General features: G+C 41.8%; 1 protein-coding gene across 5 annotated transcripts; it reads left to right on the forward strand.

Moving 5' to 3' along the window:
- Positions 1-917: 917 nt before the first annotated feature.
- Positions 918-100,770, forward strand: LOC147638555 (uncharacterized). 5 transcript variants are annotated; one of them, XM_086798461.1, is made up of 11 exons: positions 921-1,299; positions 1,575-1,592; positions 1,793-2,047; positions 66,513-66,626; positions 66,731-66,934; positions 67,072-67,248; positions 99,273-99,333; positions 99,425-99,499; positions 99,581-99,702; positions 99,799-100,027; positions 100,154-100,770. In XM_086798461.1, the coding sequence occupies exons 1-9, from the start codon at positions 1,102-1,104 to the stop codon at positions 99,694-99,696; spliced, it is 1,218 nt and encodes a 405-aa protein (XP_086654587.1). In that variant the 5' UTR covers positions 921-1,101; the 3' UTR covers positions 99,697-99,702; positions 99,799-100,027; positions 100,154-100,770. The 5 variants fall into 5 exon arrangements, with proteins under 5 accessions (XP_086654588.1, XP_086654589.1, XP_086654587.1 ...); XM_086798460.1 differs by having other exon boundaries at positions 99,898-100,027; XM_086798462.1 differs by having other exon boundaries at positions 918-1,299; positions 99,434-99,499; positions 99,581-100,027.
- Positions 100,771-144,179: the final 43,409 nt, after the last annotated feature.

Raw genomic sequence — 144,179 nt, forward strand, 5'->3', positions numbered from 1 at the left:
CCCTGGGGTAGTTTACAGACATCCCAACCCATATATTTCTTGATCAATCTACCACCAGTCCAACAACGATAAAGTAACCATCGTGATCTCACCATTTCTTTCGATGTCACATTGTGCGAAAAGAATGAAATGAGGATGATAGAGAGAGTACCACCCTTTTCTGATGAAATTTAACCACTCATGCACTCAACTCGGACTGATTCTTCCAATGGTTCCAAGAAAGCAACACCATCGTCTCCATGGCCTACACCAATGGTGAGTTGAATCTCTCTTTCAGCCTATAGATGGCCAATGACCATAAAGTTAGGTATCTCGGGTTCACAATTAATGACTACTAGGGTCTTTGACAATTAATGATTATTGGGGCCTTTCACAATTAGTGACTACTGGGGCCTTTGACACATTTCGGGTAATCCAGAACGTGTGCTGGTCCCAATCAATGTCTGGGGTAAACTTGTGAAACCATTGGATCCCTAAGATTATGTCTGCTCCTACGACTTTGGCCACCTATGTAGCCAAAGGTATTGAGCAATTCATTTTGCTCATACTCCTAGTCATGGTTGTCCTTCGGCCTATTACCTTCAAGAGCCCAACCAACCATGAGCAACACATCTCCCATAGCCGAGGAGAGCCGAGCTCCGCTTCCATAGGCGAAGGAGAGCAACACTACAGCCAAAACACACAATAAATAGCCGGGGACATACAACATATCTCTTTACGTCCAAATGTGGACGCCATGCGTCTCCGTATACCTACGACAAATAATGATTACCAACCATTATTAAAAAAAGCAACTGTTAATTAGAATGAAATACTCAAATAATGATTACCAACCATTATATAAAACATCAACTGTGTAATGGAAAAGATTTTGGGTATCTGTCTGCCATATTTACAGATTTTTACCCGCTAGATAGCTAGGTTTCGTGCTTTGTGGTGTGACGGCTCGCTTTGGCGCCATTTTGAAAGCCTGCAAAGGCGCAATGCAGTGTACTTCAGTCTTCTCCTCCTCCTCTCCTCGTCTTATTAAATAGGGCAAGTATATAAACTGGACATGCTTGCTTGTTCGGAGGCGCTGGAAGCTTCAATGCCCTCATCGGCATGGCTTCATCTTCCCGACCCCATCGCCAGGCTCGCTCCGGCGTTTCCTACAGATATCCTTCTTGCGACTACATCGACGACTTCTGCATACCTCAGCGCGACACCGTCACCAGCACTAGGAAGAGCAGCTCTTCTTGGGCCGATAGCAAGGATCCGGCGAGGAAGAAGCTCGCCCTGAAGGGAACTTCAAGATCGAAGGTGCAGTTTTCCTGCGCTTTTACTCACTCAAAATGTGCTTTCTGCTCTTAAATGTGCTTGCTTTTACTGTTTTCGTGCCTGTTCTATATCGAAATTTGCTTTCTTTGCCAGGACACGCGCTTCCTTTTCACGTGCATTGCTCGAAATATGATTGCTTCTGCATACCTGCTTTCTTTTGTCCTCTGCAGCGAATGTGCTTGCTTTTACTGTTCCTGCACGATATCTGGTGCTTTATTTTTTCTGTACAATAACCGTCATGCTTTTCTTTGTGCTAGGATCGGGCAAATGCCAAGGTTCGGTTTCTAGCTTCTATTCATCCATGCAAAGTTGATTGGTCCTCAGTTTGTTTTGTGAGATAAACCTACATCTTGCTGATTCTACTAAACCCTGGATATTTTGAAAAACCTGTTTGTGGTTTATTTGAATGGTGGAAAACCTATCCTTTGCTCAAGCTATAATATATTTTTTCTACAAGCAAATGTTACTGTCACAGGAGCGAGCAGAGGCTGTGCACCTGCAGAGAGCAATCAACGAATCACTGTCAAAGAGTTCTCCAGAGGCAATAAACTTGTCTTCTGATCATGAGAAAGATGTTCTGGCTTATGAGGATGAGATTGCTCGCAAGGACTGTGTTGCCTTTCAGTGTCTGCTTGATGTTGCATCTGAAGCTGTCTTGGAAAATGAGGGTCTGTATGAATCACACCATGCAGTGGAAGAAATAGCCAAGAAACAGCCTCAAGGAAACCAGGTAACTATGCTGATAATGGATTGCTCTTATAATGTGAACATTTCTCCATTCTGGAAATCACTCATTTCTATACACCAACTGATCAATTATATTTAAAGCAAGTTAGTTTTGGAAATGCTAAAAGGTGTGTGAGAGGTTGCTTTGATGTAATTGGATTGAGGTCAATAATGAAGTGAACTTCTTTGGCATGTTAAATTCTGTCCATGTTGTCAATCATTATTCGAATCTTCAGATTTCATCACCCATGATCTATAGAACACCCGAGACGAAAGCATGCAAGATTATCAAAAGGTGCATAAAAAATATCTGCTTCAGTCCCTAGGCAAGAAATTTGTCTGTTGCCCCCTCCTTACGGGGACGGTAGAGTGGAAATTCCATCTATTTTGGGTGTTCTTACTTGTAGCGGTATTGTTAGAAAGAAAAAGTGGCTGCTGCTCTAAAACTTTGTTGTGGACTAGTACTAGATACAGGTGTACACACATCTAAGGCTGCTCCAAAGGTTGGGAAAGCTGATACAGACTACAACTGGAGAGGCTGGGAGTGACTGGAGTGGCAAGGGGATGGCCCTGAATCGCCACAACTTTTGGCTGCTGTCAGCTAGGTCAGTGGGGTACCCCAGTGTAGAGTCACTCAATGCCAGGTCAGGCAGGTTAGTCCTCTAAATAACATTCTGCTGTTTGGCCTTTTTTTAGGGGAGTCACGTGCCTCTACTTCTAAGGTCAGTGCTGATGGTGTAGGCCTTGTACTTTCATGCCTTAGCTGCAGCATCCCTAATATACTTTTGTGCTTATTATTCAGTGCGCCACCATTTTTCATGGCTTTTAACAGAGCTCACTTTAGGACCTTTCATATGACTTTTTTCTAGCCTTAGCACATGCATCTTATGGGAGGTAGTGACCCATTTGATACTTTTTTTTGTTAGATCCCAAGTTCTTGAATGTTCAATGAGTGTCAAATCCCTAATTTCTTGGGCTTACAGGTTGTGATTATCTTGAGACATACCTGGGAAGAAGAATGTTGTGGCTGATGCATTGTCTTGCAAACCTTATGTTGTTGTCGTTACAGTTGTTTCTCATCAGGATCTTGCTTTGATGCTGGAGATGAATCATGAGGATGTGGATTTTGCACCCTTGTGTTCTTAGTTACAGTAGGGAAACCTGTGGCATTCTTCGTATTGAAGGATGCCACGGGTTTATAGATTGTGATTATCTTGAAGCATACCTAGGAAGAAGAATGTTGTGGTTGATGCATTGTCTCGCAAACTTTATCTTGATGTAGTTACAATTGTTTCTCATTAGGATCTTTCTTCGATGTTGGAGATGAATCATGAGGATTTTGCACCCTTGTGGGCTCATTTAGAGCAGGGAAACCTGTGGCATCCTATGTATTGAAGGATGGTTTTCTTATGCACCATAATCATCTTTGTGTGGTGAAAGTTGTCAAGAACAAAGTTATGGACGAGTGTCATGCTCCTTTCTTTGCCGCTCGTGTAGGTATTCTACCGACGACAGAGATGATTGAGAGGGATTTCTTTCGGCATAGGTCTTAAGAAAAGCATAAGAGGAGTGTCGACAAGCATAAAAAGCATTTGGATCTTCAAGAAGGTGATTAGGTTTTACTTTGGGACTTTGGAAAAGACTAGAAAGGTAGTTTCTTTTCCAAAACTTTCTAGTAAGTATTATGGACTATTCCAAGTGACAAAAAGATCAATGAAATCTTGTTTTGTCGATTATTGGAGGATCCACAACGCGCTTCATGCCAGTCTCGTGAAGAAATGCGTGGGACCAAAGCCAGTGGAAGCGGTTTTGGAAAATATGCCAGAGGTGGATGAGCTCGAAGAGGTTTTACAGCCTGAGCGGATTGTGTTTCATAAAGAGCTTGAAGAGGTGGAACCGATGTTGGAAGATGCATCCCAGAGGTGGATGAACTTGAAGAGGTTTTACAACGTGAGCATATTGTATGTCATAAAGGATGTGTTTACACTAGTGGACTCATGTGGAGTGATCCTCGGGGTCTAGGTGTGTTGGCTCCATTGGTGAGCTAGTCGCTCAAGTGGCACTGTTTGGGGGAGCCAGGTTTGGCAAGATAGATCAAGTGGTACGATCCTCGGATCTATGCCAAGTGGAAGACCAAGTGGTGCGATTCTTGGGTCTTCATGAGATGAAGTACGATTCGCGGACCAGTGCTAGATGAGCTCGTGTGTCACCATTTGGTCCATCTCCATTTTTGGAGCCACTTCTATGGGACTGTCATAGAGCAGCCAGATTTGTACCATGTTCACATGTGGCCAGGCCAGTGCTCCATGTGAAAGGGTCAGTTATCTCGTGTCACATGGATGGGAATCAGTTTTGTGGCACCCGTGTGTGACCAGTATTGTGCCATATGGATGGGAGCTTGTTTACTGCCACCCGTGTATGACGAGGATTGCGTCTTATCCATTAGATTGTCACTACATGGTAGGACTGATATTTGTGCTGACCTTGTCTATGGGATTGTCACTCCATAGGAAGGTCCGTGCGAGGATGTGTGTTTTGCCTATGGGACTGTCACTCCATAGGAAAACCAAGACTTCATTGTCACGTGCATCCCGCACTTGGATACCATGTTGACATATCTGTATAGAAGGTGCAAGACCTGGAATGGTGAACTGGTCCCATGTGAGCCCAGTCCGGGACGAGTTAGCCAGGGATCCATCTCAATCGTCCGAGGTTAGGTGTGCATTGTCTTGCACAGGAGTCCAAGGTCAAGTGTGCACTGTTCTGTACCTGAAATAGTGCTAGTCCGTGCTGTAAATCTCCCTCTAGAATGATGCTAGTGATTCTGTGTATCTGGTATTGTACGAGATGTCAGATTATTGTGTAGTTAGTTAGGGTTTGCTTTTAGAACAAGGGGCCAGTCCCTGGTCTTTGTGTGGGCATGGGGATAGTGTGAAACCACCCCCATGAGGGCCATGAGGGCTAGGAAGGCCTTGGCTGAACCCACCAGCCATACAAGGGCTGTAAGACAGACCTAGGAGCATGCTAAGGGAAGCATGCAGGCTATATAGCCTAGTTATGGCTATAAGGGCAAGTTTGGGGCAGCCCATTCAGGTTGCCCTGTTTCCCAAACAGCCTAGAAACAGTGCCCAGTTCCTCTTTGCACAGGCGCCTAATGCCCAGCCAGCCATGAGAGTACGCAACATTTAATGGGACTTTTCCAGCATTTAATGCTGAATTTACAGTCGGATAGAATATTGTTGGCCACTTGGATTTACACCTGGTCGATTGTCCTTTATGGAGTAGTATAAATAGGGAGCCCACAATCCCATTGTTTCATCTCATTTTTCACCAAGAGCCAAGGCAAACAAGGGCTAGACAAGCCAAGGAGTTGCTAAAGCAAAGGGGTGAAGGACTGCAGGTCAAGGGTAGAGTTTTCTCAGCCAAGAAAGGTCAAGATTTTTGTATTTTCTTTTCAGATTTACATCATTCTAATAAAGTAAATACACCATCCGTGGTGGGGGCCCTACAGAGGGTATTTGGGACCCAATACTGTGTCCTCTCTCTCTCTCTCTCTCTCTCTCTCTCTCTCTCTCTCTCTCTCTCTCTCTCTCTATTTTTTGCACATCTTCATTCAGTTTTTGTGCGTTAATTCCTTCGCGAAAAGAGTGTTGATTTCTAAGCATTAAAGTTATCGATCTTCTCCGAAGCTTTCGCATCTTACAGTGGTATTAGAGCCTACTTCAAGTGCAAAGATTCAGCAAAGAAACCTGAATTTTTTCTCGCTCGTGTGGTTGGTTTTCAAATGCCGGTGGACTACCCTTTTCGGAGTGACTCTTGTCTCTCGAAGGACGGTTGGTTTTTAGCCTTCGGACGTCTCCCATACAAATAGTGGATGGTCAGATTGCGTTCTGGAAAGGAAGTGCATTTTTATGTTATGGCGAGCTTCGACGACTAGAGAGACCAAGAACCATGGGACTAGAGTGCACCAGGTAACCCAGTTAGGGCACCAGGCTTGAGTGTTACAGATACGTTCCAGCAGATGATGCGAGCAATCGCAGACTAGATGCCAAGTTGGAAGAGCAGAAGGCGCAGATCCAAGCTCTGGAAGAGCGTACCCATTCTCCAGCATCACGTTTTCCATCTCCTCCCTCTCCTTCCGTATCCCAAATTCAAGATCCTCGATACAAGGACCCTCTCGCGGGGTCACGACCGCAGCCGAGCTCTTTGCTTGAGTTGCAGATGCGTGCATTGGAGATCCAACAACGTGAAGACGAAGCTATGCGACGCGTGGAACACGAGCGTTACCTTGCAGCTTTGGACACCAGATTGACACCAACGGCACCCTCGAATCATTTTCCCTAGAAAATGAACTTCAATAAGTATAATGGTAAACTCGATCCCACAACTCTTTATTCATGGTTGCATCAGTTTGAAGCTTACTTTGCCGCAGTTAGAAAGACAAATACTGATAGAGTGATCTTAGCCAGTTGGTACTTGGAAGGTGAGGCCATTCCTTGGTGGACTCAGTGGGCTCATGTCCACACCAGATTAGGTATGGCAGCTTATGTGTGGGACGAGTTTGTCCGCGACCTTAAGCAGCGGTTTCTACCGCCCCACTACCTTGAGCAACTCAAAGATGAGTTCAAAGGAGCGCATCAAAACGCGCAACCAGTCCTTCAGTTTGCCAATAGAATTTCGACTTTATGTCTGCAATTAGGCTTATCTGATACGGACAAGAAAGGGTAGTTTTTGTATGGCCTTGGCACGCAAATCCTGTGGGAGGTGCGTATGTTTAGGCCAGTCACCTTTGAAGACGCACTCTCGTGTGCAGAGTGCAGAAATGAAACATAATGGGGGCAAAGGCCAGAACCAGACGGGGTCTTTCCGAGGACAAAGCCCGGGAGCCTCTGGCTCCAAGAACTTGGACAATGTGTCTAAGCTTACTCCATACCAGAAAGCAGAGGCAAGCAAGACAGGTGGCAAGTTGAGTGCTGAGGAGCTGTCTCAGTACAAGGAGAGTAGATGTTTCTTTTGTCATACAAAAGGACATACTTCTCGGGATTGTCCTAAGAAAGCCTCCAAAGCCCGCCGCCGGTGCCTCCATAGCTTTTGTGGTGAGCTCAGCTCCCACACAGACCCCAGCGGCTACCCCTAGTTCTTCAAACCCCAGTGCTTCAGTTGGAGCAATTATTAGCCGGGAGCTCGAAGATAAGCAGCAGGACGCCCATGACTAGGAGTATGAGCGCAACGAATTGCTCAAGTCCTTTGGCTACATAGGTGGCCAGAGAGTTGTTGTCTTGTTTGACAGCGGCAGCACGAAGGATGTGGTCACGGATCAGGTCGCTAGGCGTGCCCGTTTCGACTTGACTTCGGTGGACAAACAGGTTGAGGGTTTTAGCACAAGCATGATAACGAGCGTCAAGTATGAAGCTCTAGGTGCTAAGTTAGTTATTTAGGGCATAGAATTTGTGCGTGATTTTATGGTTGCCTCTCTTGTAGGAGCAGACATAATTTTAGGCATTCAATGGTTTCACAAGTTTCTTCTTGATGTCAAGTGGGATAAGCACACGTTTCAAATCAATCGGAATGTGTCGAACGCCCCAGTGACTACTAAGTGTGAGCCAGGAATTCCGAACTTTCCGCATAAGTCACTTGCAGGCTAAGTGAGCAGTCAGGAAAGGCGCACAGTGTGCAATGATATACATCCAGACAGCCCAGACAATGGCCAGTGCTTTTGAGAAGAACTCGGTTCTCCATGAAAAGTTTCAGAAGATAATTCTTGGGGACAGCCTCCCTTCCCAGCTCCCCTCGTCCAGACCGGAGGACCATAAGATTGACCTCCTCCCAGGCTCGGAACACCCAAGCAAGTTTCCGTATCGTCTTTCCAAGGCAATGGAATCGGAGTTGGACCACCAATTCCAAGAATTGTTGCAATCTGGCTTCATCCGTCCCAGCGTGTCGCCATTTGTAGCACTGATCTTATTTGTCAAGAAGAAAGATGGGTCTTCTCGTTTGTCTCGATTATCGTGCACTCAACAAACTGACTATCAAGAGCAGATTTTTGATGCCTCCAATTGATTATATTCTCGAGAGGTTGAATGGAGCAAAGGTGTTCTCGAAACTTGATTTAAAGAGTGGGTACCACCAGGTGCGGATTGTGGAGGGGGACATTCCCAAGATAGCCCTTTGTACGGAACAGGCCCACTATGAAGTTGTGGTCATGCCATTTGGCTTGACGAACATCCCAGCTACATTTAACTGCATGATGATGTGTGTTTTCCGAGATTCGATTGAAAAGTGTGTTCATATTTGTGGATGACATATTGGTATTTTCAGCTACGGTTGAGCAGCATGACATTGATGTGGAGAAAGTTCTTAAGTTGCTGTAAAGCAACGAGCTCTACGTCAATAAGAAGAAGTCAGAATTTTATCTGTTCCAGGTGCATTACTTGGGATACATAATTAGCGCCGAGGACATTCGACTTGATCCAGCTAAAGTGGCCGAGATTGTCAATTGGGAAGTACCTCAGACAGCCTATGACATCAGATCCTTTGTGGGTATATGCCAGGCATACTCCACCCAAATTGATAAGTTTTTTGATCTCTCGGCGGATCTCACTGATCTGCTAAAGGACGTGAAGACAAGAAGGCAAAAAATTCGAATGACTCCACGAGCGTTGGAGGCATTCAAGAACCTCAAGGTGGCTTTTTCAGAAGCGCCTTGTTTAGCACTTGCCTCGTGGGAAGAGCCATTTTAGGTGATCACCGATGCGAGTAACATCGCAATTGGAGGTGTATTGCAACATAATGGTCATCTAGTAGCTTACATGTCTCGTAAGTTATTGTCCACAGAGAAAAACTACTCAGTCTATGATCGTGAACTCCTAACAGTTATACAGGCCTTGAAACATTAGAAACATTTTTTGTATGGCCGTGACTTTGAGGTTCGCACTGCACAGTGGAGTGATCGACAACACCGGTGGAGTTAGATTTTCCAACAATTCGGTGGTATGATTGAGTACTTTCCAGGAAAGACTAATCTAGTGGTCAATGCTTTGAGGAGGAAGGGACAAGTGACTACGATTCAAACCACTAGACTCGATCTTGTTGTTACAAGACTAGATGACATGAAGCATATGCGGATTTCGAGGAATTCGGCACATAGTGGGAACAGGCATTGGATGCCACAAGACCATGTCATTTTTTGATACGTGATGGTTGGCTTTTCTACAAAGGCCGACTGTGTCATGAAGTCATTCATGGGAGCTCTTCTCCATGATGCCCATGACGCCATTACAGGTGGTCATAGGGACATGAATTCGACTTTGGAGAAATTGGAACGGTAATATTATTAGCCAAAGATGAGGCGAGATGTGTTTACATATGTACAACGTTGTGATATTTGTCAAAAGGTGAAAGCTCCTCGTGGAAAGAAGATAGGGTTGTTACAGCCCTTGCCAATTCTTGAGGGTCCTTTCCAAGATATTTCGATGGACTTTGTCACGAATCTGTCTCCCAGTCCGAGTAAGCGTAATATGCAATGCTTAATTATTGTTGATGGATTTAGCAAATTTGTTATGCTTATTCCTTGCGGGGCTAATGTGACCGTTGAGGATGTTGCCCAGTTGTTCATTCGGCATTGGTACCCAATTGGCGGGATTCCTAGGACCATGGTGTTAGATCGAGATGCCAAGTTTACCAGTCATTTTTGGAGGGCATTGTTTGATAACTTTGGTACTAAATTGAATTTTTCTAGTGCATTCCACCCACAGACGGACAGCCAGACAGAGATATACAACGAGTTGGCCTTTGATGTGCAAAAGTGTTATGTCCACGATCAGCAAGGTAAGTGGGAATCTTATTTGCCTTTAGTTCAAGTTGTTTTGAATGATTCTTTTTCTTCAGCTATTGGCAGGACTCCATATGAGGCAGCATTTGGAAGATCTTTCCAGTCATTGTTGACCAGGACCTCGTCTTCAGTACGTGAAGCGAATAGATTGATGGAGTCTTACCAGGAGATTTTAGAGTCAGTAAAAGACAGATTGGCTAAAGCGCAGGAGGCCTACACTCGACAGGCTAATAAAGACAGAAGGGATATGAAGTTTTCGAAAGGGGATGGGGCTTATCTTCGGATTATGAAGCAAAGGTTGAAATAGGTGGGCAAGCGACGCCCAAAGTTGTCTTTCAAGAGCTTCGGACCTTTTTCCATTAGGAAAAAGATTAATGAGATGTCTATGTAGTTAAAGCTACCTCCGAGTTGGACTATGCATGATGTGTTTCACGTCAGTTGGTTAAAGCCATATGCAGGTCCTATTCCTTCAGAAGTCAAAGACGAGACGGAACCAGATGTTGTTGATGAAGCAGAAGTTATGGTTCCAGAACAGATCCTTCTACACCGTTTCAAGCATGGCTCAGGCCGAAGACTAAGACAGTCCCTCACGAAGTTTCAGGACCGAGGGACCCATGAAGCGGTATGGCTCGACAAAGAGTTTTTCGAAGACTATCCGGCGTTATTGACGGATTATTTGAAGGCTATGCAGCTTCTGTCAAGTTAAGCAGAAGGGGATGTCATGTGCATCCCGCACTTGGATGCCACGTAGACATATCTGTATAGAAGGTGCAGGACCTGGGATGGTGAACTAGTCCCATGTGAGCCCAGTCCGGGACGAGTCAGCCAGGGATCCATCTCAGTCGTCCGAGGTCAAGTGTGCATTTTCTTGCACAAGAGTCCAAGGTCAGGTGTGCACTGTCCTGCACATGAAACAGTGCGAGTCCGCGCTGTAAGTCTCCCTCTGGAATGATGTCAGTGATTCTGTGTATCTGGTATGGTACCAGATGCCAGATCATTGTGTAGTTAGTTAGGGTTTGCTTTTAGAACAAGGGGCCAACCCCTAGGGCTACCCCGGGTCTTTGTGTGGGCATGGGGATAGTGTGAAACCACCCCCATGAGGGCCAGGAAGGTCCTGGCTGAACCCACCAGCCATACAGGGGCTGTACGACAGACCTAGGAGCAAGCTAAGGGAAGCATACAGGCTATACAGCCTAGTTATGGCTGTTAGGGCAAGTTTGGGGCAGCCCATACAGGCTGCCCAGTTCCCCAAACAGCCTAGAAACAGTGCCCAGTCCCTCTTTGCACAGGTGCCTAATGCCCAGCCAGCCATGAGAGAGTACGCAGCATTTAATGGGATTTTTCCAGCATTTAATGCTGAATTTACAGTCGTGGGACATAATATTGCTGGCCACCTGGATTTACAGTTGGCCGCCTGCCCTTTATGGAGTAGTATAAATAGGGAGCCCACAATCCCATTGTTTCATCTCATTTTTCACCAAGAGCCAAGGCAAACAAGGGCTAGACAAGCCAAGGAGTTGCTAAAGCAAAGGGGTGAAGGACTGCAGGTCAAGGGCAGAGTTTTCTCAGCCAAGAAAGGTCAAGATTTTTGTATTTTCTTTTCAGATTCACATCATTCTAATAAAGCAAATACACCATCCGTGGTGGGGGCCCTACAGAGGGTATTTGGGACCCAATACTCTCTCTCTCTCTCTCTCTCTCGTGAGTGTTGTGAGACACGATCACAGCTACATCGTGAGATTGCCATTGGGTCTCACACACAGATAGGCCAGGATGATCTTTCGGTGCCTTGTGCGGAGGAAGAAACGAGCGTATCTAGCTAAGCTAGAGGAGGAGATCTACCAACTCTTCCTGGGGAAGAACAGCAAGAGGGCATGGAAGATGTTTCAGGAGAGACAGCCTGGTACTCCGATTACTACACCTGAGGCATGGCATACTTATGCTAGAGAGCTATATGATGCACCAGGACAGCCCCCCACCCCCCCTCCACTAGGAGCTAGACCGCCTAGCAGCACCTTTTTTACTATGCGGATGGTGCTAGATGCGATAGACAAGTTACAGAATGGAAAGGCACAGGATCATGATGGGCTAGTTGGAGAGCACTTCTCATATGCACGAGACACTTTGGCTCCGCTCATCGTACATGTGTTTAATCGTGCCATTTGTGAGGGTTTCCCGACAAGCTGGACAGAGCATATCATTGTACCACTCTTTAAGAGTGGGGACCCCATGGTACGCGGCAACTACAAGATGATCATGATCGGTCATTACTTGGCCAAATTAAATGGCTCTATATTGGAGTCGGAGCTGAGCCGATGGGTAGAGAGGCATGGTGATCGAGCACATGGACAGGTTGGCTTCGGGAGAGGATTTACTACCTTGGATCACATACTGACACTTCGGGCACTTGTTGAAGAGGGCAGGGCACAGAAGAGAAGGATATACTGTTGCTTTGTGGACTTCCGCAAAGCCTTCGATACCGTACCACGTGCCAGGCTTATGCACAGATTGCATGACATTGAGGTACCCAAGGATATGCAGTGGGGGATATATGCTTTGTATGAGTCTGTGAGACAGGCAGAGTTCGAGCTCCGGGCGGACTATCTGATAGGGTGACCTTCACGATAGGGGTGAAGTAGGGATGCCCGCTATCGCCCACCCTCTTTGGACTGTACATTGATGCGGTCTCTGATTATATAGACAGATTGGGAGGCCCAGGGGCATGCCTGGCAGGGGTGTTGATACCCATCTTGTTATATGCTGACGATATTGTTCTAATCTCAGACTCTCCGGGAAGACTACAGAGACACGTGGATGCATTACAGGCTTTCTGTGCGGATAGAGATCTAATAGTGAACCTTGGGAAAACCAAGGTTATGGTGTTTAACACCACACAGGCATGGGTGACGAGATCAGAGCCTCAGTTCACTTTCCGAGAGGAGCTGGTAGAGTACGTCAGGTCATATGTCTACTTGGGAGTTACTTTCACATGACTGCGTTTCTCCGTGAAGGAGGCAGCAGCAGCAGCTAGATTAGCTCGAGGGCATGCAGTCTTGGGGGCACTTGAGAGGCCGTGTGCACACACACAGTTTCAGGAGCCACACAGCAAATTGTGGCTATTTGATACGCTTGTCACACTGACCCTCTTGTACGGAGCTCCAATTTGGGGGCCAGTATACATCACAAATCTCAGAGAGGGACAGATGAGGGATGGAGGCAAATGGAGAGACCATTGATTATGATGATTGCCCGCATGATTCGGAGCAAATCATCAGAACCACATGAGATTGTTCGGGTTGAGTTGGATGCCCCACCAGTAGTAACCGAGGCCCTATTCCAGGCAGTTATCTTTTTACAGCGGCTATGGGAGCTCCCTCAGCAGAGGTACTCCTGTTTGGCATTGACCTCATCCATACAGTTGGCAGAGGATGGAGATACTCATTGTTGGTACGCTCAGATGAGATCATGGTTTCACCTACATGGTTTGCGGATAGAGGCACTACCACCCTTTCAGTACAGTCTGGATTGTCCATTTTTGGATCTCACCCGCTCAGAGCAAAACCGTGTGATCAGGATGGATATCATCAGAGTGGACACAGAGAGGACATGGACTAGTCCCCTTGAGCCCTTGGGCACGAAAATGACTCATTACAAGAGCCATTTTCTACACCTCTCACCGGATGATTTTATCACCCGCCCGGCGTACATGGATGTACACCTATCACATGGGATGCGTTGTGCCATTGGACTGATCCGGACCTCATCACACCAGCTGCGGATTGAGACAGGGTGATATGTGCATCAGATCGTGGATGACCGCATTTGTCAGCTATGCTACCAGGAGGTAGAGACAGAGGAACACTACATTTGCCGATGTACAGTCTATTATGAGATCCGAGGGAGATATCACTGCCTCTTCTGAGAGGGTTTTGGGCCGTTACGCAGGGTCATGGAGTTTGAGGATCAGAGATGCCTCGGATTGTTTCTACTTGAGCTCAGGAGACATAGAGAGACCCTCTTGGCAGACAGGAGGCCGAGCCATGATGTACCTAGACAGAGGACCCTGACAGATTTCTTCGGCACCAGCACCAGCAACCCAGCCCACACACCTCCTGATACCTCCTCCATTGGGCCATCAGAGCACTGACCACGCTCCCAAGGAGTCACCACTGATAGAGCAGTTATCTTACGTCGTGCTCGTCGGCCACGCCCACCAGGATCCTGACCACGGCATCCTCACCATCGCCAGTTCAGAGCCGCTATTGCTCAGCATCGGAGGCGCCTACCTTGCTTCTACGACCTCTCCATTCTAGACAGCCCCATTGCAGAGATACTTGATCTAAGGAGAGGACAACACTTCAACTGATCAGCATACATGGATCTACCTGATATACATTTTCCAGTATTTTCCAGTATTTTCTACTCAGTATCATCTCGGAGTCTTGCAGTTCTGTTCTTATAACTGTAGGACAATCAGTTTATTGTACTTTTTAGTCTTGTTCTCTTTGATGAGACACCAACTTCAGATGTACTCTCAATTTTGGTCTCATAGGCCATTATGGCCTCTTAGAGACGTTAATATATCATTTCATTTCATTTCATTTCTCTCTGCACATCTTCATTCAGTGTTTGTGCGTTAATTCCGTCGCGAAAAGAGTGCTGATTTTTGAGCATTGAAGTTACCGATCTTCTCCGAAGCTTTCGCATCTTACATTCACATTTCTGTCGTGTCAGTTTTGTGCTTGACAAGAAATCCTTGTACAAGTGTCATGAAGGGAGATTTCGTCCATTACATGGGCACATGCATTTATGTTTGTATGCATAAACTTGTTTTTTCTTGACCTTTTTTCGTGTGTTTGCTTGCTATGACGTGCAAGTACATTGGACGGGACGTCCCCAGTGTACCGTGGGTGTGCTGTTTGTTGACGAGTTGTGGCGTGTGAATAGGTGTTAAGTATTGTCCTTTTTGGCCTTTTCAAACGTAAAGTCCATGAAGTAATGCAAACCTTAATGTTTATAAGGTTGGATGTTCACACATTTAAAATATTGTTCGGACACTTTCTAGTGTGGGTGTCCATGAGCTAACCTTTATTTAAAGCATCTATTGCATGGTAAACTTTTCTTTCCCCACACGTGGAAGGTATTGAGGGGGATGGTTTATGAAAGAGAGGTGACTACAGAATTGGGAAAAGAAGTTGATTTGGCTGTTGTTTTTGCATCTGCCTGTTGTCCTTGTACTCGCCTGTAATTCTTGTACCTGGCTATAGCATCAATACTTGCCTGCCAACACTGTACCTGGCTACCAGCATTGTACTCGGCTGCAGCTCTGTACGTGGCTGTCAGCAACTGTACCCGACTGCCAACATATGTACCTGTCTGCAGCACCTGTACTTGCCTGCTAATTACCTGTTTACAGTTCTACAACACATGATTATTACTAATCTGTAATTACCATGACTATACTTGTTGATTGTCACCTTTGTACCGGTTGGCTGCTCTGCTTGTACCTACTGTTTGCACCCATTAGGAGTACAACAAAAAGGGAATGATCTCTGTTGAGATTTGAATTAAAACCTTTGCCAGGTACTTGTTTATATGTTTTCTTTCAAATTCAGGTAAAATTAAAGTTAAATGTTGTTTTTACAAGCTTTGTGTAGGCAAGCATCACCTCCAGCTGCCTGTTAGAAGTCATCTCCTGTCTTTATTAGACACCAGGGTCTCTGTCGTGGGTGTGCCTGCCCTTTGTAGGTGTTTTCTCATTTTTCCCCACTCCATATTTTTTTCCTACTTTTCCATGGTGTGGGAGGTAGTATTGGACTTGTCGGCTGTACCAGATGCTGGCCGACTGGTCATTGGCAGTCCCAGATTCTCTCTGTTGGCTGGCCGACTCCACACGTGTGAGGGCCGACCCTGAGAAGCTGGTGGATTGGTGATATTTACTGGTCGTGGACATTTTGTCATGTCGGCTGTCCCTACTGCAGGGCCGACTGCATACATGGGGCCATATAAAATGGCCCCATGGCTCCCCACTTTATTCTGTCTTGTTTTCATTTCGAGATCTTGTGTATAGAGAAGAGTTACACGAGCTGATTCACACTGACTTGTGTGAATCAGACACCATCATTGGGAGGATCTCTCTATTTCATGTTGAGACACTGACTTGTGTGGGCCTCAACAGACACCATCATTGGGAGGATCTCTCTTTCATGTCGCTTGTTGATGACTGTACCAGATTCACGTGGGTCTACTTTCTTTCACAGAAGGACCAAGCTTTTGCACGGTTCAAGGATTGGCACGTGATAGTGGAAAAAGAGAGTGGATTGCAAGTAAAGACTCTCAGGGCTGACAAAGGGGGTGAATTCTCCTCGAATGTATTTCTCAGATTTTGTGCAGACCATGGCATCAAGAGGGAACTGGCCAATACAGGATCGCCTTCAGAGAATGTAGTTGTAGAACGCAAAAACAGGACTGTGGTGGAGATGGCGAGGACCATGCTGGAGCATCGTGATCTTCCTCGTCCACTTTGGAGAGAGGCTGTGGCAATGGCTGTCCATACCCTCAACCAATCTCTTAACGACTTTAGTACCTAATATGACTCCGTTTGAGGCATACTTTGGCAGGAAACTTGGTCTCCCACTTCCGTGTTTTTGGAAGTGATGTGTATGTACATATTCCGAAGAAGCAGAGGGGGAAGCTTGACTCCAAATCTCGCAAGCTTATATTTGTGGGGTATAATTCTCTTTCCAAGGGATACAGACTGTATGATCCAGAGAGGAATGAGATTGTTGTCAGTCGGGATGTGGTCTTTGATGAGCATGTTCCAGTATCCACTGTCGAGGAGTCGCCACTTCTTGGAGATCCAGAGGAGTCTGTTGATGATTCCCAGACCATTGTTCCAGTTGATCAACCTCATTTAGTACGGGAGGTTGAGCCCGCAGCTGGAGTAGAGCCCCCGCAACGGTAGGAGGCTCCACGATCTGTTTCAGTACCCAGGTGGTTGATGGACACCCTTCGAGAGTCAGGTGTCACGGAGCTACCCTCCGAGTGACCACAGAGGACGGCCCTCGAAGATCGCACAGAGTCCGTGACAAGAGCAATACAACGGAGCTTCTTCAGGTAAACTATGCTTTGATGTCTCGTATTATGCGGGACAAGGAGCCCACTTCCGTTAAGGAAGCCCTTTCACAGGATACTTGGAGGAAAGCCATGCAGATGGAACTTGATGCCATCGAGAAGAACAACACATGGGAGTTGGTACCGAGGCCGTCGAAACGGTCAGTCATTGGTGTCAAATGGGTCTTTAAGACCAAATATGCGTCAGATGGGTCGGTGGACAAACACAAAGCCAGACTCGTGGCTAAAGGTTATGCTCAGCGGACCAGGCATCGACTACGAGGATACCTTTGCACCGACAGCACGGATGACCACGATTTGGACCGTTCCAGTCCTTGCTTCTTCTCAGAGGTGGCCTGTGTATCAAATGGATGTAAAATTTGTGTGCCTTAATGGTGACCTGCAGGAGGAGGTGTATGTTGAGCAGTCTCCAGGCTTTGTTGTTCCAGGATCAGAAGGAATGGTTTACAGGTTACGTAAGGCCTTGTATGGTCTTAAGTAGGCTCCAAGGGCTTGGAATCAGAAGATTGATTCCTTCTTTGTTCGGACTGGTTTTCAGAGATCGGTTGCAGATCCCAACTTGTATCTCTTTCGGGAACGCGGCATGGTTACGATTATCATCCTTTATGTGGATGATCTCATTCTCACCGGCGGTCATGTGGAGCACATTGGCGTGACGAAGGCTGCCTTGTCAAAGGAGTTTGAGATGACCGACCTAGGCTTACTCCACTTCTTTTTGGGATTGGAGACCTGGCAGACCTAGAGGGGGTTTTTTGTCTCTCAGCAGCGATATGTTCATGAGTTGCTTGAGGCCTTTGAGATGGAGAACTGCAAGCCTATTACCTCGTCGATGGACCCAAATACAAAGTTAACTGTTAATGATCCTTGTGAGCCAGTTGATGCCTCGCAATATCGGAAGTTGGTTGGTTCATTGATCTGGTTGTTGAACACTAGATTGGACTTGAGCTTCTCCGTGGGGCTGTTGAGCTCTTTTGTAAGATTCCTCCCCCAACCCCTTTTTGATGTCTAGTATATTCCCCTGTAATCAATTCCCTTTTCTGAAATATAAGAGATCTTGTTTGTGGTTGTTTTAACCTAGAGAGAGAATATTCTAGAGAGAGAATATTCAGATTTTGAATATTTTTGGATAGAAAAATATCTCTTATAATTCAGATGAGTTCCCCTGAAACAGAAATTTAAAAAAATTTTCCAATGTGCAATTGGAATTAATTGAAAATAGGTATAAAGAACCTTAGCCTAAGGGTCTAGATTTTCATAAATCTTTAGACTATGGTCCAATTAAGGTTCCTATGGGCCAATAGCATCAATCCATGTGTAGGGAGGAGATAAATCCAAATTGTAAAAGAAGATACCCAAAAATGAGTAAATGCTCACATAAGATGAAGAGTTGAAAATGTACAAGGTTTATTAGTAAATAAACACATATGTAAGGAAGGGGAGTTCTTTAAAGGAGGTGCATATTTCACATAAGATGAAGAGTTGAAAATGTACAAGGTTTATTAGTAAATAAACACATATGTAAGGAAGGGGAGTTCTTTAAAGGAGGTGCATATTTCACATAAGATGAAGAGTTGAAAATGTACAAGGCTTATTAGTAAAAAAAACTATGACACATGTGTAAGGAAGAGGAGTTCTTTAAAGGAGGTGCATATTTCACATAAGATGAAGAGTTGAAAATGTACAAGGTTTATTAGTAAAAAACTATGAGCAATACAATTTTGACACATATGTAAGGAAGGGGAATTCTTTAAAGGAGGTGCATATTTCACATGCTTGAATGAGTTTTAAACTCATAAAAATTGAGATATTTCATCTCTCCTCTCTCCTCATTCAAGTCTAGTTCCAAAAAGTTAGCTTAAGTGACCTAAAAATGGTCAAAAAGTGACCAAACTGACTTGGAAAATTCTAGAATCAGTTTGTTTGGTTAGGAGCTCAAATTTTCCTATAAATAGAAGCCTCCCCTTGTTGAAAAAAATATAGTCTCTTATGCTTTGTTACTCTACTCCACCTAAGCCAAAATATATAGTCTCTTATGCCTTGTTACTCTACTCTACCTAAGCCAAAACATATAGTCTCTTATGCTTTGTTACTCTACTCCACCTAAGCCAAAATATATAGTCTCTTATGCTTGTTACTCTACTCCACCTAAGCCAAATTAGATAGAGTCTTATGCTTTGTTACTCTACTCCACCTAAGCCAAATTAGATAGTGTCTTATGCTTTGTTACTCTACTCCTCCTAAGCCAAAATATATAGTGTCTTATGCTTTGTTACTCTACTCCACCTAAGCCAAAATATAGAGTGTCTTATGCTTTATTACTCTACTCCACCTAAGCCAAAATATAGAGTGTCTTAGGCATTGTTACTCTACTCTACCTAAGCCAAGAACTGTGAATTCTTTAATAATTCACTAGTTTTTGATACTTCTCTCTTTCTTCAATCCCCATTGGTGGCTCCATCAACACACTAAACCAATTGATTGGTTGGGGGCCTCTACCGTGAATAAAGAATCAAGCAAATTATAAGGTAAGTATATTGAATTTTGATCTTTCTATAATTACTCAATGATTCTCTCTTCTCAACCCCTCTCAAGCTTGAGAAGTTTAATTGGTATGGTTTTTTTAAATGCTATTGAAGTTAATTGGTGAATAGTAGTGAAGAGTTACATAATTTAATAAATGCTATAGAAGTTAATTTCTACTTATATTTAAATTCTAATGGTTTTTATAATTTCTCTCTCTCACTCAAGAAATGGTCATACTCATGACCCATTCTCAATCCAAATGAAGCTTTTCATAAAGCTTTTCCTTAATCCAAGATTAAGCTATGCTTGAGGCCAAATTAATGGCTTTTTGCTATGCTTTTAGTTTATGCACATTGATGATTCAATCCATTATGGATTGATGACCCAATTAGAGACCATTCTAATTATTTTCTTAATGATCCAATTAGAGACCATTATGGATTAATGATCCAATTAGAGACCATTCTAATTGTTTTCTTAATGATCCAATTAGAGACCATTATGGATTGATGATCCAATTAGAGACCATTCTAATTGTTTTCTTAATGATCCAATTAGAGACCATTATGGATTGATGATCCAATTAGAGACCATTCTAATTATTTCTTTAATAATGAGCTTTATCCCTTAGAAAAAAAAATTGAGATTTATCAGTCATAGTAGCGGAGCTATGGCAAAATTTTTATAGAAATTACGCATAAAATAAATTCATTCAAAGCATAAAAAGAGGACTTCCTACCATATTCTAGGAACTATCATCCTAGATTAATTAAAAGAATTTTATTATGCATGGAGATGTGGATGTTTGCATGTAGATGTAGATGTATAGATGTAGATGTGGATGTGGAGGTGGATGGATGCATGTAGATGTAGATGTATAGATGTAGATGTGAATGGAGATGTGGATGTATGCATGTAGATGTAGATGTATAGATGTGGATGTGGATGTATACATGTAGATGTAGATGTATAGATACGGATGTGGATGTGGAGGTGGATGTATACATGTAGATGTAGATCTATAGATGTAGATGTGGATGTGGAGGTGGATGGATGCATGTAGATGTAGATGTATAGATGTAGATGTGAATGGAGATGTGGATGTATGCATGTAGATGTAGATGTATAGATGTGGATGTGGATGTATACATGTAGATGTAGATGTATAGATACGGATGTGGATGTGGAGGTGGATGTATACATGTAGATGTAGATGTATAGATGTAGATGTGGATGTGGAGGTAGATGGATGCATGTAGATGTAGATGTATAGATGTAGATGGGAATGGAGATATGGATGTATGCATGTAGATGTAGATGTATAGATGTAGATGTGGATGTGGAGGTGGATGGATGCATGTAGATGTAGATGTATAGATGTAGATGTGAATGGAGATGTGGATGTATGCATGTAGATGTAGATGTATGGAGGTGGATGTGAATGTGGATGTGGATGTATGCATAGAGATGTAGATGTATGCATGTAGATGTGAATGTACGCATATAGTTGTGGATGTATGGATGTGAATATACGATTGTGATGTGAGGGAATCTGAAGTGATGAGATGGAAATGAGGTGATGAGATGAGTATACATATAAATGGAATATGGAATAAGTAATGTAGATTGAGGAGGGATAATGTGGAAAAATGAAAGTTAAAATAGAAATTGTATTGTAAACTGTTTGTAAATGCTGTTTGTAAATGCTGTTTGTAAATGATTGTTTTATGTCAAGAATACTGGGGGGAGCATTTTGACCGTCTTGTGATTAAGATCGTGATGAGAAAGTTGCAACTGCTGACGGGGAGTCAATGAAGGACGTCTCGCGTAGCAAGGTCGGCCGAGGTCTTGACCAGCCTCGGTGCGATTAAAATGGTGAGCTTCCGGTACGGTGGATGAGGGGCCAAGGAAGCGGCCTATGCGTGAAGCGCTAGGTTACCTGCGAAGGATCCTAGAGGGTGCTGACCATACGGTGCTCGGGCTCTGGGTTGCCTAGGATACCCACGCGTGCGTCGAGGAAGATATTGGATCAGAGTTGGAGTTGTTTTCTGAATTCGAGCATGGATCTGGTTGATTGACCTTGCTGGTCTTCAATGGATGAGTCCATGGCTCCTTATATGGATCTGTTGGTTGATCTTGCTGATCTTCAACGAGAGTCCATCTTGTTAAGTGATTATATTGCCAAGTATTATGGGCTAGGAATTATCGAAACGGCTCCTGAGCGTTCTAGTTGCCAATGATGCCATAGATACTCTGATGAAGGAATGATGGGAAATTAAGAATCAATTGGATAAATTGGAAGATGGTGATCAATGATACTATGGTTTTATTAAAGGATTGTTTTAAACTGGTTGAATCTGGTTGAAAAAAAGGCAATTTCATATTGGGTGTGTGAGTGGTGTGACTAGCTTTATTTTGCATGAACATCCGGCTAGGGGGCCTTGGAACTCTTTTCCTTGGTACCCGGGACAAAACCTAACCAAATTCTTAATTGGATCCCATCACTACAGTGGTTGGGCGGTTGGCTAACCCATGGGATCGGATGGGGTTAGGCTGGACTGATGGATCCGTAAATCGAGACTCAAACTTTTGTTTTTACGATAGAAAAAAAAAATAAAAATAAATCCCGGACAGAAACTGTTCTATGGATAGGAATCAACGGCTGTGCCTCTTGAATGGGGAAAAAAGCGTTGATCCCAATGATCCAAGTGCAAGTTTCTTCCTTGAACTGACTAAGTATCTTATAGATGTAATCGGATCATCTCGATCAGAAATGATCTTGACTACGTTAGAGTAAAAAGTTATCCTGGTGGAATCTTCCGTGCTTTCCGGTAAAGGAAGTTTTTCCGGGTTCGGTTTTGGAACAACCGACGGATTAGTCTCTTATCCGGATATCCGTGGGCGAGGCCCCGAGTGTGGGACCCCTGTCCCGCGCGAGAAGCGCTACTTCCGCTGCCAGTATCCCGAATCCGTTGCTCGGTGGGAACAGGGATCTTACAGTTGGTATCAGAGCATTTGGTTAATAAAGATCAACTGAGAAGACAAATATATCAAAAATTTATCAAGAAACACAAAAAGGTTATAATTGTGTGAGATAATTCATACAATTTGATATTCAAACTGAAACTCGTAATTTGGTAATTGGGTCTCAGATGGAAGTACCGCAATTATATAGAATCCCTGACTTGCTTGAGGCCTAGACATGATAGTATTTACCTTATAATTCCAAGGGCCGTGACTACCCGTATATACCGAGAGTATACTGCAGCTCTTTACTGACAGTATATACGAGTAAACCTAAGACTTGAAATTATAAGCGTTAATGCTATCTAGATGATGATTTTGAATGTGATTGATACGATTTTTAATTCTGTTTGAGAATTGATGAATTGATTTGGATTCTGATTGAAAATGCTGATTGAACAATGCTGATTTTTAAAAAATTAGTTGAAATATAATGAAACCACAATGAGGGGGAATGGGACGAGTCCCTGTGATGATATTCATAACTAGAATGATGATAACGAATTCAGCAAATCACTATGAGATTAGTGGGTTGTGCTGTTAGATTGCTACTATTAATACTTGACCGGTAGATCAAGTTAAGGGATGTCAAATTGAGAACTTGCTTGACTAAAATTTCCGTGGAGGAATGTTCCGAAGGAAACTTTTCGGTCCAATGGACCATTATCATGTTAAAGATATGAATGATATAACCTGAATGAATTGTTATTTAATGATGAGTTCTATATAAGGAATATTTATCCCAGTGTTCTGTTGGGTTGACAAAAATATAAGGAACCCCAGAATAAAATTGGATCTTAAGAAAAAGAGCTGTCCTCTACCTTGCGAGATGAGGATATCTCGCACTTTTTAAGTGGGGTAGGATGTAAGATTCCTCCCCAGCCTTCGAGGTATACAGGAGTAAGAATCTTCCTTTCTGATCTTATAATTATTCCCTCTCTAAAATAAAAGAAAGTTTCTGTTTAATAAAAAGGAAGACCCTTTTCCTAGAATACTTCTCAGGAGTCACGCCTGTTTTAAGGATTTAGAACAATGAGTTTAGAAGTGAGAATCGGTGTTTTGGATACCAAGGTTTTGGTTTTCATTCGAGTACGGCCCAAAAGAAGTTCTTTATCTCTTGGGAAGTATAAGAAGTTATCCCCCAGATATTGTGAGCCTTATATCTGAATTCAATGAAAGTAGGTGACTTAGCTTACAAGTTCTTTTATCTCCTCATCTCAAAATTCTTAATGCCTTCTATAGAAAAATGTGTCAAACCCAAATCATGGAAAGACGGTAAAACTTCAGTGGCAAGTTACCGTTGGCTTCTAGGTTACGCTAGCTCCTTCCTTTATATAAGTCATAACTTTTACTTGCCGCTCACAATAATCTTACTCCCATCAATCTCCTTTCTTTCTTAATCTCCTTCATGGCGGCTTGGCAACAGGACTTAGTTTTATCCCTGATGATTTCTCACCTTCAAGACGTAAGAGAGTCTGTGAAGAAAGACTTTATAGAACAGTATGAGCGCTCACTTTTTCCTCACCTAGGAACTTCTGTAGCGCAGACCAAATGGCGGACCTATCAAAACATAACTAGGGTAACACCCTGGGGTCAGCAGCACTTTCGTAACAATGTTCGCTTGGCCATGGTTATTGAAGCTTTGGGTTTGGGTCCCCGATACTACTGCGTCATGAGATCAAGGCATCTTGGGTTTTCTGAGCGGGTCTTCTTACTGGCGTGTTTTCTTCCTCATGAGAAGATATGCCTTTATCCCGTTTTTGGCTTGCCTCTCAGAGGTCCTTTTTTCAGATCACCTCATACCACTGAGATAGGTGCAGCAATAACCAGTAGGATCATTCCCATAGATGAGTTACCCTATACTTGTGCAGCTTGTGAGGACTGCTTTTGTGACCATATGATGGACGGGCTTATGGAAGTGTAAAGAGTTTCTCTATCTTTATTGTATAAGTTCCGAGAATGAATAAAGTTTAAATCTTGTTCTTATTTTGAATCTTGCTCTCTTTAAGACTTTTCTTGGTGGTTAATCGTGATTAAAATTTTTCTCTAAGTCTCATATTCGTGCATCTTGCGAAATTATTCCAAGTTGCGAGATGAGGACATCTCGCGTTTTTTAAGTGGGGTAGAATGTAAGATTCCTCCCCCAACCCCTTTTTGATGTCTAGTATATTCCCCTGTAATCAATTCCCTTTTCTGAAATATAAGAGATCTTGTTTGTGGTTGTTTTAACCTAGAGAGAGAAAATATTCTAGAGAGAGAATATTCAGATTTTGAATATTTTTGGATAGAAAAATATCTCTTATAATTCAGATGAGTTCCCCTGAAACAGAAATTTAAAAAAATTTTCCAATGTGCAATTGGAATTAATTGGAAATAGGTATAAAGAACCTTAGCCTAAGGGTCTAGATTTTCATAAATCTTTAGACTATGGTCCAATTAAGGTTCCTATGGGCCAATAGCATCAATCCATGTGTAGGGAGGAGATAAATCCAAATTGTAAAAGAAGATACCCAAAAATGAGTAAATGCTCACATAAGATGAAGAGTTGAAAATGTACAAGGTTTATTAGTAAATAAACACATATGTAAGGAAGGGGAGTTCTTTAAAGGAGGTGCATATTTCACATAAGATGAAGAGTTGAAAATGTACAAGGTTTATTAGTAAATAAACACATATGTAAGGAAGGGGAGTTCTTTAAAGGAGGTGCATATTTCACATAAGATGAAGAGTTGAAAATGTACAAGGCTTATTAGTAAAAAAAACTATGACACATGTGTAAGGAAGAGGAGTTCTTTAAAGGAGGTGCATATTTCACATAAGATGAAGAGTTGAAAATGTACAAGGTTTATTAGTAAAAAACTATGAGCAATACAATTTTGACACATATGTAAGGAAGGGGAATTCTTTAAAGGAGGTGCATATTTCACATGCTTGAATGAGTTTTAAACTCATAAAAATTGAGATATTTCATCTCTCCTCTCTCCTCATTCAAGTCTAGTTCCAAAAAGTTAGCTTAAGTGACCTAAAAATGGTCAAAAAGTGACCAAACTGACTTGGAAAATTCTAGAATCAGTTTGTTTGGTTAGGAGCTCAAATTTTCCTATAAATAGAAGCCTCCCCTTGTTGAAAAAAATATAGTCTCTTATGCTTTGTTACTCTACTCCACCTAAGCCAAAATATATAGTCTCTTATGCCTTGTTACTCTACTCTACCTAAGCCAAAACATATAGTCTCTTATGCTTTGTTACTCTACTCCACCTAAGCCAAAATATATAGTCTCTTATGCTTGTTACTCTACTCCACCTAAGCCAAATTAGATAGAGTCTTATGCTTTGTTACTCTACTCCACCTAAGCCAAATTAGATAGTGTCTTATGCTTTGTTACTCTACTCCTCCTAAGCCAAAATATATAGTGTCTTATGCTTTGTTACTCTACTCCACCTAAGCCAAAATATAGAGTGTCTTATGCTTTGTTACTCTACTCCACCTAAGCCAAAATATAGAGTGTCTTAGGCATTGTTACTCTACTCTACCTAAGCCAAGAACTGTGAATTCTTTAATAATTCACTAGTTTTTGATACTTCTCTCTTTCTTCAATCCCCATTGGTGGCTCCATCAACACACTAAACCAATTGATTGGTTGGGGGCCTCTACCGTGAATAAAGAATCAAGCAAATTATAAGGTAAGTATATTGAATTTTGATCTTTCTATAATTACTCAATGATTCTCTCTTCTCAACCCCTCTCAAGCTTGAGAAGTTTAATTGGTATGGTTTTTTTAAATGCTATTGAAGTTAATTGGTGAATAGTAGTGAAGAGTTACATAATTTAATAAATGTTATAGAAGTTAATTTCCACTTATATTTAAATTCTAATGGTTTTTATAATTTCTCTCTCTCACTCAAGAAATGGTCATACTCATGACCCATTCTCAATCCAAATGAAGCTTTTCATAAAGCTTTTCCTTAATCCAAGATTAAGCTATGCTTGAGGCCAAATTAATGGCTTTTTGCTATGCTTTTAGTTTATGCACATTGATGATTCAATCCATTATGGATTGATGACCCAATTAGAGACCATTCTAATTATTTTCTTAATGATCCAATTAGAGACCATTATGGATTAATGATCCAATTAGAGACCATTCTAATTGTTTTCTTAATGATCCAATTAGAGACCATTATGGATTGATGATCCAATTAGAGACCATTCTAATTGTTTTCTTAATGATCCAATTAGAGACCATTATGGATTGATGATCCAATTAGAGACCATTCTAATTATTTCTTTAATAATGAGCTTTATCCCTTAGAAAAAAAAATTGAGATTTATCAGTCATAGTAGCGGAGCTATGGCAAAATTTTTATAGAAATTACGCATAAAATAAATTCATTCAAAGCATAAAAAGAGGACTTCCTACCATATTCTAGGAACTATCATCCTAGATTAATTAAAAGAATTTTATTATGCATGGAGATGTGGATGTTTGCATGTAGATGTAGATGTATAGATGTAGATGTGGATGTGGAGGTGGATGGATGCATGTAGATGTAGATGTATAGATGTAGATGTGAATGGAGATGTGGATGTATGCATGTAGATGTAGATGTATAGATGTGGATGTGGATGTATACATGTAGATGTAGATGTATAGATACGGATGTGGATGTGGAGGTGGATGTATACATGTAGATGTAGATCTATAGATGTAGATGTGGATGTGGAGGTGGATGGATGCATGTAGATGTAGATGTATAGATGTAGATGTGAATGGAGATGTGGATGTATGCATGTAGATGTAGATGTATAGATGTGGATGTGGATGTATACATGTAGATGTAGATGTATAGATACGGATGTGGATGTGGAGGTGGATGTATACATGTAGATGTAGATGTATAGATGTAGATGTGGATGTGGAGGTAGATGGATGCATGTAGATGTAGATGTATAGATGTAGATGGGAATGGAGATATGGATGTATGCATGTAGATGTAGATGTATAGATGTAGATGTGGATGTGGAGGTGGATGGATGCATGTAGATGTAGATGTATAGATGTAGATGTGAATGGAGATGTGGATGTATGCATGTAGATGTAGATGTATGGAGGTGGATGTGAATGTGGATGTGGATGTATGCATAGAGATGTAGATGTATGCATGTAGATGTGAATGTACGCATATAGTTGTGGATGTATGGATGTGAATATACGATTGTGATGTGAGGGAATCTGAAGTGATGAGATGGAAATGAGGTGATGAGATGAGTATACATATAAATGGAATATGGAATAAGTAATGTAGATTGAGGAGGGATAATGTGGAAAAATGAAAGTTAAAATAGAAATTGTATTGTAAACTGTTTGTAAATGCTGTTTGTAAATGCTGTTTGTAAATGATTGTTTTATGTCAAGAATGCTGGGGGGAGCATTTTGACCGTCTTGTGATTAAGGTCGTGATGAGAAAGTTGCAACTGCTGACGGGGAGTCAATGAAGGATGTCTCGCGTAGCAAGGTCGGCCGAGGTCTTGACCAGCCTCGGTGCGATTAAAATGGTGAGCTTCCGGTACGGTGGATGAGGGGCCAAGGAAGCGGCCTATGCGTGAAGCGCTAGGTTACCTGCGAAGGATCCTAGAGGGTGCTGACCATACGGTGCTCGGGCTCTGGGTTGCCTAGGATACCCACGCGTGCGTCGAGGAAGATATTGGATCAGAGTTGGAGTTGTTTTCTGAATTCGAGCATGGATCTGGTTGATTGACCTTGCTGGTCTTCAATGGATGAGTCCATGGCTCCTTATATGGATCTGTTGGTTGATCTTGCTGATCTTCAACGAGAGTCCATCTTGTTAAGTGATTATATTGCCAAGTATTATGGGCTAGGAATTATCGAAACGGCTCCTGAGCGTTCTAGTTGCCAATGATGCCATAGATACTCTGATGAAGGAATGATGGGAAATTAAGAATCAATTGGATAAATTGGAAGATGGTGATCAATGATACTATGGTTTTATTAAAGGATTGTTTTAAACTGGTTGAATCTGGTTGAAAAAAAGGCAATTTCATATTGGGTGTGTGAGTGGTGTGACTAGCTTTATTTTGCATGAACATCCGGCTAGGGGGCCTTGGAACTCTTTTCCTTGGTACCCGGGACAAAACCTAACCAAATTCTTAATTGGATCCCATCACTACAGTGGTTGGGCGGTTGGCTAACCCATGGGATCGGATGGGGTTAGGCTGGACTGATGGATCCGTAAATCGAGACTCAAACTTTTGTTTTTACGATAGAAAAAAAAAATAAAAATAAATCCCGGACAGAAACTGTTCTATGGATAGGAATCAACGGCTGTGCCTCTTGAATGGGGAAAAAAGCGTTGATCCCAATGATCCAAGTGCAAGTTTCTTCCTTGAACTGACTAAGTATCTTATAGATGTAATCGGATCATCTCGATCAGAAATGATCTTGACTACGTTAGAGTAAAAAGTTATCCTGGTGGAATCGCCCGTGCTTTCCGGTAAAGGAAGTTTTTCCGGGTTCGGTTTTGGAACAACCGACGGATTAGTCTCTTATCCGGATATCCGTGGGCGAGGCCCCGAGTGTGGGACCCCTGTCCCGCGCGAGAAGCGCTACTTCCGCTGCCAGTATCCCGAATCCGTTGCTCGGTGGGAACAGGGATCTTACAGTTGGTATCAGAGCATTTGGTTAATAAAGATCAACTGAGAAGACAAATATATCAAAAATTTATCAAGAAACACAAAAAGGTTATAATTGTGTGAGATAATTCATACAATTTGATATTCAAACTGAAACTCGTAATTTGGTAATTGGGTCTCAGATGGAAGTACCGCAATTATATAGAATCCCTGACTTGCTTGAGGCCTAGACATGATAGTATTTACCTTATAATTCCAAGGGCCGTGACTACCCGTATATACCGAGAGTATACTGCAGCTCTTTACTGACAGTATATACGAGTAAACCTAAGACTTGAAATTATAAGCGTTAATGCTATCTAGATGATGATTTTGAATGTGATTGATACGATTTTTAATTCTGTTTGAGAATTGATGAATTGATTTGGATTCTGATTGAAAATGCTGATTGAACAATGCTGATTTTTAAAAAATTAGTTGAAATATAATGAAACCACAATGAGGGGGAATGGGACGAGTCCCTGTGATGATATTCATAACTAGAATGATGATAACGAATTCAGCAAATCACTATGAGATTAGTGGGTTGTGCTGTTAGATTGCTACTATTAATACTTGACCGGTAGATCAAGTTAAGGGATGTCAAATTGAGAACTTGCTTGACTAAAATTTCCGTGGAGGAATGTTCCGAAGGAAACTTTTCGGTCCAATGGACCATTATCATGTTAAAGATATGAATGATATAACCTGAATGAATTGTTATTTAATGATGAGTTCTATATAAGGAATATTTATCCCAGTGTTCTGTTGGGTTGACAAAAATATAAGGAACCCCAGAATAAAATTGGATCTTAAGAAAAAGAGCTGTCCTCTACCTTGCGAGATGAGGATATCTCGCACTTTTTAAGTGGGGTAGGATGTAAGATTCCTCCCCAGCCTTCGAGGTATACAGGAGTAAGAATCTTCCTTTCTGATCTTATAATTATTCCCTCTCTAAAATAAAAGAAAGTTTCTGTTTAATAAAAAGGAAGACCCTTTTCCTAGAATACTTCTCAGGAGTCACGCCTGTTTTAAGGATTTAGAACAATGAGTTTAGAAGTGAGAATCGGTGTTTTGGATACCAAGGTTTTGGTTTTCATTCGAGTACGGCCCAAAAGAAGTTCTTTATCTCTTGGGAAGTATAAGAAGTTATCCCCCAGATATTGTGAGCCTTATATCTGAATTCAATGAAAGTAGGTGACTTAGCTTACAAGTTCTTTTATCTCCTCATCTCAAAATTCTTAATGCCTTCTATAGAAAAATGTGTCAAACCCAAATCATGGAAAGACGGTAAAACTTCAGTGGCAAGTTACCGTTGGCTTCTAGGTTACGCTAGCTCCTTCCTTTATATAAGTCATAACTTTTACTTGCCGCTCACAATAATCTTACTCCCATCAATCTCCTTTCTTTCTTAATCTCCTTCATGGCGGCTTGGCAACAGGACTTAGTTTTATCCCTGATGATTTCTCACCTTCAAGACGTAAGAGAGTCTGTGAAGAAAGACTTTATAGAACAGTATGAGCGCTCACTTTTTCCTCACCTAGGAACTTCTGTAGCGCAGACCAAATGGCGGACCTATCAAAACATAACTAGGGTAACACCCTGGGGTCAGCAGCACTTTCGTAACAATGTTCGCTTGGCCATGGTTATTGAAGCTTTGGGTTTGGGTCCCCGATACTACTGCGTCATGAGATCAAGGCATCTTGGGTTTTCTGAGCGGGTCTTCTTACTGGCGTGTTTTCTTCCTCATGAGAAGATATGCCTTTATCCCGTTTTTGGCTTGCCTCTCAGAGGTCCTTTTTTCAGATCACCTCATACCACTGAGATAGGTGCAGCAATAACCAGTAGGATCATTCCCATAGATGAGTTACCCTATACTTGTGCAGCTTGTGAGGACTGCTTTTGTGACCATATGATGGACGGGCTTATGGAAGTGTAAAGAGTTTCTCTATCTTTATTGTATAAGTTCCGAGAATGAATAAAGTTTAAATCTTGTTCTTATTTTGAATCTTGCTCTCTTTAAGACTTTTCTTGGTGGTTAATCGTGATTAAAATTTTTCTCTAAGTCTCATATTCGTGCATCTTGCGAAATTATTCCAAGTTGCGAGATGAGGACATCTCGCGTTTTTTAAGTGGGGTAGAATGTAAGATTCCTCCCCCAACCCCTTTTTGATGTCTAGTATATTCCCCTGTAATCTATTCCCTTTTCTGAAATATAAGAGATCTTGTTTGTGGTTGTTTTAACCTAGAGAGAGAAAATATTCTAGAGAGAGAATATTCAGATTTTGAATATTTTTGGATAGAAAAATATCTCTTATAATTCAGATGAGTTCCCCTGAAACAGAAATTTAAAAAAATTTTCCAATGTGCAATTGGAATTAATTGGAAATAGGTATAAAGAACCTTAGCCTAAGGGTCTAGATTTTCATAAATCTTTAGACTATGGTCCAATTAAGGTTCCTATGGGCCAATAGCATCAATCCATGTGTAGGGAGGAGATAAATCCAAATTGTAAAAGAAGATACCCAAAAATGAGTAAATGCTCACATAAGATGAAGAGTTGAAAATGTACAAGGTTTATTAGTAAATAAACACATATGTAAGGAAGGGGAGTTCTTTAAAGGAGGTGCATATTTCACATAAGATGAAGAGTTGAAAATGTACAAGGTTTATTAGTAAATAAACACATATGTAAGGAAGGGGAGTTCTTTAAAGGAGGTGCATATTTCACATAAGATGAAGAGTTGAAAATGTACAAGGCTTATTAGTAAAAAAAACTATGACACATGTGTAAGGAAGAGGAGTTCTTTAAAGGAGGTGCATATTTCACATAAGATGAAGAGTTGAAAATGTACAAGGTTTATTAGTAAAAAACTATGAGCAATACAATTTTGACACATATGTAAGGAAGGGGAATTCTTTAAAGGAGGTGCATATTTCACATGCTTGAATGAGTTTTAAACTCATAAAAATTGAGATATTTCATCTCTCCTCTCTCCTCATTCAAGTCTAGTTCCAAAAAGTTAGCTTAAGTGACCTAAAAATGGTCAAAAAGTGACCAAACTGACTTGGAAAATTCTAGAATCAGTTTGTTTGGTTAGGAGCTCAAATTTTCCTATAAATAGAAGCCTCCCCTTGTTGAAAAAAATATAGTCTCTTATGCTTTGTTACTCTACTCCACCTAAGCCAAAATATATAGTCTCTTATGCCTTGTTACTCTACTCTACCTAAGCCAAAACATATAGTCTCTTATGCTTTGTTACTCTACTCCACCTAAGCCAAAATATATAGTCTCTTATGCTTGTTACTCTACTCCACCTAAGCCAAATTAGATAGAGTCTTATGCTTTGTTACTCTACTCCACCTAAGCCAAATTAGATAGTGTCTTATGCTTTGTTACTCTACTCCTCCTAAGCCAAAATATATAGTGTCTTATGCTTTGTTACTCTACTCCACCTAAGCCAAAATATAGAGTGTCTTATGCTTTGTTACTCTACTCCACCTAAGCCAAAATATAGAGTGTCTTAGGCATTGTTACTCTACTCTACCTAAGCCAAGAACTGTGAATTCTTTAATAATTCACTAGTTTTTGATACTTCTCTCTTTCTTCAATCCCCATTGGTGGCTCCATCAACACACTAAACCAATTGATTGGTTGGGGGCCTCTACCGTGAATAAAGAATCAAGCAAATTATAAGGTAAGTATATTGAATTTTGATCTTTCTATAATTACTCAATGATTCTCTCTTCTCAACCCCTCTCAAGCTTGAGAAGTTTAATTGGTATGGTTTTTTTAAATGCTATTGAAGTTAATTGGTGAATAGTAGTGAAGAGTTACATAATTTAATAAATGTTATAGAAGTTAATTTCCACTTATATTTAAATTCTAATGGTTTTTATAATTTCTCTCTCTCACTCAAGAAATGGTCATACTCATGACCCATTCTCAATCCAAATGAAGCTTTTCATAAAGCTTTTCCTTAATCCAAGATTAAGCTATGCTTGAGGCCAAATTAATGGCTTTTTGCTATGCTTTTAGTTTATGCACATTGATGATTCAATCCATTATGGATTGATGACCCAATTAGAGACCATTCTAATTATTTTCTTAATGATCCAATTAGAGACCATTATGGATTAATGATCCAATTAGAGACCATTCTAATTGTTTTCTTAATGATCCAATTAGAGACCATTATGGATTGATGATCCAATTAGAGACCATTCTAATTGTTTTCTTAATGATCCAATTAGAGACCATTATGGATTGATGATCCAATTAGAGACCATTCTAATTATTTCTTTAATAATGAGCTTTATCCCTTAGAAAAAAAAATTGAGATTTATCAGTCATAGTAGCGGAGCTATGGCAAAATTTTTATAGAAATTACGCATAAAATAAATTCATTCAAAGCATAAAAAGAGGACTTCCTACCATATTCTAGGAACTATCATCCTAGATTAATTAAAAGAATTTTATTATGCATGGAGATGTGGATGTTTGCATGTAGATGTAGATGTATAGATGTAGATGTGGATGTGGAGGTGGATGGATGCATGTAGATGTAGATGTATAGATGTAGATGTGAATGGAGATGTGGATGTATGCATGTAGATGTAGATGTATAGATGTGGATGTGGATGTATACATGTAGATGTAGATGTATAGATACGGATGTGGATGTGGAGGTGGATGTATACATGTAGATGTAGATCTATAGATGTAGATGTGGATGTGGAGGTGGATGGATGCATGTAGATGTAGATGTATAGATGTAGATGTGAATGGAGATGTGGATGTATGCATGTAGATGTAGATGTATAGATGTGGATGTGGATGTATACATGTAGATGTAGATGTATAGATACGGATGTGGATGTGGAGGTGGATGTATACATGTAGATGTAGATGTATAGATGTAGATGTGGATGTGGAGGTAGATGGATGCATGTAGATGTAGATGTATAGATGTAGATGGGAATGGAGATATGGATGTATGCATGTAGATGTAGATGTAAAGATGTAGATGTGGATGTGGAGGTGGATGGATGCATGTAGATGTAGATGTATAGATGTAGATGTGAATGGAGATGTGGATGTATGCATGTAGATGTAGATGTATGGAGGTGGATGTGAATGTGGATGTGGATGTATGCATAGAGATGTAGATGTATGCATGTAGATGTGAATGTACGCATATAGTTGTGGATGTATGGATGTGAATATACGATTGTGATGTGAGGGAATCTGAAGTGATGAGATAGAAATGAGGTGATGAGATGAGTATACATATAAATGGAATATGGAATAAGTAATGTAGATTGAGGAGGGATAATGTGGAAAAATGAAAGTTAAAATAGAAATTGTATTGTAAACTGTTTGTAAATGCTGTTTGTAAATGATTGTTTTATGTCAAGAATGCTGGGGGGAGCATTTTGACCGTCTTGTGATTAAGGTCGTGATGAGAAAGTTGCAACTGCTGACGGGGAGTCAATGAAGGACGTCTCGCGTAGCAAGGTCGGCCGAGGTCTTGACCAGCCTCGGTGCGATTAAAATGGTGAGCTTCCGGTACGGTGGATGAGGGGCCAAGGAAGCGGCCTATGCGTGAAGCGCTAGGTTACTTGCGAAGGATCCTAGAGGGTGCTGACCATACGGTGCTCGGGCTCTGGGTTGCCTAGGATACCCACGCGTGCGTCGAGGAAGATATTGGATCAGAGTTGGAGTTGTTTTCTGAATTCGAGCATGGATCTGGTTGATTGACCTTGCTGGTCTTCAATGGATGAGTCCATGGCTCCTTATATGGATCTGTTGGTTGATCTTGCTGATCTTCAACGAGAGTCCATCTTGTTAAGTGATTATATTGCCAAGTATTATGGGCTAGGAACTATCGAAACGGCTCCTAAGCGTTCTAGTTGCCAATGATGCCATAGATACTCTGATGAAGGAATGATGGGAAATTAAGAATCAATTGGATAAATTGGAAGATGGTGATCAATGATACTATGGTTTTATTAAAGGATTGTTTTAATCTGGTTGAAAAAAAGGCAATTTCATATTGGGTGTGTGAGTGGTGTGACTAGCTTTATTTTGCATGAACATCCGGCTAGGGGGCCTTGGAACTCTTTTCCTTGGTACCCGGGACAAAACCTAACCAAATTCTTAATTGGATCCCATCACTACAGTGGTTGGGCGGTTGGCTAACCCATGGGATCGGATGGGGTTAGGCTGGACTGATGGATCCGTAAATCGAGACTCAAACTTTTGTTTTTACGATAGAAAAAAAAAATAAAAATAAATCCCGGACAGAAACTGTTCTATGGATAGGAATCAATGGCTGTGCCTCTTGAATGGGGAAAAAAGCGTTGATCCCAATGATCCAAGTGCAAGTTTCTTCCTTGAACTGACTAAGTATCTTATAGATGTAATCGGATCATCTCGATCAGAAATGATCTTGACTACGTTAGAGTAAAAAGTTATCCTGGTGGAATCGCCCGTGCTTTCCGGTAAAGGAAGTTTTTCCGGGTTCGGTTTTGGAACAACCGACGGATTAGTCTCTTATCCGGATATCCGTGGGCGAGGCCCCGAGTGTGGGACCCCTGTCCCGCGCGAGAAGCGCTACTTCCGCTGCCAGTATCCCGAATCCGTTGCTCGGTGGGAACAGGGATCTTACATCTTTTATGCAGACGCCATTGAATTCTCATTGGGACGCAAGATTGCGGATCTTGCGGTATCTGCAGAGTACGAAGAATCCAGGACTCTTTTACACAGGAGGGGATGGAGTCCGACTCCAAGGTTGGAGTGACTCCGATTGGGGAGGAGATCCAGACACGAGGAGATCTACTTCAAGCTAGAGTTTTACCCTCGGCTCAGGAGCAGTTTCTTGGAGCAGTAAGAGGCAGCCAACTATTGTCCTATCTTCGACAGATGCAGAGTACTGGGCTGCTTGTGGTGCTGCTTGCGAGGTTGTGTGGCTGCGGAGGTTGCTAGGCAAGATTGGGTTTCCACAAAAGGACCCCACAATCATCCAGTGTGATAACCAGAGTTGTATAGCTATTGCTCAGAACCCGATCTTCCATGCTTGGACCAAGCACATAGAGATACAGTATCACTTTGTACGTGAGAAGATCTTGGCTGGTGACATCTTACTACTTTATTGTTCGACAGAGGACAATGCGGTGGGCCTCTTCACGAAGTCTCTACCTCCAGCTCCCTAGGGTTGATTTCACAGCCAGGAGCTGAGAGGGGGTGTTAGAAGTCATTTCTTCATTTTTCCTCACTCTCCATATTTTTTTTTCTATTTTTCTATGGTGTGGGAGGCAATATTGGACCTGTCGGTTGTACGAGATGCTGGCTGATTGGTTACTGGCAGTCCCAGATTCTCTGTTGCGGCCGACTCCACACGTGTGAGGGCCGACCCTGAGAAGCTGGCCGACTGGTGATATTTACTGGTCGTAGATATTTTGTCTTGTCGGCTGTCCCTATTGCAGGCCGACTGCATATATGGGGCCATATAAAATGGTCCCATGGCTCCCCACTTTATTGTATCTTGTTTTCATTTCGGGATCTTGTGTATAGAGAAGAGTTACACGCCTCTCTCTCTCCTTCTCTTGTGTTGTCTATTTTTTTCACTCTTCTTGCTCTTGTGGTCTCAGATTTGGTTATCATCTCCGCTGCGTATTTTGACACTGCCTTCACCATTGAAGGCCATTGGGATAGTGATTTTTCCCATGATTGCCCTGATCGCACCCTCACCTTTAGAGGAGCTAGTGAAGGTCATGTGGGTATGAGAAAAAATAGGGAGCAAAGTTGACTTGGGAGCACCAAGTATTTCTTCCTCCGCGGTGCTTCACCTTACCAGGCATTAGTACGGGCGTGCCTGTTGGTGCACGGTCCCGGAAGACCAGTGAGGGCTGGTGTTCACCCAGTGAAGGTGGGAGATTGTTTGTGATTTGGTCTACTCCGACAGTTGATTCTTCATCGACAAAATCTCATTGTATTTCAGTTGTTCTCACTCCATGTTATGGAGGAATCTGGCCATGAGGCCTGTGAACACTTGTACATATAAATACTCCAAGAAATACAAATTGTATTGAGGGGGGGGGCTGGCCCTTTCCGGCCCCAGTGATGGTGTCAAGTGTTCTTGGTCATTTTCAGTTTAATGTTGCTAATAATGTCCATTGTTGGTATTAGTTAAGTGATCTAAAGATGTGTATTTTGTCTTCCGATTTGTAGGCCTCCTAGAGGGAGTGGTTACATCGTGATGATACAAGTATTGTGAATGGAGATTTCTTGCATGAGGGTTTTGCACTAGCATAAGTATGCGTGACATTGGATCAATGCTTGAGCATGTGTAAGCTATGTGAGTGCTTGCTTGGTTTGTTACCATAAAATCTCGCACAAATTTGTGCCCTGGATGACTAACTTAGCACGATGAGTTTCAAACTTGATGCTCATAGGGATTAGCTTTGGCTCAGCCATGTCCATGTGCATGCACATGACATCACATGTCTCGAGGGATTTCCTATCTTGGGTAGGTTGGGTAAGTACATGTTGCATGTTTGTAAGGCCTTGGAGATTGGATGCGGTACACATGGTGGTAGCTCCACCATGCGGCTCACGTAGAGTCTTGACATGAGCGTTGTCACCTACTCCATGGGGAGATGAGGGTTTTGATAGGGAAAGAGTAATCTTTCCAAGTCACTGCTTTTATGTTTGTTTTATGTTCATGTGGATCTAGATCTTGCGGTCCAACATGACACCCCTGTGCTTGTACTAAAAAAGTATAGTAATATATCATTACCTAGAGGGCAGTCCGTTCTGGCCGAGTGAGGTGCCTTTGTCTCATTATGTTATTTCTTTTGTTGCTATGTGTATGCATGAATGGTTTATAAATTTGTTATCTTGTTTCAATCCTTGATTAATAGTTAAGATTAATTCCTTAAACACCCCATATGGGCTACACTTATGGTAATGTGATTGGGCCAATTATTATAGTGCTTTTGGAGCAAGGACAAGAGTTATTCATGTGTATCCCTAGGTGCCTATGGAAAGATTTAAAAAATTTCTTGTTTTAAAACAAGAAAAGCAAAAGAAAAAGCAAGGATCAAGCCTAAGGGCTGATTTGAAGACAACAAGAGTTTAGAGCTTGGAATGAAAGCTCGTCAACTACTCTCCTGCACCTTCATTAGTTGATCGCCATCATCTAGGGTTGGTCTAGGGCATCTGAGTGTGGTACAAGGCGTTTTGGCACCATTTTATGGAACAAAAGCGAGTCTTTTAGTTGACCCAAGGTTTCCAACGTGTGTAGTTGCTCTCCAGATAGTAGGCGAAGGTGTTCGTACGATGTTCGGATTAGGTTGTACGAATGTGCAAAGGTGTGCAATGAGCTTGGTCGCACATTTTTGGACCAAGTCGTACAATGGTCATGCGGCCTTTTCTGATTTGGTCATGGAGATTAAGGTTTGGTTGCACAACTTACAAATTCATCCAAGTTGTTTGTGCTGTGGGGATAAAGGCTAAGTATGTTCTTTTTTTCTCTTTTAATTAATTAAAGCTTTATCCCCACATAAGAGGATACAAGACTTTGAGGTTTATGAAATAAAAATAAAAGAGAGCCTACACTTAAATAAAGTGACACGAGTGACCTGTAAAATAGAAGTGTCCAACCATGTCACTTACAAAGCAGGACTTAAAAGATATAAAAGATTTACAACATTCTTTATGCAATTTTCTTGCTCAAAGTCAACACGTAAACATGTCAACAAACAAGTCACTCCACATGTGTAACATGCGGAAGCTTCGGGGGAGATCGGTGACTTCAATGCTCAAAAATCGGCACACGGCTGTCTTGGGGATGTCCCCCTCTGCAATCCTCACCTGGTGGTACCCACTCTTTAAATTGATTTTTGAGAACACCTTCACTCCATTTAGCCTCTCAAGAATATAATCTATACTCACCTCCCATTGGATTTGCGTGTCAAGGCCATACAGAAACTGCCCTTTCTTGTCCGAATCAGATAAGCCTAATTGCAAACATAAAGTCGAAATTCTATTGGCAAACTGAAGGACTGGTTGTGCGTTTTGATGCGCTCCTTTGAACTTGTCTTTGAGTTGCTCAAGGTAGTGGGGCGGTAGAAACCGCTGCTCAAGGTCGCGGACAAACTCGTCCCACACATAAGCTGCCATACCTAATCTGGTGTGGGCATGAGCCCACTGAGTCCACCAAGGAATGGCCTCACCTTCCAAGTACCAACTGGCTAAGATCACTCTGTCAGTATTTGTCTTTCTAACTGCGGCAAAGTAAGCTTCAAATTGATGCAACCATGAATAAATGTTAGATATGATAACTAAGCTATGAAGATTGATCAAAACATACTCAAGGTGGATCAAAGATTGTACAAGACATCATGAATTTGAGGGACAAAAATTGGTATATACAGAAAATTGATATGAGATTAACACAAGAAGACACTAATTGTGATTAGATATGAACCAAACTTACATAATCACTTGTTGATCACGACTTGTACCTTATTTAGAGACTCCTCTACCTTATTTTTAGTTGCATGAGTTGCATGAACAACATGCACCAACCATTTGTAGGCTTTACATACCAACCACTGACCACTAGCCTATCAACCACATATTAATTTGGACTAAGGAGTTGGGATTACATTTATCCAACAATCTCTCCTTAAGACCAACTTCTTACAAAACATGAATCAAGTCTAAGAAACCTCCTTGACACAATGAGTAAGAGTCCCCCCTTAACAACAACATAGGGTAGTGTACTCTCCTCTACAACTCGTCAAGTTGGAACAACATAAGTCTTGACTCAACCACATACATGACATAATCTAAAAAGCATACTCCTCATCTACATCTTTTATACTGAGACTAGAACAAAGATTTGTTTCTTCTTGTTGGTTGACTTCTTCAACCACATGTGCCTTTGCTTGCTTTTGATCTTTTTGGTAGCACTTTGAGGATGGATGATTCGTCTTTCCACAATACTCACAAGGATGTTTGGAGAAACAATCCTTTGTAAGATGATTTGTATGACCACAAATAGTACACTTCTTCTTTGCCGATGTCGTAGTAACAGTATATGCATAAGGATCTATCACATCCTTTGTAATCTTCTTGTCTTCTTCCTGCAAAGAATTTATGATACTTTCCAAAGAAGGGACTGGCTCCTTCTCTTTAAGTACCGTCACAATTTGTCTAAAGCTTGAAGGTAAGCTTTTGAGCAGGATAGCAATAGCATCTTCTTTAGGAACAGGAGATTTAACATAAACTAACTGTGTCATTAAGCTCTTCAACCTGTTAATCAAAGCTGCTAAATTTTCATTACTCTCCATGGTTAGATCAAAGAGTTGCATCTTCAAACTGATCTTGGAATGCTTTGTCTTTGCACCAAAAGTACGTTCTAATAATTCCCAAGCTTCCATAGCTGACTTAACATCATCAATATAATGAATAAAATCATCTTCTAAAGCAGTAATGATAATACCAAGTGCTTGTTCATCTTTTGCTTGAAGTGCAGCCGTTGTAGCTCTTGTAACTGTAGCAGAAATACCAGCTTCATCTTCAGTAAGTGGCTTGACCATACTCCACAGATTTTTCTTCATGAGGTAGCCCTTCACCTTGATTTGCCAGGTATGAAACCCAGTTCCGTTGAATTTGTCGAGGAATTTGGAACTCATGATGATAAAATATGATGATTAATGTTGAGAACTTGCTCACATAGATGATTTAAGTCCAAATAACAAAAATATCATCAATATCACTCAAAATTGGTATCACCATATACTTGGAGCAGAAACTGCAGAAAAGGGGCGACTGGAAATTTGCTCCGTACAGCATCTACGATGGACCATATGCTCCAAGATTTTGTGTGTTGAATCTTCACATGATGGACTTGCATCACCTCAAAGAGATTGGCGCAATTTGTACGGACGACGGCGAATTGATTCAATGAACAGAAAAACGTCTGCGCTGATGGCGTTGATAAATTCGCACAGCTGCGATAAAATTGAGCGAAGAGCTTCGTATTGGAGCATGCGTGGGAGCAAACCAACAAGGCTATAACAAAATATTAGGGTTTCATCCACTCAGGTGTACACATGGAATCAAACTACAGCAAGGGGTTCAAATAGAAAAATCTGGCTATGGTGATTAAGAAATTAATTAGGGTTTTTGCTAATAAACTAAACCTAATTGAGTCAAGCTCTGATACCAAATGTTAGATATGATAACTAAGCTATGAAGATTGATCAAAACATACTCAAGGTGGATCAAAGATTGTACAAGACATCATGAATTTGAGGGACAAAAATTGGTATATACAGAAAATTGATATGAGATTAACACAAGAAGATACTAATTGTGATTAGACATGAATCAAACTTACATAATCACTTGATCACGACTTGTACCTTATTTAGAGACTCCTCTACCCTATTTTTAGTTGCATGAGTTGCAGGAGTTGCATAAACAACATGCACCAATCATGTAAGATTCCTCCCCCAACCCCTTTTTGATGTCTAGTATATTCCCCCGTAATCAATTCCTTTTCTGAAATATAAGAGATCTTGTTTGTGACTGTTTTAACCTAGAGAGAGAATATTCAGATTTTGAATATTTCTGGATAGAAAAATATCTCTTATAATTCAGATGAGTTCCCCTGAAACAGAAATTTAAAAAGAATTTTCCAATGTGCAATTGGAATTAATTGGAAAGAGGTATAAAGAACCTTAGCCTAAGGGTCTAGATTTTCATAAATCTTTAGACTATGGTCCAATTAAGGTTCCTATGGGCCAATAGCATCAATCCATGTGTAGGGAGGAGATAAATCCAATTTGTAAAAGAAGATACCCAAAAATGAGTAAATGCTCACATAAGATGAAGAGTTGAAAATGTACAAGGTTTATTAGTAAATAAACACATATGTAAGGAAGAGGAGTTCTTTAAAGGAGGTGCATATTTCACATAAGATGAAGAGTTGAAAATGTACAAGGTTTATTAGTAAATAAACACATATGTAAGGAAGGGGAGTTCTTTAAAGGAGGTGCATATTTCACATAAGATGAAGAGTTGAAAATGTACAAGGTTTATTAGTAAAAAAAACTATGACACATATGTAAGGAAGAGGAGTTCTTTAAAGGAGGTGCATATTTCACATAAGATGAAGAGTTGAAAATGTACAAGGTTTATTAGTAAAAAACTATGAGCAATAAAATTTTGACACATATGTAAGGAAGGGGAATTCTTTAAAGGAGGTGCATATTTCACATGCTTGAATGAGTTTTAAACTCAAAAATAATGTGATATTTTTATCTCTCATCTCTCTTGAACCAAACCAAATCAAAATGGAACCAAACCGAATCAAAAAGTAACCAAACTAGGTCCAAATCTAGTCCAAATTCAACCAAACTGACTTGGAAAATTCTAGAATCAGTTTGTTTGGTTAGGAGCTCAAATTTTCCTATAAATAGAAGCCTCCCCTTGTTGAAAAAAATATAATGTCTTATGCATTGTTACTCTACTCCACCTAAGCCAAAATATAGTCTCTTATGCTTTGTTACTCTACTCCACCTAAGCCAAAATATAGTCTCTTATGCTTTGTTACTCTACTCCACCTAAGCCAAAATATATAGTGTCTTATGCTTTGTCACTCTACTCCACCTAAGCCAAATTAGATAGAGTCTTATGCTTGTTACTCTACTCCACCTAAGCCAAAATATAGAGTGTCTATGCATTGTTACTCTACTCTACCTAAGCCAAGAGTTGTGAATTCTTTAATAATTCACTAGTTTTTGATACTTCTCTCTTTCTTCAATCCCCATTGGTGGCTCCATCAACATACTAAACCAATTGATTGGTTGGGGGCCTCTACCGTGACTAAAGAATCAAGCAAATTATAAGGTAAGTATATTGAATTTTGATCTTTCTATAATTTCTCAATGATTCTCTCTTCTCAACCCCTCTCAAGCTTGAGAAGTTTAATTAGTATGGTTTTTTAAATGCTATTGAAGTTAATTGGTGAATAGTAGTGAAGAGTTACATAATTTAATAAATGCTATAGAAGTTAATTTCCATTTATGTTTAAAATTCTAATGGTTTTTATGTAATTTCTCTCTCTCACTCAAGAAATGGTCATACTCATGAACCATTCTCAATCCAAATGAAGCTTTTCATAAAGCTTTTCCTTAATCCAAGATTAAGCTATGCTTGAGGCCAAATTAATGGCTTTTTGCTATGCTTTTAGTTTATGCACATTGATGATTCAATCCATTATGGATTGATGACCCAATTAGAGACCATTCTAATTGTTTTCTTAATGATCCAATTAGAGACCATTATGGATTGATGATCCAATTAGAGACCATTCTAATTGTTTTCTTAATGATCCAATTAGAGACCATTATGGATTGATGATCCAATTAGAGACCATTCTAATTATTTCTTTAATAATGAGCTTTATCCCTTAGAAAAAAATTGAGATTTATCAGTCATAGTAGCGGAGCTATGGCAAAATTTTTATAAAAATTACGCATAAAATAAATTCATTCAAAGCATAAAAAGAGGAATTCCTACCATATTCTAGGAACTATCATCCTAGATTAATCAAAAGAATTTTATTATGCATGGAGATGTGAATGTTGCATGTAGATGTAGATGTATGGATGTGAGTGTGAATGTAGAGGTGGATGTATGCATGGGACGTGGATGTATGCATGTAGAAATAGATGTGTAGATGAGGATGTAAATGGAGATGTGGATGGATGCATGTAGATGTAGAGGTATAGATGTAGATGTGAATGGAGATGTGGATGGATGCATGTAGATGTAGATGTATAGATGTAGATGTGGATGTGGAGGTAGATGGATGCATGTAGATGTAGATGTATAGATGTAGATGGGAATGGAGATATGGATGTATGCATGTAGATGTAGATGTATAGATGTAGATGTGGATGTGGAGGTGGATGGATGCATGTAGATGTAGATGTATAGATGTAGATGTGAATAGAGATGTGGATGTATGCATGTAGATGTAGATGTATAGATGTGGATGTGGATGTATACATGTAGATGTAGATGTATAGATACGGATGTGGATGTGGAGGTGGATGTATACATGTAGATGTAGATGTATAGATGTAGATGTGGATGTGGAGGTGGATGGATGCATGTAGATGTAGATGTATAGATGTAGATGTGGATGTGGAGGTAGATGGATGCATGTAGATGTAGATGTATAGATGTAGATGGGAATGGAGATATGGATGTATGCATGTAGATGTAGATGTATAGATGTAGATGTGGATGTGGAGGTGGATGGATGCATGTAGATGTAGATGTATAGATGTAGATGTGAATGGAGATGTGGATGTATGCATGTAGATGTAGATGTATGGAGGTGAATGTGAATGTGGATGTGGATGTATGCATAGAGATGTAGATGTATGCATGTAGATGTGAATGTACGCATATAGATGTGGATGTATGGATGTGAATATACGATATGCGATGTGAGGGAATCTGAAGTGATGAGATAGAAATGATGTGATGGGATGAGTATACATATAAATGGAATATGGAATAAGTAATGTAGATTGATGAGGGATAATGTGGAAAAATTAAAGTTAAAATAGAAATTGTGTTGTAAACTGTTTGTAAATACTGTTTGTAAATGCTGTTTGTAAATGATTGTTTTATGTCAAGAATGCTGGGGGGAGCATTTTGACCGTCTTGTGATTAAAGTCGTGATGGTAAAGTTGCAACTGCTGACGGGGAGTCAATGAAGGACGTCTCGCGTAGCAAGGTCGGCCGAGGTCTTGACCAGCCTCGGTGCGATTAAAATGGTGAGCTTCCGGTACGGTGGATGAGGGGCCAAGGAAGCGGCCTATGCGTGAAGCGCTAGGTTACCTGCGAAGGATCCTAGAGGGTGCTGACCATACGGTGCTCGGGCTCTGGGTTGCCTAGGATACCCACGCGTGCGTCGAGGAAGATATTGGAACAGAGTTAGAGTTGTTTTCTGAAATCGAGCATGGATCTGGTTGATTGACCTTGCTGGTCTTCAATGGATGAGTCCATGGCTCCTTATATGGATCTGTTGGTTGATCTTGCTGATCTTCAACGAGAGTCCATCTTGTTAAGTGATTATATTGCCAAGTATTATGGGCTAGGAACTATCGAAACGGCTCCTGAGCGTTCTAGTTGCCAATGATGCCATAGATACTCTGATGAAGGAATGATGGGAAATTAAGAATCAATTGGATAAATTGGAAGATGGTGATCAATGATACTATGGTTTTATTAAAGGATTGTTTTAAACTGGTTGAATCTGATTGAAAAAGGGCAATTTCATATTGGGTGTGTGAGTGGTGTGACTAGTTTTATTTTGCATGAACATCCGGCTAGGGGGCCATTGGAACTCTTTTCCTTGGTACTCGGGACAAAACCTAACCAAATTTTTAATTGGATCCCATCACTACAGTGGTTGGGCGGTTGGCTAACCCATGGGATCGGATGGGGTTAGGCTGGACTGATGGATCCGTAAATCGAGACTCAAACTTTTGTTTTTACGATAGAAAAAAAATAAATCCCGGATAGTAACTGTTCTATGGATAGGAATCAACGGCTGTGCCTCTTGAATGGGGAAAAAAGCGTTGATCCCAATGATCCAAGTGCAAGTTTCTTCCTTGAACTGACTAAGTACCTTATAGATGTAACTGGATCATCTCGATCAGAAATGATCTTGACTACGTTAGAGTAAAAAGTTATCCTGGTGGAATCGCCCGTGCTTTCCGGTAAAGGAAGTTTTTCCGGGTTCGGTTTTGGAACAACCGACGGACTAGTCTCTTATCCGGATATCCGTGGGCGAGGCCCCGAGTGTGGGACCCCTGTCCCGCGCGAGAAGCACTACTTCCGCTGCCAGTACCCCGAATCCGTTGCTCGGTGGGAACAGGGATCTTACAGTTGGTATCAGTAGCGGAGCGGGAATCTGAAGTGATGAGATAGAAATGATGTGATGGGATGAGTATACATATAAATGGAATATGGAATAAGTAATGTAGATTGATGAGGGATAATGTGGAAAAATTAAAGTTAAAATAGAAATTGTGTTGTAAACTGTTTGTAAATACTGTTTGTAAATGCTGTTTGTAAATGATTGTTTTATGTCAAGAATGCTGGGGGGAGCATTTTGACCGTCTTGTGATTAAAGTCGTGATGGTAAAGTTGCAACTGCTGACGGGGAGTCAATGAAGGACGTCTCGCGTAGCAAGGTCGGCCGAGGTCTTGACCAGCCTCGGTGCGATTAAAATGGTGAGCTTCCGGTACGGTGGATGAGGGGCCAAGGAAGCGGCCTATGCGTGAAGCGCTAGGTTACCTGCGAAGGATCCTAGAGGGTGCTGACCATACGGTGCTCGGGCTCTGGGTTGCCTAGGATACCCACGCGTGCGTCGAGGAAGATATTGGAACAGAGTTGGAGTTGTTTTCTGAAATCGAGCATGGATCTGGTTGATTGACCTTGCTGGTCTTCAATGGATGAGTCCATGGCTCCTTATATGGATCTGTTGGTTGATCTTGCTGATCTTCAACGAGAGTCCATCTTGTTAAGTGATTATATTGCCAAGTATTATGGGCTAGGAACTATCGAAACGGCTCCTGAGCGTTCTAGTTGCCAATGATGCCATAGATACTCTGATGAAGGAATGATGGGAAATTAAGAATCAATTGGATAAATTGGAAGATGGTGATCAATGATACTATGGTTTTATTAAAGGATTGTTTTAAACTGGTTGAATCTGATTGAAAAAGGGCAATTTCATATTGGGTGTGTGAGTGGTGTGACTAGTTTTATTTTGCATGAACATCCGGCTAGGGGGCCATTGGAACTCTTTTCCTTGGTACCCGGGACAAAACCTAACCAAATTTTTAATTGGATCCCATCACTACAGTGGTTGGGCGGTTGGCTAACCCATGGGATCGGATGGGGTTAGGCTGGACTGATGGATCCGTAAATCGAGACTCAAACTTTTGTTTTTACGATAGAAAAAAAATAAATCCCGGATAGTAACTGTTCTATGGATAGGAATCAACGGCTGTGCCTCTTGAATGGGAAAAAAAGCGTTGATCCCAATGATCCAAGTGCAAGTTTCTTCCTTGAACTGACTAAGTACCTTATAGATGTAACTGGATCATCTCGATCAGAAATGATCTTGACTACGTTAGAGTAAAAAGTTATCCTGGTGGAATCGCCCGTGCTTTCCGGTAAAGGAAGTTTTTCCGGGTTCGGTTTTGGAACAACCGACGGACTAGTCTCTTATCCGGATATCCGTGGGCGAGGCCCCGAGTGTGGGACCCCTGTCCCGCGCGAGAAGCACTACTTCCGCTGCCAGTACCCCGAATCCGTTGCTCGGTGGGAACAGGGATCTTACAGTTGGTATCAGAGCATTTGGTTAATAAAGATCAACTGAGAAGACAAATATGTCAAAAATTTATCAAGAAGCACAAAAAGGTTATAATTGTGTGATATAACTCATACAATTTGATATTCAAACTGAAATTCATAATTTAGTAATTGGTTCTTCAGATGGAAGTACCGCAATTATATAGAAACCCCGACTTGCTTGAGGCCTAGACATGATAGTATTTACCTTATAATTCCAAGGGCCGTGACTACCCGTATATACCGAGAGTATACTGCAGCTCTTTACTGACAGTATATACGAGTAAATCTAAGACTTGAAATTATAAGCGTTAATGCTATCCAGATGATGATTTTGCATGTGATTGATATGATTTTTAATTCTGTTTGAGAATGGATGAATTGATTTGGATGCTGATTGAAAATGCTGATTGAAAAATGTTGATTTTTAAAAAATTAGTTGAAATATAATGAAACCACAATGAGGGGGAATGGGACGAATCCCTGTAATGATATTCATAACTAGAATGATGATAATGAATTCAGCAAATCACTATGAGGTTAATGGGTGTGCTGTTAGATTGCTACTGTTAATATTTGACCGGTAGATCAAGTTAAGGGATGTCAAATTGAGAACTTGCTTGACTGAAATTTCCGTGGAGGAATGTTTCGAAGGAAACTTTTCGGTCTAATGGACCATTATCATGTTAAAGATATGAATGATATGATCTGAATGAATTGTTATTTAATAATGAGTTCTATATAAGGGATATTTATCCCAGTGTTCTGTTGGGTTGACCAGAATATAAGGAACCCCAGAATAAATTGGATCTTAAGAAAAAGAGTTGTCCTCTACTTGGTGAGATGAGGACATCTCGCATTTTTTTAAGTGGGGTAGAATGTAAGATTCCTCCCCAGCCTTCGAGGTATACTGGAGTAAGAATCTTCCTTTCTGATCTTATAATTATTCCCTCTCTAAAATAAAAGAAAATTTCTGTTTAAAAAAGGAAGACCCTTTTCCTAGAATACTTCTCAGGAGTCACGCCTGTTTTAAGGATTTAGAACAATGAGTTTAGAAGTGAGAATCGGTGTTTTGGATACCAAGGTTTTGGTTTTCATTCGAGTACAGCCCAAAAGAAGTTCTTTATCTCTTGGGAAGTATAAGAAGTTATCCCCCAGATATTGTGAGCCTTATATCTGAATTCAATGAAAGTAGGTGACTTAGCCTACAAGCTTCTTTTACCTCCTCATCTCAAAATTCTTAATGCTTTCTATAGAAAAATGTGTCAAACCCCAAATCATGGAAAGACGGTAAAACTTCAGTGGCAAGTTACCGTTGGCTTCTAAGTTACGCTAGCTCCTTCCTTTATATAAGTCGTAACTTTTACTTGTCGCTCACAGTAATCTTACTCCCATCAATCTCCTTTATTTCTTAATCTCCTTCATGGCTTGGCAACAGGAATTAGTTTTATCCCTGATGATTTCTCACCTTCAAGACGCAAGAGAGTCTGTGAAGAAAGACTTTATAGAACAGTATGAGCGCTCACTTTTTCCTCACCTAGGAACTTCTGTAGCGCAGACCAAATGGCGGACCTATCAAAACATAACTAGGGTAACACCCTGGGGACAGCAGCACTTTCGTAACAATGTCCGCTTGGCCATGGTTATCGAAGCCTTGGGTTTGGGTCCCCGATACTACTGCGTCATGAGATCAAGGCATCTTGGGTTTTCTGAGCGGGTCTTCTTACTGGCGTGTTTTCTTCCTCATGAGAAGATATGCCTTTACCCCGTTTTTGGCTTGCCTCTCAGAGGTCCTTTTGTTAGATCACCTCATACCACTGAGATAGGTGCGGCAATAACCAGCAGAATCATTCCCATAGATGAGTTACCCTATACTTGTGCAGCTTGTGAGGACTGCTTTTGTGACCATATGATGGACGGGCTTATGGAAGTGTAAAGAGTTCTTCTATCTTCACTATATAAGTCCCGTGAATGAATAAAGTTTAAATCTTGTTCTTATTTTGAATCTTGCTCTCTTTAAGACTTTTCTTGGTGGTTAATCATGATTAAAATTTTTCTCTAAGTCTCATATTCGTGTATCTTGCGAAATTATTCCAAGTTGCGAGATGAGGACATCTCGCGTTTTTTAAGTGGGGTAGAATGTAAGATTCCTCCCCCAACCCCTTTTTGATGTCTAGTATATTCCCCCGTAATCAATTCCTTTTCTGAAATATAAGAGATCTTGTTTGTGACTGTTTTAACCTAGAGAGAGAATATTCAGATTTTGAATATTTCTGGATAGAAAAATATCTCTTATAATTCAGATGAGTTCCCCTGAAACAGAAATTTAAAAAGAATTTTCCAATGTGCAATTGGAATTAATTGGAAAGAGGTATAAAGAACCTTAGCCTAAGGGTCTAGATTTTCATAAATCTTTAGACTATGGTCCAATTAAGGTTCCTATGGGCCAATAGCATCAATCCATGTGTAGGGAGGAGATAAATCCAATTTGTAAAAGAAGATACCCAAAAATGAGTAAATGCTCACATAAGATGAAGAGTTGAAAATGTACAAGGTTTATTAGTAAATAAACACATATGTAAGGAAGAGGAGTTCTTTAAAGGAGGTGCATATTTCACATAAGATGAAGAGTTGAAAATGTACAAGGTTTATTAGTAAATAAACACATATGTAAGGAAGGGGAGTTCTTTAAAGGAGGTGCATATTTCACATAAGATGAAGAGTTGAAAATGTACAAGGTTTATTAGTAAAAAAAACTATGACACATATGTAAGGAAGAGGAGTTCTTTAAAGGAGGTGCATATTTCACATAAGATGAAGAGTTGAAAATGTACAAGGTTTATTAGTAAAAAACTATGAGCAATAAAATTTTGACACATATGTAAGGAAGGGGAATTCTTTAAAGGAGGTGCATATTTCACATGCTTGAATGAGTTTTAAACTCAAAAATAATGTGATATTTTTATCTCTCATCTCTCTTGAACCAAACCAAATCAAAATGGAACCAAACCGAATCAAAAAGTAACCAAACTAGGTCCAAATCTAGTCCAAATTCAACCAAACTGACTTGGAAAATTCTAGAATCAGTTTGTTTGGTTAGGAGCTCAAATTTTCCTATAAATAGAAGCCTCCCCTTGTTGAAAAAAATATAATGTCTTATGCATTGTTACTCTACTCCACCTAAGCCAAAATATAGTCTCTTATGCTTTGTTACTCTACTCCACCTAAGCCAAAATATAGTCTCTTATGCTTTGTTACTCTACTCCACCTAAGCCAAAATATATAGTGTCTTATGCTTTGTCACTCTACTCCACCTAAGCCAAATTAGATAGAGTCTTATGCTTGTTACTCTACTCCACCTAAGCCAAAATATAGAGTGTCTATGCATTGTTACTCTACTCTACCTAAGCCAAGAGTTGTGAATTCTTTAATAATTCACTAGTTTTTGATACTTCTCTCTTTCTTCAATCCCCATTGGTGGCTCCATCAACATACTAAACCAATTGATTGGTTGGGGGCCTCTACCGTGACTAAAGAATCAAGCAAATTATAAGGTAAGTATATTGAATTTTGATCTTTCTATAATTTCTCAATGATTCTCTCTTCTCAACCCCTCTCAAGCTTGAGAAGTTTAATTAGTATGGTTTTTTAAATGCTATTGAAGTTAATTGGTGAATAGTAGTGAAGAGTTACATAATTTAATAAATGCTATAGAAGTTAATTTCCATTTATGTTTAAAATTCTAATGGTTTTTATGTAATTTCTCTCTCTCACTCAAGAAATGGTCATACTCATGAACCATTCTCAATCCAAATGAAGCTTTTCATAAAGCTTTTCCTTAATCCAAGATTAAGCTATGCTTGAGGCCAAATTAATGGCTTTTTGCTATGCTTTTAGTTTATGCACATTGATGATTCAATCCATTATGGATTGATGACCCAATTAGAGACCATTCTAATTGTTTTCTTAATGATCCAATTAGAGACCATTATGGATTGATGATCCAATTAGAGACCATTCTAATTGTTTTCTTAATGATCCAATTAGAGACCATTATGGATTGATGATCCAATTAGAGACCATTCTAATTATTTCTTTAATAATGAGCTTTATCCCTTAGAAAAAAATTGAGATTTATCAGTCATAGTAGCGGAGCTATGGCAAAATTTTTATAAAAATTACGCATAAAATAAATTCATTCAAAGCATAAAAAGAGGAATTCCTACCATATTCTAGGAACTATCATCCTAGATTAATCAAAAGAATTTTATTATGCATGGAGATGTGAATGTTGCATGTAGATGTAGATGTATGGATGTGAGTGTGAATGTAGAGGTGGATGTATGCATGGGACGTGGATGTATGCATGTAGAAATAGATGTGTAGATGAGGATGTAAATGGAGATGTGGATGGATGCATGTAGATGTAGAGGTATAGATGTAGATGTGAATGGAGATGTGGATGGATGCATGTAGATGTAGATGTATAGATGTAGATGTGGATGTGGAGGTAGATGGATGCATGTAGATGTAGATGTATAGATGTAGATGGGAATGGAGATATGGATGTATGCATGTAGATGTAGATGTATAGATGTAGATGTGGATGTGGAGGTGGATGGATGCATGTAGATGTAGATGTATAGATGTAGATGTGAATAGAGATGTGGATGTATGCATGTAGATGTAGATGTATAGATGTGGATGTGGATGTATACATGTAGATGTAGATGTATAGATACGGATGTGGATGTGGAGGTGGATGTATACATGTAGATGTAGATGTATAGATGTAGATGTGGATGTGGAGGTGGATGGATGCATGTAGATGTAGATGTATAGATGTAGATGTGGATGTGGAGGTAGATGGATGCATGTAGATGTAGATGTATAGATGTAGATGGGAATGGAGATATGGATGTATGCATGTAGATGTAGATGTATAGATGTAGATGTGGATGTGGAGGTGGATGGATGCATGTAGATGTAGATGTATAGATGTAGATGTGAATGGAGATGTGGATGTATGCATGTAGATGTAGATGTATGGAGGTGAATGTGAATGTGGATGTGGATGTATGCATAGAGATGTAGATGTATGCATGTAGATGTGAATGTACGCATATAGATGTGGATGTATGGATGTGAATATACGATATGCGATGTGAGGGAATCTGAAGTGATGAGATAGAAATGATGTGATGGGATGAGTATACATATAAATGGAATATGGAATAAGTAATGTAGATTGATGAGGGATAATGTGAAAAAATTAAAGTTAAAATAGAAATTGTGTTGTAAACTGTTTGTAAATACTGTTTGTAAATGCTGTTTGTAAATGATTGTTTTATGTCAAGAATGCTGGGGGGAGCATTTTGACCGTCTTGTGATTAAAGTCGTGATGGTAAAGTTGCAACTGCTGACGGGGAGTCAATGAAGGACGTCTCGCGTAGCAAGGTCGGCCGAGGTCTTGACCAGCCTCGGTGCGATTAAAATGGTGAGCTTCCGGTACGGTGGATGAGGGGCCAAGGAAGCGGCCTATGCGTGAAGCGCTAGGTTACCTGCGAAGGATCCTAGAGGGTGCTGACCATACGGTGCTCGGGCTCTGGGTTGCCTAGGATACCCACGCGTGCGTCGAGGAAGATATTGGAACAGAGTTGGAGTTGTTTTCTGAAATCGAGCATGAATCTGGTTGATTGACCTTGCTGGTCTTCAATGGATGAGTCCATGGCTCCTTATATGGATCTGTTGGTTGATCTTGCTGATCTTCAACGAGAGTCCATCTTGTTAAGTGATTATATTGCCAAGTATTATGGGCTAGGAACTATCGAAACGGCTCCTGAGCGTTCTAGTTGCCAATGATGCCATAGATACTCTGATGAAGGAATGATGGGAAATTAAGAATCAATTGGATAAATTGGAAGATGGTGATCAATGATACTATGGTTTTATTAAAGGATTGTTTTAAACTGGTTGAATCTGATTGAAAAAGGGCAATTTCATATTGGGTGTGTGAGTGGTGTGACTAGTTTTATTTTGCATGAACATCCGGCTAGGGGGCCATTGGAACTCTTTTCCTTGGTACCCGGGACAAAACCTAACCAAATTTTTAATTGGATCCCATCACTACAGTGGTTGGGCGGTTGGCTAACCCATGGGATCGGATGGGGTTAGGCTGGACTGATGGATCCGTAAATCGAGACTCAAACTTTTGTTTTTACGATAGAAAAAAAATAAATCCCGGATAGTAACTGTTCTATGGATAGGAATCAACGGCTGTGCCTCTTGAATGGGGAAAAAAGCGTTGATCCCAATGATCCAAGTGCAAGTTTCTTCCTTGAACTGACTAAGTACCTTATAGATGTAACTGGATCATCTCGATCAGAAATGATCTTGACTACGTTAGAGTAAAAAGTTATCCTGGTGGAATCGCCCGTGCTTTCCGGTAAAGGAAGTTTTTCCGGGTTCGGTTTTGGAACAACCGACGGACTAGTCTCTTATCCGGATATCCGTGGGCGAGGCCCCGAGTGTGGGACCCCTGTCCCGCGCGAGAAGCACTACTTCCGCTGCCAGTACCCCGAATCCGTTGCTCGGTGGGAACAGGGATCTTACAAATCATTTGTAGGCTTTACATACCAACCACTGACCACTAGCCTATCAACCACATATTAATTTGGACTAAGGAGTTGGGATTACATTTATCCAACAATAAAGAGTTGTGGGATCGAGTTTACCATTATACTTATTGAAGTTCATTTTCTGGGAAAAATGATTCGAGGGTGCCGTTGGTGTCAATCTGGCGTCCAAAGCTGCAAGGTAACGCTCGTGTTCCACGCGTCGCATGGCTTCGTCTTCACGTTGTCGGATCTCCACCGCACGCATCTACAACTCAAGCAAAGAGCTCGGCTGCGGTCGTGACCCCGCGAGAGCGTCCTTGTATCGAGGATCTTGAATTTGGGATACGGAAGGAGAGGGAGGAGGAGATGGAAAACGCGATGCTGGAGAATGGGTACGCTCTTCCAGAGCTTGGATCTGCGCCTTCTGCTCTTCCAACTTGGCATCTTGTCTGCGATTGCTTGCATCATCTGTTGGAACGTATCTGTAACACTCAAGCCTGGTGCCCTAACTGGGTTGCCCGGTGCACTCTGGTCCCAAGGTTCTTGGTCTCTCTCGTCGTCGAAGCTCACCATAGCAGGAAAACCCACTTCCTTTCCAGAGCGCAATCTGACCATCCACTATGTGTGTGGGAGACGTCTGGAGGCTGAAAACCAACCGTCCTTCGAGGGACACGAGTCACTCCGAAAGGGGGTAGTCCACTGGCGTCTGAAAACCAACCACACGAGCGAGAAAAAATTGTGGTTTATTTGCTGAGTCTTTGCGCTTGAAGTAGGCTTTGATACCACTGTAACATGCGGAAGGTTCGGGGGAGATCGGTAACTTCAATGCTCAGAAATCAGCACACTTTTCGCGATGGAATTAACGCACAAAACTGAATGAAGATGTGCAGAAAATAGAGAGAGAGAGAGGGAGAGAGGAGAAGACACAATATTGGGTCCCGAATACGCTCTGTAGGGCCCCCACCACGAATGGTGTATTTGCTTTATTAGAATGATGCAAATCTGAAAAGAAAATACAAAAAAAACTTGACCTTTCTTGGTTGAGATAACTCTTCCCTTGACTTGCAGTCCTTCATCCCTTTGCGTTAGCAAATCCTTGGCTGTCTTGGCCCTCACACTTGCCCTACAGTTCCCTAGGGTTGGATAACCAGTTGGTTACCCTTACAAGAGCCCTGGGATTGTCCTAAAGCACTCCTATGGCCCTCTCATGGGTGTTGGGTACAGCCAGAACCTTCCTGGCCCTTATGGGGGTGGTTTTACACTGTCCCCATGCCCACACAAATATTTGGGGTAGCCCTATGGGCTGGTCTACACAATGATCTGGCATCCAGTACCATACCAGATACACAGAATCACTGACATCATTCCAAAGGGAGACTCACAGCGCGGACTGGCATTGTTTCATGTGCAGGACAATGCACACCTGACCTCGGACGAATGGGATGGAACCCTGACTGACTCGTCTCGGACTGGGCTCACATGGGACCAGTTCACCATCATAAGTCTTGCACCTTCTGTACAGATATGTCTATGTGGCATCCAAGTGCGAGATGCACGTGATAGCATGCCCTAGAGTTGCGTAGTTCCACACGCCCCCAGCTCCTCACGACAACACCTTGCATCTCTTGTAGGTGCATACATTATCTTAGGGATCTAGTGGTTTCAGAAGTTTACCCTAGACATTGGCTGTAAGTAGCACACTTTTTGGATTACTCGAAATATGTCCAAGGCTTCCGTGGTCATAAAATGTGAGCTAGGTGTCACATGTGGAAGCAATGGGAGTCTTCTTTCAGTCCTAAACACCTTCGTGGAACATGCCGATGCAAATCGCAAGCAGAAGATGGAGAGAAGAGAGAGAAATAGCTGAGTTTTCAATATATTCATAGTATACAAAAAGGATGCAATTTTAGCAAGCCATAGGCTGCCCTTCAAAAGGTAGCAATACATACCTAGTCTATGATCTAACACCCCTACAAGGTGAGAGATGATAAACTATGAGCTATGTGCCGCCTTATATAGGCCTTGGAAGAACACATAGATTGGTCGACCTGTTGTCGGTCATGTCCTTGGACACATACAATCCCTTTGCTGCAACCGACATATCAAACCCCTTTATTTGCTGGTCGACAACCTCTTGGTCCATCCCAATGCCTTCCCTGCCAATACTAGCTGCACAAGCTCCTAAATTTGGTCTTGAATTTGTTCTTTATTTGTTGCCCTTCAAGGATTAGCTCTGGGATTAGCATGTACATGTCATGCATATGACACTAGGGATATCTATCTTTCTAGTCATTAGCTGTATCCAGGCTAAACGAGAGATTTGAAAGGTGCACAATGTGCGGTGATCTATATTTAGACCACCCAGACGGTTACTACTAACTAGTGCTTTTGAGATGTACAAGGCTCTGCATGACCGGTTCCAGAAGATCTTTCTTCTTCAAGACCCCCTAAGCTCCCCCCATCTAGATCGGAGGACTACAAAGTTAAACTCCTCCCAAGTTTCGAACCCTCAAGCAAGTTTCCATATCGCCTTAGCTAGGCCATGGAAACAGAGGTGGATGTCAGCTCCTTGAGTTGTTGCAGTCTGGTTTCATATGCTATAGTGTGTCTCCGTTGGCAACCCCAATCCTTTTTGTCAAAAAGAAGGATTGATCCTTTCGACTTTGCGTAGATCATCGTGCTCTCAGTAAGTTGACAGTCAAAAGCTAGTTCCCAATGCCTCAAATTGACTACATATTAGAGAGGTTGAATGGAACTAAGGTGTTTTTGAAGATTGACCTAAAAAGTGGGTATCTTTAGATACGAATTGTGGAAGGAGACATTCCCAAAGCCGCATTCCGAACTGAACGGGCCACTATGAGTTCGTGGTCATGTCCTTCGATCTGACAAATGCCTCGGCTACATTTAACCGTGTGATGATGTGTGTGTCCAGGGACTTGATCGGCAAGTGTGTCTTCATCTTCTTGGATGACGTACTCATTTTTTCAGTTATGGAAGAGCAACACGACCTTGACCGTTGACGTGGAGAAAGTGATGAAATTGTTGGAAAGCAATGAGCTGTATGTCAATGAGAAAAAAACAAAGTTTTATCTATACGAGGTTCATTACCTTAATTAGTGCTGAAGGCATCCGATTAGATCTCGCAAAGGTGGTGGAAATCCTAAATTGGGAGATCCCAAAAATCGCATAGATATTCGGTCGTTTGTGGGCATTTGCCAAGCATATTCCACCCACATCAACAAATTTTTTGACGTCTCGGCAGCTCTCACTAATCTACTCAAAGGTGTCAAGACTCGGAGGCAAGGTATTCACACGACCCCTCGGGGATTATAGGCTTTCAAGGACCGTAAGGCTTAGCTATGCTGAGTGTTGTTAGTGCTCAGCATGTGTCAAGATTCTTAGAAGCTGGTTGGTGTCGGGCAAAACCCAAGGGGAGGGTTTCATGAGAGTCGGTAGCCAATTATTGGGGCTGCCCGGGACGGCTTTTATGGAGAAACTCCAAGGGATGTGATCATCCAAGGGGGTGGAGCCAAAGGTACCATGTGTTAGAATTTGTGCATCTCATGTGTTGAGTGGGATCTTGGCCTTGTATTAGGTTGGACATTTATCTCATGTATTTATGCTAGTCGTAAGGATTTCCTAGTCGTGGGGGTTATTTGTTGCAGTCGGCCAGCTTCACCCTTCCTTATATAAAGGCCTCCTCTCCTCTCACTTGTTATCCAACAATTCATTCATTTATTGGCACTAGTTCTACAACATCTTGCTGGCTGATATTGCCTTTGTAAAAGCCCTACATAACATGATGCTCATTGTTCAATGTCTCTCTCTCTCCTTTGCTCTCCCTCTCTCCTATGTTTTGCTTCCGCATTGTGCAACTGGATCATGTTATCAGTCGCTTAGGTTTTTGGCACTTCAAGGCGGCAATGAGTTTCCTCATCTGTATGAAGATCTGTGTTTTTTGGAGCAAGAAGGTGCGGCGTTTTCAGTTTGGTGCTGTGTTTTTTGCATCTTGCTGCCGCATTTTCCATCTGGCTGCTGAGTTTTCATCTTGAAAACTGCGTTTTCACATTGGTAGCTGCGTTTTTCTTTCGGGGGTGCGGTGCTTCAGCTTTGGTGGCAGTGTTTTCCTGCTTGGGGCTGTGTTTTCTTTTCCTATGGCTATCTTCTCCATTAGTCGGTGCTGTTGTTGGTGGTGCATGGGCTGTGACCGACAGCCCCCTCACAAGAGAAGGAAAGGTTGAAACTATTGGCACATATGCTCTAAGTCGTGCCACATGTGAACATGGGCTAACCAAGGGCACTTTTCTCCCTTTGGGTTTTTCCCGTTGGATATTAGGTGTGAAAGGACACCACTCATTTATTGCATTTTGATATTGTGGAGTCGACCTCCAAGCTCCACACATTGTATGCTATCTTCTTTGTGTGAGCATCAATCACTATCTCTCTCTTGAGAGTGTTGGCTACTGTTCATTCTTTGTGTGTCCCTATCTGTGTGCAACCCTAACCCTAATAGTGCTATCAGAGCTGGATTCGCCTGCGTGGAATCAACTATCCGTCTACTGTTCCATCGCCTACCGTTTGTTTGCTTCCAACCAGCCCTGCTCCGTTGCCTGCACATTTCTGTCGTCGGTTGCTGCCTGTGCTCCGCCCGCTTGGCATTTTACTGCCCATTTCAGCCTCCAATCCGGGCAGCACTAGTGCTGAGGGCACCACCACCACCTAGCCCACGGGCAGCGGTTGGTTGAGCCCCGCCACACTTGTGGCTTACCACATTTTGGCAAATTATAGGGTGTCCATTCCGTCATCGTGAACGTTCCATCGCCGACTCTGTCTGGCGCCCAGTTGTTGTTAGCTACGTCGTCCGACTCCCGGTCACCCGGTTTTCGGTTAGTCGCCCGGTCTTCGTGCCGTCGCCACCTTCCGACCAGCGGCTTCGTCAGGCGCCCAGTTGCCGTCAGCTATTCTCGTTGCCGTCGTCGCCATCGTCGACTTGCTTCAGCCTGCAGCTACCGATGACCTCTTCAAGGTCTTGCTTTAGTCTATAACCGCTGATGACCTCTTCAAGGTCATGCTTTAGTCAGAGAGTCGACCCCTGTAACATGTGCAAACAATTCTTCTTATCCAGTTAAGGGTATTGGTGAGGTGATCCTCACAACAGCAGATGGTGCAGACTTATGTCTTCCAGATGTATGTGCCAGGGATTAAGAAGAACTTGCTCTCCGTCTCTTCTTTTGGTAAAAGAGGATATGCAGTGAACTTTGAGGATGACAGGTACATAGTCAAAGACCGTGAAAGTGGCTATGCATTGGTCACTTCCGGAACATTGTACCATGGGTTATAACAGCTTGACAGGTTTGACAGGTTTGACAGGAGAGAGCATGATGCTCATGTGGATACCACTCTTACATCTGCCATGCACGAGGCAGAATTGTGGCATGCTAGGTTTGGGCATGTGAATTATGGTAGTTTGATGTTATTGCAAAGGCATAACATGGTACAGGATATACCTCATGTAGAACTGCCACAAAAACATGTATGTGAAGGGTGCGTATTGGGTAAGATGCACAGAAATGCATTCCCAAAAGATGGATCAACAAGGACTGTCCAGAAATTATAGCTTATGCACAGTGATGTGTGTGGTCCTATTATGCGGACCCCATCTTTTGGAAAGCATCTATACTTTGTAACCTTTATCGATGACCACTCCAGATTTGCTTGGGTGTATCTCTTGAAGGCAAAATCTGATGTATTTGCATGTTTTCAGCATTTTGTGGCACGAGCAGAAAATCAAATAGGTTGCAAAGTGCAAACCCTCTGCACAGATCGAGGGGGGGAATACATGTCCATTGCTTTCAAAGCATTTATGGCAGAAAAGGGCATAAAGCATCAATGTACGATGCCATATTCTCCTCAGCAAAATGGTGTTGTTGAGAGAAAGAACATGTCTTTGATGGAAATGGCTAGATGCATGGGTAAAGGCAAAGGCTTGTCTCACAAATTCTGGATAGAGGCAATAATGTATGCTACATATGTTTCGAATAGATACCCTACCAAGGCATTGAAAACCATAACGCCATATGAGGCTTAGCACAAAAGGAAACCTAAAGTTGATCACTTTAGAGTTTTTGGATGTATAGCTTATGCACATGTACCTCAATAGCTGAGAGGTAAGCTTGATGTGACAAAGCAGCTAAGTGCATATTTGTGGGTTACAGTAGTGGCAGTAAAGGATACCATCTCTTTAATCATTCTACACAAAGGATTTTGGATAGTAGACATGTTGTAATTGCTGAAAATTCAGACCAACCATTGCATTGATTATGATGAGACTTTCTCACCTACTTCTTGTATGGCCACAGTTAGATGTGTTGTTGCATTGGTTGCCCATCATGGATGGAATATGCATCAATTGGACATAAAATCAGCTTTTTCTCAATGGGGATTTGTAGGAAGAAGTGTATGTAAATCAGCCCGTTGGTTTTGTGATGCATGGTTATGAAAACGAAGTATGCAAGCTTCGAAAAGTACTTTATGGTCTCAAACAAGCTCCCCAAGCTTGGTATGAGAAGATACATACTTATTTGACCACGTAGGGATTTTGCAATACTCCAATGGAGAGCACCCTCTATGTGAAAGAAGATCATGGCGCTTTGATTATGCTTATTCTTTATGTGGATGATATGTTGCTAAATGAGAATGATATGGATAAAATGTCAGCATTCAAAGTTGAATTGCAAACGTCATTTGAGATGACGGATCTGGGATTGTTGCATTATTATTTGGACATACAATTTATGTAGACAGATGTTGGGATTTATGTACACAAATCAAAGTACATTCAAAAGCTGTTGCACAAATTTGGGTTTCAAGATTGTAAGCCCATCTCTACTCCGATGGGGCCAGGGCTGAAATTGAGCACGTATGATGTTGGAGAACCTTTTGATATGAGTGTTTACAGCGAAGCAGTGGGCTGCCTCATATACTTATGCAACACACACCCGGATATTCAGTTTGGGGTTTCCCAGTGTAGCAAATTTATGCACAGCTTAGGTACAAAGCATTAGCAAGCAGTGAAGCGGATCTTCCGCTATCTTCAGGGCTCCCTAGATCTTGCGTTGGTATATCCCTATCACGTGCACACCCATCAGGTGTACAAGTGGCATGGCATCATCAAGCATCCATAAACATTAAGCAGGACATTTAAGCATTAATCCAAGTATTTCTCAGGCATATATCAGCACAAGCATGTGTATGGGGTTGTTTTCACACCATCTTCAGCACATAAAGTAGTCCATAGCATCTAGGATATTTAATAGCATCAAGTCGTGGGCATTTATGGCAGCCGACAGCAGTCAATGTCAGCCTACAACAGTTTAGAGCATTTATTGCAAGTCGTGAAGGAACAGAAGGCTCGCGGACTGCAGTAAAGGTACCCGACCAGCATCATCTCAGCATATAAATAGAAGCGCAGCATATTCAGTCCATTATCTCATCTCTCCTCAGTGTTTCTCATCCATGGAGCAAGGGAGAAGCAGATCAGCAGTTTAGCCAGCATATTCAGCACATAGTTCATCATTCCTAGGAAGCTGGCATCGAAGGGTGGATCTCAGCATTGGAGCAAGGAACAGTCCTCATCATCAGCATTCAGCCTATCCCTCTCATCCCGAGAAGGATCTTCATCTAGGATAGCATCATAGATCTATTTAGATCTCATTGTAACCCATCTGTCTAATATAACTGCATTGCATTGCATTGCATTGCATTAACACTAATTGTCTATCTCTTAACCATCATTAAATGAAGTTTAGTTAGCCTAAGGTTGTGATTACTATGGTCAATCTCTCACATGTCACATATCTCATTGTAACCCATCCATCTAATATAATTGCATTGCATTGCATTGACACTAATTGTCTCTCTTAAACATCATTAAGTGAAGTTTAGTTAGCCTAAGGTTGTGATACTACGATCAATCTCACATGTCACAATCCCAGGGGATACCTTGTAGTTACATGCTTACAGTGATTCTCACTGGGCTAGTGACTATGATACACGGCAATCCACTAGTGGGAATTGTTTCTTTTTGGGACATTCATGCATATCATGGTTGAGCAAAAAGTAGCCCACTGTTGCCACATCTACTTGTGAGGCTGAGTACAGGGTAGCCTTTACAGACACAATAGATTGTGTATGGCTAAGAAGATTGATGTGACTGATCTTCGTGAGTGTGAGCAGACACCCACCACCATACTCACTGACAGTCAGAGTGCTATTGTCGTGGCACGAAACCCAGTGTTTCATGCACATACTAAATACATAGAGATTCATTATCACTATGTCAGGGAGATCTCATTATCTTATTGCTCTACACAGGACAATGTTGTGGATCTGTTCATGAAAGCGTTGCCTCGAGAGAAGTTTGAAGCTTTCCGCAAAGCTTTAGGCTTACTCTCCTACAGCGAGTGATCTGTTGCAGACATTGTACAGGTTCACATTGCCACTACAAGGGGGATTTATTGGCACATGTACTATGAGTAGTGCCACATGTGAACATGGGCTAACCAAGGGCACTTTTCTCCCTTGCATATTAGGTGTGAAAGGACACCACTCATTTATTGTATTTTGATATTGTGGAGTCAACCCTCAAGCTCCACATATTGTATGCTATCTTCTTTGTGTGAGCATCAATCACCATCTCTCTCTTCAGAGTGCTTGCTGTTGTTCATTCTGTGTGTTCCTGTTTGTGTGCAATCCTAACCCTAACAGAAACACCACGAGCAAGAGAACCTCCATTGCTGCCTAGGGCTGAACTTGTGCTTTCACGGTGTTGGCGTTTGGAGCAGAGCCTTGTACAACAGTTGGTGGTAAAATTCTTCGCGTGTGGAGCGCCACAGACTTGTGGCATCTTCAGCCTTCCTCTTCTTCGATGGATCTACCTCCTTCGTGGGTGTTTTTCGGCAAGTTTTGGTGGATTGTTTGCTACTGTCCAGCCCCTTTCTCTCTCAGTTTTGAGAGGGGGCTGCTTGTTCCTCGTACCTCGTTCCCTTGGAGAAGTGTTGGAGATTGGTTGTGGAGTGTTGGAGATTGGTTGTGGAGTGTTTAGATCATCAGTAGCACAAAGGCTTGCTTGCAAAGGTGTACTATTGTCGTGGATATGGGTTCCCTCTTGGAGGAGGCATCTATTCTTGTTTCTCAAGAGCAAATAAGGTTCCCTTCTAGTGGACAGGATCAGGCACTTGCTATGATGCAACAGACAGGATGGTGTCATGCTACTCTTCTGGAAAGTAGGTTCATTTGGCCAAGGATTGCAAGACCAAAGGTACAGTCGAGGCCATGAGCAAGTTTTCAAAGACGGGCAATGATCACACACCAGATGAGGACTCTGATACTTCTAGTGTCCCCAAGGCTGCAAAAGCCAGGGAGGACTTGGATGGTCAACTTCTATAGTTATACAGATAGTTCTTCCCCATGTGCTTCCAGCCAAAGGAGGCTTGTGGGCGGGAGAGGGGGCTGTTAGTAGCACCGTGAGTCGAAGTTCCAAGCATGAAAAATATCTGGTGAGACAAGTTCATTTTTTTTGGAGCTATGGACTGGATGTGTTCCAAGTCTATTGCTTGGTGTAGTAGAGATTATGTACTGGATGAGTTCCAAGTTCATTGTTTGAGGTTTTATGGGACGTGATGTGTTCGTAGTCGAGTGTTGAGGTGATTGGAGTTCACTGCACACTGGTGTGGGAATTTGGAGCCAGGTAGATTTCTTTGTTGTTCAGGGTGGCATTTTGTTTTGAAGAGACAAGTTGGTTGGTGCATCTTCTGCGGTGTACTCAATATCTCTTTGGTATTGGGGTGTCCATGGTTGCATCTTCTTCATTAGTTTTCTTCTTCCGTTTTTTGCACACTATGAGCTGCAGAGGGGGTGTTAGAATTTGTGCATCTCATGTGTTGAGTGGGATCTTGGCCTTGTATTAGGTTGGACATTTATCTCATGTATTTATGCTAGTCGTGAGGATTTCCTAGTCGTGGGGTTTATTTACTGTAGACGGCCAGCTTCACCCTTTCTTATACAAAGGCCTCCTCTCCTCTCACTTGTTATCCCACAATTCATTCATTCACTGGCACTAGTTCTAGAACATCTTGCTGGCTGATATTGCCTTTGTAAAAGCCTCTTGCTACATAACATGATGTTCATTGTCTAATGTCTCTCTCTCCTTTCCTCTCCCTCTCCTATGTTTTGCTTCCACATTGTGCAACTTTATCACCATGATCAGTTTCAAGAAGGGGGGTTCATGTTTTTGTTTAGGGACAGGGCAAGAAGGCAAGGGGACAAAGTGGAATAGATGCACAGGTCTCTACATTAGATTTGGAGTAGAATTAGAGATAGGGTAAGGTTTTCAGTGAAAAGATTTCCAGGAAGTGAAGGATGATAAGTTTGGGAGTCATGTGGAGATAGAGGGATGACGATAGCCATCCAAGGTCAAGGTTGGAAATTTGTCATCCAGTTTAGCAGGAGGGGATGTCATGTGCATGCACATGGACATGGCTGATCCAAAGCTAATCCCTGATTTGCAGGAGATAAGACATCAAGATTTGAGCAGTAGTAGCTATCACAGGCATAAGGAGGTCTATATGTGGACCAGAACCGTGTCGCCCAGGTTTAGGTGGTCAGGTACTTCCAATCAGCAACATATATATTTATTAGTGTCCATGGAACCGGCCGACAGCAGGTCAGCCAGTTGATTTATTCCTCCAAGAGCCTATAAAAGGCAATGTTAGTGTTCATTTGTAAACATCTCTCTCCCATATGGAGATTGGTCAATAGATAGGACTTTTTGGGGTTGCTAAAGGCAGCCAGAATTCTGTACCTTTTTTTACCATATGAATATTCTGTACCTTTTTGGATCAAGGATTCCTATGCAGTGCTAAGGGCTGAAAGAAGTCTACCAGAGTTTCCGCATGTCACACTTGAAAATACCTCAAAACAGCGGGATGATGTCGGTCTCTAGAGTCCAAGAGTTTCCAACATGCTCCGACTCCAACATTCTCCGACTTTAGAATCCATACCTGCAAATATGGTGATAGTATGGACCCAAAAACGATGTAGAGAAACCTCCAGCAACCGGTACACACCCATGTGAACCACCACCAGCTGGTACAAAAGAGAGATGGCCTCTGTCGGCTTGTGGGTAACAGGGCAGGCTATATGCCAAAGAGAAAACACATGTGTAACAGAGTATGGCACCTCCGCAGCAGCCTGATGATGTATGACGGGCAGCACGCGGAGGAGATGCAAGAGGTGACGTCAACAATACGACTGTTGTACAGGGATACGTACAGAGGTAAGGACAGCAGCTTGTTGGCGCATCCTTGATGACAATGGAGTTGATGCGATGAAAGTACTTGATTATAATTTTCAATATACAAAGTGCTTTTTGGCATCGGCATTGTATTGGGCTTTTCCAGGCAAAGAGGTTTGTGGAATACTCGCACGTAAGGTATTTTTGGTGCAACGACACAGTACACATGGGAATAGCCCATGGTGTTAACTTTTTTGGTGCAACTACACACGTAGTGACCCGTGGAGTTGTATTCACTGTACTCGGAGTATTAGGTGGAGACTGGTGGGTGAACCCCGGGTAATTGTGATCTTGTATTCTTAGAGCAGACTCCTTTTGGTAATATATACCTAAAGAGAAGGGGGAAGGGGGGGGGGGTTTGGGGTTGGGGGTTGTTGGCCCATCAGCGGCCTCTAAAGTGGTGCACAATTTATTTTCTGTTTTTTGTGATTGTGGTGTGCGTAGTGTTTAATATCGTCTTACGGTTAATTGAGTCCTTGATACACGCCTCCCTGTTACACAATGCAAGACTTTCTACAGTTTTTTGAGCTCCATGGACATGGCCTATATGCACTGTTTTCTCGTGGTTTATGTGGCTTTCCCCTGGTTCGACTTCTGCACATCTGCAGCAAATCATGGCCAAGGGTTCGACTTGTCATGTTCACCCATGCTTAGCTGACCAGTGGCTTTGATGCCTAAGCGGGATGTAGCTAATATTGATAAATTCCAGTTTGATTTCCCAGTGCATCACGTGTTTCTCAATCGTCAAGCATTTCTCAACCCTAGGTCATCACATAGTCTCTTACTTTAGTCTAATTTCTTTGTAATTTTGGTTTGCCTTTTTGAGCTGAAACCAGATTTTGGAGCCTCCAAGTAGACCACTGCATGAAGAATTAGCAAAGCAAGCTGCAGGTTGTGAGTTGAATCTAGAGGGTGGCAAGTGTAAAGAATCGAATCAAGCTAAACCAGAGGTATTTTGGTTGATCATGAGATTGAAATGTGATTTTTCTTATTTTTGCTTGGTGCTCACTTTCCTTGCAAAAATGCTCACTATTTCTCAGATATTTGTATGTAGGATCAACCTAAGATAGTTTTTCAAGAGGATGATGACTCTTCCTATGAAGGGGAAGAAGAAGAGGATAAAGATATTGATACTGAAGATGAAAGCTCTGATCTTTCAGACGAGTCAGGGTGCAAAAGAAAGAGGCCAGTAAAATCTCAACAAAAGGGCAAAAAGGCTGCTAATAAACACAATATAGATACCATATACCCAGTCCAGGTAAAGGTTAGTTAGGCCTAAAGTTTTCATTGTTATAAATCAAACCACCTCTATTATGTAGTTAAAGGTGATGTGTATTTGCAAGATTGATTTTGATGAGTATAGCCACACTAAAGTATCCATTTAAAACTCTACAGAAAGCTCGAAGCATCAGACCTCTTTCCAAAGCAGAAACTTCATGTACTGGAAAAAGTAGGACTTCTGCTCCATCACTTGGCAAGGAACTGACAGTACAACATGTGAAATCTCTTGGTGGCAAAGAAAACATAGAAGCCAGCCATTCTCCGTCGATAAGTAAAGATACCAAAAACAATGTAAGTCACTGCAGTTAAATGTGCACTGTTTCATATCAGATGCAGATAATTTAAAGTCTCAGCCCTCTGTCCAAGTCACACTTTGTTGGCAGTTTTTTTCTTACAACTTGCAACAAATTTGTCTTGTGCACCACATTTGATTGTTTGAACTAAAGGAATCTTTGAAAATCTCATATGGTTCTCTGTGTAGAAAAGAATGAGCCATAAGCCTTTCTTAACAGATCTGTAAATGACAATGGTGATGCTACTATTCCCTTTGTATCAATGTTTTATCTGCAAGAAAGAAGCACCACTTTATGGTAGCGATGGAGCTTAACATGAAAGCTTGTACAACAGGCCGTACAGCAATTGGTCCTGTTGAGAGATTTACAAATTTTGAAATGATTCAGTGCTTCAAAGCTTAGCAAATTTGCAAGTGCCTCTAGTCAAACAGCAACATGACGCACATTATATTAAAGAATAAGCTCCCTACCTTGAAAACAATGGTCCTTTGAATCCTGTTACCAGTTCACAATAAAGGCTGGAATTCGGACTACGTGGGGACTTAGTGTTTCATTTGCTCAGATTCAACTTGCCATTTGAAACAACTTCTTAATGCCAAACAACAATTTTGGAAGCAAACTTTTAGGATGACATTTGTGAACAATTGGCTGGACTGTTGTCAAACGATCCCAAGGGAATGCAAACGTTAAACCCCAAATGTTTTGGACGGAAGTGAGTCTTAATGTCATGTCATTGGGTAAGTTGTGTTCCATAGATAAGCACACAAGCATGGACAGGATCAAGTTGATGAATGTTTAAGGTTGCAGCGCAAGGAACTGTCTGTTCTGAAAGCCAGATTTAATATGATGTGGCATTCTAACCAAGGTGGTCTTCCTCAACTTGCTGCCCAACGCTTTCCAATGCTGTTGTCAATGTGCTTGGAAAGGGCTGGTTGGCAAGTTGGGATGCCAATGCATTTGGCAATGGCTCCTCCTGTGCGAAAACATGAGAATGGGGTTGAGACCTTGCCGTGCCAAGCGTTGACAATTATGGGATGAACTGTACTGATCTGAGACAAACTGATGGGGGTGGCTGGATGAAGCTATGGGAAGTGGTATATAACCTATCTGTTTTAGAACTACAGGAAGCTCTGGTCCACCTGAACATGTAACCCCGGCCTCGAAGAGACTTGTGGAAGATGCATAAAATGGGGAGAGGGGTCCCATCTACAGAAAATGTCGGCCATCTAAATTGGCTATCTTTGCATTAGTTGCATCCATTGCATTTACACTCAAGCTATTCTGTCCCTTTTTAGATCACGGCTCACATGGGCTGATTCTTGCTAAACCCTAACCCTAATTGTAACTGATAACCTAGCATAACCTAGCATGCATCTAATGAATGGGGATGATCCCGCAAATGTAGTCACACAGTCGAAGAGATCGCTTAATGCCACAAGCTCCAAACCTAGTTCAAAGACTAATATAGAGACAGGAGACGACCCTGTGTATATGAATGATCCTAAAGATGATTCTGATTCGATAGAAACCATGGAGACCAAAGCCACTACTTTAAGGGAGGAACCCACTAGGGAGCGCAACAAAGGAGGATCAAGCAAAGACATAAATCGGGGGAAACAAAAGGAAACTCCTCCTGTCCCCACAACCAAGTCAGGTAATGCCCTCTCGGCTACCCAGACTGACTGAGACTCTCAAAGACAAGTCACGTGGGCCAAAAACCCTCAAGAAAAAGATTGGGACTTACCCAAACCCAGTAGAGGAGATTGAACAAGTGCAACACTTAAGGGGGACAAGACAGCCTTCTATTTGATGCTCATTGTTGGTGGTGTGCTTGTCTTCTTGCTTGTGGTTTTCTTTTGGTCCTTTTGTGGGGTTGATATAGCTGTCCCTTCGAAAGGTTTTCAAACACTATTGACTCATATTCTTGCGTTTTGGCAAGACCTTATTGAAATGAGGGGGGTCTGAGTGCACTCACTTGGCATTTAAGCTTGGGATGAAACCCCAAGATTGCTTGTAACTTGAATTGTCTCTGTGAATTCAAGTTGATCCAGTTTTCCATGAGAATGGACTCAAGGGGAATTGGGAGATAAAGTTTTTTTTTTTTTTTTGGAATCATCTTGATAACTTGTTGAAATGGAGTTAGTTGCTAGTTTGGCAGATTCTTCCAAGACCTATTTCCAAGCGTGGAAATGTTTGAAGAGGGGAAGTATGTTACGTACCTGATGCTAACCATAGGGTTAGTTGATCTAATCTTGGGTTAGAGGGCCCAAAAGGTTAGGAAACCAGGCTGATTATAGTGGCCTAAGGTTATCTTTAGCGGTGCATTTGCCCTATCAACTACTCTATTTGCTGAACTAATTCTTTCTATTTGCTACTTCCCTTAGTGCTAGGCTTCATTATGGCTGAGTCTGCCTTGCATTTCTGGAGGTTTGATAGAAACTCATTACGAAGGGCTTTGTGTGAATATATGCTCGTGTGTGTGTGTGGAGTGCGTGTGTGAGAGCATATCTTGATACAGAGTTCTACACCCACTATTGGGCACTCATGACGTTAGTGGGGATGTCGTAGTATCTAGTCCATACTATGCATAATGAAGTTGATAGTTATATAGTCTTGTGGGTTGACTACCATGAGTATATAACATGCACGTTCCTAAAAGGTGAATTTGGGCATGTTCCTAGATTCATCTAGGTATATATACGCAAGGTTATAAACACTTATAAGTTAATAATCCCGTAAGTGACATAAGTGGGATGAATGGATCTATTGTGCATGCTATTGTCTTGAGGACAAGTTGGTGGATTCTCTCGCGAGAGAAACTCGGTTTTCATCACGTGAATCTCTTACACAACAGGTCGTCAAGGTCTTCAATTCAACCCACATCCACACCCCTGTTCTTTGCTTTCCTGTAGCCGATAGATGCGCTTGATCTGTCCATATAGCTGAGTTATATCTGTCCACACAAATGTCATATCTATCCGGACAACTATGTTAGATTCGTCCCCAGATGTGTCAGATCTATCTGAACAGGTGTGTTTGAACTGTTTACACAGTTGTGTTAAATGTTTTAGTGTAACTGCATTACGTGGTCACACTTGTTTGCACTACTGAATTAGATGTGTAGACCATGTTAAACCACAGCCTTAGGGTTAGTTGTTGTGTGCAAGGCTATGGTGGCTTGTATTGAAACATGGCTATGGCATTGGAGCAAAGAGAGAGAGAGGAGAGAGAAAGACAATGCACAAAGTAAGAGATAGATTTGTACGACTCAAATAAATGATATGACTTGGTGTTGTATGTCTGGCTATGTTAGATTCATCCCTCAGATGTGTCAGATCTATCTGAACAGGTGTGTTTGAACTGTTTACGCAGTTGTGTTAAATGCTTTAGTGTAACTGCATTACGTAGTCACACTTGTTTGCACTACTGAATTAGATGTGTAGACCATGTTAAACCATAGCCTTAGGGTTAGTTGTTGTGTGCAAGGCTGTGGTGGCTTGTACTGAAACATGGCTATGCAATTGGAGCAAAGAGAGAGAGAGAGAGAGTGGAGAGAGGAAGACAATGCACAAATTAAGAGAGATTTGCACGACTCAAATAAATGATGTGACTTGGTGTTGTATGTCTTCACTCAAGTACAATGCTTTTATAGGCTTAGAGCCTCTTTTTATGACATCACTGTTTAGGTCGATACAGGTATAATATCTAGATATTTTGGTGCACACCTCTAAGAGTGGGTTCACACACATACATATGAAGCCTTTTTAGAGGTTGTTCTCACACACTTATTATTTGTTACTTGGATAAGGCTTGTTTCTCCAACACTCCCTCTCAAGCGTTATCCTAATACACACTCCATTTGGATAAATCTATGCTTGTGACATTTCACTAGTAGTTATGTTTGGTTCTGTCCTTCGAGTAGAGTACAATGGTAGTTGAAGCCGCTTTTTATGTACTAGACTTTAAATGGCCCATGAGTCTTCATACTCTGTAAAATTTGCATCTTCTTTGCAAGCTGCTTCTTCTTCTTGTGTGACATTAGCCTCTACTTTTTTGTGAAAGCAATTGTTCTCATTGTGGTTGGTTTTTCCACAATGTTTGCAAGGCTTCTTGGCATAGCAGTCCTTTGCATGATTGTTCCTTCCACAGATGGAACACTTTTCACCTCTGAAGTTCTTCTTTGTGAAGGAGCTGTTTCCCTCTGCTTTGTTCTTTATCTTCCTTTCTTCTTTCTTGAAGGAGGCTATGATCCCTTCCAAGGTAAGATTTGGCAGGTTCTTCAGTGATGAGGTTTCCGTAAAGCTTTTCAAGCATGGACTTTATGAGTACTGCTAGGGCCACATCATCTTCAACTTGTGCCTTTAGACTTCCAAGCTAGTTCATTAAGTACTTCATCCTATTCACATGAGCATCAAAGCTCTCATGTGCTACATTAAAAGACCATAGAACTCTATTTGCAAAGAAACTTTGGAGTTCTTTGCCTGAGCCCCAAAAAGCTTGTCCAGCTTTTCCTAGGCTTCTTTGGAGTTACGGAGATCTGCAACATGGTCTATGAAATTATGAGAGAGGCCAAGGGCTATGGGCCATGGCCAAAGGCTCTTTGATCTCTAAGCTTCCATGCTTTTTGAGCTGCATCTTCATTCTCGAGCATCTTCTCTTCTCCTTCAATTAAAGGCCGTAGGCCGTCCTCATGAGACTAAATTTCAGTTTAGTATGCCAGGCATGGTAACTTTTCCCATTGAACTTGTCAATGAACACGTGGGTAGTAGCCATGATATGCTATGAATTTAGGAAGGTCTTAGCAAAGGAGAGTTTCCAATGCCAATGTCTAATCGCTTATTGAAAATGCCCTAGGATTTCTAAAAAATAAGTTTTTTTGAAATTAGGGTTTCCAAACAGGGGGTTTTGAGAAATGACGTTTATCATTGTAGCAGATACCTAAGATTAGCTAGGTTGTTGACGTTGGCAGCTCAATGGGGAGAGCAAAGGTACTTTTGATTTTAAATCTAGAAAGTTAGATGTTTGGAAGACACCTTTTTTTTTTCCCGAGAAAAGATCCTTTCATTAGTTATAAAAAACTCCACTAGGCTACAAAACCCCTCCTAGAGTAGGGATCCAATCAAGGCAGCTATGGAGACTCTCCCTAGGTGCAGAGAAGTACAAATAAAAGTACAAACAGCTGAGAGGCTATATCATACAATAGGAGGGGGGAAAATCCAAACAGGTGGCCTGTAGTGCTAGCGGGGGGTACCTGCGTGTTGAGTATAGAAAGGGCCGCTGCGCCAAGTGGTGTGGAAGGCCTGGCGCCGCAAAATCGCGCGATCCGAGTCGCCTCGGATGTGGTCATACTGTCCTCGCAGGGTGTGAATCAACTCTTGCCAGATAGCCCGAACAGTCTCTGCTCTGGTGGCTCCAGTCTCCCCTCAAAGGCCCTGAAACAACAGGCTCTCCAGGTGAACCATATGGTGAGGCTGCTGAGAGGAGCTCCCATCGTAAGTCCCTCTCGTGTCCAGCCGACTGTCGAGAAATCCGGTGAAGGAACAAGGCGAGGCTGGCCCCCAATGAATCTGATGGCCTGGCTGGTCTGCTCCGTCTCGTATCCCAGAGCTGGCCCTGATGAAGGCGACCAAGCAGCGGCTCCCCACGTATATATTCCCTCTGGAGAGAGGGGAGCCGAAATGCGCAGAATCCTCAGCCAAATTTGCTGCGCCTGTGGACAGTCCCATAGGCAATGTCGCTGTGTCTCCAATGGGTGGCCGCATCGGACGCAGGCCGGCAGAAGGCCACTGTAGACAAGCCAGGTGCCAACTGCAGAGCTCCTGTGGTGGGCAACCAGCCACGGGAAAGCCGAGATCCTGCGTGCCTGTCTGCTAGCCCAGAGCCTGGTCCAAAAATCCTCCAGGAACTCCTGTGAAAGTCCCTGTAGCCGCCAATAAGATCCGTCTTGCCTCCTGAGCTGGCGTACTCCTGCTCGAGCATGGCGGGGTCTGGTGATCTCAAAAAACTCCCGTCACTCTATCACCAAGCTGCGTCCACTGAGAGGCTTGGCGATGATAGTAGAACTGGTGTCTCTGCTCCTCTACCTCTCTAACCTCCTGGCGTGCTTGGCTCAGCTGGGACGCCACCCACTCACATGTAGGCTGCTGCTCCTAAAGACGCTGGAGCGAAGCAAGGCTACGTCTCAATCGACGCTCCTGCTCTCGTGTCTCACTCAGCCGTGTCAAGGCTGTAGCGTGCAAAAAAGAGCTGAGCTCGATGAGTCCCTGAGCACACTGGCCTGCTGCATCCAGGTCAGAGCTCTGGCTATCATGCTATATCCTCTCAATGTCCTTAGAAAGACTGGGGTTTGTAAGTATCCTCTCTGGGATCCTCAACTGCAAGCTGGTCTCCGGAGTCCTCTCCTCAAGTGTCAAAATAACTGGCGCATGGTCTGAAAAAGAGGTGCCAGCGAGAATGCCAACGGAGCTACCACACTCCCCGAACTTGTCGCCCACATAGAAGCGATCAATCCGTGATAGATTAGTCCCTCCCTGCCGGCGATCTGACCGAGAAAAACTAAGACTGCCCTGAGAACGGGAGAAAGCCTCATGCTGCCATGCATCAGTGATCTGCAGTGTCATACAAAATCGCTCCCAAGCTGCAAGCTCCGTACTGTGCACTGTAACATGACTACCTCCCACCCTATCGGCCGGGTCCTCAAGCATGTTGAAGTCTCCCCCGACACACCAATGTGTGGCCTCAGGCAATGCATCTGTAACAAGGGTCCAGAACTCTGCTCTGGCACTAGCATGATTGGGCGCATAGACATTGAGCACACCAAAATGCTCATTGTGCATCCTCAGAATAACATACTGCGCTCTACTAGGCACAATGACCTCGCGATCCACAATGGCCTGCCGCCATACATCCGCAATGACCATACATACTCCTCCATGCCCACCCAAGGGGCCAAAACCTGCAGACCAAAATGTGTCCCATCTATCAGGCATCACCGAACCATATCTCCGAATCTTGCTCACTCAAATGGTGCTTCTGCATCAGCAGAATATCAATACTGCCCTCAACCAGGCATCTCTGAAGCGCCTACCTCAAACAACCACGATAACGTACATAGTGTGCGCCGCCAAGGCCCTGTACATTCCATGAGATGATCCTCATGGATGACCTGCTGAGGTGGAGGTTGTCTCAGCCATACGGCGGGCCTTCGCAAGCGGCTTGGATGGAGAGTAATCCCCATCCGAGCGGCTATGAATCCTGCCCACCCGGTGTGCAGCAAGAGTCTCGGACCAGGCGCCAATGGCTGTGTCCCATAGCGACTGCCTCCCGCTCGGAGAGAGAATCCTCATGTATGCATACATAGTCAGGGTCTCGCGCTAGGTCTGCCACTATGCGAACCACCAAGCGTCGATTCCCGGAGGCATCCGCACTCCCGGTATCAAAGAAATGTGCCAACTTCCAGAGTCGACCTATCACGTCTGTCATCTCCAAATCGCTCACATGGTGGGAAAACTCAACTGCCTGTGTCTGCGAAATACTAAGAGCGAGATCCAGAGTCCACTCCCGGTCGCTAGTGCCGCAAAGAGGGAAGGAGAAGGCCACCGCTGAATCAAGTGCCTCCTCCCCTCGGGCCGGAGGTATCACCACATGAACTCTGATGGGTGCTGGCTCGTGGGGGTCCTCCGCTTCAAAAAGGCGTGTAAAGGAGTAGTCGAAAGCCTTCGAGCGCTATCTAGTGTCGAGACTACTCAGCCGACTGCGGATAGAGGATATCCGTGAAGCACGAATCGGCATGGTAGGTCTCCTATGCGGTGCACGAGCAAGGTCGGTGCTCAGTGCCTACCGCGACTGCAGGTGGGTACTGCCAGTGCCTCCCGGGGAGCTGAGGCGAGCGGAGGGGGAGGAGGGGGGGGGGGGAGACGGGGGTGGGGAAGGAGACGTTGAAAAAGCGGGAGCGGGAACGGAAGGAGGCGAGGTTGGAAGCGAGGCGGGAGGGGGGGGGGCGGGGGAGCGGGGGGTGGTGGAGAAGGGAGGGGTGCTGGCATCTCCTGATCCTCAGTCTGCACTGGGGTCTCCTCCTGGAGGGGAGCAAAGCTATTCCTCAGTGGAACCCAATGATGCTGAGGCCGTGTCTGCTGCTGCGTCGGTCTCTGGGCATGCTGCTGTGGCTGTCTCCCTCTACGGCGCCCCTGTCCAGGCTGCCAATCAGAGGTCTCTGGGGGCTGAGCAGGTGTCCCGGAGGCTGTCAGCCGAGCCGCGTCTGTGGGCGGGCCACCGGAGGTCTGCTCTGCTGCGGTGAAGGTCGGGGTCTCCTGCGAGGGCAGGCCTTGGCCAGGTGGCCGACTTGCCTGCATATAAAACACTGGTTCGGGAGCCCCGAAAACTCCACTCTCTGATCGATCCATTGCCCCCCTATCCTAGGTAACTGAATGACCTTTGGAAGGGAGGAGATGTCAGGAACCAAAACTCTGACCGAAGGAAGGCCAGCTGCTCTAGCCACCACTGAAGCTGTTGTGGGGCTAGTCTCAAGCACCGAGCCCACCAATGATCCTATCCTAGAAAGGAGCGGAAGGTACTCGCGGGCGAAGTCCAAGAAAGCAAACTGTGACATGGAATAGGCGCTCTCCCTGCTCGGCCGCTGTTGGGTCGAAACCATGTTGCCAATGTCTGAAGAAGGCCCGAGCGCCCTTGATGTCAAGGGGACTCATGGCTAGGACCTGAGCCACGCTCTGGGCTGTCTCGAACTCAATCTGGTAGTGTCCGCGGCCCAGTAACTGAACGTCCAGGATCTTGCCCACATCTGCAAGAAGGCGGGCTTGGAGAAGATCCTGGATCTCCCCTCTGCTGGGGCGAGTGCCAACTATACGGCAAATGGTGGAATGTGCCTGGAGGTGTTCCGCCTCTGCGGCGAGGCTCGCTTCCTCTTCTGGCGAAAGAGAAAGCCTGATGGGGGTATCCTCAGGGGCGGGTGAGGGGGTTGCGGAAGAGTCCCTCTGAGGTGGGGCGGGAGGAGCCTCCATCAGAGTCTGAAGCTGAGTCGAGGACGAAGCGAAGACGGAGGGTCCTGCAAGAACCAAGCTGCACGAAAAAGCAGAGCGGGGAGGGGAAGAGGGGGGAGGGCGGAAGGCAAAGGGGGAAGGGCGGAAGACCGGGGGGGGGGGGGGGGGGGAGGGCGGGAGACAAAGGTGGGAAACGGGTAGCGGGAAACGAAAAGGGGGGCAGGAAAAAACGCGAAAGGGCGGCACATCATTCAACGTGTCTTTAAGACGGGTTTTCGAACTAGATATGGTCATTACTAGTTTCTCGTATTAGCTTTTGGGCTCACGAATGCTCTTGCTACTTTTTAGTCGATCATGAACGATCTCTTTCGGGATTGTTTGGAAAAATTCGTTGTGGTATGCTTGGATGATATTTTGATATATATCCGTTCTATGGTGGAGCATGTAAAGCACCTTAGATTCGTCTTGGGGATTTTAAAGCATGAATGTGTATGCAAAAATCAAGTGTGAATTCTTTTGTAAAAAAATCACATAATGTTATGTGCCTGGACACTAATCTATGAATTAGGGACCTAGTCTGATGGGGTTAGGGAGCCGCGGGACTAGGGATTAGCAAGTAGATATTTGGCTAGGGTTCTTGGATTGATAAAATAATGGCCTGTTATAGTGCGTTAGCTGTTTATGGCATAGTTATCACTATGTAAGTGAGAGATTCAGTTATTATGAGACATAGTTGTGCGCATGCACCACCAAATGTTTGGCTTGAACCAGGTGAGCATACATGCTCATGCCGCGCACATGGCTAGTATGTAGGCTGGCGTGTCGAAGGCTTTTTGGCAAGTTTCGGGTATGGGATGCTAGAGGTAGACACGGGTCTATGGGATTGTGCAAGAAGCCCTAGCCTTGGTTGGGGGGAGATCGGTGGATGTTGGTTGCGGTTGGGAGTGAGCTAGCCTACTACCTCATGATTTGATTGAGGACTAACCTTGGTTTTCAATTGTGTTTAGGGCAGATTTTGGGAAGCACTTGACACATACCCAGGTTATTGGATTTCTAGAGATGGGATGAGCATAGATCTTGAGTGAATCTAGAAGGTTTTAGATTGGCCAGTACCTCAGACTGTAGATAGGTTGGTTTTTTAGGATTCACTGTCTTTCGTAAGATGTCAGTGAGGGAGTAATTTGACGCATTAGTTCTCCTCTCTAGCCTCCTCAAAGGATGCAAACAAAAGACCAACGCTCCAATTTCTTGGAATGAGAGGCTTGATCAAGCTTTTAAAAGGATCAAGCTAATGGTAAGAGATGCACCAGCTTTAGCCATACCGAAACCATTCGTGGTTGAGACTGATGTTGAGACCAATGCCAGTGATTATGCGATAGGGGCTGCCTTATTCCAAAAGGCTCGAAAGCTTGATGATACCTAGGTCAAATGGCATAGTTGGAGAAAGAGTAAAGTGCGGATATTCATATTGGCATATATGATATGAGTAGTGCCACATGTGAACATGGGCCAACCAAGGGCATTTTTTCCCTTGGGTTTTTCCCCTTGGAGATATGGTGTGAAAGGACACTTTCTATTTTAGTTGTATTATGATATTATGGAGTTGACCTTCTAATTCCACACATTCCAATGCAATCTTCTTTTTGCATCTCTCATCCTCTTGTGAGTACTTGCTTCACTGTGTGTGTGTGCTGCTAGGCCAAAACCCTAGTTCAGTTTGTTGCAGTTCCCCTCTTGGGCCAACAGTGGTATCAGAGCTGGTTCTATTGCAGCCTAATGATCTCCATGCGTAGTTGCCTGGCTGTAACCTGCGTGCGTATCCTCTACCAGCCTCAGGCGGAGCGCTTCTGGCAAGTGGACCATCGCCATTGGCCACCTCCGCCCGACTGCCACCTGCGCACATATCCTCCGCTTGGCCACCACCTGCGCACGTATCCTCCACTCGGTCGCCACCTACGCCTTGTCTGTCATGCCATGCCGGCTCTAAGACTCTATTCGCGTAGCTCTGTTGCATGTGCGCCTGAGCCTTGTCTGCGAGCACCTCAGCTCTCTATCCGCTCACATTTCTAGTTCCATCTAAGCCTTGTTCTCCGCTCACAAGCTCAGCCTTGCCTATTTGAGGTTAAGAGGGAAGTTGACATTCAACTCCCACCAGCATCTTCCTCACAGAGGTACACACATCTTAGGGCTTTTTCATTATGTTGGGGGCTTTTCTGAAATTAGGGCATTCTGTGTCGATTTGACATTCTGCCAATGGCATTAGTCAGAATTAAAGCCATTTAGTTGGGGCTTTTCTCATTTTTGCAAAACTAGTAGCCAATTAGGTGATCAATTTTGGGGCTTTTGTTTTTGTTTGCATATTCAGCCATTAGAAGCCTTTCTATGAAATTTAGGGCTTTTCGTCAAATTTGGGACTCTTCTGTTTTTTGTGGGGTTTTTATGTCCAATTAGGGATTTCTGTTTGTGTTTGGGGCTTTTATGTTTTTGTTTGTGTTTATGCTACATCCAACGGGGTTTTCTTTTTATGCCGTCTACACTTCTAGTTGGTGTTTCCCATTTTCGTGTATGTGATGGGGCAATCAGTCATTCAGACTTGGTTTTACACACATTTTGAGTCTCTATTCCTCACCTCTCGGCTTGGACATTCAGTTCATGGGAGGGTTCCCTTCATTCATCCTCAACTCGGCTTTGAGGATTCTGTTGAAGACCATCCTGTTGGTGCTTGTTTGTGTGGCATGACATCCTGGAGCTTCCATCATTTCCATCATCGAGCATGAGATTCTGGTGGGTCTGTGGTGGCCATTTTTGTAGCTCATGACTCTTTCCACTGAGGGAGGGTTTGTTGGGAAAATTCAATGTAAAAGAGTGTGTGAGTAGGAACATGTGAACCACCCCTTGTGTGGATTATGTAAGCAGGGATGTCATGGAGTATGACTTGGCATCCTTATCTTATCATGTACTTTAAGCTATATAACAACCACCCCTATGTGTATATGAACATAACATTGAGCAAGATGTAGCCCTTGTGGATCTTGTGTTTAGCTTAGGGCTTATTTTAATCCTGTGTATGTGTTGATCTTCTCTCATTGCCTCATAACCACTATCCTTGTGTAACCCTAATCTTCTCCCCCTAACCCTTAGGGCTTTTTTTGTTAGCTCAAATTTGGAGCAAATTTAGGGCTTTTTGTCTAAATTTGGGCCTTTTTCAAAATTGGGGCCATTTTTGTCAAATTGGGACTTTTCTTGTGCAATGAAGTTTTAATTGGGCATCCAATGCTGGAAATTTTGGAGAATTAAAGCCGTGGGGATTTTCGCATTTTTTTGGGTTTTATAATCAGATTTTGGGCTTCCTATGAACATTGAGTCAGCCAATTGAAGCTCTTGAACTATGCTTCATAAATTGGAAACTTCTAGCCATTAGGGTTTCCGTCAAATTTGTTTACTGTGGGGTTTTTATGTCCAATCAAGGATTTCTGCTTGTATTTAGGGCAAGATTTGGAGCAAGGCTCAATGAAAATTGGGAATTTTTTGAGATTCATGCTTAATTGCATGATTCAAGGCAAACACGATAATTTCATGCGCAAAATTGCAGAATTTTTGCTTCATTGTAGAAATTGAAGCTGAAGGCTTTGCAAAAATTTGGGGGTTTTCAAAAATTCGTGCTTAATTGCACAAGTGCAAGGAGTACACAAGGATTTAGGGCTTTTGCAATTTATGTGCAATTGGCACAAAATTGAGCCCAACAGTGCATTAAAATTTGGGCCTTTTTGCATTTGTGTGCAATTGGCACATCATTCAACTCTCTGGTGTAAAAACATTTGGAGCTTTTCATTCTGCAGGCCTTGATTTGATGTTTATGCAAAGATTGTGTAGAGATTGTGCAAACATTTACTGCAGCCTTGTATTGAGGCAAAAAGTTTGCTCAGGAATCTGTGATTACCTGGCATACCACTCGGGTGCATTGAGTTTTTGCCTGCAGGTGTTTTTTATAGTATACTGGTTGCAAGTGTTTGCATATCTCTTGGTAAAGAGATTTCAGCATTATGGCTAGGAATACAACCGATATATTCGGGGTTTTGTCCCAAGACATCAAATTGGATGGCAGTAACTACTCCCTCTGGAGTTTCATGGTTTGAAACCTTCTTGTGGCCATACACTTATGGGGTTATTTCTTAGGTGAAGATGTACGCTCTGCAGACATAACACCTAACACACCTGGCCGTGGTGCTCAGCAAGGTGCAGTACCTGCTCCTCTCTCACAGGAGCAGAAGAGATGGGATACTCGTGATGCCCAAGCGATGGCTTTGATTGCTTTGTTAAAAAGCGATCAATCATACTGCATATCAGGTCTTGAAGGACTTCACGGTGAGCTTGGGATGTACTTGAAACCATGTATTAAGCAAAGAATGAGGCCAAGGTTGCATATCTCAAGAAGGAATTTGAGAACTTGGACATGAATGATGGTGATAGTATGGCTGATCATCTTACGAAGATCCAAGATCTTTGGGAGCAGTTGCTCAAAATTGATGAGGTCATTTCTGAAAAGGAGCTGGTTTCCAGGACACTATCATCACTGTTAGAAACTTACTTGAACCTCCACACATCGCTCACTCTATCTATGTGGGGGAACCCGGAACCAATCTTCTTTAAAGAGTTGGTTGGCTTGTTACTGTAGGAGGAGTAGAATCGGAAGAACAAATCTTCCGTCATGCATGGTAGTGATGGGGCGTTTGTTGCCCAAGGCAAGGGCAAGGGAAAAGTCAAAAGTAATTAAGGCTGATTTTGGACAGCATTCACAAAAGGCTAAAAATGATGCAAACAAGCATATGTCACTACTGCAAAAAGCTGGGTCACTATTTGAATGAGTGCAGAAAGCGGCTTGCAAAGGAGAAGAAAAAGGAAAGCGGCATGGCTGTAGATTCTTCTTAATCACGTGTAGTGAAAGATGATGCATTAGTAAATCTTGTGCAAGATGAGTGGACTCTTTTTACTTGCAGTTATGATGCATCATTAGAGCATATATCTCTCAATGTCAATGAAAGACATGACACATGGTACTTTGATAGTGGTGCTTCTAAACACATTATCTTGCAGAGGAATTTGTTGAAGAAGCTTATGGCTGTCCTTGAAGGCAAACGGGTAACATGTGCAAACAATTCTTCTTATCCGGTTCAGGGTGTTGGTGAGGTGATCCTCATAACAGCAAATGGTGCAGACTTATGTCTTCCAGATGTATTGTTTGTGCCTGGGATTAAGAAGAACTTGTTGTCGATCTCCTCTTTTACTAAAAGAGAATATGCAGTGAACTTTGAGGACGACAGGTACATAGTCAAAGACCGTGAAGGTGGCTATGAAGTAGTCACTTTCGGAACATTGTAACGTGGGTTATATCAGCTTGAGAGGTTTGATAGGAGAGAGCATGATGCTAATGTGGTTACCACTCTTACACCTGCCATGCTAGAGGCAGAATTGTGGCATGTTAGGTTTGGGCATGTGAATTATGGCAGTGTGATGCTATTGCAAAGGCATCAAATGGTGTAGGACATGCCTCATGTAGAATTGCCACCAAAACATGTATATGACGGATGCATATTAGGTAAGATGCACAGGAATATGGATTAACAAGGGCTGTCCGGAAATTACAGCTTGTGCACAGTGATGTGTGTGGTCCTATGCAGACACCATCTATTGGAAAGCATGTATACTTTGTAACCTTTATCGATGACTACTCGAGATTTGCTTGGGTGTATCCCTTGAAAGCAAAATTTGATGGATTTGCATGTTTTCAGCATTTTGTGGCACAGGCTGAAAATCAAACAAGTTGCAAAGTGCAGAGATTGAGGGGGGGAATACATGTCCATTGCTTTCAAAGATTTTATAGCAAAAAAGGGCATAAAGCATCAATGCACGATGCTATATTCTCCTCAACAAAATGGTGTTGCTTAGAGATGGAATAGGTCATTGATGAAATTTACTAGATGCATGGTTAAAGGCAAAGTCTCGTCTCACAAATTCTGTATGGAGGCAATCATGTGTGCTACACGTGTTGAATAGATGCCCTACCAAAGCATTGAAAACCATAACGCCATATGAGGCCTAGCATGAGAGGAAACCTAAAGTAGAGTTTTTGGATGTATTGCTTATGCACATGTACCTTGTGAGGTTAGCTTGATGACAAAGACACTAAGTGCATATTTGTGGGCTACAGTTGGGGCAGTAAAGTCTACCATCCCTTTAATCCTTCCACACAAAGGATTTTGGACAGTAGAGACGTGTTTGCTGAAAATTTAGACCAGCCATTGGCTGAATTTTTTGGACAACCACCTTCAAGCCCACATAACATGTTTGGAGGACTTCTCTTGTTGGGAATTGGTGGCACAACAGATCAGCCATCGACTTTGCCTAATGGACAGCATTTGGGTGCTCAAAATGAGCCCATAAATGAGCTCATTACACCTCAAAATGTAGAGGAAGCAGTGGAGCAAGAGCGGACAACAATGGAAGAGGCTAGAGTTGTGCCTTGTTGGTTGCTCCATACCTTAACAGGAGAGCAAGCTTTCAACTCCACTTGGTAGCAGGACATGGGTTGGTTCACATAATGCAAGAGAAAATGGAGATGTTGCTTGCATGAGTACGCTTTGTGATGCAGATGAGCTAGATTCATTTGAAGAGGCTCATGAGGATGAGCATTGGGTAAAAGCTATGCAAAATGAGATGGATTCTATCCACAAAAACAACACATGAGGTTTGGTAGACTTGCCTGTTGGCAAGAAGCCAATCGGAACAAAATGGGAATACTAGTTGAAAACAAAGTTTGATGGTACCATTGACAACTACATAGTAACAAAAAAACTTATTGCTAGCTTTTGAAACCTCGAAACCTCTCCAGTACGACAGTTTTGCCTAAATTTTAGGTTTTGTTTTCACCCCCCCTTTGTTTGATTTTTCTGGGAGTTCTCATCACCCTTCTTCTCTCTTCTTCTCCTGCCTTCCTCCTTCCCTTTTCCATCTTTTGCTACTTCTTTCATCTCTACTCCTCCTTCCTTCATTCTCTTCTTCTTCTTCCTTTCTCTTCTTCTCTCCTCTTCTTCTTCCTTGTTGTTCTTCTCCTTTCCCCTTTTTCTTCTCTCTTCTTTCCCCTTTTCCTTCATACACCATCCTTTAGTGTCTTAAATCTTTCCCAATTTATACCTTCTCTTCTTCAATTTCTTAAGAGTCCTTAATTGAACCATTGTGACATCTAATCAAGCAAAATTACCATAATGCCGCACCAAAATAAGGACGGTTCCTCGACATGTGTGAGAAGACATCATTTTTTCATCATTACATTGTGTTTAGTATAAGTTCTTTAAGTATTTATACGTTATGAAATTATTGATTTTTCGAAACCTTGCAGTTTCTTAGCCAAGGTATGAAACCTTTTGAAACAAAATCCGAAAAACCTCGAAATGAAAAAAAGCTCGAAATGTTTCTTACGACTATGGACAGGTACAAGGCCAGGCTTGTGGCCAAAGGATATGCCTAGAAAAAAGGGCATTGATTATGGTGAGACTTTCGCACCTACTTCTCGTATTAGATGTGTCGTTGCATTGGTTGCCCATCATGGATGGAAAGTGCATCAGGTGGACATAAAATCAGCTTTTCTCAATGGGGATTTGTAGGAAGAAGTTTATGTAAATCAGCCCATTGGTTTTGTGATGCATGGTCATGAAAGCAAAGTATGCAAGCTTCGAAAGGCACTTTATGGTCTCAAGAAAGCTCTCCGAGCTTGGTATGAGAAGATACATACTTATTTGACTAGCCAAGGTTTCAGCAATAGTCCAACAGAGAGCACCCTCTATGTGAAAGAAGATCATGGCACTTTGATTATGCTCATTCTTTATGTGGATGACATGTTCCTAACTGGGAATGAAATGATTTGGAGAAAATTTCAACATTCAAGGCTAATTTACAAACGTCATTTGATGACAGTTTGTTATTGTTGCATTATTATTTGGGCATACAATTTGTGTAGACAGATGTTGGGATGTATGTACAGCAATCAAAGTACATTCAAAAGCTGTTGCACAAATTTGGGTTTCAAGATTGTAAGCCCATCTCTACTCTGATGGAGCTAGGGCTCAAATGAGCATGTATGATGTTGGAGAGCCTTTTGATATGAGTGTTTACAGCCAAGTAGTGGGCTGCCTCATATAATTGTGCAACACACGCCCGGATATTTAGTTTGGGGTTTCCCAATGTAGCAAATTTATTTATAGCCCAGGTACAACGCATTGGCAAGCAGTGAAGCGGATCTTCCACTATTTTCAGGGCTCCCTGGATCTTGCTTTGGTATATCCCGGGGGGTAGCTTGCAGTTACATGCTTACAGTGATTCAAACTGGGCTGGTGACTATGATACACGGTAATCCACCAGTGGGAATTGTTTCTTTTTGGAGCATTCATGCATATCATGGTTGAGCAAAAAGCAACCCATTGTTGCCACATCTACTTGTTGTTAGCACTTTCATCCCTAGTTTGTGCTCTTTTATGATGCCCATTTGGTCCTCTTTTGCATGGCCCTTGCTTGTGGGTTGGCCACCCTTGTTTACTATTTTTCTGGGATTTTTCCTAGCCATTTCTGGCATTTTTCAGTCGGCCATGTCCTACAGCTCCAGTCGGCTTGTTTATTAGCTCCAGTCGGCCAGCATTCCCCCACTATAAATAGTGGGTGCTGGCCTCTCTTGTTTCATTCAGTCTTGTACATATTTTGCTCCCTCACTTGTGAGACTATTTGTGTCTCTTGCTTGGGACTGTTTTGCTTCAGTATATTCAGCATAGTTTGCTCCATATCTCTCTCTCTCTTGCACTCTTTGTTCAGCACATTCTAGGGCCACTCTGCTTCCGCTCTGTGCACTCTTTCATGGTATCATCGCTCCCGGTTTAGCAACCTTTTTGCTGCCCCAGATTCAGCCCTGTTTTCAGCACCTTCTCCTCTGCGTTTTTCTTTGAGATCCATAGCTTTTGCTGCTGCGTTTTCTGGACAGCACTCTGCTGGTCGCTTTTTCCTTCAGATTGGCTTCACCAATTCAGCCATCTGGTTCTTGTTGATCAACGTTTCCTTGCCCAGTTGGAGATTGGACTCTAGGCGGCCTGTTTTCTACAGGACAACACCTTTTCATTGCTGCGTTTTCCTCTCCAATGGCCCTTTCCCTTTGTAGAGGGGGCTTGTGGTGTTGCAGGCTTTGGTGGCACTCTTGGTACTTGTGGAGGACACTTCTTCGTCAGAGTTCGTGCATTTCTTGAGATTGAGTCCAAGCTTTTGTGATTGTTGCTCCCATTTCTCTTCATATGTTTGCTGAGTCTGCCAAGTTGGATGGTTCCAACTACACCCTATGGAAGGGAAAGGTGAAATCGGCCTTGCGTGGTGTGGATCTCTGGGATTGGCTTATTACACCGGCCAATGCCACTCCTCCCACCCTTGCTTCCGGTGGTGCGACTCAGGCACAGATTGATATTTGGCAGTCGAATGATCGACGTGTTTTCTCCTTCTTGATGTTGAACTATTAGGATGCTGTTCTCTCTCATGTGCGTACAGCAGATGCTGCACATGAAGTTTGGAAGGCTTTTGTAATTCTCTATGAGATTAAGTCTTCGGGTCGGATTTTGTCGTTGGAAAAGCAACCTTTGAACTTATCAGTTTTTGCGTTTCCATCGTTATCTGCTTTCATCTCGAAGATGAAAGATCTCTGAGACGAGCTTGCTGTTTGTGGTGGCAAGGACATCTCCACAGAGGATATGGCTATTCGGCTACTCTCTGAACTTCCAGAGAGGTCAATGTAAACATGCCTGAAGTGAGTGCTGCGATGTTTGCAAATGGTTAAGGAATTGTTGCAGACACAGACATTTAGCATAAAAGAATTGGACATGTGAATGGGCAGAGAATAAAGTCTATGTAGACTAAAGGAATTGTGACAGGGTTGCCAAAGTTTAAAGTTGAAGGTATGTAGAAAATATGTGAAGGTATGCAGAAAATATGTGAAGCATGCCAATTTGGAAAGCAAACAAAGCATGTACTTCCACGTTACAGATATGTGAGCAGAAATGCACTAGATGTTGTGCATTCAGATGTATGGGGTCCTACGAAAACCATGTCTTTGGGAGGCTACAGGTATTATGTGACAGTCTTTGGTTTCTTCTCCTCGTCCTGTTCCAGTTACTTGGGAGGAAGTTCTCTCCTCCGTTATGCAGATTGAGTCTCGCTTTGAGGAGCGGACTGGCACCTCCGGCGGCCCTGGTGGAGCTTTGGCAGCGCGAGATAAAGAGAAGACTCAACAAAAGAAAGGAAAAGGGGGTTCTGACAAGAACTCCAAGGATTCCAACAAGGATAAAGACAATAAATCTTCAAAGAATAAGGACATTGAATGTCATTATTGTGGCAAGAAGGGTCACAAGTCACCCCAATGTCACAAGAAGAAGCGCGATGAAGCAGCAAAGAACTCTTCCTCAACGGCGGTGTCTCAACCCAAGAAGGATGATTGCATTCTTCTCTTGGCAGGTACTCGGTGTATACTTGCTCTTGTGACTTCTCAGTCACGGTCTTGGATTGTTGATAGTGGTGCTACTGCTCATGTGACACCTCATCGAGTTTGGTTCGAGGACTTCACTGCTAGATCAGGCGAGATCACTCTGGGTGAATCTGCTTCTGTGCCAGTGTATGGTCATGGCACTATCCCCATCTTCCGTTCTGACGAGGACAAGCGGTACTTCTCTGACGTTTTGTATATTCCAGATTTGGTTTTTAACCTTTTGTCAGTGAGTGCTCTTACAGCTCAGGGTGCGGAGGTGATCTTTTCTCGTTTTGAGATTACCATTCGTGAGATAAGGCGACTGGTAGCATCTTGGCTCAAGGAGTCCAAGATAGTGGTCTCTACTCACAAGGAAATATAAAACTCAAGAGTAACAACAATCAAGGTGACCTGATGGGTTGCCCTAAAACCAACTGCACTCCTTGCAAACATAATCCCCATCCCCAATAACCCATGAGCCTACAAGAGGGTATTTTTCATCTTGTCCAATATTATCGACACCAAGTTGAATCTTGTACCCAACACTGCTCTGCTTTCTTCTGGTGCTTCTTTTGCTCTTTGGCATGCTCGGTTTGGCCATTTGAGCTATCAGCTTTTGCAGTGAGCTTCGAAGGATGGATTACTGACCATCAAGGCTCCGTCTTCTGCTTGCTCCTCTTGTTTACAGGGAAAGCAACACCGAGCCGTCTTTCCGAAGGAGGCGACACACAGATCTTCAACATCACTTGCTCTCATTCATGCAGACTTATGTGGTTCTATGAGTACCACGTCTTTGAGTAAGGCGTTGTACATACTCATGATGGTGGATGATTTTACCAGATATACTTGGGTTTTCTTTCTGAAGACCAAGGATGAGACTTTTCATCACTTCTGTGAGTGGAAAGCCGAGGTGGAAAAAGAGACTGGTCACTCGGTCAAGGCTCTCAGGACCGATGGAGGGGGTGAGTTCACATCCCAGGAGTTTCAGCAATATTGCAAGACACATGGCATTCGGAGATAGCTTACTACATCATATACTCCATCACAGAATGGAGTTGCCGAGAGGAAGAATAGGACCATTATGGAGATGGCCCATGCTATGCTTGAGCATTCTTCATTACCTTGATGTTTCTGGGCTGAGGCAGCTTCCACTGCTGTCTACATTCAAAATAGGTCTCCTACTACTACTCTTCCCGAGACAAAACTCCATAGGAGGCTTTCCATGGTGAGAAGCCCTCCGTTGTTCATTTCCGGATATTTGGGTGTATGGCATATGTGTTGGGTTTTATGCTGTGTATGCACCCAGAGGAGTGCTAGTGATCATCAGTAGATTATTGGGGCACTTTTTACTTCAGTTAGTGGAGGTTTTTTCCCCAGTTTAGTCAGTTTCACTTATATGCAATTTATAGGTGTTTTGGTCCACCCGGCACATTTTATGGCCGGACATGTGAACACATCTCTTTAGGTCACTATTATGTGGCTATTGTACTTTCTCTTTTCAATCAAGCATATACACAAAAAGTCATGTTCTCTCTCTCTCTTGGCTTCCACGCCTGTTTGAAGCATCTCCAAACCCTAACCCTAACACCTCTGTTGCCTTCATTTGGTATCAGAGCTTTGAAGGCTTGCCTTGCCCTGCCCGTACACTGCCAGGTTATTATTGCTGCTGCCCGTACAACCCTGTACATTATTGTTGCTGCCCGTACACTGTGCGCCGTCTGCAAATCGTACAGCTGCCGACTGCACTTGTTCGCCTGCAGCAGCTGCCGTAACTGTTTGCAGCTGTCAGCATCGGTACCTGGTCGCCTCAACGCTGGACGTCTTGCTCTTGTCAACGCTGGTCGTCTGTCGACTGCACTCAGTGGACTGCTGCAGCCCGTATACAGTACCTGGTCGCCTCAACGCTGCAGCACCGTACTGTACCTGCCAGCCTGTTTACAGTACCTAGTCGCCTTGCTCAACACTGTGCAGCTTCCGTACCTGTCAGAGCCGACCACAGTACTTGCATAGTACCTGCACAGAATCTGCCTGCAGTCGCCATCAGTACTGTGTAGTACAAGTCGACTGTACCTGCACAGTACAGTCAACTGTACTTGCTCTTTGGTGGACTGTACTTGCATAAGTACCACAAGCTACTCAGTCAATCTGTGGTAAGCATTAAACATTCTGTTTTTGGGCAATACTATTTTCTCTGTGAAATTCTACAGGCACAACAGGCAGATTTTCTAGCAAAGAACTATACAGGTTTTTTGCACAGTTTGGGTGCAGTAAATTTGGGCATTTTTGGGCATTTTGGCATTGTGTACGCCATTTGCTGCTCTACTCAGTCATTGGTGCATTGACCTGCGCATTCAGAGGATTGAGAGTGCAGGCATATTTGGGTGAACTGTATTCAGTGGAGTACAGTTGTTTTCAGGGTTCTTGCTATTGGGTTTTTTGATACACAGGTACAACATTGTGCGTAGGCATAATGGCAAATCAACAGCAGAGTGATGTATTCAGGTATTTGTCTAAGGAAGACAAATTGGACGGCATGAACTACTCCTTGTGGAGTTTTATGCTGAAAAATGTGCTTGTGGCAAAAGGTCTTTGGGATTTTGTTAGTGGTGATGAACCACGTCCAGGTCCATTGGCTCCAGAGACTCCTCCCCAAGGGGGTGCTCGTGGACGAGGACAACAGGTACAGGCTCCAGGACAGCCATTGCCTGTTCAAAGAACAAATGCTCAAAAGACATGGGATGTCAGGGATGCACAAGCTTTGTCACTCATTGCATTGTCAGTACAGAGGTCTATTATACCTCATATTCGTTCAGCTGGCTCTTCACAGAATGCATGGGTGACTTTGGAGCAGATGTATGCTGCTCGTAATGAGGCTAGGATCTCATTTTTGAAAAGAGAGCTGGAAAATCAGAAAATGAATGAAGGAGATGATATGTCTAGCCACTTAAACAAGCTGCAGGATTTGAGAGAGCAACTCATCAATGTGGATGAGATTATTCCTGAGACACAGCTTGTGTCCACCATCTTGCACTCTTTGCCAAGATCTTACTTGGCTTTTCATACCTCTTTGAACCTCAGCATGAGGAATGCTGTTGAACCCCTCAAGTATCAGGAACTTGTTGCTCTCTTACTACAAGAGGAGCAAATGAGGAAGAATATGAATATGAACACATATGCTGAACAAGCATTTACTACAGGTCAAAAGGGGAAAGGAAAAACTCAGCCAAAGAGTTCAAATCAAAATTCAGGTGATGGTGGTTCTTCACAGGATACCAAGAAAGGTGATGGACAGCCCAAGAAGAAGGGCAAATGTCATTACTGTAAGAAGCCAGGTCACTACATCACGGAATGTAGGAAGAGGATTGCCAAAGAGAAGGCAAAGGAAGCTGGGATGTCTGTTAATGATGCTTCTAAAGCTCCTCCAGAGACTGCTTCTTTTGTTGAGGACAGGGATTACTGTTTTTATACATGCAGCTATGATGTCTCTTGGTCTTCACAGGCACTCAGTATGACAGAGCATGCATGTACTTGGTATTTTGATAGTGGTGCCTCAAAGCATATCACATCTCGCAGGGATTTGTTTAGTCATGTTGGCCCTGCCCTTGTTGGCAAAACTGTTCAGTGTGCCAACAATGCTTCATATCCAGTTCGTGGCATTGGGGAGATTCAGCTCACAGCCATTGATGGCTCCATTCTCCGCCTTACAGATGCCTTATATGTACCAGGGATAAAGAAGAATTTGTTGTCCATTTCTTCTTTAGCACATTGTGGTATGCAAGTCCACTTTGATGATGATAAATGCATGGTCAGAGACAAAGCTAATGCCTTGACCTTGATGCTTACTGGTACATTATGTCATGGACTTTATCAGTTGGATGCATTTCAGCCAGTGGATCAGTCTGCTTATAATGCATTCACTCTTACTCCAGCTATGGTTGATGCGGAGTTATGGCATGCTCGCATGGGGCATGTAAATTTTGGTAGTCTTATGCTTATGCAGCGACATAACATGTTTACAGATCTACCTCTCATGGAGAAGCCTCCAGATCACATTTGTGAAGGATGTATTTTGGGAAAAATGCATACGTTTTCCTTCCCACGTGATCAGGCTCTAAGAGCAACTGCAAAGTTGCAGCTTATACACAGTGATCTTTGTGGTCCCATGCAGACGAAGTCACTAGGTGGTTGCTTCTATTTTGCAACATTTATTGATGACTTCTCTCGTATATGCTGGGTCTATCCTTTGACACAGAAATCACAGGTATATGATGCATTTTTGGCCTTTGTAGCACTTGCTGAGACAGAGTCAGGATGCAAGGTCAAGACTCTCCGTTCTGACCGAGGGGGGGAATATATGTCACATATGTTGAATTCCTTTCTTGGGAGTAGAGGTATAAAACATCAGTATACTACTCCTTACACTCCACAGCAGAATGGGGTTGCAGAAAGGAAGAATCGGTCACTCATGGAGATGGCTAGATGTATGCTAAAAGCAAAAAGGCTACCACATATCTTTTGGGTGGAAGCTGTCATGTGTGCTTGTCATATTTTGAATCGATGTCCCACAAAGGCATTGGTTTCTATTACTCCTTTTGAGGCTTGGCATGGCCGCAAGCCTTCTGTATCGCATTTTCGTATCTTTGGGTGTCTTGCATATGCACACATACCCAAAGAGTTGAGGAGGAGGCTGGATGATAAAGCCACAAAATGCATTTTTGTTGGGTATAGCCGTGAGAGCAAGGGCTACCGGTTATATGACCCACTATCCAGGAAGATATTCACTAGTCGGGATGTGATTTTTGATGAAAAATCAGAAATATCCATGGCTGGTTATGAGGCAAATCAGGCTGAAAATGATGTGTTTGAAGGTCTACTACCTATGGAGTTTCATTCCACAGTTGGTGATCCAACTAATGAGGGTACAGGACAGCCAGCAAATGATTTAGGTGGTGCAGAAATTCAGCAGCAAAATGAGCCAGAAGCTGAACCAAATATGGGGCAGCAGGCACCACAGGTCAGACACATACCTAGATGGTATTTGAGGACATTACAGGACAGCCATTTAGAGGGTCCTCTTGTTGGTCGTACTCGTAGGGAGACAAGGACCAATGAGCATGCACACATCATGGATTTGAATCTGGTTATGGCAGCCAGTTTACAGGATGATGATGAGCCTGATTCATTTGTGGATGCACGAGATAATGTGCATTGGAACAAAGCCATGCAGGATGAGCTTGATTCTATTAAAAGGAATCAAACATGGGATTTGGTTGATCTGCCCAAAGGCAAGAAAGCAATTGGTACTAAATGGGTCTATAAGTTGAAAAGACATGCAGATGGATCCATTGATAGGTACAAAGCCCGTCTAGTTGCAAAGGGCTATGCACAGAAGAAGGGCATTGATTATGAGGAGACATTTGCTCCTACATCCCGTATGTCGACACTTAGGTGTGTCATTGCATCGGCTGCACATCGTGGTTGGGTTGTTCACCAGTTGGACATAAAGACTGCATTCCTACATGGGGACCTCGAGGAGGAAGTTTATGTATTTCAGCCCATGGGATTTGCAGAACATGGTCATGAGGGGAAAGTTTGCAGGTTGAAAAAGGCCTTGTATGGTTTGAAACAAGCTCCACGAGCTTGGTATGCAAAAATAGATGCTTTCCTACTCACTCAGGGATTTGTGAACAGTCCATCAGAAGCCACTCTGTATGTAAAGAAAGAAGAGACAGATCTGCTGGTCATCAGTCTTTATGTGGATGATCTCTTGCTCATGGGATCAAATGATGACAAAATTGCAGCTTTTAAGGAGATACTGCAATAGACATTTTACATGTCTGACTTGGGGCTTGTACATTACTATTTGGGCATACAGTTTGTGCAGGATAACAGAGGCATTGGGTTGTTGCAATCACGGTATGTTGCTAAACTTCTGGAGAAGTTTAAATTTCAGGATTGCAAACCTATTAGTACTCCTATGGAGCCTGGGATGAAACTGTCACTACAAGATGACAGTATTTCCTTTGATGCCACTACATATGCTCAGGCTGTTGGGTGCCTCATTTACTTGTGTAATACAAGGCCAGATATTCAGTATGCAGTCTCTCAGTTGAGCAGATTCATGCACAGCCCGCGGTTGTCACATTGACAAGCTGTGAAGCGTGTATTCCGTTATTTGCAGGGTACCTTGTCTCTTGGATTGCTTTATCCTGAAGGGGGTGACATGCAGTTATACGCTTACAGTGATTGAGATTGGGCTGGTGATTTTGATACCAGACATTCCACTAGTGGAAATTGTTTCTTTCTTGGCTCTTCATGCATTTCTTGGCTAAGCAAGAAACAGACCACAGTGGCCACTTCGTCTTGTGAGGCAAAGTACAGAGCAGCCTACACTACTACTGTTAAGTGTGTTTGGCTGCGTCGTCTCATGACTGATATGGATATTTCAGTGGAGGAGCCGACACCTATCTATACTGATAGTCAGAGTGCCATTGCTGTGGCCAAGAATCCTGTGTTTCATGCTCGCACGAAACACATTGAGATTCACTATCATTTTGTTCGGGAGAGACTCTAGGCAGGAGATATCAGTCTGATCTATTGTCCTACAGATCAGAATGTGGCAGACATCTTCACCAAGGCATTACCACGTCCAAAATTTGAAGCATTCCGTAGTGCTTTGAATTTGTTTCCTTTTGGTGGATGATGTACAGTGATCACATATCACTCCAGGGGGGTTTGTTGGGTTTTATGCTGTGTATGCACCCAGAGAAGTGCTAGTGACCATCAGTAGATTATTGGGGCACTTTTTACTTCAGTTAGTGGAGGTTTTTTCCCCCCAGTTTAGCTCAGTTTCACTTATATGCAGTTTATAGGTGTTTTGGTCCACCCGGCACATTTTATGGCCGGACATGTGAACACATCTCTTTAGGTCACTATTATGTGGCTATTGTACTTTCTCTTTTCAATCAAGCATATACACAAAAAGTCGTGTTCTCTCTCTCTCTTGGCTTCCACGCCTGTTTGAAGCATCTCCAAACCCTAACCCTAACACCTCTGTTGCCTTCAATATGTTCATGTGCCTAAGGAGCACCACTCCAAGTTGGACTCGAAGTCTCATCGCATGACTTTTCTCGGATACAGCACTGTGTCCAAGGCATATTGTCTTTATGATCCTCAGGCCGGTAAAGTTGTTGTGAGCCGTGATGTGGTGTTCGACGAGACTTCTACATCTTCAGAGGGGGGTGGCGAGCTTCTTCTTTCTCCTCCTCCTCCTCCTCCTCCTCCTCCTCCTGCTCGCGCTGTTTCTGTTACACCTCCAGCTGAGGATACTCAGTCAGATGATGATGACCTTGCTCCTCCTCCGGCGAGTTCGAGCAGATCTGTACCTAGTTGGTATTATCAGATAGTTCGTGACTCTGGGTTACGTGAGCTTCCTTCTGCTTCTCCGCCTGGTTCTCTGCAGCGTTCTTCCAGAGTTACAGGGAAACAAATTCATGAGGGCAACATGTTTGTTAATTATGCTCTTATGTCTACAATTATTAATGGTCCTTTTGATCCCACTTTTGTAGACGAGGCTCTTTCACATGAGTCTTGGCGTCATGCTATGCAGACAGAGCTGGATGCTATTGAACGGAATGGCACTTGGATTTTGGTGCCTCGGCCTTTGCAGCATAAGGTGATTGGTGTGCGTTGGATGTTCAAATCAAAGTTCCGAGCTGATGGCAGCTTGGACAAGCACAAGGTGAGGTTGGTTGCCAAGGGTTATGCTCAGCGCCCTGGTGTCGACTTCGATGAGACCTTCGCTCCGACGGCCCGGATGACTACCATTCGCACCGTTCTTGCACTTGTAGGACATCATAGATGGTCCGTTTTCCAGATGGACGTCAAGTCGGCTTTCCTGAAGAATGGAGAGCTTACACAGGAAGTTTATATTGGTCAGCTGCCAGGATTTGTTGTTCCGAGCAAACAAGATCATGTGTACCGGCTGAAGAAGTCATTGTATGGTCTAAAGCAGGCTCTGCGGGCTTGGTACCAGCGGATTGATGAGTTCTTTCAGAAGCTCGGCCTGTGCTGTTCTCATGCAGATTCGAACCTTTATATCCTCCTTGAGAGGGGGTTGATTGTTATCATTGTGGTCTATGTTGATGACCTCATCTTTACAGGTTCTTATTCTGTGCAGATCCGTTCTGTTATGGATGCTTTGGAGACAGAGTTTGAGATGACGGATCTTGGCCTCTTGCATTATTTTCTTGGCTTTGAGATTTGGCATTTTTCTTCTCTCAGCAGAAGTACACTCGGGAGATTCTCGACAGATTTCAGATGACTGGATGCAAACCAGTATCTTCTCCTATTGATATTGGTGAGAAGCTTTCTTCTCTTGATGCTTCTTTAGGGACTGATCAGGGACAGTATCGGGTTCTCGTCGGTTGTTTGGTATGGTTGACCTACCCCCGATTGGACATATGCTTCGCAGTCAGTTTATTGAGTTCCTTCTCATCCAAACCCCATCAGCAGCACTAGCGGTGTGCTCTCAGAGTTCTTTGGTACTTGCGTGGCACTCTGGATTTTGGCATCTTTTATGGCTAAGGCGCACTCTTGTTGGATGGTCTGACTCAGACTGGGCTGGAGATCCAGATACACGGCGTTCGACCACTGGTTGTGTTTTTTCACTTGGGTTTGGAGCCATTTCTTGGAGCAGTAAAAAGCAGCCTACTGTGGCACTTTCCTCTACTAAGGCGGAGTATCGTGCAGTTTGTTATGCTGCATGTGAGGCGATATGGTTGCGGAGATTATTGGAGGAGCTCGGTGTCCTCCTATCAGATCTACTCTTCTTTGGTGTGACAATTAGAGTTGCATCGCCATCGCCAAGAACCTTGTGTTTTTTCACTTGGGTTTGGAGCCATTTCTTGGAGCAGTAAAAGCAGCCTACTGTGGCACTTTCCTCTACTAAGGCGGAGTATCGTGCAGTTTGTTATGCTGCATGTGAGGCGATATGGTTGCGGAGATTATTGGAGGAGCTCGGCTGTCCTCCTATCAGATCTACTCTTCTTTGGTGTGACAATTAGAGTTGCATCGCCATCGCCAAGAACCTTGTGTTTTATGCTCGTACGAAACACATTGAGATTCAGTATCACTATGTTTGTGAATGGGTTCTTGCTGGAGATTTGCGTTTGGAGTATTGTCCTTCCGCGGAGAATGCTGCAGATTTGTTCACCAAGCCGGTTTCTCAAGCTTCCTTGGCTCCTCATCTTCGGATTCTTGGAGTTTGTTCAGCATCTGGTGCTGAGAGGGGATGTTAGCACTTTCATCCCCGGTTTTTGCTCTTTTATGATGCCCATTTGGTCCCCTTTTGCATGGCCCTTGCTTGTGGGCTGGCCACCCCTTTTTACTATTTTTTTTGGGATTTTTCCCAGCCATTTCTGGCATTTTCCAATCGGCCATGTCCTACAGCTCCAGTCGGCCTGTTTATTAGCTCCAGTCGGCCAGCATTCCCCCACTATAAATAGTGGGTGCTAGCCTCTCTTGTTTCATTCAGTCTTGTACATATTTTGCTCCGTCACTTATGAGACTATTTGTGTCTCTTGCTTGGGACTGTTTTGCTTCAGTATATTCAGCATAGTTTGCTCCATATCTCTCTCTCTCTCTTGCACTCTCTCTTCAGCACATTCTAGTGCCACTTTGCTTCCGCTCTGTGCACTTTTTCACTTGTGAGGGTGAGTACAGGGCAGCCTTTACAGCCACAGTAGATTGTGTATGGCTGAGGAGATTGATGGTTGATCTTTGTGAGTGTCAACAAACACCCACTACCATACTGGCATCCCATGATGCTTGAATATGTGTGTTGTTACTGGCTAGATGCAAGTGTCAATAGAGGCAAAGTGACAACGAGAGGGATTGAAAACACACAAAAATGCAAACATGTCCATTAAACCTAAGGCTAATCCTGATATTATTGTGTCAAAAAACGCTTCAAATTACAATGTTCACTACCAAAACTACGAGCCTTAGAAAAGTGATTAATTGTAGAAAAATGCTCAAGTTGGTGAAAGGTATGCTTCTCCCATAGATATGCTTGAGACTATGTTGCTATCTACCTTCTAACGCATGATTGTGAGCTCTTGCTGTTGAGGAGGAGGCATATTGATTGATGATTGAAGTGGGGAGGGGAGGGGGCTTTCATAGGGAAATCAGTCCCCCCATCTGCTGGTTGGCTGACTAGTTGGCTACTTTGCCAATATGCTCGACCCATTACTAACTTGATCAACATACTGCCAACGTGACAAGTCCACTGCCAACTTGACTAGTTTGGGTTGTCCAGACGTTTGACCTGTCCACCAGTGTCCGGTCCCCATTCTCTATAGGCTGGTGCTAGATTGTTGTTTGATGCCAGAGTTTTTGTTGCATGGTTCCTGATTGTTGTGTTTCGTGCTCATGGGCGCCTCATGCCTGATGGAGTTTGCTTTGCATACTAATCAGTAGGCATATCAAGCACCCTTTGATGGTGTTGTTAATTGGAATGAAGTGCGCTTGTTTGATGAATTTCTTAAAAATAGGAGTTAGCAATGCTTTCCCAAGATAAGAATGGAATTGGCAAAGGCGACATAGTACAGTTGCCTTGTAGCCTTTTGTCAATCATACTTGACTTTGTGACAAACCGAGCATTCTTGAATATATTTCTCCACATCTTTACGCACCTGAGGTAAAAAAAAAAATACTGTCCAATTGCCTTAATAGTTGTTAGAATACCTCAAGTGTTTGCTGTTGGAGATGCATGCATTTATCCATAACCTTTGAGCGAAGTGTTGTAGTCACACACAGCTGGTTATTCATCATAGGATGTTTGTTTCTAATTGAATAGAGAGGATATGCAAATTCTTGTTGTAGGGCAGCTCAAACAGGAATGTCCTGTGCACGATCAGACTCCATCTCAAATATGGTGATGAACTACAAACATGTGCAATACTTATGGTCTTTGAGATGAAGCATTCGTGACAACATTCTTCTTTTCAGGCATATGCAACAACATGAAATGGAACCCAAAAAGAAAGGTTGGCCATGGCATTTTCTTATTTGATAACTTCACTTGCGTCTAGAAATAGTGTGAGCTTTGAGGATCAATCTTGATGGTAAATGTAGCCCCAAGCAAAAATGTTGAGGGCATGAAGTATAGCCATCTATTCTTTCTCATAGAAGCTGCAACCCACTCGGAAGATTGCAGTTGAGTTCTTATAAGCAATTGCATGGTTGCCATGACTACAGGCAGCCCCATTGCAATCACCTCAAGTATTGCAGTCAATCACAAAGGGGCTTTGAAAGTTGGAATGATTAACAGCAGGCTGTCAAATAATATAAAGACTTCTTCATAATAGCCTTCATTGTTGAACCATGCAGTGGAGAAGGTAAATGAATCCATGTCCCATAGCAATGAACGGGAGTAGATGAAGCTGAGGACACCATGTGTTGTAGAAGGCCAGCTCAAATCCAAAATTAATCTGTCAGATTTTGGCTGTCCTTAAAATAGGCCAAATTTGGCCTGGATTTTTTGCTGTAAGAGTACTTTACACATGGAGAAGAGCTTTTAGAGCAGGGACTTTGTCTTTGGATATAACGGTCTGCAGAAGAATAGCATCATAAAACAGGCTGAAAGTACAATAAAAGTTTATAAATGTAGCAATTTTCAGTAAGTTTTGGCATACCTATGAGAATATAGCAGTGCTTAATTTTCAGTAGTTAAGAGAAGGTTAATGGCACTGCAAACCTTTTTTACAACCAAGAAAACATGCTAGCAGTCTGGTTGCCTTGAGCTTATGAAGGCTCTCCAATTGGGAGCTTCCTATTGTATTTATACATCTTTGTCAATGGCACCTTTAAGCTTGCCAAGATTTGATGCTTCAACAGGAGAAATCATCATAACAGGAAGCTTAATGTTGCTGACATTGTGCCGTGTGTATTCTTTAAGATGCTTCAAAGAAATATGCAAACCTCAAGATTGTTCTCCTCTTGAGGATAACCGAAGCCCATATCAGCTCTTCACATCCAGTAACCTTACTCAAATCAACTTGAGCATTATTTACTGGACTTAGCATCTTCAAACCCTAGAAAAGATCACTTGCAATCAATGCAATATTGTGTCTAGCTGCTTTTAATGAACATTAAATCACAGATTAAAAGGCCTCAAAAATTTGGAAAGCACGACATTTTAGTGTTTTAAGAATCCTCCATAAAGTTTCTTGTAGTTTCTTCACTTTCGATTCAGGAGATAGTCTAGGAGACGCTCACGTGGTGTTACTGTAAATGTATCTTGGACATTTTAGATTTATGGGATTAGTATTTTTGCTACTTAACCTTTATAGATTTAGACTTCCACATATTTTTTCAGACAACTTGGTTTTGCTGAGGGGCAGTGTCTATCTTATTGGGTCTCGCAGAGGCGTCTGTGCATGCGATTACTTGTACCTGAGACTGAATAAGCTTTTGCAGGTTCTTAACCTCAAACAACAGATAGTAGCTGAAAGTGAATCAAGCTTGAGAAGCTGTTACAGTAAGTCTTACCAGATGCAAGTAAAATTCTGTGTGATGGCTGGCCACAGGGACTCTACTGTTGTGTATGTTTATTGTTTTGGATGCTGCAGGTGTTGTAGAATCTCAAGGACCTCTGAAACTTGGCAAGTCACGGGTGTTTGACTCCATCACTCCTGGGTCTTCAGGTAAAAGTCAATGCGTAAAAAGAACTCTGGGTCTATCTGAAGGATGACACCATGATCTTACTCTTTTTTCTCTGAATGCAGGCATTGTAAATTTTCAAGCTTCGTCACCAACCTTCTTGCATCGTCGGGTCATAGGCTTGTCAAGACGCTTCAGACCACCTCCTCTACATCCTTATCTGTCAAAACCAGACCGTTGATGTGTGGTGGGTTCTCTTCAAGGTGTAATTGTGTGATATAGTTGATATTTAACCTGAGCTGATTTTTACCTACAATCAAGTGGCATGCATGTGAGGATGCAGATTACTGGAAGATTTGAAAGATGCTTGATTTGCTGTGTGCGATATGATAGCAGAGTTCCCTTGAGTGTGGTGATTGATTATAGAATCATAGTTTGGCAGATCTCAAAGGGGATGGTTTTGTGAATCTACTGCACTTCTCTGAAGTTTCTGCTGGATTGTGATTAGCTACTTACATCACAATACCTGGTGGCTTTTTACATACAAGTGATGCCCAAGTGTAACGTACAAGGTAGAGGCCTGATGCGTAATAAGAATGACCTACTAAAAGTTCTTGCATCTGTTCGATATATAATTTCAGTTGTGAAAGAAAATTGTCAGTGGTTTGACAACGTAAATTCTTTTCTTGTGTTTACAGAAACCATGTGTTGTTAGTATAGAAGTTGAAGTTGCCTTTCCGATGGGCTGTGTAATGATGATGTGAAGAGGACACCAATGAGTATGTGTGATGTTACTCCAGAGTCTGAATCCATTTGTTGATAAAGTAGACTCGTCTATAATCAAAAGCCACCAGGCCAAATGGGAACTTTGTGTGCTGTTGGGTACTTGATGAAATTATCCAAGAGCCTGAATTCCAGAGGAGTCACTTAGTTGACAAAATTGATGGACTTGTCTATAGAAGAAAGGAACCAGGCCAAACGGAAATTATGTGAACTCGATGTAATATTATCCAAGGGTCTGAATTCTAGATAAGCCACTTCGATGACAAAATTAATGGACTATCTGCAGCAGAATGCCAGCAGGTCAAAGGTGAACTATGTCGAAACAGATTTGTGGTTGAAGCATCCTTTATGATGTTACATACTAGTGAAATGCAAGTTGTAAAGCTAGTTAGAAGTTGACGATAAAAAAACACGGTTAGAAAGGCCATGGAACCATGTGGACTCTTTTTTTTTTTTTTTTGATATTGCAGTCGGTGGAAAGGAAGAAAAGTAAACGCGAGCTTAATGCACACATAACATGGTTGATCTTAAAGATTGAAGTAGCTTCACGTAATTCCCGAGCCCAACATTTTGCCACTAACTACATTTGGGGCTTAACAAAAAGATCGTGAAAGCAATTGTATTGGCTGATCTGTGTACCGCACCCATCTCTATATTCTCTAAATATTTTATAAAGGAAGAGTTTTACAAATCTGTCACATGGCTAGAATTTGGAGGTTCGGGAAACAACTTGGAGGTTAGAGAAAGGGTAGGCTGCTGGGAATTAATTAGCCCACTATTTTCCTTAACGAGCAAGTAATAAGGTTGCCAGGCAGGCAGTAAATGGGAGGAACTATCTTATCTATTGCCAGCCTCAGATTGAAGACAATCCATGTATCGGTGGCATATTACATGGAGCGGGAAAGCCAAGGTGCAAGGCACAAATCCCATTACTTAAATGCAAAAAAATCTATGCACTCCTGGCATGTCGATGGATGGATATGGTGAGTGCCAGGTGAGTGTCGAATTTTCCCTTCCTTGTAATAGAAGCAAAAGCGAGACTCTGAATAATAAACAAGGTCCTATTATAAACAATGCAATTTCTTTCTTAGTTTGTTATTCCATAGCTCGAGTTGTAGCGCTCAGAAAAAGAGGAGTTGAGTTTGAATCTACCCAATTTCAACAAAAAGCTACTAAGGCGAGCCTTGTTAATGGAGACTAAAGACTAATGTTGAGTGTATGTTGGTTCAAGTTTAAGGTTGGATCCATGAGGGTGTATGTAATTTGGGAGGCTAGTGGGTTTGGGGAGTGGGCTATATATAATGTTTGCTAGTGTATATCCATCTGCTTGCCTCCATTGCATGGGCGATGAGTGCTATGTCCAAATTGTGTTTTAAAGGTCGGTTACATAACGAAGCCTTGATTGTGATTTGGAGGGCAGATGAGTGCTGTCTAAAGGCTGAAGTTGATATCTATTTCTCAAAAAAATTATTAAGTGTGTGCATAAGTGTCTTTAGTTACCATTTAGTCAATTTTTCTACGAGGGTTTCAATAAAAACACAACTGTACTGTGACATCTATACAATTTATAAGGAAATGGAGCACTCTCACATGGCAATCTGTGGTTCTTTTCTAATTTGTCCGTCACTAGCAAGATGCTAGTGTATGAAGAGAAGTGGTTGATTATTTGGAAGAAGTTTCAATAAACACTTGCATGTTTAGTGCATTTGAACAAGTTTGGAAAAGTTTGGAGAGATGCCAAGATACACATGAATTGAATGTTTAATGAGGTTATCAGATTTAAGTATGCATTTATGTGCCCACGTAACTGTTTTGTGTCCTTTGTTGAAACGCGATGGGATTTGATCCTCTTCTTTCGTTGCCTTGCAAGACAAGAATTGGGTCGGGGTATGCCTCCCTGGTGGTGGTGGTGTCAACCACATTGCTCTCAAGTAGTATTGAGGGTTGGGATGACTACGATGTACTTGTAGAAACTCCATGGAGAGGAGCCAGATACAACCTAATCTTCACGTGGGCTTTCTCTAAGATCATCTTGATCTCTTGTGTGAGTTGATAATGGAGAATGCTCGCCCAAGGAATGCTATCGCCCCCTCCACCCGCCCCGCTTGCACTACCAAGTTCCATCCTCCTACCTGTTTGGAAGCGTAGGAGAGCTTGTGAGTTAGGGAAATCATTTCCAGTAAAAATTTCACTCAAGATGAAATATGCATATCCTCAAGAATTCCTTTTGCTTGAGAGGTCCGAACCAAGCAACCATCTTCTCCTCCGTAGCATGGGTTGGTGGAGATGCACCATCCATAGGAAGAGAAAACACTTTTACCACCATCTCAACTGTGAGGTGCATAGCTGCCATCTGGTTGAAGCACCGTAAGCTTGAAGCATAGGGATTCACATCCCAAGTGTTCCATGGTAAGGTTACAAAGTTTTCCAGGCGAGCTCGCTTGCCTGTATGTGCATGTTGGCGAGAGTAGCGGTGGTTTTGAATTCCACCATGATTGGGGATGGGGTGAATGACAGGGAAGGTGAGGGTGAAGGTGAAGAATAACTTGTTGCAAGTCGCCCAAATCTCGCCCAAATCTCCAAGATCCGCCCTAATGGTTGCTATGTCTCGTGGAACATGGTGTCTTCTCCTTTGATTATTGCTCATGTCCCTCCACATTTAGTAGACCAAAGTGATCCCACATAAGCACTTGGCTGGATTTAGGCTCAATCGGGCTTTCTGACACTTCTCCAAACATAATCTTAGACTACTTCTTTCCCAAAAATAGTAAAATCATCTAGGAAAACTCACATGAAACTTATCAAGTATTCATAAAAAAATCTCTTGTACCATCCTTTGGAAGGTTGCTGGAGCATTCTTTAACTCGAACGTCATTAGAGAGACCCTTTTGTACTTCTTAAATAATTACTTAAAAACTCATAAAATATAACAAAAATTAAAACAAAGACTTGAATTAAATTGAAATCAAATAACATAGCATAACACAAGGCAAGGGAAATAGAATAACATCGCCACCATCAAGATAAGATTGGGTGCAATCTCTCCTCTCATGTTGTGTAGCTCCACTTCCACGATATGAGTATTTAGAGAATTTTATTCATAAAAATAGCCCAAGGAGCTAAGAATAGATGTGCGTACAAATTGTTGGAATTAGGGTTGCAGGAAAGCACACAAAGCTTGGAGAAGAAGAAGCAAGAATGCACACAACACACAGTTTTTTAGATTGTGTCAATGTACAAAGATAAGTTAGTCCTAGAATGATGGGCGTATATACAAGCCGGAAAAAAAAACCTCCCAAAGAGGAAAAAAGTGTCCCGATGGTCCTAAGTATGTTCACACATATCACTGCCTATATATACGGCAACAAATCTCGAGCTGGCGCTCACGTATAGGGAAGTGCCATCCTCGAAAGTAGATCAGTCCACAAAGGGGAGCAAGCCCAAAGCTTTGCGGAAAGCTTCGAACTTCTCACGAGGAAGCGCCTTTGTGAAAAGATCGACGAGGTTGTCCTGTGTTGGCACATAGGCCAAGCTGATCTCTCCTGCTGAGAGTCTCTCCCTGACATAGTGATAATGCACCTCAATGTGCTTTGTGCGAGCATGAAAAACTGGGTTTCTCGCAACTGCCAATGCGCTCTCATTGTCAGTGTAGATAGAGGTGGCAGACTCCTGTCCAACACCCAAGTTAGCCACATAAGCCGTTTGAGCCACACACACTCAACCGTAGCTGTGAAAGCTGCCCTGTACTCAGCTTCACAACTAGAAGTGCCCACAGTTGGTTGCTTCTTGCTCAACCAAGATATACATGAGCTACCAAGCATGAAACAAAAACCACTTGTGGACACTCTTATGTCGTAGCAACCAGCCCAATCTGAGTCCGAAAAAGCATGTAAATCTGGCGGCAATGATCTCCCCTTGGGATAAAACAACCCAAGATGTATGGTGCCACTCAAGGAGCGAAAGATGCGTTTAACTGCCTTCCAATGCTGAGACCCTGGGCTATGCATAAACCTGCTCACCTGTGAGACTGCAAAAATTGAATGTCTGGCCTCGTAATGCATACATAAATGAGACAACCAACAGCTGTCTGATAGAGTGTGACATCAAAGTGATCTCCAGCATCATGAAGACTCAACTTCAAACCTGTCTCCATTGGAGTAGCAATAGGCTTGCAGTTTTCAAGGCCAAATCTCCGTAACAATGTCTCAATATACTTTGTCTGACAAAGCAATACCTCCATCACACTGCTTAAATTGTATCCCTAAATAATGATACAAATGCCCCAAATCCGACATCTCAAAAGAGGCATTCAAATCAGCAATATGACTCTCATTTGGTCCTGTGAGCAGCATGTCATCGACATAGAGAGCAATGATTAGATGTACATGATCCACACGTTTAACATACAAAGTGCTTTCTGTTGGACTATTCTGAAAACCATCAAATATGCATGTATCTTTTCATACCAAGCTCGTGGAGCTTGCTTTAAACCATACAAAGCTTTTTTCAACCTACACACTTTGTTTTCCTGTCCTCTTTGAACAAAACCACGAGGCTGTGATACATACATCTCCTCATGCAAATCTCCATTCAAAAACGCAGTCTTTATGTCCAACTGATGTACATTCTAACCATTATGAGCTGCCAATGCACAAATGCTATGAATGGTAGTCATACGACAAGTGGGAGCAAAGGTCTCATCAAAATCAATGCCCTTTTCTTGAGCATAACCCTTTGCAACAAGTCTAGCCTTATAGCGAGATCAACACTGCCATCTGGCTTTCGTTTCAACTTAAAAACCCACTTACATCCAATGACCTTTTACCAATAGGCAAATCACGCAAAGACCATGTACCATTCTTCATTATAGTATCATATTCACTTTGCATTGTAGCCAATCAATTTTTTGATTTTTATGCCTCATCAAATGAAAGAGGTTCTTCCTGTTCATACATACTAGACACAGCCAAAGCATAACAATCTGATGCATAAGAGGCATGCTGAAAACCTGAACGACTACGACTACGACTAGACATAGGTGCATCAATTTTACTATCATGCAAGGTTTGCAGCAGCCATTTAGGCATACCTCTAGCCTGCTCATTTTCAACCATATCCTCATAAATTACATCCTGTAAATCTGCATCAGAAATAGGCTGATCTATGATGTCGTTTGAAATCTGCATAGGCTGAATATTTTCTTCATTAGGACTTACATTTGAAATTCCACCTGTAAATAGAGGCAACAACGTATCAAATACATCCCGTGAGCTCACACCTGTCTCTTTGGTACATGATAACAAAGGCTGCACAGCATCTTCCACAAAAACATCTCGACTAATCAAGATACGCTTTGACTGCGGATACAATCTGTAACCCTTGCTCTCAGCACTATAACCAACAAAAATGCATTTGATAGCTTTATCATCCAATTTTCTACGTTGTTGCATAGGCACTAAAGCATAGGCCAAGCAATCAAAGACACGCAAATGACCAATAGAAGGCTTCCTGCCATGCCAAGCTTCGTATGGAGTAAAAGACTGCAAGGCCTTAGTGGGACACCTGTTGAGTACATATGCAGCACACATGACAGCCTCAAGCCAAAACGCATGTGGCAAAGCTTGGCTCTTGACCATACATCGTGCCATCTCCATAAGTGACTTGTTTTTCCTCTCAGCAACACCATTTTGCTAAGGGGTATACGGCATTGTACATTGGTGTGTTATCCCACGACTAGCCAGAACTGCTTTAGACATGTACTCCCCCCCTTGATCAGAACGGAGGGTGCCCACAGTACAATTGGATACATTTTCAGTCATAAGCAAAAATTGTTTGAAGCACAAAAACACTTCGGACTTTGCCTTCAGTGGATATACCCATGCATGCCTTGAGTAATCACCAATGAAAGTCACGAAGTACAAGTGTTTACCAAATGACGGAGTTTGCATAGGCCCACATACATCACTATGTACAAGTTGCAATTTGCGAGTGGCCCGCACAGAACCATCCTTTGGAAACGCAGAATGCTGCATTTTGCCCAAAATACAGCCTTCACAAACATGTTTCAATGGTGCCTCAAGAGGGGGTAATGAAGTAACCATATCAAATTTCTACGAACGTAGCAAACTAGCAAAGTTTAGATGACCAAAATGAGCATGCCATAGTTTTGCATTTGAAACTGCCTTTTCATCAGAAACTGCATTTGCTGAATCTTCCACACACTTGTCATAAGAATTGAGCCTATACAGTCCACGAAACAAGGTGCCAGATGCAATAATCGTATCACCAGAAAAATCATGAACAGTACGTCTGTCATCCACAAATTTGACTACAAGTCCAAGTCTAGCAAGCGCAGAGACAGACAATAGATTCTTCTTTATCCTTGGCACATACAAAGCATCTGAAAATGTGAAAGCGCTGCCATTTGCAGCAGTAAAGCATAATTTTACCAATGCTCTTCACTCACTGGGTAAGAAGCATTATTGGCACATGTGATAGTATTCCAATTAGGGACAACCTCAAGACAAGTGAACATATCACGATGCAAGGTAATGTGCTTGGTAGCGCCACTGTCAAAATACCGTACATCAGAGTCAATAGAAACTACCAAACATACATTATGTACAGATGGGTCATATTGACAATACACGCTAAACGCCCATTTTGTATCCTGCACAACATTTACAGAATCTGCATTTGTAGAAGCATCCGCTATTGTGGCTGCATTTGACTCTTTCTTTATTGCCTCTTTAGCCTTTAGCTTAGGGCAATTCTTAATGACATGATCAGTTGCCTTACAATAGTTGCACCTGATTTTTTTCTTACCTTTATCAAGAGCCTTCTCAGACCTATTGTTGCTACCTATGGAAGGAGAAGAAGTTGCAGACCTACTAATAGGAGAAGAAACAGTGGAAGGGGCTGCCTTACCACTTCTTCTCTGTTGGGCAGCAACAAATGCCTGATCAACTGCACGTTGCCTAGCCTTGTTTTGCTTGGACTGCGCTTCTTGTAAGAGCTTGTTGACTAAAGTATCATACTTGAGGACTATCCTCTCAGTAACAACAAGTCTCCACTCAGGTAAAGCAAAAGTCTGATATGACTCAGGTAAAGCAAAAGTCTGATATGACTCAGGTAAAGCATCAAGAACAGTTTGCACAAGAGAATGATAAGAAATAATCTCACCTGCAAAAATCAACTGTTCCTTGAGATCTTTAATCTCAGCAAGAAAAACATTCATGTCATCATCTTCCTGCATAATCTTCGATTCTAGCTCTTTACGTAGGTAAGAGATTTTTGCCTCGTTACGACGTACATACAAACTAGCTAGAATATCCCAAGCCTGTTTTGTTGTTTTAGCTGAACGAATATATGGAGTGATGTTACGTTTGATAGAAAGTGCAATCAAGGCATGAGCCTGCGCATCTTTACCATCCCAACAACGAGCTTGTTCAACGCAGTGGGTAAAACAACAGCAACAATAGAGCTGCTAGAACCTGTAACATCCTCAATAGATCCTACATCCACAGAACCTGGACGTACATCCATACCCTGCACAATGTTCCACACTCCTAACCAGAACATGCTGCATCATGTATGCCCAAAGTGGGTAGTTGCTGTCTCCATCCAATTTGTCATCAGTAGACAACATGCGAAATACATCATTGGTGTTATCAGCCATGGCCACTCACTGAAACGGATGCAAAAGCTACCTGTAATGAAGCAAAGACTGAACAGAAAACAACTCGTGCTATGTAGCACGGTCCATAATAGAATACGTATGCCTGTTTTGCAGAAAATTGCACTGTCAAAATTTCTGCACAAAATGACAAAAACACCTGTATAGAACTTGCAATGTAAAAACGGAGCCCGAAACGACCTCAGAGTATAGGGACCTACCTGCAACAAGCGCTTGTGAAAGCTCACCTCAATCGGAGAATGTGAGTCGGAGGGTGCTAGCGGCGTAGCCCTTGGAGCCGATGCTCGCTAATTGTTGGAATTAGGGTTGCAGGAAAGCACACAAAGCTTGGAGAAGAAGAAGCAAGAATGCACACAACACACAGTTTTTTAGATTGTGTCAATGTACAAAGATAAGTTAGCCCTAGAATGATGGGCGTATGTACAAGTCGGGGGAAAAAACCTCCTAAAGAGGGAAAAAGTGCCCCGGCGGTCCTAAGTGTGTTCACACACATCACTGCCTATATATATGGCAACACAAATTGGGCTTGCTTTTTCTACTTTTGGGGTATTGCTTTACATATTTTTAACCATATCAAAATCCCTAAGGTTTGTACATATAAAAATCTTTGCCCAAATGTAATTACTAATGGGCCTTGTTACATAAAATATCTTTGTACACATTTGCACATTTCATTAAGCGAAATCCTGCACAAATTAAACTAAGTATATTTTTGTATGATTATTAATTCATCAGAAAAATGATAAAATATATACCTGTCCTCCCGTTTGAGGAAGCAACTTTCCTCAGTTGTGTAAGAAAAATGTGGAGAGAACACGATTATTGATGTCATAACCTACAAAGTAAACTCAGAGGTCCGAACATGGCTCAGAGGCACAAGGGCATGGCTCTCAGAGGTTCTTATGGACATGGAATACCAACAAGAAAACTCGTGCGATACCAAAATTGGTGATCGTCACACTGATTAATATGTACAAAAAGTCTAATACATGATTCACAAAAGAAAAATGATCATCAGCTTCATACCACCTCTCAATCCACCAGCCATACGACACCTCAATCGGTACCCTCGTATAGTGCGACACCTCAATCGGTACCCATTGGTGTGGAAGACTAGATCTACACATAATGCATATGCAATGAACCAATCAAATGAATGAATGTAAGATGAGTCTAAGTGTCCCATACCACATAAGCGCGTTGTACATACATGCATAGGATGGTAGAAAGATAGAAGACATAAATGTGTTTGGAGTAAGTATATGAAACCAATATGATGTTCCATACCAGTAGATTAATTTCATATATTACTTCCTTTAGAATAGAAGTTCGAGGCGGAGTGGTCAGTTCCCTCTGAAACTTAAATTCTGACATAAATTTTCTCTATTTAGAAATTTTATTTAAGTTACTAGACTTCAACTAATCTTATTGTTGAATCTCTGATTTATTAAGTAGGTTCTTAGGTTGGATAAATATTATAGAAATAGTTATGAAAAGTTGTATAAAATGAAAAGAATATATACATGTACATACCTCCATCATTGTGGTGTAATTGAAATAATTTATCCAAAATAATATTAACACTAGAAAGAGATGTGAGTCGCTATTATTTCTATGGATAGGGTATATAAAGTTATTAAATAGAATCTTATGAGAAACTTAATATCATAAGAATAAAGGTTAAATTGGTTATGGATATAAGGATAGGAAATACTAACCTTGAGTTGGAAAGGTTATTTGAGGGGATGTGAGATTATAAATGAAAAATGGATAAAATTGATTTTTTTTAAAATTTAAGCAAAAATTAAATATGAAGGACTAGTAACAATTTTAACAATTTCGATTAAGTAAACAAGTCTAGGTGATGAAAGATTAATTTACATTTGAAATTGGAATAGACTTGAATAATAATCATGAAACTTAAGCGTAAGAGAGTTGTACCTTTTATATATATTCAATTGCAATGATGCTCTACATTGAGAAAAATGAGAAACAATTGCGAAAAGGTTAAAGTTTTTTTTTGAGGTTTTCAACAAAGCTTTCTTTTTCCTTTTTCTTTGGACCAATGAAAATTTTTGGAGTTATAACCTTTTTGCCTTTACACACACAGACACACACACACACACACACACACAGAAGATTTTGATTCATGCTTTTGCAAAGAAAATAAAGGTATACCTATACATAAGCTTTCAAAATCCTTGCATAAAATTTATGCTCAGGTTTTAGGCCATTTAAAGTTTTACTATTGATTATATATTTATGATGTAGAAAGTTTGTTTCCTAAGCTTAATAATATAAGCTTTTTCAGTATAGGCCGTGTGTAGCAAAAAGGGGATGGAGACAAGTAAATAGAGCGTCAAGGGGCATAAAGAGAATCGGGGAGGATGGTCATTGCTTATCTCTCTCCCTTTTTCTTTTAAGAATAAGTTTTTAAAGTTTATATAAGCTTTATAGTACAAGGTTTATTTATAAGCTTATAATATAATATAAGCTTTATTTAGGAAAGCTTTAAAGTTTCTGAAAGAAAAACAATCGAATAACCCCTATAAAGTTATATATATATATATATATATATAAATTAAGCTTATCCAAAAGTTTAGTAAAGCTACAAATAAAGCTTAGCTTTAATTAGCTTCACCTAACTGAAGATGCCACACGACCATCAAACGGCGCATATCAGAAATCAGTAGAGAAATCCACCAGCACGCAACGCGAATTTTGGAGACCGTTGCAGTCCGCCATTATGGACTTTTCTGTGAGGCTGGTACAGATACAGTTGCATGGGTACACAGATGCTGATTGGGTCGATAGTATTGCAGACAGGAGATCTACCCCAGTGGTTTTATGTTCTCATTTGGGAGTGCTGCTGTGAGTTGGAGCCAACAATTGCCTTGTGGAGTACAGAGGCAGAGTACAGGGGTGCTACTATGGCCGCTTGTGAGGTAGCTTGGTTTCAGAAGCTACTTACTGACATGGGAGAGCCCATGGATAGGTCAGTTGTCATATATTGTGACAACATGAGCAGCATCATACAGTTGGCTAGTAACCTAGTATATCATGCTAGAACGAAGCACATTAAGGTGCATTATCACTTTGTGAGGGAGAAGGTTCTAGGAGGAGATGTAGATCTAGTATATGTCAATATAGAGGATCAGGTGGCTGACATCTTCACGAAGGCATTGGGCACAGAGAAGCTCCAGAGGTTTAGGAGCTTACTTGGAGTGCAGTGTGTAGAGTTGAGCTTGAGGGGGAGTGTTGAGATATCGAGATCAACTAGTGCTGCAGCGGACATTGATGATCCGCATGGGTGATAGCTTTCGCATCTACACCACTAGCACTGTTGGTGAGATTATGGGTGATATGCGGCCAATGGGATGATAGGCTGTGTGACAGCCATTTTAGATTACTAGAGACTGGCATAGTTATAGCACCAACTCATTTAGTTGGGTTCACATTATGGACCGACCCTTGTATGTTGTAGTAGTTGTTGTAGTAGTAGTTGAGTACTAACCCATATAGTGTGTACTCTTATCTTTATGTTATGTTGGTTGAGCAGAGAAGAAGAAGATAGAAAAAAATTCAGTCATCCATCTCTCTCTTGTGTCGTGCTCTCTCTTGTGTGTGTGTGTGTTTGCTTGCTAGGGTTTGAAGCTCTCCCTCTCCCCCACATTCTCTTTAAACGTTAGTATATATATATATATAATATAACTTTTTTTTTCTTTCTCTTTCCTACACACAAGGCACCCATACTTCTATCTCTTTTCTCCTCCCTGTGGACTTTATGTACCTGAGGATTCGTCTAGCTGCATCCAAGTGTGGCTTCCTAGGGGCCCCTCTATCTGTCTTTTTCACATATAGTGAAAAATCTGCATTGGATATCTGAAATCCAATCATAACAAGATACTCCCCAATCTTGTTTGACCATGCTCTGGGTGCCTGCTTCAAGCCATACAAGGCTTTGCGTAACCTGCACACAAAATCTGGATGCGCATCACTCTCATGACCTGGTGGCTGCATCATGTACACTTCTTCTTGCAAATCACCAGGTAAGAAAGCATTCTTTACATCCATTTGATGTAAAGACCCACCCTTCATAGCCATAGCAATGACAGTTCTCACGGTTGCCATTTTTGCAACAACAACCAGGCTGATTGTCTCCTTATAGTCTATGCCATAAGTTTGTGTATAGCCCTTGGCAACCAATCTTGCCTTGTACCTGCTCACTCAACCCTCAGCATTGTGCTTGACATTCTTTTCCTTAGGCAAAGGCACTAACTCCCATGTTGCATTTGCATCCAATGCTGCCATCTCCTCATCCATGGTGTCTTCCCATTTCTAAGTGCCTGCTCAAAGCAAGTGGTCTCAACCTCATGTATTGCTTTTACCATGTAAGCATAATGATGGGCTGTATATCCATCATATATCAACCTATCCACAGGGTATCTAACCCTCGTAGTCTTGCGTACACCTAGATCACTACCAGGTGTCCTCAAAATAACCCTGGTTCTCCTTACACCAGGAGTAACCATAGATGGAATGCTTATCAAGGCTCTGCTTAGAGCCACTAGAGTCACCATCCACATATCAGTGACTTGTTGAGACAGATCAGGCACAAAAGGGTGATCTACCTTTTCCTTCCCTTTCCATGATACATGTGTACTTGCATCATTCCTCAACCTACCTGACCATGGGCTAACATTGGGTCCACTGCTTGAAGACTCCCCAGGTCCACTCAGCACTTGTGATGCTCTCTACATGTGGTGCAACATCAACACTTCTTACATCTGCATCTTCTACTGCCTTCATTACTAGTGCATATGAGCTACTCATCTCATCGAAGACATCTCTGCTTACTTGCATCTCACGAGTGGTAGGGTTATAGCATCTATAACCTTTTTGCTCCATAGCATAACCAATGAAGATGCATTTCTCTGCCTTTGGATCCAACTTTGTTCTCACTTCATCAAGAACATGTACATATGCAACACCTAAACATTTGCACGTGAGACACATCCGGTCTTATGCTTGTAAACTTCTATTCAGGAGTTATACCATGAACAGCTGCAGTGGGTGTCCTGTTCATAATGTACACAGCAGTGCTACTGCTTCTGCCCAAAAGTAATGTGGCATATTCTTTTCAGCCATCAAGGCACGCACCACTTCTGTAATGTGTCTGTTTTTTCTTTCTGTAACACCATTCTGTTTTACGGAGTGTACTTGCACGTAAACTGCCTCTTGATTCCCTGCTTTCTCAGGAAATCGCTGAACTTATTGGAGAAATATTCTCCCCCACCATTTGATATTAGGCATTTTATTTGCATGCCTTTTTCCTTCTCGACCAAGGCTTTAAATCTCTGAAAGTGAGCAAACACCTCACTTTTCTCCTTCATGAAATAAACCCACACTTTCCTAGTGTGGTCATCAATGAATGTAACATAGTACGTGCAACCTGCAATTGTTGCAGTCTTGGTCGGTCACCATACATCTGAATGTATGACATCCAATGGCCTTGCACTGACATGCTTTTCATGTGGGAAAGCATGTTTGGCCTGCTTACCAAGTTGGAATGCTTCACATACCTTATGTATACCATTAACCTTAAACTTTGGCGAACCTGTAATAATATTTTGGGCCTGCATAGACTTGAGTCACTGTACATTCACATGACCAATGTGCTTGTGCCATATGTCAATATCTGCAATGACACCTGTTCCATGCACAAACATGGCTGCCTTTATCTTAGGCATGTTCACATCCAAAGTAAACATCCTGCCATTTCTGCTACCCTTTGTAACTAAGCGACACTTATTTTTGAAGTCTTCCACAAAACATCCATGAGGATTAAACCTCACTTTACAAACCATGCTCAACCATTTGTCCAACAGAAACCAGGTTCTTTGTAATATTCGAAACATGAAGTATATCAGCCAAGTACTTCATTTTGCCATCCTGCATAGACAATGGCACTTTACTAACATGCACAATGGGATGCACAGTATCATTACTTGTTTCTACATAACCTGGTTTTTTCAATTTTTACATATCTCTAAACCACTCAGCATGATTGGTCATGTGGTTAGAGGCGCCAGAATCCACATACCATATATCTTGAGATCCTCACACATCCCCTGCTTCTATGGAACTAAGCATGTGCTGCATCACAAACAGCTGCTCACTTCTTTCATCACCTCCATGTTTGCTAGATGATACATAGTTGCCTTGCTACAACTTTCCACTTTTAATGTCATTCTGCTTTCTATAGCAGTCTTTTTCCATGTGTCCTGGTTTGCCACAGTAATAGCACTCTATGCTATTTTCATTTTGATTTCTTTGCCAACCACCTCGGCCTCTTTGGCTCCCTTGAGTTGTAGGATTTATATTAGCTCTCCATTATACAAATTGAGCAGCAAATGGGTTTAGCAAGTTTGAAATCAGAGATTTGACCTTCTCAATTTACTGATTTCATCCATACTGATAGATTATGAAGAGAATTAGTGTTGAGGAAGATGGTTTTGTGGTTTTAAGAAACCCACTAATGGTTTTCCACCTAGCTTTACTCTTTGGACAATAGATTGATGGGGATTTGTTGTCCAATGGTTAAAGACAAGCCTTCTTTCAACCATACATAAACATAAACATATTCTTCTTCAAAGAAATTACCAGAATCACCTGTTTCTTTGTCTCTTTCACCTCTTTGTCCACAAGTCTTTGATCGCTTCAAGAAGATTAAATTAAACCAAATCTCTGATACCACTATTACGAGATCCTTTTGTACTTCTTGAATAATTAATTAAAAACTCATAAAATATAACAAAAATTAAAACAAAGACTTGAATTAAATTGAAATCAAATAACATAGCATAACACAAGGCAAGGGAAATAGAATAACATCACCATCAAGACAAGATTGGGTGCAATCTCCCCCCCATGTCATGTAGCTCCACTTCTATGACATGAGTATTTAGAGAATTTTATTCATCAAAATAGCCCAAGGAGCTAAGAATAGATGTGCGTACAAATTGGGCTTGCTTTTCCCACTTTTGGGGTATTGCTTTACATATTTTTAACCATACCAAAATCCCTAAGGTTTGTACATATAAAAACCAAATGTAATTGCTAATGAGTCTTGTTACATAAAATATCTTTGTGCACATTTACACATATGATAATCTTGTGCACATTTGCACATTCCAATACGCTGAATCCTGCACAAGTTAAATTAAGCATATTTTTGTATGATCATTAATTCATTAAAAATATAATAAAATATATACCTGTAACATTAGAACAAAACACTCCCCATTCATTCATGAGAGACGTCTTTTCCCGATCCTCTAGACCTATGAAAACTTGATTATATTCGCTAAAGCCATGAAGTAAAGAGTACATCTCATTACAGGCTACTACATCTAACAGGGAAGCTATAAAGGCTAGTGGAATAAATCCGTCATTAGTCTAGCTGCATTCAACTTCTTGTAATCTATACAGACTCTTAATTTGCCATTTTTCTTGGGGACAATTACAATTGGTGATAACCAATTGGGTTTTACCCATTGGGTAAAGAAACCCAACTTGTAGTAATTTTGTCGATTTCTTCCTTAACTTGCTTGGCATAATTAGGATTCATATGATACCTTTGCTAACAGATTGGAATTGCATCTTCCTTCAGATTGATATAATGCTGATAGAACTCAGAATAAATGCCTTTCATAGTGATGTAGCTCCTCTTTAAGGATGTGTTTTAACTTGGCGTTTACCTGTACTTTCTATGGATTGTCTGCATCTCCCAAGTTTATGTCTTCTAATTCATCTTCCTTCACTCTGCAAAATCTTTGCATTTCCCCCTTGTGTACATATTCCATGGCCGCAAAACCTTTGAGACCTTCCGGATCATCTTCTTGGGTTGGAATTTTGGCTCGTGCTTCTACATTGCTACTTTTTGCTATGGCTATAGCCGGCGGGCCACCACTGGTTCTGGTTGCATCATGAGGAAAGAAGGGCCATATTGGGTGATAATTTGGTCCATGTCTAGCTCAAACAGAGAGACTAATTCTCCTTTAAAATCTTTTCTTGTTCATCCTCCTCAACTCCTGCTAGGCAATTCAACACTTTAGCGTAGAGTGGCCTAGTGGATTTAGTGATGTTTATTCTAAGCCATCAACTGTAACCTTGATCTTCTTCTTTCCTTTGCAAAATAATCTAGTTTAGTAGCATAATTATGATTTATCTTCACTTGTAGCTATGGGCTTCCAACATCATAGGGTAGGCTTTGACGATTTTCTCCACTTGCATTACCACAAATATTGTGGAATAATCACATCCAGCAATCTGGATTCATGCTTCACGGGGATCATACCCAAGGGCTTGACGCGCCTTTGATTTGCCATTCTAATTGAGATAGGGATGGGTTCTAATTGAGATAGGGATGGGTTCTAATTGCAAGAGCCCCAACTCCTTTTGCACAGTGTCTGAGATAATATTTACTCCCTACCCACCATCTAGCAGAACGCCAAGAATGCGTCATGCCTTGACTACTACTCTTACTTTAGGAACTGCCGTGTCCCAATCCGGTTTAGTAGTCAATTGTGGTGGTTCTACATCCACCTTATCCGCATGCACCATTGGGTCCACTAGCTTACTTATTAAGAGCTTCTTTTGATAATTCAGTACTAAGCTCAGCAAACAACTTCCCCAAATCACACGACTCCCCAACTCCCCCTTTTTGCATTTCTTAAAAAAGTTTGTTCTTACATGCACTTTAAAACCTTAGGATATAAAATCATCTAATCAAGAGTTTGACTTGTCCTTTTTAACTTTCATAAACTATCGTCCTATGCCTCTCAGAATCTAATAAGAGAGCAAACATTTTATGCATTGGCTTAGATGTAATGTAGTCCTGCTATAGCAAAGCATTTGCATCATAAAAAATATGTCAATTTAAGTACAACAAAAGCATAAATGCCATAAAATAACTCTAAGAAAATAGTTTTCCATTGTAGAACCATGAGAAATTAGCCAAAATTGGGCGGCGTCATCATTCCTCCCACACTAAATTGGTGAAGTGTCCCACGAGCCAAAGTTGATGAAGACCCACGATGAGCTTCAAGTCTTCCACACACTTTATTCTCCTCCAAATCACATCATATTCTCCCACTCTAATTCAATAACACACCTCACAAACACACATTCCCCCGCACAAACTCCTAAGCTTAAACTAACACACTCACAAACATAATAAAGATAGGGACATTCACCTCGATTTGACTTACAAGAAACCTCACAAGGGTGGTTGCAGGATCAAGGTGCCTAGTTTTGTCCACTCAAGCACCCTGTAAATAGTAAAAAAACAGGCATTTATTTACCTTTAGTGGCTAATCTCTCCTAGAAAATGAAAGAATTTCGTTTCAAGTTCTATTGTTGGAACATCACATTGAAAGTTGGAAATATAGTTGCATAATCCGGTTAAGCATTAGATAGTAAAAAGTTCTCATTTCCTTAGGTACAAAGTCAATGTATATACCCTATTCTAAATTTAGACTGATTCCATAAAATGCTAATATCTTTTACATATAAACTCATATGAGATTTCCACTTTGTACCTTAGATCTTCACATAATATAGAGTGTAACGTGTATTTTTAAAAAAATTTTAAGCTATTTGTCTATTTTCTTTAAATTTTTCAAGGTCTTTAAAGTGTTATAATATACGCCACTTTTTGTACCCACAATAACTACCACTTAAAATCCTCAATCTTGTAGATCAAAAGAGTGGTAGATAGTGAGACATTAGTAGAATGTGGTAGTTAGTAAAAATTACAAATCCAATGGTTGGATTTTTAATGATCTCTTTTCCAAAATTCTTCCATACTATCAGAAGGCCTGCAAATATTAATAATCTAATTAATAAAATTATATTTTTGATGTAAATCATCCAAAACCTATAAGGACTAGTTCTATGGAAAAGCAAATTGGATCACTCTAAGTATGGAAAGATCATTTTTTAATCATTTCATCATATTTTTGATTAGTTAGACTAATTTATATCAATTTAAGTTATATTGGGTTAATTTAAGTGCAAGCGTATTTTCTATTAGTTGCTTGATCTCATTTGAAGTACCTTGCCCTCCAAAATTTGCTCTCCAAGCATTGTCCCAGTCCAGCATAAATTGGACAGCCTGATCTTGTAACAATCCACAAACCCATATGTATGACTGACTAAGCCACACTTGAAGCCCAAAAAATAAACCCAAGAAAGGATATGATAATAAGAACACACTCACAAATGATCTAACATATATGCTCTCCACCCACATTGCTCTCTAGATTGGAATTGAAGCATTTAATTAAGAAGAAACCTAGTAACTAATGGCCACATAAGTAGATAATAACATGTTTGTGGTATTCTTGGACCAAGAGAGCATGGAGAAAAGGAGACCCTCATCACCTATGTAGAACCGGGGCTCTGTGATGCTAGATTTGCTTACTCTCCTCCTCCTCTACTGCCTTTGTTGAGAATGCCCGGCCAGAATTCGAATTGTCTTTGCCTTCACCTATGCTTGTTGCCATGGCCGCCCATTCCTCCTCTCACTTGTGGGTTGCCTTGAATGCTACCATGGCTACTTGCCTACACAGATCTCTTCTTTTAGTAGACGGAGCATCAGCGTAAATAGGATACATGCCAACCCCTTCTTGGGTACATAAATTTGCAGGCCATAGCTCCACAGCACAGCACTAATTTGCAAATTATAGCAGCGCTGAGTTGCAGAGTCGACCTGGATTGTTTTTTTTTTTTTCTCACACTGTATGATGACAATTCAAGAATCTCCTTCCTCTGCACTTTTCTCTTTACTAGATGTCCAAATGAGGCTGTTTGCCCACAATCTGCTATGCAGGTTTCTTCTTGACGCAGAAGGCTACAATTGAATATATGGCCACCTCCTCTTGCATCTTTATCTTCTTCCACCACACACAGCATTGCTATTTGTACCTCCCATCATCAAAGAGTTTCTGTAAAGTGCTATAAATCCGCCTCTCTTTCTTGTAGATCATGACGTCACCTCTACTCCCTCCCTGCAAATGCACCAATGAATAACTGCCTTCCAAGCACCAAAATAGGGTAAGAGAGGCTCCAAGTACTCTTGCTTGGCCACAAAACCTGCAAAATCTACTCTCAAGACCAAGAAAAACTAGCCCTTTACACTCACAAGAACATGGGCACACAAAAGATATCATCTTCCTCACTATCTCCCTCTTCTTCCATAATTCAAGAACAAGCAAACACAAGGAAAAAAGCAAGAGTTGTGCCCAATTGGAGAGAGAAAAAAGAACAGTGAGAGAAGAGATAAAAAGGAGAACTAAGTTGAAACTTCCTCAATCACCTCCACAAATCACACGACTCCCCAACTCTCTTTTTTGCATTTCTTGAAAAAGTTTTGTCCTTACATGTACTTTTAAAATCTTAGGGTATAAAATCCTCTATCAAGAGTTTGACTTATCCTTTTTAACTTTTATAAACTATAGTCTTATGCCTTACAATCCACTAAGAGAGCAAACATTTTATGCATTGCGTAGATGTATTGCGGACCCGCTATAGCCAAGCATTTACAATTTAAAAAATACGTCAATTTAAGTACAACAAAGGCATAAATGCCATAAAATAATTCCAAGAAATGGATTTGACATTGTAGAACCATGAGAAATTAGCCAAAATTGGACATCATCAATTTTCATTTGTTTTAAATCTTCCCATAAATCATACTGTGGTGTATTATTGTCACCCTTCATCTCTGGCTTTTGAATTGATTTAGTAGCAGTGCCGACTCTGCCTTCAATTGGAACAACCACCATCGTTGAGAACGGCCGACCGGATGGGGTAGGACTGGATCCCTTTCCTAGGCCTCCCCAACCATCCACGTTGCCTACTCTCGTATATCTGTTGTTGCCATGCAATTTTTCTTTTGGAGAATTTCCTTGAGTTCTATGAACCGTCGTTTCTTGTGGGACCATGTGACCACCAAGGCTGCTTGTTCCCCGTCCTTCTCACAATTGAAATCTGGAGTAATTAGCACCATGTTTGCCGTGTACAGGCTAGGCACTATTATCCGCCATTGCTGGTTGTGGAGTTTGTATCTCTTGTTGGTGTTTTATCCATATATATATATATATATATATATATATATATATATATATATATATATATATATATATATATATATAGGGCATTCCATCTTGCGGTCCCTACCGTCTTGACAGTAAAAGCACTAGTATCTCGTGGATTCTAGATAATCACCATATGCGGTTGGGGGATTGCCTTTCGAAGCGACTATTATAGTAGCACTGCTCAGTTGTTGAAAGATTAGTCAGATTGCAAATAGCACAATAGCAAGTTGTTGTGCAGTCTTCTTTCAAATGTTTGAGCTTGGAACATTTTTACACCAGACTTCGGGAGTCGCGTCTCCAGATCCAAATGATCCCGCACTGCCCTCGGTCACTTTGGCCAAAGCTGCTATCAACCGTTCTTTGACTCTCGTGCTAGCTTTTTGTCTCCTTCAATGCTTGTGCTTCTCATCATTGTTTGAGAAGTCCTCTCAATACTTGTTGGAAATGGAATCCATCCCACTATTGGCAAATGTTGTGGATTTTGACTCCTGTGCCTTCTTCTTACTTTTGCGTTTCTTTTGGTATGTAAATCCACCATTAGCTCCTGTTCTAAAAGTATTGCTGCCTCCATTAGCTCATCAAAATCGACATTGCCTAAATCCGTTGAAGCTAGTGCTTAACATAGCTTTGGCTGCAAGCCATGTATGAACCATCGACCGGAAACCTCATCGGATGGGCGATTGGCCACATCCACTTGTCCGTGGAGAGTTGAATTTTGCTACATTATCCTCCATCAACAACCTTTTCTGCCTGAGTGACCAAAGCTTATCCAATACCTCCTAAGACATCTTGGTAGTATGATCCCATTGAAGGAATGCGTCACGTTATGTTGCATAATTGGCAAAATGAGCATCCACCACATAGTGTGCTTTCAAGCGGTGAACTTTGGGATAAATAAAGACTATCAAGCCTGGCTGCCATTCAGTCGGCACCGAACCGAAAGCGGATCCCTCTCCTCCATGTCACCACCATCGTGTCCAGATGTATAGGGGTCTAGTTACCTCCGATCATTCGGATCCGATGATTGCGCACGAGGTGAATTTAAAGAAGCTATAACCGATTAACCCATTCGAAGTTCTGTGGAGAGCCGGATGAGGGGAGACCTTCACGTCCGGTTCGGAGGGCGGGGTGGCCTCGACCCTTACGATTACCGCTGCGTTTGCTGGAATAAAGATTTCTAGGTTCAACTGGATAATTACCGATATATATATGACACACCGGTTCTTTACACGAACTCCTGCCGATGATGGCAGGGTAATAGGCCTTAATCTTCATTGTGCGACTCGAAGTTTGACTACATGGGGGAGTCCCTTGGCCTCATATTTCGGTAGAAAAACTCCACGAGGTAAAGTTGAGACGCCGAAGAGCAGGGTGAGAGAGATCTGCTTTCCGGGAAAGCTATTTGGGTAGGCTTATTATTGGTTGGAATAGCGTTATTGATTTATTACAAAGGGCGTGGTTTTGATCCTGCATCGTCGGAGGATTTGAATCTGTTTACTGCAGCCGGCCGCCAATGAAGGACTAAATAATCTTTCAAGCGAACAGGATGCTCTGCATCAATCTGTATCGGTTTTGACGGGTACTGTAATGGAAAACGTGAATGCTTTTAGTGATAATAATCAGCAGTTGCTCGCTGATGTTACAAGCGCAGGCAGCACAGTTCGAGACTTATTGTCTCGAACAAGTGTTACAAACCAGGAGCTGTCCCAACTGATGGAAAGGGTAGATATGATTGACAATCGGGCTGACACTTTGTTACGGGGTGTACTCCAACTCGTAAGTGCTTGCCAGGTATTCAATCGCTTAGGAGGAGTAGAAGTCCCAGACTATGCCGTACCCCAAGAAGTTGTCAACGAGATGGCGTCTCACATCAGTTCCTCTTCTTTATTACCAGGGGGGAGCCAAAGTGAGTCTGCTGAGGTTGATTCATACAATGATATTCAGTGCCGTGAAATTACGTACATAATGACGTATTCGATTAGCAGACATGGAATTAGCTACGTCTTGGAAATGCTCCGAGCTGTTTTTTTAGACACCCCCATCCCGGAGGAGATTTTGGAGATATCCTCCAGCGAAGACTCTGAGTCTACGAGGGATAAAACACCGTCTACGGGGCACATCCACTGGCTTTGGTGGATGTGAACACATTTCGTTTCAATTCATCTGCTTGATTTTGATTTTCGTTGGAGCACCACGACACTCAAAAGTACTCACATGAGTATCAGGATCCTTCGAATGCTTCCCTTTGAAGATAGGGTGGTACTTCATTTTTTCATGATGTTGCACATTTAGAGAGGAGGCAAACCGCTAACTAACCCCAAAGCATGATTCGTTTTTTGAGGGGATCATAGAGCCACTAGATTTGCCAAGACGACTTCGATTACTAATACGTTGGCGGTGGCAATTAGAGGATTCACAAGCGAAACATCATCATCCGGCACGTCTTTCGAGAATTGACTTTCCTCATCAAGGGATTTCGCTTGACTGGGTTGTGCACTAACCGTGCCCAAAGGATATGTTGGAACGCCTATTGAAGTGTTTACAAACACAAACACAAACACAAACACATCAAGGTACTTGGTTGTTAAAAAAAAACATGCATTGGACTTGGATGTAAACCATTAGCAACTCCCTTAGACGCTAATGTGAAGTTGAAAGTAGATGATATGATGTGACTTTTTATAGGAAATGGTAGGTAGCCTACAAGGCCAGTTTTATCTTATTGAGTTGACTTGGCGAGCCAATTTATGCATAGTCCAAGGAATCAACATATGGATGATGTGAGAATTATCTTAAGGTATGTCAAAAGTACTTTTAGTCATGGATCACACTATAAAAGAGACACTATATTGCACGATACAGATTGTGCAAGTCATCCCAATGATAGAAGATCAACATCGGATCGTATGCTCTCTTTTGGATCTTTTAATACAACGGGTTTCTTGGATTTCCAAGAAACAACCCATAGTTCTTTTGTCAAGTATAGAGCTCCAACCATGTCGGCTTGAGAGATTGTGTGGTTGGAAAAAACATGTGATGATCCTTCTCTTACTTTCCACAAACCAATTGTACTATATAGTGATATATATAGTACGAGCTGTATCATGTTGGCTCATAATCCAGTTTTTCATGTTAAAACAAAGCATGTAGAGGTGTGTTTAACCATTTTATCAGGGAGAAGATGGAGTTGGAGATATCCTTACAAAAGGCATTTTTCAGTTTTTTAGATTATCTAACATGGAAGAGAACATATTCGTGTATGTCTTGTTTTTCTGCCTGGAGAAAGGTGCATCATATTTCAAATTGGTATAGACCGTATCCCAAGATATACATTGTTGATATAGTTTAAACTTGTTTGGGAATAAGCGAGTATGTATTTAAAGGAGATAGGCATAGTTTAAACTTGTTTGGGAATAAGCGAGTATGTATTTAAAGGAGATAGGCATTGCACAATAGAACCCTCTACAATGAGGTGACATCCACAAAGGTTAAGCTCAACTGCTTATCCTTGCATTCAAATGTCTAAATTAGGATATATTCTCCTACGAGACAAGCCATTGTAAAGCTCAAGGTTAGATAGGATAGGTTGATGGATGGACATATTCTCGCTCTGGCTTAAGACTAGCACCACACGTAAATAAATGAAGTACAAGTGCTTACATGCAAGGTACGGCTTCTTCTTGGCGTCTCTATTTGCATGTACAAGACGGTTTGTCTTTCACATGCACATCATATTTTCCCACGCGTACATCATCCCTGTGCGACTTGATCTTGAAAACTTCATACTTGTGCTCCACTCTCTGCACTTCTTCTACCACCATAGCTTTCATTTTCAAAGCGGCCTTTATTTTCTTGGCTGCTTCCTCTGATATTGACGTGTGGTACTTGACTCTTATGCCATTTCGCATGCTTGACCCCCCAGCCTCTATGTTAGTAGTGCACCCATATGGCGGATCTTTTGAAGTGGCAGTTGTAAAAGAACCTTGAAGCCCCACTGCTACGTGATGGGGCGGGCACAACACCTTCTGCATTCTTGCACTCCACCTGGTATCCACCTTCCCACAATGAATATACCTCCTCGTTTGTGAGGTTCGTTCCTATAGCAAATGGCCATATCTTGGGTGGTGGACTGACCGTTAGTGTGCTTGCGACGATAGCCTTCAAAAAGGAAGGTGCATGTACACCCTTAGCATATCTGACTATGTGTTGCCCACACCTCTTACCCTCACGAGGCGTTCCGTTGTATGTGACCTTGCTGCCAATGTATGTCCTTCGGATTTCTCACATTGCTTCATTCACCTTGCGCTCAATGACATTGCCCTCTGTGACTTCTGCAATTCTTTCTGGAGTTCTGCTTGTATCATGTTCTTTGAAATTGATCTTCCATGGCCTCCCAGAATAGTTGCGGTCTCTTACATGTGTGTTGTACTCTGGTCGATGCGTGGCCTCATCATCAATATCAATTACCACCCTTGACGGTCTCTTGTGAGACGTGCACTCTCTTTGTCACCAGTGAGAGAGGTAGGCGCCCTATACAGGGGTGTTCCTTCAGTTGCCTAATTAAATGTTTGGACCTCTTGGGAAGGGCTTGTAGAGTACCGTTCTTTTAGTTTCTCCAAGATTGGGCCTCTCCCTATGTGCTTGCCTTGAGTGTAAGAGACCTCTTTTGTGCTTTGCAAAATTGCATTCGCCATATTGGTAGTACATGCATGGTAAAGAGAAATCTTGCGTCTATATCCTTCCCCTACCAGCCAACTTCCATGCTTGCTTTCTGCTAGGTTTTTTCTTGGGGTATTTGGACCATCATTACTTCTCTCTATCGTTGTCATGAGTGTTGGAAGACCTCTGGGCAGCAGGCTATCTAAGATGGCTATTGGTTCTGGGTTTGACTTCAATGAAGAATTAACTATTGCCGAGTAGTTGGATGATAGAAGTATGTAGAACTCCTCCCCCTCATGATTATAGGTTGCCTCAAACGGGATGTGCAACTCTTGGGTCCCAATACTTACTAGGGCTTGCAATCCACAAAATGAGCGGGGAGCTACTTGCTCATGTAAAAACTTTGCACTCACCACCACATGTCCATTGATGAAACTCAATTCTTTCTTAGAAGATGGGAGTGTGATTGTGCAACTCATTGTAATAAAGAGGAGAAAAAATGAACTACATAAGAATAAAAAAGAATGGTATAATAGGGAGGGAGTACACAAGTACTGAATGGTGATTAAGACCCTTAAAAAAGTTGGCCGTTTTTATTTAGATCGTTATAATTTAATTATATTTTTTATTATTAAAAAAATAATTATATTTTTTCTAAAATTAGCATCAAGTCATCTCTTTCCCTCATCTCTCTCCTATTTCTCTCCGTACTCTCCTTCATCATGGTTTACAAGATGAACATCAAAAAACATAACCATCTAAAGAACTCGACAGATACATTAAAGAAGTTGGCACTATAAAGTTGTATTACGAAGTTTCTACATCAAAGAAGTTGCATTATGAAGTAATGCCAACATTATTACAAACCTCAAAACTTAGTAGGAAACACACTCACAAGTTTCTACAACGGGAAACCATTGATTGGGCCGTATTCCTAATTAATTGCTTGTTCTCATTGTTAATTACTATGTATGTCCTCCAATAATAAATTGCACTTGATATTCTAAGCTCAAACATATCTGTCGTTGCCAAGTCGTTCTCCTTTCCTTTGATTATTTACTTCAATTCCAATAATAAACTCCCCAAAATCTCTCTAGCTTGGTACAAGTCGGGATTGATTAAGTCATTCGTGTACCTCTCATCAAGCGCCATGTATACTTGCAAGATGATACACTCCATCGTAAGCTTCTCTAACGATGGCATGATCATGACGCGTAAATAAACACAGAAGTGGGCTCTTGGGAGGAGCTGAGGAGGCGCTTGAGGAAGGTGTGGGATGAGGAGGCACTTGAAGAAAAGGCGCTTGTTGATAGAGGTTCAGGGTGGAGGGGACGCTTAAGGAGGGCACGAGAGGAGGTGGAGTGGGCGCTTGAGGAGGGCGGAGAGGAGGGCGCGAGAGGAGGTGGAGTGGGTTGATAGGAGGTGGAGGGGGCTCTTGATTTCAATGCTAGAGGAGGTGGTGGGGGCGGAAGAGGAGGGCGCGAGAGGAGGTGGAGTGGGTTGATAGGAGGTGGAGGGGGCTCTTGATTTCGATGCTAGAGGAGGTGGTGGGGGCGGAAGAGGAGGGTTTAGGGTTTGCGGGGGAGGCTTAAATTAGCCATGCATGGCATGGCATGGAAACACCATGCATGGCTTGCGTCAGAAATAGCCATGTGTGGCATGGCCATGCCATGCATGGTTGCCACGTGTAATGCCTGAGTGCAAGCATTACACGTGGTAGCCACATGTAGTGCGTTGTACACTTGGTGCCACGTGCACGATGCAGTACATGTGGTGCCTACGTGGACTGCGCGGTGGCCCAGTCAACGTGGGCACCACGCTTGGCACACCTGGCACTGATTCGGCACGTGGACTAGCTAGTACACGAGGAAATGCCATGTGTAATGCCCACACTCGGATGCGGCGATGCCACGTGGACTAAATATTCCACATGGCATTGCCACATAGATGCATCACGTAGCCATGCCACGTGGACTAAACAGCCCACGTGGGCTGTTTAGTCCACGTGGCGTGGCCAAGTGTAATGCCTACGCTCAGGCATTACACCTGGCCAGTCCACGTGGACTAAACAGTCCATGTGGCAACGTCGCATAATGCCCGTACTTACGTGGGCATTACACGTGATGGTCGCATGGCCTTTGCTGCATGCGTGGAAAAGGCCACAAGGCCACATAGGCCACGCTGGCCATGTTGCTTGGCCACATGGGCGGCTGTGTAATGGCTATTAAGCCGTTGCACAACAACTGTTGAGGGCTCATAAAAGAGCTCTCAACAGCCTCGCTCGCCCTCTCTCTCTCCCCCCTCGCTCCCCCTCTCTCGCTCGCCCTCCTCTCCCCCTCGCTCCCTGTCTCTCTCTTAACCCCTCAATAGCCGTCCTCTCTCTCTCTCTCTCTCTCTCTCTCTCTCTCTCTCTCTCTCTCTCTCTCTCTCTCTCTCCCACAAAGTTGAGATCTCTCTCTCTCTCTCTCTCTCTCTCTCTCTCTCTCTCTCTCTCTCTCTCTCTCTCTCTCCCACCACAAAGAGACGTCTTTTCTCTCTCAACAAGCACGCCTCAATGGTTGGAAGCAGTCTCAACGGTTGGAATGCCCTCAAGCAATAACGGTCCTCACTACGTCGAAGGAAGAGTTCTCAATCATCAAACTTCTCTAGGTAAAATTCATATGGATAGCATAAAAATTCCAATAGCATCACATGTAATTGGAATAAAAAATTAATGAAGTTCAAATACTAATTTAAGATAATTGCATCACATGTTGAATGACAAAATACTAATTTAAGAAGTATTCATGGTAATATGGATGCGTATTCAAGACAAAATGCCTCCACGGACTCGTCTGTAAAAGGGTTCACCGGATCACAAGATGAGATCATTCTCTCGCAAGATGTGGGCATATCACAAGTGGCCACATCAAGCGAGGTGACAAACACCTCACAATTACAGTGTTGATAATGGAAGTTAGTTCTTCAATGGCCGCCGAGACAATCATGTGGCCACCAATAGTGCCACGATTGTAGAAGAAGAGGAGTATGTGAGAAAGAGAGTTTTGACCAAGTGGTTGATCAGCACATCTCTATGAATTGGGTGGAGGACCACTTGGTTGACAACCAAAACTGCCTTCCTAGAGTGCCGCATTCTCGCCTCCTTTTGCAAACCCAGCAATCCACACGAACGAGGATTTTGTTGAGGGGCTGATCAGAAGCATCGAGGAGAGTAAGTACCAATCGACAATGGCGGCATTCATTGTCTCTCAGAGGGATTCCCAGGCAAAGCCCCCATTCCATTTGACTGTGGATGCAGCCGGCCCCACGATCTATCATTGTCAGGTGAATTTGATACAATATTAGAGGAGACCAAAGGATGGAAACACATGGTTGGCAAGATGTTCATTGTTTGGGATGGAAACCATCGACTCAAAGCTTGGAAAGAATGGGTGAATTCCAATCGAGTCAAAAAAGAGAGGATTCCCAAGGTGAATTGCAGAGTGGTTCGGTTCCTTGAGGAAGAGGAGGCATAGTTCTTGTTGGTGCTGCACATGATTAACAAGTAAGTGCATTATACAATGTGTATATGAAATGAAGAAACATTGTGTATGCCATCTTTTGCCTTGTTTATAATGCATGCAAATTTTTCAAGGTCACCCATTCATGTGCCGAACACAATGGCACATGATATATGATGCAGCATGTGGGTCTTGCCGATCCACAATCGTTGTCAAAGTTTAGTGATGTTGATCGTGCATGGGCCCAGAAAGCGCTTACTCAGCGAGGACCCAACAGATCCAACAAGTGGTTGAAGCTTCCCATGGCACTCGTCACAATTAGTTTTCAAGGTGTGTGTGCATTGCAGTATGTTTTGATTTCGAAATATATTTCTTAATGTTTTCATTTCGAAGTATGTTTCTTAAATAATTATAAATGCATTGTAGTCGAAATTTGACGCTATGTTCTAGGCCAAGATCAGTGGGGCTTGCTTGAGCAAGGAAGTAGAGAATACATGATGGATGCAAAATTGTTTGACAAGAACTATAGGGATGCCCTAAAGGATATGGAGGCACTCTTTACTACAAGGGGACATGAGCTGTCACAAATTGCCAGCCCCGACTGTGGGAAAGAGTTCTTTATACAAAAGTGATCTCGTACCAAGGGTGGGGTGAAAAGGCTAGCAAATTCACTATGCTGAAGCTAGCCAAGATTGCTCAAGCAAATGTTTCAAATGAAGAGTAAGATCTTCAGCTCTCTTGATGCACTACATTTTTTTTAAAAGTTATTAGAAACCTAATGCTTGTTTACAATGTAGGAAATGTAGGCTGCTTGACATATTGGCTGGTGGCGAGTTTGCTATGATGAGGGATGCACAAATTTTGCCATCCAACAGAGCCTTTTTCATGTGGATCCATCATCATGTGTACTGGTTCCAATTGACCGAGTACATGCTCAAATTGTACGCGAAGTTGGAGGGGGTCTCACCTCTCTGCAGTAGCTAGCATGCACGAAAAAGCCACAAAATACTCTCGAGTAGGTATCACAAATGCCCTGAAATTTTATAAGAAGTCTCATTTCGAGAAGGCATTTGTTAGGTGGAAAGGACAAATGCGTGCTACCTTGGATCCTAACCATTAACCACACCTACCATGCACAGCTCGACGCCTCTTATACAGGTATAAAGTATCACAACTCTTTTTTTTTTTGGCCTTGCATGGTGGAGAAGCTGTCTTGCTTCTTGTATTGGTTTCTTAGACCTTTCTAATGACTGTGCATTACGTGGTGGGGAGAAGTAGTGTACGTGATCGGGTCTACATTCCCAAGCACCCTTCAGATGCATGGGTGTTGTCTGAGGTGGAGGAGATAGGTTTGTACCCCAAAGAGTGGATTGATGAGCTTCAGGGCAAGGACACATGGATACTTTGTCCATGGTGGTTAGACTACCCAGAGGGGGAGCTTCCAGAGGAGGTAGAGTAGTTTCAGAGTATGTTTCCTTGTGCACAGTATTTAATTTGTACGAGGTATGAAGCCTATTTTTTGGGAGTTTATAGTTCTAATGTTGGTTGAATAGAAAGGGCAAGAAGCTTGCCATCGAGCAAGAATTGATCCCCCATGAAGAAAAAGGGTAAGAAATCCACACCTCCATTGTCCCAAAAAAGGTCACAGGGCTAGATTGGGAAGGGGATGACTCAGATGAGGAATCTGAGGACATCCATTCCAAGGATGATGAGCATGAAGATGAGCAGCAGTCCCATCCATAGGGCAAAGAGTAGGTGACTCCTACGCATGGCGAGACCCAAGAGTAGGGGTGATAGAGTTCAAAAGATGATGAGGCGTTCCTCTTGGGATCTAGTAAGTAAACTTAACGTGTTAAAGCATTCATTAGATCATTTATTCACCACGCTTATAACATGTATTTGGTGTTGTGTAATGTAGACTACCGTCCCATTGTGGTGAACCCCCTGCACTTAGTTTTGAGCTCAAACATTGATCGCCTCGGGTCTCGCGCTTATGGGAAAGTGAAAACACAAGTACGATATCTCATACAGGCAAGTGGCTCTCTCTATTATAGCGTTTGCACTCCCCTTACATGCTTTGTTGTTCCAGGAATCTTGTAGTATTGCAACAATTCATAGAATCTTTGACAAAGTGGGGAAGCATGGACACCTTCAATAGCCTTGGAGGCATGCGCTTGGTGTGGGCTAATTTTCCTACAGATACATGTATCCACAAGGGTGCAAGAGGTTCCTCGGTGGAATGTTTTTCGGGAGATACTTGTGGAGTTGGCTTTTGTGCTTGCTGCAGAGTTCCTATATGCCAATGGCACTATGGTGTGCGGGAGGCAGGAACTTGGAACTTCACATTGTAAAGGAATTTGTTCTTGCGCGTCCCGTGATATCTCTATGTCATGTGAGAAGATGGCCAAGAAGAGGTGAGTGCAGGATTCTTTGGTTTTTGTGAAAGTCAAGCTCAATGATTTCCCTCCCTAAAGTACTTACTAGTGTGTGCAAGTAGGTCTCCACTTCTTATCTTCATGCACCCCAGTGAGAGTACATCCACTTGTCCAAAGTATGACAGATGGGGAGGGTAGCTGCAGATTGCGGAGGTTTTGAGGTTGACGAGACGATGATATCTTCTTGGAGCCGAGAGTGCAGGAGGTTACCTCCCCATACCAATTGGATGTAGACAGGGATCCCATCTTATACTGTTGAGCATAGCAAGCCTTTTGCAAGGTAATCATGTGCACGATTCAAGTAATGAAATCATTATATAATCAATATCTTAAATATTATCATCCATTTGTACATATGGTAATTGTGGGCTTCTACTATGGCAGGTGGTTACTCGGGACATTCACTGATCATGGGGATACTGTCCTAGATTGCTTTGCTGGTATTGGGTCCATGGCTAGAGCATGCAAGACACTGCAACGACATTGCATCAGCGTGGAGAGCGACGAGGTGTGCCTTAGTTCATGTCTGCGACCACTTTCCACTATGTACGATGATTTGGGTAACCAATGTTTCAGGAGTGAGGTCAGTGAGATTGTTCGACGAGAACAATGGATGGACGTGGGGGCATAATATCCTCTAGTCCTCTCGGTACCCATGAGCCCAACATAGTCTAGTGCTTCGTCATGGCCACCTGGTGTTCCAATGGAGCCCCAATATCAACATGTCTTGCCACATACATCCCCCGTAGCTTCATTTGCAGTTCCCTCATGGGCACCACAACCTGATTTTGCAAGGCCACTTTTTCCACCCGCACTTGCACCATTTGGTAGAGGTCCTTATCCCATATCACCTCCCTTCTTCCACCGGGGAGTCCGCCGTCTGTACTACTGATGTATTTCAGTAGCTTGTAATGTTTGAAATATATTGGTTTTAGAAATTATTATTGTTCACTCATATTATGATAATGGCCATGTTTTTTACTTCTTTCATGGCATAGATTTTTGAGAGAGATGATGCAATTGGAGTGAGATCTCAACAACACGAGAGAGAGAGAGAGAGAGAGAGAGAGAGAGAGAGAGAGAGAGAGAGTATGATGGATACATTAAAATAATAACAATTGTGATTAAAGTAGTTTTTCTTATGCTTAAAATAAGAATTCTAGTGCTCGAAAAAGTAAATTTTTATTCCTTTTGAAGTTATAAAAATAGTAGAGATTGCCATGTTTTTCTAGACACTCTTCTTCTATCGCTCATGCCTTCCAGGCGAGAGAAGTTTTTCGAGACTCGGTATCGGAGAAACCGCCAGGCTAGTCTCTTGTCCGGACATCTGTAGGCGAGGCCCCGAGTGTGGATCCCTACCCCGTGCATGAGAGGCTGATGATGCTTCCGCTGCCACGCGCCCTCGGAGGGGGCACCGCGGAGGGGGTTGGGATTTTATAGCTGGTATCAGAGCTTTGTTGAAAGCTAATAAGGAAAAATGAATTCTTATCAGAAATTTATAATAAAAACTCAGAAAGAGCATTTACGTATCGTATTTTCATTCCTTAAGATTCATTAATGAAGATTTTGAATTTGGTTTTATAGATGGAAGTTCCACACTTATCTGGTGTTCCCGATCTCACCCAGCCACAAGATATGACTGCTTTCGTCTTCGAACATCTCATCTCTTTCGTTACTACAACTCAAACGAGCCAACAGACTCGCAAGCCATTTGGAGGATTTATATTTCCCAAACCCAATGGAGAGACGGTAGCACAAGTGGTTTGCAGGAGGGAAGTATGTCCACACCTCTTGCGACCAGCGTGTGATGCTGAGGGAAAATATCTCATTGGCCATGATTCTGATGAGGCTAAAAGTGATTCATGGTGTTATTTTATATCACCCTACGCCTCAAGATTTCAAAATTTCCTGCCATATCTACAGACTTCTTAGCCACTTTATTCCAAAGAAGAAGATAGTAGCTCTCTTGGCAGTGAGGGAACGTTTGTATATCGGGGCATGTCTGTAGCCCAGTATCGCCATCTTATGCGTCTCCTGAGGAGATTTTGACTTTCAAGAGCTGAGATGCTCTATGTACATATTGCAACCTTGATATAAATAAAGAAATGTTTTGTGAAAAAATTCCCTGTTCTATAAGTGATTGTTTATTATATGACAAATTGATGAAGAAAAATCTGTTACTCGGACATATATCATAGATATCCAATAAGATCATTTATCTTGTTTAAGAAATTATTTTTCAAACCTCTTAAGTCTTAGGATAATCACAGAACTCAGCCACCAGGACCCTTCAAAGGTGAAGGGGAGAACTTGGGCAAGGCTGTGGAGAAGTGGGTTGAAGCCATGGAGGAATATTTTGATGTCACCAGATACAACGAGAGGAGAAAAATGGCTCTCGCTAGGTTGAAAATTGTGGAAACAGCTAGGGTGGCATGGAGAAACCGTGGCGACACCAACCATCTTGATAGGAATACCCAGTCCTGGAATGATCTTAAAGCCTATTTAAGGAAGAGATTTTGTCCCCCCAGATTTTTAGAAACCAAAATGAATGAAGTCTTAGAGCTAAACCAGGGGAGCGAAACCATTAAAGAATATCACCAGGCATTTGCTCTTCTCCTCAAGTACTCACCACCACTAGATGAAGAGCAACTCATGGCTAGGTTCATTCGGGGAATGAACAAACCTTTAGACACCCTGGTCAAGAATGCCAAGCCAGTGTCCATGGCAGAAGCTGTAAGAATGGCGAAGGACTTCACCAAAGCTTTCATTGTTAAAGTCCCGCCAAAGCCAGTTCCCTCATCCTTCAAGAGACTCCAAACACTGGGAAGTTCTTCCAACCATCCGCCTCCAAAGAGACGCCAATGTCCCAACTAGAATCTAGAGTCGGGAAGTTTCAGGAATGAAGGAAGACCTTTCCCTCGAAGTTCTTTCTCAGGAACTTTGGCTCTTTCAAGAATGCAGAGGGAAGAGCTTTGAAGTGAGAACAGGTGCTTCGGATGTCGAGGGTTTGGACACCAGCTCCTCAAGGATTGCCCATCTCCTTCTGTGGGCCAAGGAAGCAAGGGTCCTAGAGTTCAGAGACAGACTCCTTTGTATCAGTCCAATCAGGGTCCCCTGCGCCAAAATCAAGGTAACCCCAGAAGAGTGCCATCTCAGCCTGCAGCCTCCATGCAAAGTAGGCTCCAAACTCCCTCCTAGAATTAAGGAAACCAAAGAGAGAGAGTTCCACCTCAGACTGCAGTAGCTAGAGCCATCACTATAACTGAGGAAGTGGAGGGAGAAAAAGGATAGATCTATGCCACAATAGAGAATCAGGGGAATAACCGTCAATTTTTAGTCCTCCAAACTCCAGCACAGTACTTGATTGATTCAGGCAATATTCATTCTTTTATTTCCCCAAGATGTCTGCATAAATTAGTCCTAAATCAAAAATCAGGGAAACCTATGCAAGTGGAATTGGCCAGTGGAAAGATTCTTTTCACACACCTTGAGACAAACCGTATTCAGTTTAGTCTAGAGATGGGAACGTAACAGAGTGCCAGTTTAGAGTCCTACCCTTGGGAGTCTATGATAGAATCCTTGGAATGGATTGTCTCCATAAGAATCAGGCTGACATTCATTGTCACAATGGAACCATCTCTTTCCTTTACCTTCACGGGAATAAAGTTCAAGGAACTGGAATTTCTAGATCCCCAGTGCTACAGTTAGTCAAGGCTTCTAAATTGTTGAAAGGGATCAGAAAGAGCCAAGCTATTTATGTTGTTAAGATGAATCCGGTAGACATAAAATGCAAGGTTAAAGAACCAGAGTGGTTAAGTGAGTATGCAGATGTGTTCCCTGAAGAGCTGACTGAGATGCCTCCGTCTCGCGAAGTAGATCATGAGATCGAGTTAACCCCCAGAGCTCAGCCAGTAGCCTAGCGTGCATACAAAATTCCACTCCCTGAAGCCATAGAACTCAAGGAATAGTTAAGACAGTTGTTAGAGCAGGGATTCGTCAGACCCAGTTTCTCACCTTGGGGTACGCCCGTTCTCTTTCAAAAGAAGAAAGATGGAACGCTACGACTCTGTATTGACTACAGAGAATTGAATCAATTAAAAATTAAAAATAAGTATCCTATCCCTAGGATTGATGAACTGCTGGATCGATTAAGTGGGACCCAAATGTTCACAAAGATAGATCTCAGATTCGGGTACTACCAGATCAGAATCAAGGAACGGGACATCGTGAGAAGACAGCATTCAATACTGGTTATGGGCATCATGAGTTCACAGTCATGCCGTTTGGATTAACTAATGCCCCTGTGACATTTAATCGTCTTATTATGCGGGATATTCTCAAAGAATACTTGGATGATTTTGTTCTTGTCTTCTTTGATGATATCTTGGTGTACTCAAAGAATGCTCCAGATCATGAAGATCATGTGCGCAAGGTCTTGGAAATCCTAAGGAAACACCAACTCTTTGCAAAGAAGAGCAAGTGTTCTTTCTCTGTTGACCAGGTGTGGAATACTTGGGATTCATAGTATCAAAAGATGGGATCTCTCCTGACCTCACAAAGATCCAAGCCGTCGTAGATTGGCCGGAACCCAAGACGATAAAGGACGTCAGAGGATTCCTAGGATTAACCAGATGGTATAGGATCTTTATACCCAGGTATGCTTAGATAGCATCCCCTTTAACTAACCTTCTCAAGAAGAGTACCCTATTTCAGTGGTCTGTATGTGTCAGAGTGTCTTTAATAAGCTAAAGATAGCCTTAGTAACCAACCATGTCCTTAAATTGCCAGATTTTACCAAACCTTTTGAGGCAGTTATTGATGCCAGTGGGTTTGCCTTAGGCGGTGCTCTTATGCAGGAACGTCATGCAGTGGCCTATAAATCCAGAAAGCTCAAAACACATGAGAGAAACTATGTCGTCCATGGCTTGGAGTTACTCTCAGTAGTTTATGCTCTGAAGTTGTGGAGACGTTATCTTTTGGGACAGAGGTTCACCTTGATGACAGATCATCAACGTTTGAAGTGGATCTTCAACCAAAGGGATCTCAACATGCGTCAAAGGAGATGGATGTAGACCCTGTAGGAATTCGATTTTGAAATTAAGTATTGGCCAGGGAAATAAAATGTGGTGGCCTATGAATCCAAAAAGCTCAAAACACATGAGATAAATTATGTCGTCCATGACTTGGAGTTACTCTCAGTAGTTTATGCTCTGAAGTTGTGGAGACATTATCTTTTGGGACAGAGGTTCACCTTGATGAGACAGATCATCAAAGTTTGAAGTGGATCTTCACCGAAAGGGATCTCAACATGCGTCAAAGGAGATGGATGCAGACCCTGTAGGAATTTGATTTTGAAATTAAGTATCGGCCAAGGAAAGAAAATGTGGTGGCAGATGCGCTCACAGCAAAAAAGCCTCCTTGCTTGCAATTTCAGTGGTGGCAGATGCGCTCAGTAGAAAAGCCTCCTTGCTTGCAATTTTAGTGGTGTCAAATCCATTAATCATTGAAGCAAGGGAGAGAATCATGCAGGACAAATTCTTTTCCCCTATTGCTACCCTTCTGATGCAGGAAAGCAAGACTCCTTAGGAAATGAGTCGAGTTCTTGGGTACAAATTAGATTAAGGATGCATGTATTATAATAATCGGCTATGCATTCCCAATGATGAGGGAATAAAGGGAAGGATTCTGAGAGAAACCCATGATAGCCTGATAGCTGGACATCCAGGGTTTATAAAAACCTATATGTCTATGAAGAAAAGCTTCTTCTGGGGCCAGGACTCAAAAAGGATGACTCAAAAAGGATGTACTTGATCATGTACGAAAATGCTTAATGTGTTAGAGAGTCAAGGTAGAGAGAGTCAAGATGCCAGGGAAACTGCAGCCTCTAGACATTCCATAGATGAAGTGGGAATGTATCAGTATGTCATCACTAGATTACCTTTAGTGCAATCAGGTTACAACTCCATTCTTGTGGTAGTTAATAGACTAACCAAAGTTGCCCATCTGACTCCAGTGAAAGAAACATACACTGCAGTGGATGTTGCCAGAGTTTTCCTTAAAAAGATCTTCAGATTGCATGGCTTACCCACAGGAGGATAGTAAGTGACAGAGATCCCAAATTCACATCAAAATTCTAGACTGTATTCTTTGAAGCAGTAGGAACTTTCTTGGATCTCAGTACAGCCTATCACCTTGAAACAGATGGCCAGACTGAAAGAGTGAATTAGGTAATAGAAGATATCATTCGGTCACGCTGCAGCAGCAGGGAACCCAAGAAGTGGTTAAGCCATTTGCATCTGGTTGAATTTGCTTACAATGCTTCTTATCATCGTAGCATTGGGATGAGTCCTTTTAAAACTTTGTATGGACAAGATTGCCTTACACCATTGACTTGGTCCGACCCATTAATTAGGGTCGAGATGTCCAGACAAATGGTTGATGACACGGACCAAAAAATGCAATCAATCTGTAAAGATATTAAGGCAGCCCCAAGATAGGCAAAAGCAATATGCAGATAAAAAGAGATCAGAGAGAGAGTTTGAAGAATCAGATATGGTCTTCATTCAAGTACAACCAAAAAGAAGTTCCTTATCTTTAGGGAAGTACAAGAAGCTCTCTCCCAGATACTGTGGACCGTATGCTGTTATAAAGAAAGTGGGCGATCTAGCTTATAAACTTCTTCTGCCTCCCCATCTCAAGGTACATAATGTATTCCTTGTCAGTTTGCTTAAGAAATATGTACCCAGCCCGAGTCACGTGCTTGATGATGAACAATTGATTTCTCCAAATTAAGGCCAGATGGTACTCCAACCTGAAGACATCCTTGAAGTTCGGGAGAAGGTTCTAAGGAGCAGAGTCCTCAGACAGTTTTTAGTCAAGTGGAAGTTCTTCCCTCTAGAACACGCCACCTGGGAGAAAGAAGAAGAGTTGGCAAAATATTACCCCCACTTTGCAAGATGAGGACATCTCACATTTTTTAAGTGGGAGAGGATGTAAGATTCCTCCTCAGCCTGAATAATGAACAAGCTTTTACCTCAATCCCTTATAATCATTCCCTATTTCTCAATACAAGAAAATATTTTTTTTCCTTGTTTTTGTCTAGAGAGAAGAAAAATTCTAGAGAAAGGTAATTCAATATTTAGATATTTTTGGATATAAAAATTCTCCTAATATCAAAAATATATTTCACTGAAACACAAGTTCAAAATAAATTCTCCAATGTGCATTAGGAATCAATAAAAAATGATATAAGTGACCTTAACCTAAGGGTCCAGATTTTCAGAAATTTCTAGATTATGGTCCAATTAAGATTCCTATGGGCCAATAGGATTAATCCAAGTGTTGGGATGAGATAAATCTAAAGAATAAAAGAAAATATCCAAAAATGAGTAAATGCTCACATAAGATGAAGAGTTGGCTGAGTACAAGGTTTATTAGTTAAAAATTAAGAGATATTACTAAAAAAACGAGATATTTTGGAGAAATGATGAATTTTTGACACCTTGGTAAGGAAGGGAAGACCTTTGAGGTAGGTGCCTCCTTCACATGTGTGGGAGGGTTTTTAATTCAAAAATATTGAGATGTTTTTATCTCTCCTCTCTCCTGGATCAAACTAGATCAAAATGGGAGCTAAACTGGTCCAAATCTTGTCCAAATTCAGCCAAACTAAACGTGGAAAATTCTAGAATGGACTTAGTTAGTGGCCTCCCTCAACTATAAATAAACCCTCGTTCTTTTGTATTCTCATCTTTGAGCTGTACCATGCTTGTATTACATTAAGATAATCATATTTTCTATTATCCCTAAAAAATCCTCTACTTTTGGAGAGATTGGAGCTTCTCTCTCTCTTCAACAACTCTTGGAGCTTTCTTCTCAACTCACTAAACCAATTGATTGGTTGGGGGCTTCACTTCTAGATAAAGAAGCAAGCCAAAACTAGAGGTAAGAAGGAATTTCATGGTTTTGTCAATGTTCTCAAATGATTTCACTTCTCAACCCCTCTCAAGCTTGAGAAGTTTCTAATTAGTTGTTTTTAATGCAAATCAAGCTTTCTCTAAGAACTTTAATGATTAATAAAAAAAAAGTTAATCTTTATGCTTATTTAGAATGCTTTTTATGTATATCTCTCTCTCCCAAAAGAATAGTCATTCCTATGGCTAATTCTTTAGAAAAAGAATGCTTCTCATTGATAAATTCTTAATTCAAAACCAAACTCTAAGCTTGTTAAGCTAGACGTTAAGAAAATAGTATTTTTATGCTTTTATGTTAATAAAATTATGGTAAATTTATTATTTAATTCTATAATTTGGATTTAAGTTTAAGGATAGTTCTTCTATCATAATTGTATTACAAAGTCTTATTCTTTATAGAAAAATTAAAAATTATCAGTAATAGTAGCGAAGCTATGGTAAAAATTTTAAAAAATAATACATATCTCATTTTCATGCATAATGCTAAAAGAGGACTTCCTACCATATTCTAGGATTGGACATCCTATGCTAAAAGAATGATTTTCATCAAATTCATGGGAAATAAAATTTTAGTGTTTATGCATAAATAATTAAAAAAAGAAAAGAGAAATTTTTGGTAATTTTATTTTATACAAAAAGAGGAATTCCCATGATAATGGAGATCCATGTAATTAAATGGAAAAAGAGAAATTTTGGTATATTAAAATAATGGATATTTTTATTTAATTTTAAGAGAAATTTTAGATAAATTTATTTTATGCATGAGAAATTTTAAATGATAAAAGAGGAATTCCCATGACATTTGGAATTAAATCATTTAAATGGTAAAAGTGGAATTCTTGGTATAATTGAAATAATGGATATTTCTATTTAATTTTAAGAGAAATTTTAGATAAATTTATTTTATGCATGAGAAATTTTTAAATGATAAAAAAGGAATTTCCATGACAATTGGAATTCAATCATTAAATGAGAAATAGAGGAATTTTAAGCTTATTCAAAAAAAAAAGATATTTGTATTTAGTTAAAAGAAGAATTTTTATGGTATTTAAGTAGAGAAAGATTTGAATTAAATTTTGGTGACAAAAGAGGAATTTTCACCATAATTCCACCTAGAGAATTAGGGATGATAAATTAAATTGGTAGAAAGAATATCCTTAGATATTTTATGTGGATAAATCACCAAATTGATAATTATCCAAAATTAGACTAAATGGAAGAAGAGTATTTTTATAAAAATCAGATATTCTCATATAGAACCATTTCTTAATCCATTATGATTAGGAAGGAATGAAATTCATAAAGTGGAATTTTCCTTATGGTTAGAAATTCAGTAGATATTTATCTGAAGAAAATCCTTGGAATCAAAAGTAGAATTAAACCGGATAATTTTGGTTAGACCACAACTGTGAGAGGGACGGCCAGTAAACTACTTGTCCATCTCTCAATCTGAATCAAGCAAAAACCTCGTGACCAATTCCAGTTCTTAATACAAAGAATAGACTACTATTAAATTAACCTAGTTTTCCCTTGACTGAAATTACCAAGAATCTAGTTGGACATTTAGTCAAATGATGGGTAGATTACCCTGATGAGAGATCAATGATTCTCATTAAGAAAATATGCATTAACGAAAAAGGATTTTGTGGAACTAATCTCAAGCCAGGAATTCTACTTGCATAGAACCTTTGTTTTCTTTAAAGGACTGTTTTATGCCAGAATGCTGGAGGAAGCATTTGTTGGCCGGTTGGGGTTAGGCTGGATCAGGGGATTCCTGTGATACAAATAAGTTATGAGATTAGTTACACTAGTTAGATTAAGTCCTAGGAAGACCCTTGTTCTGTGGGAGGGAATCATCGGATGTGTCTCGTTAAAGGAATAAAAAAGCGGTGATTCTATATGGACCAAGTGCAAGTATCTTCTTTGATCTGACCATGTGACTTTCGGGTTCGGTCGGATCAGTTTGGATAGTAAGAACTTCATATTACGTCTCATCACACCTATCCACATCCTCATCATATCTCATCCATTCTCATCTACCCATACCCGCATCACATCACATTACATCCATTCACATCTCATCTCATCCATTCACATCCACCCCGATTCACATCACATCACATCCATTCACATCCACCCCGATCCACATCACATCCCATCCATTCACATCCACCCATCCATTCACATCACATCACATCCATTCACATCACATCTCATCCATTCACATCTATCCCGATTCACATCACATCACATCCACTCACATCACATCTCATCCATTCACATCTATCCCGATTCACATCACATCTCATCCATTCATATCTATCCCGATTCACATCACATCCACTCACATCACATCTCATCCATTCACATCTATCCTGATTCACATCACATCACATCCACTCACATCACATCTCCTCCATTCACATCTATCCCGATTCACATCACATCACATCCACTCACATCACATCTCATCCACTCACATCACATCTCATCCACTCGCATCACATCACATCACATCTATTTACATCACGTCACATTCACATCTATTTACATCACGTCACATTCATATCCACTCACATCTCATCGCATCTATTCACATCCATCACATTCATTGCATTCCCATCCCATCACATACATTCTATCCACATTACATCACATCCACATCTATCCACATCATATCTCATTCATTGCATTTCCATCCCATCACATACATTCTATCCACATTACATCACATCCACATCTATCCACATCATATCTCATTCATTCCATCCACATTACATCACACCCACATTCATCCATATCTCGTCACATCCATACACATTCCATCTCATTCATCCACATACATCCAATCATTCACATATGCACGTCTATTCACATCCATCCATTCATTCACATTCACATCCACATATATTCACATCACATCACATTCACATATACACGTCTATTCACATCCATCCATTCATTCACATTCACATCCACATATATACACATCACATCACATTTCATCCACATCTCATCACATTCACATCCTCATCCTTTGACACCACATCACATCTCATCCATGTCCATTTACATCACATCACATCCTTTCACATAACCTCACATTTCATTCTCATCTCATCATTCACATCCACATTCATTTACATCATATTCTTTCACATACACATCCACATCTATTTACTTTACATCTCATTATTTCTCATAACCTCACATCTCATTCTCATCTCATCATCCACATCCATATCCATTTACTTTACGTCTCATCCTTTCTCATAACCTCACATCTCATTCTCATCTCATCATCCACATCCACATCCATTTACTTCACATTCTTTCACATACACATCCACATTCATTTACTTTACATCTCATCCTTTCTCATAACCTCACATCTCATTCTCATCTCTCAGTTCACATCCACATCCACTTATATGTCATCCTTTCACATATCCTCACATCTCATTCTCATCTCTCCGTTCACATCCACATCCATTTACACCACCTCACATCCCATCCACATTCATTTACATCACACCACGTCTTATCACATCCCATCCACATTCATTTACATCACACCACGTCTTATCACATCCACTCACATCCTATCACATCCTATCACATCTTATCAAATCCCATTTACATCCACACATCTTATCAAATTCCATTCACATCTTATCACATCCATTCACATCCTATCTCATCTCATTCACATCTTATCACATCCATTCACATCCTATCACATCTTGTCACATCCTATGACATTTCATTCATTTTTAGTAGATTTTTCTCGATGGATATTTTCATATTGTTTCTCAATTTTCTTAAGTGGAATATATTCAATATTCTTCTTTTTGAGTAAAAGATTCATGGGATTTACAAAAATCAATTCTACCCTTATTTCCCAATAATGCTCAAAATTTCACTTTTGATAATTACTCATAATTTGAATTATGCTAGAAATTCCTCTTTTTTCTTTTAATGGATTAATTCTAAATGTCATGGGAATTTCTCTTTTATCATCAAAATTTTTTTATCTAAAATTTTCCTTTAAATTTAAATAAAATATCCATTAATTCCAATATGCTAAGAATTTCACTTTTTCCATTTAAATGATTGAATTTCAAATGTCATGGGAATTTCTCTTTTATCATTTAAATTTTTCATGCATAAAATAAATTTATCTAAAATAAAATATCCATTAATTTCAATATACTAAGAATTCCACTTTTTCCATTTAAATGATTGAATTCCAAATGTCATGGGAATTGCTCTTTTATCATTTAAATTTTTTATGCATAATTTTTTTTAATAACATATCCATTACTTTCAATATGCTAAGAATTCCACTTTTCTCATTTAAATGATTGAATTCCAAATGTCATGGGAATTCCTCTTTTATCATTTAAATAAAATTACCATAATTTTCTCTTTTCTTAATTATTTAATTGTACATAAATCTCAAAAATTAATTTTTCATTGAAAGTGATGAAAATCATTCTTTTAGCCTAGGTTATTCAATCCTAGAATATGGTAGGAAGTCCTCTTTTCACGTTATGCATAAGAATGAATTATGTATCAATTTCTTAAAATTTTTACCATAGCTCGACTGCTATTACTGATAATTTTTAATATTTTTAAAAAGAATAAACTTAGTAATACAATTATGATAATATAACTATCTTCTAAACTTAAATCCAATTTATGGATTTAAATTATAAGATTATCATAATTTTAGAAGCATAAAAGTATAAAAGCCATTTTCTTAACCTTTAGCTTCACAAGCCTAGAGTTTGATTTGTGAATTGAGATTTTATCAATGAAGCATCATTTGAATAGAGAATTGGTCATAAGAATGACCATTATTTTGGGGAGAGAGAGATAAACATAAAAAGCATCTTAATTAAGCATAAATGTAAACTTTTCTTAATTATTCATTACAACTCTTAAGAAAAGCTTGATTTGCATTATAAACACTTAATTTAGAAACTTCTCAAGCTTGAGAGAGGGGTTGAGAAGTGAAAACATTGAGAATAGTAGAGAAAAACCATAAAATTACACTTTACCTCTTGTTTTTGGTTGCTTCTCTATCTTAGAAGAAGCCCCCAACCAATTAATTGGTTAGTGTGTTGAAAGGAAAGCTCCAAGGATGGTTGAAGAGAGAGAGAGGCTCCAGTCTCTCCAAAAGTAGAGGATTTTTAAAAGATAATAAAAAATATCATTATTTTAATGTAATATAGGCATGGTATAGCTCAAAGATGAAAATACAAAAGAATGAGGGTCTATTTATAGGTGAGGGAGGCCACTAACTGAGTCCAACTAAGTTCTAGAAGTTTCCAGCTTCAGTTTGGCAGTTTAGCTCCCTTTTTGATTTGGTTTGATCCAAGAGAGAGGAGAGATAAAAATATCACAATTTTATTGAATTAAAAACTCCACCACATGTGTAAAATAGGCGCCTCCTTGAAGTCTCCTCCCCTCATTACCAAGGTGTTAAAAATGTATCATTATACCAAAATATCTCAT

This window comes from Cibotium barometz, chromosome 5, assembly GCF_041138505.1.
Source record: "Cibotium barometz isolate CiBa-2024 chromosome 5, ASM4113850v1, whole genome shotgun sequence".
Lineage (NCBI taxonomy): Eukaryota > Viridiplantae > Streptophyta > Polypodiopsida > Cyatheales > Cibotiaceae > Cibotium > Cibotium barometz.

Excerpts from the sequence above, each read along its gene's own strand:
- LOC147638555 (XM_086798459.1), top strand. The coding sequence starts at position 1,102 with ATGGCTTCATCTTCCCGACCCCATCGCCAGGCTCGCTCCGGCGTTTCC. Across the intron at positions 66,627-66,730 it reads CGAATCAAGCTAAACCAGAG|GATCAACCTAAGATAGTTTT; the intron begins GTATTTTGGTTG and ends ATTTGTATGTAG. Across the intron at positions 99,500-99,580 it reads CATCACTCCTGGGTCTTCAG|GCATTGTAAATTTTCAAGCT; the intron begins GTAAAAGTCAAT and ends CTCTGAATGCAG.